The sequence below is a fragment of the Dromiciops gliroides genome, chromosome 4 (genome assembly GCF_019393635.1).
Source record: "Dromiciops gliroides isolate mDroGli1 chromosome 4, mDroGli1.pri, whole genome shotgun sequence".
Taxonomy (NCBI): Eukaryota; Metazoa; Chordata; class Mammalia; order Microbiotheria; family Microbiotheriidae; genus Dromiciops; species Dromiciops gliroides.
This window is the reverse complement of record NC_057864.1, coordinates 294,396,896-294,541,074: the sequence shown is the minus strand read 5'-3', so window position 1 is coordinate 294,541,074 and position 144,179 is coordinate 294,396,896. Positions and strand designations below refer to the sequence as shown.

At 39.0% G+C, this 144,179-nt stretch overlaps 4 protein-coding genes, 1 non-coding gene and 1 pseudogene across 7 annotated transcripts in view; 4 read left to right on the top strand and 2 right to left on the bottom strand.

Moving 5' to 3' along the window:
- The window catches only part of CD109 (CD109 molecule), a 178,860-nt gene extending 166,901 nt beyond the window's left edge, over positions 1 to 11,959 (bottom strand). Inside the window, exons 1-2 of the mRNA XM_043962437.1 lie at positions 11,725 to 11,959; positions 7,586 to 7,752 (exon numbers count right to left, since the gene is read on the bottom strand). Of these exons, the coding sequence (XP_043818372.1) occupies positions 7,586 to 7,752; positions 11,725 to 11,837 (280 nt within the window). The 5' untranslated portion in view covers positions 11,838 to 11,959. The remainder of the gene's footprint in view (positions 1 to 7,585; positions 7,753 to 11,724) is intronic.
- A 4,271-nt stretch (positions 11,960 to 16,230) lies between these two features.
- On the top strand, positions 16,231 to 19,297 carry LOC122755044 (annotated as a pseudogene).
- Positions 19,298 to 63,954: 44,657 nt separating this feature from the next.
- LOC122725315 (tubulin alpha-1C chain-like) lies at positions 63,955 to 65,462 on the top strand. Its single transcript, XM_043962358.1, has one exon. The coding sequence runs from the start codon at positions 64,013 to 64,015 to the stop codon at positions 65,360 to 65,362; it is 1,350 nt and encodes a 449-aa protein (XP_043818293.1). The 5' UTR covers positions 63,955 to 64,012; the 3' UTR covers positions 65,363 to 65,462.
- Positions 65,463 to 68,385: 2,923 nt separating this feature from the next.
- LOC122726705 (40S ribosomal protein S23-like) lies at positions 68,386 to 68,817 on the top strand. The gene has a single exon (XM_043964586.1). It carries the CDS (start codon positions 68,386 to 68,388, stop codon positions 68,815 to 68,817), a length of 432 nt encoding a protein of 143 aa, XP_043820521.1.
- Positions 68,818 to 74,903: 6,086 nt separating this feature from the next.
- On the top strand, positions 74,904 to 133,276 carry SLC17A5 (solute carrier family 17 member 5). 3 transcript variants are annotated; one of them, XM_043963976.1, is made up of 11 exons: positions 74,904 to 75,103; positions 78,249 to 78,445; positions 83,675 to 83,908; positions 91,750 to 91,837; positions 96,892 to 96,978; positions 98,718 to 98,836; positions 101,916 to 102,074; positions 104,378 to 104,510; positions 106,397 to 106,544; positions 124,473 to 124,563; positions 131,538 to 133,276. In XM_043963976.1, exons 1-11 carry the CDS (start codon positions 75,010 to 75,012, stop codon positions 131,673 to 131,675), a joined length of 1,488 nt encoding a protein of 495 aa, XP_043819911.1. In that variant the 5' UTR covers positions 74,904 to 75,009; the 3' UTR covers positions 131,676 to 133,276. The 3 variants fall into 3 exon arrangements, with proteins under 3 accessions (XP_043819911.1, XP_043819912.1, XP_043819913.1); XM_043963977.1 differs by lacking the exon at positions 131,538 to 133,276 and adding an exon at positions 127,539 to 128,147; XM_043963978.1 differs by having other exon boundaries at positions 74,911 to 75,040.
- LOC122726904 lies at positions 117,087 to 117,191 on the bottom strand. Its single transcript, XR_006352895.1, has one exon. It is a non-coding gene; the product is annotated as a U6 spliceosomal RNA (small nuclear RNA).
- Positions 133,277 to 144,179: the final 10,903 nt, after the last annotated feature.

The window sequence follows — 144,179 nt, the reverse complement described above, 5'->3', positions numbered from 1 at the left end:
TTTTTTCTTTTTAATAAAAGATGGCTCTCTTGGAGAAGTAGAAGGGACATATGGGGAAATGTAGGTGATGTGAAAGCAAAAGATATCAATAAAAAAATTTTCTTTAATTAAGAGGCAGCTGCATAGGAATAGTAGATAAAGATCAAGCCTCAGGAGTGGCACAGTGGATAAAGCACTGGCCCTGGATTCAGAAGGACCTGAGTTCAAATCCAGCCTCAGACATTTGACACTTACTAGCTGTGTGACCCGGGGTAAGTCACTTAATCTCCATTGCCCCACAAAAAAAAAAAAAAAAAAAGATCAAGCCTCAGAGTAGAGTATACTGGTTGTGTGACTCTAAGCAAGTCACTTAATCTCTCAGTGACCCAGAGAATTCTTTAAGAGTATAAATCGTAGGGGGAAGCTAGGAGGGAGGACAGCTAGGTGGCACAGTGGATAAAGCACCAGCCCTGGATTCAGGAGGATCTGAGTTCAAATCTGGCCTCAGCCACTTGACACTTACTAGCTGTGTGACCCTGGGCAAGTCACTTAACCCTCATTGCCTTGCCCCCCAAAAAAAGTATAAATTGCAGAGAAGGTGCTGATCTATACTAGTGGAAGGAGTTTCAGAGTTTCCTATATCAGTGAAAATAGCTATTTTAGAAACAAACCTTCTAGTTCTCTCTTTCAGTTTATAACAAAATACTGTTAAATAAAACCAAAATAAAACATTCTTTTACCTCACAAGGTTTCTATTTCACACAAGATATTCATTTTTTTCTCCCATTCTGCCGACCTGCCTCCATAAGTTTCCCCACCAAAGTTTCACATACAACTAACTTCATATACAAAAGTTTCACACACAACCAGTTGTTTCACATACAAGCAATGGGACGAGCACATGGAAACAAAGTTTCAGGAATTCTTAGTTTCACTACTGAAAAAAAATCATGCATCAAAATATAAATGATGTCACAGCAATGCTTTCCAAGCTCTGAGAGTTTATAATTTCTATCCCCACAGATGGGCCTGTCTGTATTAGAATTAGTGGAGTCTTCATGGTTCCTTTCAATACCATTGAATTCTAGTTTCCTAACTAAACATTCAGACATATTTTCCCATTGTTTGTAAGGTTATACTATTGCTTAGAATGGTTAGCTGTACTCAGTGCAAGACTGCCAGATCCCAGTAAGTTCCCTTCCCTTCACTGACATGAATCATCAGTCTTGTACAGGCATGTGATTCTCAGAGTAAAGTTTGACTAAGAGACAGTTAAATAAAAATCCTCCTCTCCACATGAAAAAAAAAAAAGAACTGGTTCTTTGGTATACAAGGAACAAATTCATCTACTATAGCATAAACTTTTTTATGCAGGGTCCACATTTCCATGTCTTATTCACCTTTATACAGCACCACCACCCAGTACATGCTAAGGGGCCTTGGAACATAACAGGCCCTCAAGAAATCTCCGCTGCAATGAATCATCTGGACTAAAATAAGAAAACCATCCCTACTAATAACTTTAGTTAGCTTATTTTTTTCACAATCAAGTAAGTCAACATTTAAAAATATTTGGGGGGGTTTCACACATGGTTCTCTTTGTTTAAAAAAAAAAATTTACTGTGGTATGGTGAGAACATTGGACTAAAAATAATACTGCCTTGGATCTGGTCCATAATGCTGCGACCTTAGTCAAATAACCCTATCTTCCTGAACCCTGCCTTCTCCATATGGAGAGACAGAGACAGAGACAGAGAGAGAGAGAGACAGACAGAGACAGAGAGAGGGAGAAAGAGACAGAAATAAGAGTAGATGATGCTATGGTTCTAAAATTCTAAGATTACAAAAGGCTAAGTAGAGTTTCATCTTGGCTCCAACTGTATCCCATTACAAATAAATGTAAAAAGCATTTTTAAGGAATAGAGGTGTGCTTTGCATACTTTTGAATTCTCCCACACTGTAGTTAAAATCGTCTGTAAGATCCTTACAGGCATGTTCCCTTAGTGCCTAGCCCAGCACCACCCTAGATAGGTGTTTAGTCATTGTCTTTTAAATGAATAGTCATTGTTGTATGATTTTAATGTCCTGATCCAAATTCCTAGAATACTTTTTTGCATCACACAGGGCAACATTAAATAAGACTGAATTAAATAAATCTGAAGCCCCACCCCTCTACGTTCCCTCTTCTCTCTCCCATCACCACCACAATCTCAAAAAAATAAAAATTATCCTATAAGTACAAGTACAGACCGAGTTCTACTGACAGAGCTGCCTGTGAGAACTTGCACTGGTGGATCTCTCTACATCACGGTCTAATTAATATACTTTCATAAACATTATGGAACAGATTCTGACTTAGATAGAATTCACACAGCTGATATGTCACTAAAGAAAAGGGAGAAAAAAACCAGCAGAACTAAATTATACAGCTGAGATTGGATAGTTTTGGGCTAGTATTGAATATAAGTTGTTAGGGTATTAAAATGAATGATAAAGAGTTGAAGTAACAATTATAGGGCAAGGACAAGTTTAAAGTTACTTTTTATATGATTGGGCAAACCTGAATTAACTTTCCCTAAGCTTTAAACTGGGGGGGGGGGGAGGGAGGAGAGAGAAGAAAGACTGCTCAAAACAACCTACATATTTATAAGGTGCCTCATACCCAAATATTCCAACAGGCCAGTGGGAAATGGGAGGGGCACAAGGGGCAGGGCTCTGCACACTTCAGTCTCTCAATAAATGATTGTTGATGAGTAAGTGAATTTGTTTTACTCTGTAGCTTTTTGTTTGTTTGGCTAAGGCCTTAGAACAAATTTTAAGTGAGGCCAGTTTTCCCATGATTATATGATGGAAGGAAGTGTGTCTACAGGGTACCACTCCTAAAAATTTGGAACAAACTCTGGTAAGAAGCAGCACAGAAAATTCACAAGGTAAATTGCAAACCATAGAAAGAGAAAAGGATTAGGCATATGGGTTTACAGGATATCAAAAGCATTTCAATTATTTTACATGCCTACACAAATGATGAACTACTTCCTCCATCCACAAGCTATGAGTTAATAAGCTCCTTCTGGTTTTATTTATTTTCTTTCATTCTGATGTAGTCATAATTGAAAATTAGCTTAGGAGGGTATGAATAGTAAAAATACCAAATCAACTTAAATGGAGTTACAATTTTTAAAGCACTCTCATGTACGTTATCTCATTTAATCCACAAACAACCCCTAGACAAGTAGGGAGGAAAAAGTTTGAGCAACTTTGGCAGAGTTGGGGGAGGGGGGGGGTAGAGAGAGTTGTCATGTTTCTGTAGAAAACCTCAGACTCTAGCTCTTCCCATACACTCTTTCTTATTGTTTGTTTATCCCAGTTTGCAAATTTCCTAGTTTTTCATATTCACAACACTGATCTCTCCATTACTTAAGACTTTCAGCATCATAACTTATTCTCTCCTCCTTCCCATCCACCTTAAAAGAACTAGTGAGACTTTTTTTTTTTTTAGTGAGGCAATTGGGGTTAAGTGACTTGCCTAGGGTCACACAGCTAGTAAGTGTTAAGTGTCTGAGGCCGGATTTGAACTCAGGTACTCCTGACTCCAGGGCCGGTGCTCTATCCACTGCGCCATCTAGCTGCCCCGAGACTTTTTTTATAAAGGTTTAATTCTTACATCTCTTCCCTCTAACTCCTCTAGGACCTTACCCAAACAGTCACTCTTCTCTCATGGATATTCAATTTCTGTCTAGTGACTCTTCCCAATGTTCCTAAACATGTTCAGCTAACCAGTCCTGAAAGGAAAAAAATGTTTTTCCTTTAAACCTATTAACATCCCATCTCATCCAGACTAGAAAACTCAGTCCAGTAGAAAATCTGTCTCAGGAATTTCAAGGCAAAACCACAATGAATAAGGTAAAAGACAGAACAAAATAGTGTTAAGGAAACAGAACCTACACTCACCCAGAAAGGTTATTCACAATGCAAAAATCAACCAACACATTGCAGATGCTCAGTTGAAAAAATGATTTTATATAGCAGTGTCTTTCTGTCTTTATAGCTGCTATATTCCTCTCCATCCCCGCCCCTGACCAATATATGACTTGTACACTGAGTCTTTATTATCTTCATTTATTCACTGTCATTTTTATTCAAATCTGTCACTGTTTATCACAATGACAGTTCCAATCCACTGACCAAAATAATTCATTATCTTGCACTCTCTGGTGTTATCTCTCTCCAAATAGTGAAGACCACTGGCTCATCCCATTTAGTGAAGCCATTTGTGTTTCTATGAGTTTCAGTGTGTTGACGAGGCTATCCAACTATTATTGGTCATCCTTGATCTATAATCCAACCAGCATCTTTTCTCATTAGAGGCAGTTTCTTAACACTTATTACCCCTGATGTTTTTCAAAGTTGTTCATTTGCCATGTGGTCCCAATGAGATGTTTTGTCTGTCATCCTTTCCACGACACCCCGGAATGACAATAAGCTCATCAACTATATTTGCTCCTAATATTTTATCCAAAGCCAAATAATACTATGAACCTGGTTGAGTTTCCTACCAGGATGAAGATGATATTCAGTCAGTAAGCCATCAATTGTACTTCTGTGTCAGACACTATGCTAAACATTAGAGATAAAAGAAAAATCCCTATACTTAAGAAGCTTAAATTCTACTGGGAGATAAAACGTGTATAAGATAAGGAGATATAGATATAGATGTGTGTGTGTGTGTGTGTGTGTGTGCGCGCGCATAAATAAAATTCCCATTGAAGGCAAGGAGATACTTGGAAGAACAAGGAAAGTGAAAATGGCATTTAAGCACAGTTTTGAAAGGACATAAAGGGCAGAGATGAGAAGAATTTATTCTGGGGGCACCTAGATAGAGCAGTGGATAGAGTACTGGCCCTGGAGTCAGGAGTACCTGAGTTCAAATCCGACCTCAGACACTTAACACTTACTAGCTGTGTGACCCTGGGCAAGTCAATTAACCCCAACTGCCTCACTAAAAAAAAAAAAAGAAAAAAGAAACTTGACACTTACTACCTATGTGACCCTGGACAAGTCAGTTAACCCTGACTGCCTCGCCTAATAATAATAATAATAATAATTTATTCTGAAAATGATAAGATCCATAGCTCCTATTAATGTAATTCCATCCTTCTTAAGAAGGACATCATCTAGGTAGGATGAGACTCATTGCTGCTCAGGGACTCAAAGAGGTTTAATTTATATTATCTAACTGATAGACTGTATAAAAGAAGCAGAATGTGTATCCTTTAAAGGGGTGAGGGTAGTGAGGGAAAAGAAAAGGATAAAACTACAAGGGGGAAGAAAAGAGGCCATGATAACAGAGATGACAGGGAAAAATAAGAATACCAGGAGAAGAGGTGAGAGTAAAAGTAAGCTCCAAATGTAGTCATTAAAATGTTCATTCAGGAAACCTGGGCTACAGAAAGCATAGCTCTGAATGGAGCTATGTAGTGGTGGAGGTAGCACTAAAAACTCCTAATAAGTGAATCCTGAAAGCCTCAGCATTTTCAAATAGTCATCATTGGTCATTCCAACTGTTTCCCCAAGTTGTTATTAAATGAGCATAATCTATTCATGTTCAGCAATAGTGTTTCAGTAGTAAGAATAGTGAAGTGCTCAAGAGCTGGAAAGAAATGGTACTGCCTAATGTTTGATACCTTCCTCTTTCCTCTTTCCATGTTACCTTTGCTACTGAGAAGAGGAGGGCCTGCACTTGGATCTGATGCCTACTTACCCAGTCCACTTTTGGTGGGATGAGAAGCAAGGATAAGGGTACTTTTTTTTAATCTTATTTTCATGACTGTGCAAAATTTTCTATGCTGGCATTGGACAAATATTTATACAATAAACAAGAAAGTAATTCTAGCCACCCCCTTACTGTTCACCCTCATATGATTCATTTTTTAGATAAAGCTTAAGGTGAACAATCAATCCTTCAGTTTCTGGTCTCAAATAAATTCAGCAGTACTCTTCTTCCAGTTTAAAAGTAGTTACTCCATTTCATGACTCTTTGGGGGGAAAAACCTCTCAACTCAATTTCAGTTTGCCATATTTCCTAGTTACTAATTCTTGTTTCTCTATTTTCAGTGTTTAAAAGGGACCAGATATCAGGCAGAGTATCTGGGTGGTGGTGGTGGTCGTAGTAGTAGTAGTAGTAGTAGTAGAAGAAGAACTAAATGTTACAGTAGATAGTGCCAGGCCTGAAGTCAGGAAAACTCATCTTCCTCAGTTCAAATCTTGCCTAAGATACTTAGCAGCTGTGTGACCCTGGGCAAGTTACTTAATCCTATTTGCCTCAGTTTCCTCATCTGTAAAATGAGTTGGAGAAGGAAATGGTAAACCACTCCAGCTTTGTCAAGAAAACCCCGGGGCAGCTAGATGGCGCAGTGGTTAAAGTGCTGGCCCTGGATTCAGGAGTACCTGAGTTCAAATCCAGCCTCAGACACTTGACACTTACTAGCTGTGTGACCCTGGGCAAGTCACTTAACCCCATTGCCCCGCAAAAAAAAAAAAAAAGAAAGAAAACCCCAAAGCAAGCCATGAAAAGTTGGACACAACTGAAACAACTGAACAACAACAAAGCAGTAGTGATGGTGGTGGTAGTAGTGGTGACAGTGGCAGTGGGAGTAGTGATATTGATAGTAGTACCTAGCATTTATATAGTTCTTTAAGTTTTGCAAAACAGTACAGATATCTCATTTGACCCTCCACAACAACTCTGTGAGTTGAATACCATTACAAAGAGATGCATTGGCTCATATGTTTTACTTTGTCACAAGGGAAAATTAGGAAATGACTATAATATGCCAATATAAATTTTCTAAAGTATTGATGATGAAAAGATTTTTTTAAAGGATAGACTATAAAGAAGAGATAACCCTATGAAATTTTAGCTGTATTTTTCAGCCTCGCTTTATTTTTTTACTTAGACCTATAATTCATCAATCTAAGAAGTTCTAGGTATAGAAATCCCTCCCATACCAATTCCTCTGTAAATTCCTGGCTTGGGGAGGGTTGAATGGACCACTCAGATAAAGTAAATTGCACAGGGTCACATAGCTAGTATATGTCAGAAGCAGGACTTGAACCCAGGTGCTTATGACTACAAAGCCAATCTTTTAGCCATCGCACAATTTTGGCTCTTTGCCCCTTGTGACATTTGTCTTACCCAAACTTCTCCCTTGCCATTGGGAACTGGTGTTCTGTCTCCCAAGCAGAAGATATCTAGGACTATCTAAGTGAGAAGAGTTCAGAGTTCTACAAATGAGGAGTCAAAAAAAAAGGAGCTCATTCATACCCCTGACTACAGTCTTGTTCTCTTAGTTTCAAAGTTTGAGGTCTAAATAGAACGTTTGGCTTCTCAAATAACTCCCACTTTCAGATTATTTTCTTTTTTTTCATTTACTTTTCAGATAAGGAGTCCACAAAATTAATTTGTAACTACTGCTGAATTCTTTTTCCTCCCCCTAGTCCTGAGTACAAAGCTTTGTACTCATTAAATATGGTTAGAATGAATTCATTGCTCCCCTAATCACAATCACACTATAGGGGAAAAGTCCAATGAGAGCACATAGCTCACCTTTTTCAAAGATTCCTTCTGCTTCCAGGACAGTGATGTTTCGCTGACTCTTGAGCACTTCAGCCTTCACCAAGACTTGTAAAGGGCTATTCTCCAGCAGTTCCACCCCAATGGTCATGTTGATTCCTGGCCTGATGACATTAGGAGCAGTCACCAGAAAACTGGGCCTTGAGAAGGAGGGAAAATAAGATGTTATCTTCATTTTGAAGAATTTTCACAAATTTTACTAGAGAAATATAATTACATTTATACAGGACTTTGAATCTTGCAAAACACTTCATATATGCATAGTGTCCCAAAAGTCTTGGCACAGTTTTAAGCTATTAATATAGTTTAAAATTGCTCTAAGACTTTTGGGAAGCCTGTATTATTTTATTTGAGCCTTAGAATAATCCTATGATAAGGGGGGCAGCTAGGTGGCACAGTGGATAAAGCACTGGCCCTGGATTCAGGAGTACCTGAGTTCAAATCTGGCCTCAGACACTTGATACTTACTAGCTGTGTGACACTGGGCAAGTCACTTAACCCCCATTGCCCCACCAAAAAAAAAAAAAAAAGAATAATCCTATGATGTAGTTAATCCATATATTATTATTCCCATTTTTCAAATGAGGAAACTCTTGTCTCTGGCATGTAAACTAATTTGTCCAAGGTCATCCAGCAATTAAGGGTTTGAACCCAGGTCTTCTTGATTCTAAGTCCAGCATTCAATCCACTATACCAGGCAAATAATGAAGTAAACTCTTTTTATTAATATCAATGTACTATTACTGAAACAACAATGACAAAATGGATTACAATACTTATATATTAGGTCTTATACTGCCACACCAAGGAAAAAGGATAATATTATTTACATTTTACAACCACCAAGACAGCACAGAGAATTTGACTCATGTTTGCAGACCACCTCATTTTATGAGATTTTTCTTGATTTAAAAACAAAAACACCCAAAGATTCTTCCTACTGCTTCGTCCCACCTTAAGACATCTGTCCCATGTTCAAGGAAGTAATAAGCAAAACTCTTAGTTATTTTCTTAATCAAACCTATAACTCCACAAAAACAAGGATTCAGTTTTATCTAAACTTTGACTCTCTCACAGTAATGAACAATGCTCTGAAAAAAATAAAAAGAAAATCTTCATTCACCATTTTAAAAAAATTGTCCAGACCAGTAATTTCACCTAGTATACAAAAAATCCCAGTATGGACACCAATGCGGATCAGAAACTCATATATAACTTAGTTTTGGACAGTTGGATTCCCCAAGCACAGAGAAGTCAAATGACTATCCCAGACTCACACAGGCAGTATGTGTCAGAGGTGAAACTTGAATACAGTAACTTCCAGGCATCAAGGTAGTAAAGTGAAGACGATGCTTGGCCTGGAGTCAGGAAGAGAAGTTCAAATCTGGCTTCCAGCACTTACTAGTTGTGTTACCCTCAGCAAATCAGTTAACCTCATCTCAGTGCCTGGCACTCACTCCCCTAGATTAAGCACTCTTTTCATCAGAGCGAATTGCCCGTCACAGTCAGTGTCCTGGACCAACAGAACTTGTGTGTTGCTGGCAAAGCCAAGGACCCAAAGTCACTTCCATGCCACAGTGAAGCAAGAGAGGAGGGATGAACCCCACAGCAGTTTGATTAGACCTCTAGTTCAGACAGATGGGAAGATAGATATGACTTTAGTTCCTAAATCCAAATAACAAGTTTAATGACTGGTAGTTTTGTCTCTGAGTTATATTGGTTTTTAACGGCCCTTCTGGTGAGTGGCAGTGGATCAAACACAGGGCTTAGGATCAGGAACACTCATCTTGGTGAGTTCTAAACTGGCCTGAGACACTTACTAGCTGTGTGACCCTGGATAAGTCACTTAACCCTGTTTGCTCAGGTCATCTGTAAAATAAGCTGGAAAAGAAAATGGCAAACCACGTCAGGATTTTTGCCCCAAAAAAATCTCCCTTTCCTCCCCCCCACAAAAAAGGGATCATGAGAACAGGACTGAAATGACTGAACAACAACTGTTGAATGGACAGGGAGTGTAAGATAGGGAAGGGAATACGCATTTATATATGCAGTGTCTACTATGTGGCAGACATTGTGCTTTACAAATATGATCTCATTTGCTCCTCATAACCACCCTTCAAGATAGGTGCTGTTGTTAACCCCATCTTACAGGTGAAGAAACTGAATCAGAGGTTAAATGACTCGATCCCAGGTCACAAAGCTAATAAGTGTCTGAGGACAAACTTGAACTCAGGACGTCCTGACTCCAGGCCTGGTACTCTGTCCCCTGCACTCTATTTACAAGGCAACAAGCATCTATTGAGCACTTTCTATGGACCAGTTTAGGAGGCAGCTAGGTGGTTCAGGGGATAGTGTCAGGCCTGGAGTCAGGAAGACCTGAGTTCAAATCTGCCCTCAGACACTTATTAGCTGTGTAACCCCGGGCAAGTCATTTAACCTTGTTTCCTTCAGTTTCGTCAGCTGTAAAATGAGTTAGAGGAAAAAAATGACAAACCATTCCAAAATCTTTGCCAAAAAAAAAAAAAAATCTCATGGAGGGACAGCTAGATAGCACAGTGGATAAAGCACTGGCCCTAGATTCAAGACAACCTGAGTTCAAATCCGACCTCAGACACTTGACTTACTAGCTGTGTGACCCTGGGCAAGTCACTTAACCTTCATTGCCCTGCAAAATAAAAATAAAAAATAAAATAAATGAAGGCATTCTAGTTTAAAAAAAAAAAAAACCTCATGGCTGCTATGGTCCATGGGGTAAGGAAGAGTCAATCATCACTGAGTAACATAGGCCAGGCACAGTACCAAGTGCTGAGGACAGGAATACAAGAAGACAAAGAAAGAGGGAAAGAAAGATTCTGAGCTTACTCTGTAATGGAGAAATATGACACAGAAAAGGAAGCTGAAAATCCCCCTCTGGAGCACAGTGCTGATCTCCAAAAGATGTGAGATAAAGTCAGTCCATACTTAGGAAAATTGATTCATACTTTTTAATACTGGGTCTCTAGTTGAGTAGCTATTTCACTCCAGAATTCGCCAATACCAAAGGTCAGGCTGAGTATATATCATAAAACCCCGCGAAGGGAAAGATATCCTCCAGGACCACAAGTTTAGAAGTTTAGAATAAGGGAATCAGGCAATAAATATAAGAAGTGTTTGGATAAAAACTCAGGCACAGTAGGGGGATTGGAGGAGTCTGGGGAATTCCAAATCAGAGGAGTTGGACGTTGGACTCAAATGCCAACTCTGACACATTACCTGGGTGACCTTGAAAATCACTTAGCCCCAAAAAACAAGCAAACAGGTAGGTAGGTAGGTAGATTAGACAGACAGATAGATGATAGATAGATACATAGATAGATAGATAGATACATAGATAGATAGATACATAGATACATAGATAGATACATAGATAGATAGATAGATAGATAGATAGATAGATAGATAGATAGATAGATAGATAGATGGATGATTGGTAGATAATTGAATGAATGAACAAATGAATGGATAGATAGATAGATGAATAAATAGTTTAATGAATAAATAATGTTTTTTTAAAAATCACTTAGCCCCTCTGAACCTCAGTTTCTTCGTCTCTACGTGAGGGAGTTAGTTGGCCATGATAACTTTAAGGTCCATCTCAGCTCTAAATCTATAAATTTATGATTGAATGAAGAAGCAACTTACTTATGATCCTAAATGACTACCCCCAGAAAATCTCAGGCTTCCAAAATGAAGTGCCTGGAGGGGCGGGGAAGGGGGAGGGGGAGCGGCTGGGGAGTGATTCAAAGTGAAGTAAACAGAGAACTACAATTCGGGCCAATCTCATGGGATACAAGTTTTCCCAGCCGGTTCTTCAGAACTCCTCAAACCTGCCTGTTTTCCCAGCGGAGAAGCGGGCCCCGGCTCGAAGAAGTTCATTTCGCAAGCGTGTCCGCCCAAATCTAAATTACTACTTGCAGCCCACCTCCCTTCGCCTCGCCTCGCCTCGCCTCCCCGCCCACCCCCCCATTCCTAGTGAGGCAACTCCCCTTTTCCCATTCCCCCTCCCCTTCATTCATCCTGTCCCCTCTATCCTCGCCCTTCCCCGCCCCGGCTTCCCCCCATCCCTGGCTTACCCGGCAGCTGCAGAACCAGCCCAGAACACGGTCAGAAGGAAGAGAAGGTGGGGAGCAAGGAGGAGGGAGCCCCTCATTTTCGCAGTAGGGTCCGGCAGCAGCTGCAGCAGCATCCTGCTTTGGAAGAAACTCGCGGATTCCGCAGAGGGGTTGCAGCCTTTCACTTCCCTCCTCCAGCAGCAGTTTGTGGCACTCTTGCTGCTCAGGGTTTGGCCGTGCGAAAGGGCGCGTCGGATTGGGGCAGTGGAAGAACTAAATCGAGCCTCTGGATCGTGGCTCCGCCCCGCTTCTTCCCTCCCCATCGCCCTCTGGCTGAAGATCCCCACGGTCTTCTGCCCTGGCTACTACTGCAGGCAGCACGAACCTGGTGGCGGCTTCCCGGGGCCCAGCTCGTGGTCCTAAAGTGGACCAGCACCGCCCCTGCGACCTCACGGAGCCGATCGTGGGCATCCAGAGCTACCAGAGACTGGGTTGGGTCTAGACTCCACCGTTCTCAGAAACAACTATTTTACCGACTGTCTGGAGTGGATAAACAGGCGTACCCCCTCGTAAAAGAAATGAAGTTCTGAGGAACTTCGTGAAGTGGGAAAAAATCGATCATTGGCCTCCTAGATTATGAGTCAGGATGCCAGAGAAATGGTAAACCACATAGACATGCATACACCCACACCCACAAACACATCTTCACTGCTATCTTTTCTGGATTGTGTTTAAATGTGTTAGGAAGGAGAACAAGACTCCTCATTTTATTTTTTTATTTGCTGCTTTTGAATTTTGGAGCACGTTGTTGGGATTTTCTCAATCAGGAAACTGAAATACTTTCCGGGAGATCGAATTAATCGAGTTATTTCTATTTTTGTTTTTAATTATAAGTAAAGCTCATCCCCAAGAAAGTGTGATGCAGTGAGAAGAGGGCTGAATTTGGGCTCTCCTACTTACTACCTTACGACCTTTAAGATAGGCCTCAGTTTCCTCACCTGTAAAATGAACAGGTTAAGCTACGTGATCTGACTGCCCTTCCAGCTTCAGATCTGTGATCTCAATATAAGTAGTTAGCACCCTGAAACAAAAATCTTAAAAAAATATTTTTAGTCTACTATATCTTTATATAGCCACCCTCACTTGCTGCAAGATCACTAAAATTGTAAAGCTTGAAATGTTTTACATATGCCCAATGTAATTTTAAAATCTATTTCAATATGAAATTATTTTACAATGGCAGAATGTATGCCTTTTGATGCCAAGTTAAGATCCGATGGGCACACTACCTGTGGAAGCATCCCCCTTCTTTATCCTTCTCATGCTAATATCCCTGTGCTCTATTCTCTGCCTTTTTGGCACTCCTCAGATGACTCAAGTTTCACCATGACTACACCATAAAAGCAGTGGACCTGCCAGGAACTGGCAGTTCTAACAACTTAAAATGTTTTAATTGATACAGGGAGAGGGATTGTAATGAGTGATCTTTTCGTGTGAGAGGGGAGGGGGGGGGGAACCATGTACAAAGGAAAAGAGGTCATCAGATGGGCACTTCTTGACAAAACTGGGTGCCTTAGCAAGAAAAAAAAATAGCACCTTGAAAACCTGTGGTTTACCCAGTCCAAGAACTTGCTTCCTCCCTTTCCTGGTTCCACCCTCTTTTCAGCCTGCTAAATGGCCTACAGATGGTCACTTGTGTCTTTCCTGAGTTTGAGCAACTGCTACTCTCCTGGCAGGATTGAATTTTTGGGAAAGGTGATTAAATGACTGCTCCATTTCAGTTTCTGGGAAAAGAAAAAGAGCCCATGCTCTTGCCACAGCTATTACTGTTACTCAGTCTGTGCTTTTCTTCTTGGGATGGGCTAAATATGAGAATCAGGGAATGGGCTGAGCCCAAGGACTGGTCCACAGCACTGAAGGATGATAGGAAACTAGACTAACGACAGCTTGAATGGAACAGATTTAGGTATTAAAAGTATGAATGTTGGGGCAGCTAGGTGGCACAGTGGATAGAGCACCAGCCCTGGAGTCAGGAGTGCCTGAGTTCAAATCTGGCCTCAGATACTTAACACTTACTAGCTGTGTAACCCTGGGCAAATCACTTAACCCCAATTGCCTCACTAAAAATAAATTAATTAAAAGTATGAATGTTAATATATAATAGTTTATTTCAGAGAGAGAGGCATTTTCATCTTCCATGAGGCAGGAGAAGGTGGAAAAAGAGATTTAAGGCAAAACAGATCAATTGAGTCTGGATGTCTTCGGAGGGAAAACCACTTCTTCCCCGGAAGTTCTATCACCAGGTATGTCTCCCTATTCACAGAAAAGGTCATTTTGGCACACAAGGCATTGTGGACTCTATTAAGAAACCCTGATCTTGGGGCAGCTAGGTGGTCCAGTGGATAGAGCACCTGCCCTGGATTCAGGAGAAGCTGAGTTCAAATGCGGCCTCAGACACTTGTTGCTTACCAGCTGTGTGACCCTGGGCAAGTCACTTAACCCTCATTGCTCCACCAAAAAAAAAAAAAAAAGAAAGAAACCCTGATCTTGTTCTCTATATAGATGGTTCTTCATTTATAAGAGAGGGGACCCGTTTCACTGGAGCTGCTGTAGTTTCTGATTATGACACTGTCTGGGCAGCTTCTCTGCCTTCCCATTTTAGTGCGCAGGCTGCTGAACTTGTAGCTCTTACACAAGCCTGTAATATAGCCAAAGGGAAGAGTGCCACCATTTTTACTGACTCGAAATATGGCTTTGGTATATGCCACTTGACTGGCATGCTTTGGTTACAATGAGGCTTTTTAACATCCTCAGGCAAAGTTATTGCTAATGGGGACCTTATTAAGGACTTCCTAGAGGAGTAAGAAATGGGGAAGCTATGACTCTTTCTATAACTAGAGGGAAGATAAGTAATGTATTGTGGTGTCTAATTCAGCCATGTTTTTACCAAATTAAGAACCTATGCCAAGACATAAGTTCAAATCCTGCTTCACTCACTAGTTGTGTGACCCTGGACAATTCAATTTGTCTGTGCCTCAGTTTATTAAGGGTTGGGCTCAATGATCTCTAAAGTTATGATCTTATTGTTCTATTTACTGGTGCAGCATGGAATCTGGAAATCAAGAGGAATGCATTCTAATTCTACACATTCCATTAATTTCCTGTCTGACCTTGCCCAAGTGACTTCCTCATTCTGGGTCTCAATCTGTTCATCTGAAAAATGACAGCCTAACTAAGTGATCTCTCAGGGTCCTTCTATTCCTAAATTTTTTTAAGCAAATTACTGGGGCAGCTAGGTGGCACAGTGGATAAAGCATCAGCCCTAGATTCAGGAGGAACTGAGTTCAGATCCAGCCTCAGACACTTGACACTTACTAGCAGTGTAACCCTGGGCAAGTCATTTAACACTCACTGCCCCCCCCAAAAAAAAAATAAAGAAAAGAAAAAGAAAAAAGAAAATTACTAATTTTTTTCTGCAGTATATCTCTGATAATTTAGCATTTTACTATCCAGAAAAATTTTGTCATATCCACAAACTTGCTCCAGGACCCCCAAATAAAATATTGGGCACCCAAATAAAATATTTTTAGGAACTGACTCATGTTCTTCCTTTCCACTCCACACTCAGTTGTTACCTTCCTAGGGATGAATATTCCTCTTAACAAACTACAACTCCTAGGGGGCAGCTAGGTAGTACAATGGATAAAGCACTACCCCTGGATTCAGGAAAACCTGAGTTAAAATATGACCTCAGATACTTGACACTTACTAGCTGTGCAACCCTGGACAAGTCACTTAATCCTAATTGCCCTGCCCAAAAAAAAAAAAAAATTTAAACAAACTACAACTCCTCTTACAACTTAACTGCACAATTTCTCAACTTGCCCAACTCCAATGACCCCCCCCTTACTGCTCTACTTCAGCAACACATCAGCATGGTCATTTCTTCAACCTCACTATGCCTCAGAATTATACTACCTCCAGTAACTGGAACTTTTGAGGTTGTACTAAAACCTTCAATCTTCATTCTCACAATTACTTTTTTAAATTTTTTTAAGTTTTTTTTTATGCTTATAACTTTTCTGTTCTTTCTTTCTTTGGGTTTGGGGGGGTGAGGCAGTTGGGATTAAATGACTTGCCCGAGGTCACACAGCTAGTGTCAAGTGTCTGAGGCCACATTTGAACTCAGGTCCTCCTGACTCCAGGGCCAGTGTTCTATCCACTGTGCCACCTAGCTGCCCCTCTCACAATTACTTTTAACCTACTTTTTGTCTATGCAGACACTTCCTGTCCCTTGGCCCATGCACATTTTCTCAGTCCATCTTCTGCATTCTGGCTTCCTTTGTTTCCATACCCATAGAAGGGGCTTTAAGAGAATCTTGAACTATGGGCCTCAACCCCATATGGGGTCACATAACTGAATGTGGGGGTTATGAACAATTTGGCAACAGTAAAAGGTTATGTATACCTATTTTATATACCTCTATACCCAGGGATTCATAAAAATTTCTCAGGCAAAAAGCAGTCATGAGTGAAAGAAGCTTAAGAAGTCCTGATCTAGTCCAACCTCCTTATTTTACATATAAGGAAATTGAGGCCCAGAGAGATGAAATGATTTGTCCAACATAGCCACTTTAATGTTTTACTAGCTATCACCTTTATCTTGATGACCTTCTATTATTCCAAATCTGTACATCCTCATCCCTAGGGAACTCCTACTCTCTAATCCTCCATTCTGTTCTAGAATACTACATATCCTTGGAGAAGATCATAAAATCAAGCTCATTTCACCAGCTATAAATCTACCATATGAAGAACATAGTGCTTAATAAATATTTACTGATTAACTGGACTTAACTCTAGTAATCCCCACTGGCACTAAGTCACCAGAGTTCAACTATCTCAGAGCTCTAAGAATAGCCCTAAGGAGCTGGAGGATGATTTTTCTAATGTTGTATGTAGCTCATTCCTCACCCCAGTGAGCTTGCCTTTATGATTATCAATTGATATCAATTAGTCAGTCAGAATTAACTTTTAGAAAGAGGCACTTACTAAGGCGGTATAGTAGTAGGAATAGTTGGTAAGAAACATCCCCCTTCCCCAAGAGTCTGTGACACACTTTCCCACTAATTTATACAGAGTCCAAGTCAAATTAATGCTCGAGCTTGAAGAGCTTCAAATTGCTAAAAGCCCCTTCCTCCCCATTATGAGATACAAATAAAGTTCTTAGGTCTGGCATGGCTTTTCTGCTGGGGTTCTTGTAGAACCTTGAACCTGCCTTTCCTCATCATTGCTAGTTAGTCTTTAGCTCCCAATGCTGATGTGGTCACCAGCTATTCTGCAGATGCTGCCAGGATATTCATGAAAACATCCAAATCCTCTGATCTTCCAAAGTACATATTCAACCAAGGTGGAAGAGTTTGATAAGGAGGCTGAGATTGAGGCTGGAGCCAAGGTTCTTCTCTTCTCTCCATCAAATGATTCTTTGACTGGGGTTTGACTGGTAGATTCCACCAAGCTTCCAGACACTCAAATGCCTCAGTTCTGAACTGGCTTTCTATTTCGTAGGCATGACCACAAAGCATGACCAATTTTCTCAATTATTTGAACATACTTCTTGTGTGATATTTCAAATTGATTCTAAATTGATTAAGGATTTTTTCCTACTGTCAAAAACTTGCGACTGACCAACATCTCATACCGTATACTAAAATAAGGTCAAAATGAGTACATGATTTACCCATAAAGGGTGATACCATAAACAAATTAAGAGATCATAGAATAGTTTCTCTGTCAGATTTATGGACAGAGGAAGAATTTAGGATCAAAGAAGATATAGAGAGCAATACAAAATATAAAATAGGTCATTTTCTTTATGTAAAATTAAAAGGCTGTTGCATAAACAAAATTAATGTAACCAAGATTATAAGGGAAGCAGAAAATTGGGAAAGAATTTTTGAAATAAGTATCTCTGATAAAGACCTTGTTTCTCAAATATATAGAGAACTGAGTCAAATTGATAAAAATACAAGTCGTAGGGCAGCTAAATGGTGCAGTAGATAAAGCACTGGCCCTGGATTCAGGAGGACTAGAGTTCAAATCCCAACTTAGATGCTTGACTTACTAGCTGTGTGACCCTGGGCAAATCACTTAACCCTCATTGCCCGCAAAAAAACCCCAAAAACAAACAAACGAAAAACCACAGTCATTCCCCAATTGATAAATGGTCAAAGAATATGAACAAGCAGTTTTCAGACAAAGAAATAAAAGCTATCTAAAGTCATATGAAAAAAATGCTCTAAATCACTATTGATCAGAGAAATGCAAATTATAACAACTCTGAGGTATCATTTCACACCTATCAGAGTGGCAAATATAACAAAACAGGAAAATATTGGATGTTAGAGGGGATGTGGGAAAACTGAGATGCTGATCTACTATTGGAATTGTGAACTGATCCAATCATTCAGGAAAGCAATTTGGAATTATGCCCGAAGGGCTATCAAACTATGCATACCCTTTGATCCAGCAATACCACTGCTAGATATTTCAATGACATCCCCAAAAAGAAAAAGACAGCAGCTCTTTTTGTGATGGCTAACAACTGGAAATCAAAGGAATGCCCATTAATTGGGGAATGGCTAAACGAGCTGTGGCATATTATTGTGATGGAATATTATTGTGCTGTAAGAAATGACAAACAGGATAATTTCAGAAAGGCCTGGAAAGACTTATAAGAACTATATATACTGAAGTGAGCGGAACCAGGAGAACGTTGTGCACAGAGACAGCAATATTATTTCATGAAGAACTGTGAATTACTTAACTATTCTCAGCAATACAAAGATCCAAGATAATCCCAAAGGACTAATGATAAAGCATACTGTCCACCTCCAAAGAAAGAACTGATATGGATTGAACACAGACTGAAGGATGCTATTTTTCACTTTCTTTCATTTCTTTTCTTTTATTCAAGTTTTCTTATACAAAATGACAACATAGGGGCGGCTAGGTGGCGCAGTGGATAGAGCACCGGCCCTGGAGTCAGGAGTACCTGAGTTCAAATCTGGCCTCAGACACTTAACACTTACTAGCTGTGTGACCCTGGGCAAGTCACTTAACCCCAATTGCCTCACTAAAAAACTAAAAGAAAACTAAAAAACAAAATGACAACATAGCAGGCTAACTAGGCCGTTTTCTGAAGGAGGCCTGGGCCAAGGAACTGATGCTGACAGTGTCCTTTGCCATTGGCACCATGGCTCTGCTCTTACTTCCCTTAAGCCCCTATACCAAGTAGGAAGGCGTGATTAACCAAGATATACCTTACAATTACCCTGTTCCTGTTCAAAATGATGGCAACTTCGGGGCAGCTAGGTGGCGCAGTGGATAGAGCACTGGCCCTGGAGTCAGGAGTACCTGAGTTCAAGTCCGGCCTCAGACACTTAACACTTACTAGCTGTGTGACCCTGGGCAAGTCACTTAACCCCAATTGCCTCACTTAAAAAAAAAAAAAAAGATGATGGCAACTTGCCTGACATCCCCTGCTACCCTCAGGAATCAGGGTCCTTCCCTCCAGTGGTTGAAGAATCTGTGAATCTTCTGTTTTCCCCTTTCCCCCCCAAATAAATGTCCTTGTCTTAAAAAAAAATTACTGATATGGTAATGTTTTACATAATTGCACATGTATAACCTATATCTGATTGCTTACTGCCTCAGCAACGAAGGAAGGGAGGGAGGGAAGGAGGGATAAAATTTGGAATTCAAAACTTTAAATGAAAATGTTTATTTTTTTTAAAACCTATGACTAATTCAGTAGAGATACTTTAAGTGAAGTGGGATGACACCACCAACTGACTCAACACTACCCCCTCCCACACACATCCTCATGTGTGTGTGTATATATGTATACATATATATGTGTGTGTGTGTATACACATATATATGTACACACACATATACAAAATCATCTAGGCCTTTGCCGCTTCTGGACAATCCTACTCTGTCCTTATCAGCCGAATACTGATCACATTCCCCACAGTAACTACTCCAAACTGCTCTTCCTGAACCTCCATCACTCACACTTATGGTAATAGTCATCCAACAGTATCTCCCTCAGTTTTTCTCTTCCATTCTTCTTTGAGGTTTTGCTTGTGGGCATCCCGCCATATTATCCTCCTCTGAGTTTGTGTCTTGGGCATCTCTGGCCTCAGACAAAAGGAGGAAATGGGAAAAGAGCATGGCAGGAACATTTCTGGGATGAGAGAGGAAGACCTTCCAGCTCTTATTCTTGCTTCTAGAGCAAGTAGAACAGCTAGTTGGGGTGAAGGAGGGAGAAAAGACTGTTATAGAAATTTCAATATGTCATTTTCTATTTTCTTCTATTTTTTGTGTGTGTGTGTCTTTACAGTTTTGTATCTTTCAGTGTTTTCTGGGCAATCTGGTTTAATTGAATTTTTCACCGAACTTTGGATAAACATATTTATCACTACCATTACTCCCTGTTTATGGGAGCAATTATAATCTTCTACCATTTTCCATAAGATCTTGCAAAAGAATTTATATTCAAAATTGGTTTTGCCCCTGGCTGAATTTTTTTTATTTATTTATGCCTTTTGTTTTTATATCAAGTCATTTCCTGACATACTCAACCAACCCAGCTACCACACAGGGTGTCTTTCCTTGCAGCAAAAAAAAAAAAAAAAAAAAAAAGCAGCTTTTCCTGAATTTTAATAATAGAAGCTGACATTTAAATAGCACCCTAGGGTTTGTGAGATTGTCATTATTTGACAAATACATTTCAAATATTGTCATATTTGATCATGTGAGGGAGATATTATATTTATTGCTACCCCATTTTACAAATTAAGAAACTAAGGTTCAGAAAGGTTAAATGAGCTGGGTAGGGTCACCCACTATTAAGTGCTGGAGGGAGGATTAGATCCTAGGTCACTCCTTACTCCAGGGCCAGAACTCTTTCAACTAAACCACATTGTCCCTGAAGACAATGAAGCCCCGGAAGCTTGATTTGTCCGCCCAAAGTCACACAGCTAATTAATCACAGAACTGGGTCCTGATTCTCAGACCCATTGAAGGTACCATACATAGGACTGAAACAAAAAATAATTATGGGGCAAGCTAGTGTGAATTTTAATTGGACTTTTACTGCTTTAGGGTATATTCAGAAACTAGAATGACCCGCTAAAAAAATTTCTCTCCAAATAGTCATCTCAAGACCTGTTTTAATGACTGGAATATTATATTCTAGCAGTTAGCTATACTTTAGCAATTAGTACCCCAAATTACATACTTTTTTTAAAAAGCATATGCTAAAATCCTTTAAAACACCATATTTCCTTACATTGGTTAAATGTCACATACGATCTTGTTTATGGTATTTGTTGGTTAAGGGTTTAGAAGACCAACCAAAGGAGTTAGAATCAAAGAGCTGAAAAAAAAAACCTCAGGTTGTCATATAATGTAGAATGTGTGTAGAGAGAAAAAGGCCACTCCCTTCCTAGAACAGTATGCACAGTATAAACTTCTCCCCTCCCCACAATACAGAAAAGCCCTCCTATGACATAACTTATAAATCTTCATCTACCCTCAGCTTGTGTATGTATATATTATACATATATATTATAGCATATATGATATGATATGTAGCATATATAGCATATCATATATAATATACTATACATATGCATCTACACGTATATGTGTGTATATATGTATACATATGTGTGTGTGTGTGTGTATATATGTATATATATAATGACAGGGAGGTCACTACTTTCTGAGGTAACACATTACACTGTTTCAGAGCTCTAGTTATTACCAAGCTTTTCTTTATATTGAATTGAAACCTGCCTCCCTGTAACTTCCAAAGATTTGTCCTGACTCCACCCCTGTGGCATTACAAGGAATAAAACTCCTTTTCCTGTTCTATAGAACAGCCCTTCAAATACTGAAGGACAAAGATATTTCTCTCAATTCTTCTCCTTTCCAAGTTAACTATCCCCATTTCCCTCAATCACTTTCTCATATGGCAGAGTTTCCAAACCACTCCCGATTATTCTGGTCTTTCTCTAAATTGTCGACCCTCCTCTAAGAGATGAAGTTCAAATCTCAAAATTTCACATGCGGCCAGTGGTCTATTAGGGGATGATGTCCCAATCGCAGGCAATTGATAAAGGAACTGCTTTTCAAAGTCAAGAAAAAATCAAGGCAAGTCAGTACAACACATCAGGGAGGTTCAGCAGAAGACTAACAGGGGTGGAAATGATTCCCTTTACTGAGAGGGAAGATTGGTCTCAGAGTTCTTTGGGAGTTAAGTGGCCTTAGTTAAGATGGATTCAGGTGGGGCAGCTAGATGGCGCAGTGGTTAAAGCACCGGCCCTGGATTCAGGAGTACCTGAGTTCAAATCCGGCCTCAGACACTTGACACTTACTAGCTGTGTGACCCTGGGCAAGTCACTTAACCCCAATTGCCTCACTAAAAAAAAAAAAAAAAAAAGATGGATTCAGGAGCGGCTGACCACACACACACACACACACACACACACACACACACACACATGCACGTGCATGCACGCATTCTCCTTAAGCCATTCTCCATTTTAGAGTGGAAGATGATTCTGTGGCCATGGAAACTTTTCTTTTAAAAATCTTCTTTCTTAAATATAAGTTCTTTCAGACTTTATTGCATCAATTCTCAAAACTTTCAGTCTTGGGGCCCCTCCGTTTACACTCTTAAAAATTATTAAAGACCCTCTCCCACAACAAAAAAAGAGCTTTTGTTTGTGTGTTATATTTATCAATATTTATTTTGTATTCTGAAAATAGTTCTGACTTCACTAACCCCCTGAAAGGACCTCACAGACCTCCAAGGGTACTTGGACCATACTTTGAGAACTGCTGTTTTTGTGAATCTGTGATGAGGAGGAACAGCTAGGTGGCACAATGGATAAAGCACTGGTCCTGGATTTCCGGAGGACCCGAGTTCAAATCCAGCCTCGGGCACTTGACACTTACTAGCTGTGAGACCCTAGGCAAGTCACTTAACCTTCATTGCCTCATAAAAAAAAAAAAACCTCTGTGATGAGATCAGTAGATGGAAACCCATTCATACCCTCCCATTCTGTGTGAATTTTGTCAGTCTTCCTATAAATCAACCATAGGGGCTTCAGTAAGATATCTTAACATTGGTATGGATCAACTAAGAACATGGATGCCCACTGATTATGACTTTATCTCACCAACCAAATGGCCCTCCTTCCTTTCCAGTCATATATTAATATCCTACAGCTTACTCATTCCCACCATGCATCTCTTCATTGTCTTTTGAATGACCTGTAACTTTAATTCTTTAAAGAATGTGATATTTCATTCTTCACATTAAGTCAGCAAACCTTCAAATGCCACAATAAAAGGAAAGTTTATCTGGTATTCCTTCCCTTTCAATCTTCCTCACTTTAGTACAGCTTCTATTCTCATGTAGGGTTTTTTGGTGGTGGTGGTGGATTTTTTTTTTTTGAGGGGCAATGAAGGTTAAGTGACTTACCCAGGGTCACACAGCTAGTAAGTGTCAAGTGCCTGAGGCTGGATTTGAACTCAGGTCCTCCTGAATCCAAGGCTGGTGCTTTATCCACTGTGCCACCTAGCTGCCCCATCACTTGCTTATTCTTTACACTCTTTTCTCTTCTTTCTATTTTTTACATTCCAGAGGCTATGCACAAACACACTAAATTTGAAATTTGAAATAATCAACAGAGAGAAGGCACTAGAATTAAGAGGGATTGGGAAAGGTTTTCTCTAGAAGGTAGAATTTTAGCTAACACTTCAAAAAAGCTAGGAAAATCATTAGGAGGAGATAAAGAGGGAGAACATATCATGCATAGAGGACAGTCAATAAAAATGCCTGGAGCTGGGACAAATGTCTGGTTTGAATAACTGCAAGGAGGTCAGTGTCACTTAATTACAGAGTACATGATGGGATATAACACATAAGAAGACTGGAAAGGTGGGTGTAGGGGGCAGGTTATAAAGGGCTTTGCATGCCAAACAGAGGATATTATATTTGATCCTGGAGGTGATAGGGAGCTACTGGAGTTAACTGAAGAGTGAGGGAATGACATTGTCAGACCTGTGCTTTAGGAAGATCACTTTGACAGCTGATTGGAGGATGGACTGGATTGAGAAGAGATGTGTAAGTCAGGTAGACCACCAGAGGGCTATTGTAATAGTCCAGGGGTTTAGGTGATGAGAACCTACCTAGGGTGGTGTCAGGGTCAGGAGCATATTCAAAAGGTATTGTGAAGGTCAAATTGACAGGACTCGACAGCAGATTAGATATGGGTATGAGAGTGAGGAGTCAACAAGGTTAAAAGCCTGATTGACTGGGAGGGTAGTAATGTCCTCAATAGCAATAGAAAAGAGAATATTGTGGGAAGATAGTGTAATAAAGCAGGAAATTGCCTGGCTATCCCAAATTCCCCACAAAATAATTTAAAATAATGCCTCAAAGTGAATTTTAGAGCAGAAAAAATAATTAAAAGTGTGGGTAAAGCATTCAGCCTGACAACTGGGGGGGGGGGGGGCTTTAGGACTACACTGTTGGTGGTCTGGCCTGGAACAAAGTACAGATACTCTCTAGTAACAAATAGCAAGTCCTGGGGTCAACTGTCTCTAGGTGACAGCTTCAGGAATTTTCATACCATGGAAGGTGTGGGGGTCTAGTGGCAGCAAGAAAGCTGAGTCCCTGGTTTCTATTTCAGGGTAGAGGAGCAAACTAAACTGATGGTTGCAGCTGAAAGAGTCTGGTGCTATGTTCTAGAACTTCAAGGAATAAGAGCATTGGTACTTTGGTACTTTGGTTAAAGGAATAGGATAAAGGAGGGACTCTGAGAAGAGTGTGTGGTTTAAGAAATAGGAGGGCATGGGGATGGGACAAGGGAAGGACTCTTAGAAGAGTTTGTGGATTAGGGAGGCAGTGGTTCAGAAGTAAATTAGATTTCTGAGGTGGGATAGGGTAAAGAGAGAAGAATAAACAGTGGGGGGAAATACATAACTGGTAATAGATAGCAAAACTCTAATAGTGAGGGACTTCAATTTTCCTCTGTCAGAATCAGATAAATCTAACCAAAAAATAAATAAGAAAGAAGTCAAGGAGATGAATAGAATCTTAGATAAGCTAGATATGATAGACATCTGGAGAGAACTGAATGGGAATAGAAAAGAATAAGCCTTTTTCTCAGTAGTAGATGACACCTTTACAAAAATTTACCATTTATTGGGGCACAAAAATCTTATAGTAAAATGCAAAAAAAACAGACATATTAAATGCATCCTTTTCAGATCCTACTGCAATAAAATTGTATTGAATAAAGGACCATGGAAAGATAGATTAAAAATTAATTAGAGGGCAGCTAGGTGGCACAGTGGATAAAGCACCGGCCCTGGATTCAGGAAGACCTGAGTTCAAATCCGGCCTCAGACACTTGACACTAACTGTGTGACCCTGGGAAAGTCACTTAATCCTCATTGTCCTGCCCCCCCAAAAAAATTAATTGGAGACTAACCGAATCTTTGTTTTTTGGGGTTTTTTTGTCAGGGCAATGGCGGTTAAGTGACTTTCCCAGGGTCACACAGCTAGTAAGTGTCAAGTGTCTAAGGCCGCAGCTAGGTGGCACAGTGGATAAAGCACTAGCCCTGGATTCAGGAGGACCTGAGTTCAAATCCGGCCTCAGACACTTGACACTTACTAGCTGTGTGACCCTGGGCAAGTCACTTAACCCCCATTGCCCCACAAAAAAAAAAAAAAAGAATAAGTGGGTCAAAGAACAAATCATAGAAATAATAAATAATTTTATTAAACAGAATAATAATGAGACAACATAAGTAATGGTACTTAGCAAAAGCCACAGAAGAAAATTTGTATCTCTAATCACATCAGTAATATAAAGAAAAAGCAGATGAATGAATTGGGTATGTAATTTTTTTTTTTTAGTAAGGCAATTGGGGTTAAGTGACTTGCCCAGGGTCACACAGCTAGTAAGTGTTAAGTGTCTGAGGCCGGATTTGAACTCAGGTACTCCTGAATCCAGGGCTGGTGCTCTATCCACTGCACCATCTAGACGTCCTATGTAATTTTTTTTTTTTTTTTGCGGGGCAATGGGGGTTAAGTGACTTGCCCAGGGTCACACAGCTAGTAAGTGTCAAGTGTCTGAGGCCGGATTTGAACTCAGGAACTCCTGAATTCAGGGCCGGTGCTTTATTCACTGCGCCACCTAGCTGCCCCTATGTAATTTTTAAAACTAGAAAAAGAACAAATTTTAAATCCTCAGTTGGGCACCAAATTGGAAATCCTGAAAATTAAAGATGAGAATAACAAAATTGAATGTTAAGAAAACCATTGAATTAATAAATAAAACTAGGAGTTGGTTTTATTAAAAAAAAACACCAATAAAATAGATAAACCATTGGTTAATATGATTTTTAAAAGAGAAAAGAACCAAATCACTGCTATCAAAAATTAAAAGGATGAATACACCAATAATGAAGATGAAATTGAAGCAATTATTAAGAGTTATTTTGCCCAATTATATGCCAATAAATCTAACAATTTAAGTGAAAGAGAAAAAAAAAACCTTACCAAACTACAAACTGCCTGGATTAACAGGAAAGGAAATAGAATATCTAAATAAACCTATTTTAGAATAAAGGAATTGAACAGGCCATAAATGAGTTTCCTAAGAAAAAAGCATCATGACCAGATGATTTTACAAGTGAATTCTATCAAACATTTAAAGATCAACTAATTCCAATATTAAATAAAATATTTGGAATAATAGGCAAAGAAGCACTTCTAGCAAACTCCTTTTATGAAACTAATACGGTACTGATATCTAAACCAAGAACAGCAAAAATGGAGAAAGAAAATTATAGACCAATTTCACTAATGAATATTGATGCAAAAATCTTAAATAAAATACTAAATAGGAGACTACAGCAATATATTAGAAAGATTACAAATTCTGACTTAAGTAGGATTTATATCAGGAATGCAGGGTTGGTTCAATTTAAGGAACACTATTAATGTGATTGTTTATATCAATAGGAAAAGCAACAAAAATCATACGATTATATCAACTGATGCAAAAAAAAAAGCTTGTGACAAAATACAACATTCATTCTTATTTAAAAGACTTTAAAATATAGCTATAAATGCATTTTTCCATAAAGTGATAAGAAACATCTAAAACCATCAGCAAGCATTATCTATAACAGGGATAAGCTAGAAGCCTTCACAATAAAATCAGTACTGAAATAAGGATGCCCTTTATCACCAATATTATTCAATATTGTACTAGAAATGTTAGCAATAGCAATAAAAGAAATAGAAGAAATCATAATGGGCAATGAGGAAATAAAACCCTCTCTTTTTGCAGATGATATGATGGTATTATATTTAGAAAATCCTAAAGATTCAACTAAAAATTGGTTGAAACAATTTTAGTAAAGTAGGATATAAAATAAACCCACATAAAGTATCAGCATTTCTATTTATCACCAACAAAGTCTTGCAAGAAGATATAGTAAGAGATATTTCATTTAAAATAACCATGGACAATATAAAATACCTGGGAGCGTACCTGTCAAGACAAACCACAAAACTATATAAATATAACTATAAAATACTTTATACAATTAAAGTAATATTTAAATAATTAGAGAAATAGCAATTGTTCATGGATGGGTTGAGCCAATATAATAAAAATGACAATTCTACCTAAATTAATCTACTTATTCAGTGCCATCCCAATTAAACTGCCAAAAATTGTTTTATTGAGCTAGAAAAAATAGTAACAAAATTCATTCAGAAGAAGAAAGGGTCAAGAATATTAAAGGAATTAATAAAAAATGTCAAGGAAGGAAGTCTAGCAGTACCAGATCTTAAACTGTATTATAAAAATTATTAAAACTATCTTATTAAAAAAAACTATCTTATACTGGGTAAGAAATAGAATGGTGAATTAGAGGAATAGAGCAGGTATATAATGCACAGAAGTAAATTATTATAGTAACTTTATGTTTGATAAACATTAAGATTTAAGCTTTTGTGATAAGAACTCACTATTGGTAAAAATTGCTAAGAAAACTGGAAAATGGTCTAGCAGAGGCTAGATATAGAGCAATATCTTACACCAATTACAAGTATAAGGTCCAAATGACCTAAATATGAAGGGAGATATCATGAGTAAATTAGAGAATGGAACATATTATCTATCAGATTTATGGATAGTAGAATGTATGAAAAAACAAAAATATAACATTGCATGATGTAAAATGGATAATTTTGATTATATTACATTCTCTGTAGATGGATTGCATTTTTCATAAATCCTTCAGAGTTGTCTTGGATCATTGAATTGCTGAAAATAACTAAGTTACAATATTGTAGTTATTTTGTATACAGTACATTTCACTTTTTATCAGCTCATGTAAGTATTTCCAGGTTTTTTCTAATAGCATCTTGCTCATATTTTTTTTTATAGTAAACTACATTTATATAGTACTTTAAAGGAAGATTTCCTTACAAAACACCCATGAGTTTGATGATTGAAACAACAATGATAGCTAACATTTATGTAGTACCTTATACCCGACAAAGAATTTTCTTCATAATAGCCCAGCAAAGTAAGTACCATCATCATCATCTTACATTGCTCTTGCCTCTGCTTCAATTTTCCCCCCAGTTACTATTGCTGTGTTTCCCTTCATCCTATTCACTCCCCATGATATTTACTCTCTTTTCTATCTTCTTTTACTCTATCCCTCCTCAAAAGTGTTTTGCTTCTGACTCCCCCTATCTTTTACCCTATCCCTCCCCCAATCTTCCCTCCCCCAATCTTCCCTCCCCCAATCTTCCCTCCCCCAATCTTCCCTCCCCCAATCTTCCCTCCCTTCCTTCACCTCTTCCTGCTTTTCCCCTTCCCAGAGGGCAAGATATATTAGTATACCCACTTGAGTGTGTATGCAAACCACCTGAATGCTAATGCCAGGTGCACCACAAACTTGACTATAAGCAAGTTGCTTTTTTTTTTCCTTTGGGCCTCAGTTTTCCACCCTTTAAAATGAGTTTAAGTGGGCTAGATTATCCATAAGGTCCTATAAAGCTCTGATATTTTATTTTCTTGTATTATGTATAAGGCTCTGAAGCAGATACAAAGATAAAGTATAGTTCTTGTTCTGGGGAGTTAGAATCTACTATGGGAGTTAAGGCATTGACAGTAATAGTCATGAGACAAGGTATTGTCTGATAAGTGGCCTAAGAGGAATTCAAATAATGTGGTATGATAATTACAAGGGAAAAGAAAAACGTTTTCTTGCTGAGAAAACCAGGTAAGTCTTCATGGGGGAACTGGGCCTTGATAAAAAGGGAGTATTTCAATAGGGAGAAGCTGTGTTGCTCAGTTTCGCTGGCAAGGTGGGAAGATGTGAGACGTGTCTGGGAAATAGCAAAAAATCCAATTTGACTAAAGTACAAGCTGAGATAAAGGTTGATCCCAGATTGTGAATGGACTTGAGAACAAAATTAAGGAACTTGGACTTTGTTCTCTGGGCAACAGGGAGCCTGTGAAGGGGCTTGATTGTGAATGGCATAATTAGAGCTATGGTTTAGGAAGATTAATTTGGCAACAAAGGGTAAAATGAATTGGAGTCAAAGAAAACAGTTAAGAGGCTATTGCAATATAATTGTAGTGGTGGAAGAGTCGGGGGGACTTAGCCAATGAAGGCTCAGTCTTTAGAGCATGCCTACATGCTCATTTTTACTCCAATTCATTTGACCTTCCAGGTTGATTATATAGAATATATTCAATATTCCCTGTCTGGTTGCAATAAAACACCTTGGAGGAGGGAGGGGGAATGGTGCTGTGAAAATGATAAAGAATCTTCTGGTTGACTGAAGATATGAAGATCCGATCACTCTGGATTCAATGTGCTGAAACTGAGTTCACATAGAAAAGGATTTGATATATCGCTCCATTGGCCCAAGTGAACTTTTCTCTTCCAATGGCAATCATCTCAAGAACTGTTAAGATCTACCAGGTAGTAGGAGGGCAGCATGTCCCAATTCCCACTTGGTGTAGAGGAGAGCTTCCAGGCAAGACCAGGAGATCATCAAAGCCATTAGAGGTCCAACTGGCAAGCAAAGTCAGTCAAAGCTTTAGCTAGTAAGGTGGAGAGTCAGTACAGCAGCTATGAACCTTCTTGACCCAACCCAGCAGTGGATGAGACCATCAGCTGAAACTCTGTACCCTACCAGGAGCTAACCCAGTTGAGCAAGGAAAACAACTGATCCAATGCCTTGTCTTGAAGTGTACATGGCAGAGATTCCACAAAAGGAGAAAAGGTCTCCCAGGGCCAGGGGTCTTGAGACACTCATTGGATCCAACTGTAGATTATAATTAAGTTCCATATATATTGGGTTTAAGAAGCTGGAGGAGAGGGCAGCTAGGTGGTACAGTGGATAGAGCACTGGCCCTGAATTCAGGAGGACCTGAGTTCAAATCCAACCACAGACACTTGACACTTACTAGCTGTATGACCTTAGGCAAGTCACTTAACTCTCATTGCCCAGTACCAACCAATCAATAAATAAATAAACAAGAAGGTGGTGGAGGGTTCACATGGAAGTGTGGCTAGAGAGCTCAGGAGAGAGAAAGGGGATAGAAATATAGATTTGGGAGTGACAATTGAAGCTGTGGGAGATGATGAAATTGTATAGGGAAAGAGTGGGAAGCAGGATTTCTCAAACTTTTTTTGTGTCATGGACTTTTCTGGCAATCTAGTGAAGGCTATGGACCACTTCTTAGAATAAATTCGTTAACTGAAATAGTATTATAAAAGAAACCAGTTATATTAAAGTACAGTTATCAGAATATTGAAAAAAAAAGTTCTGACCTTAGGTTAAGAACCTCTGGTCTAGGGGGCAGCTAGGTGGCACAGTGGATAAAGCACTGGCCCTGGATTCAGGAGTACCTGAGTTCAAATCTGGCCTCAGAAACTTGACACTTACTAGCTGTGTGACCCTGGGCAAGTCACTTAACCCCCATTGCCCGGCCAAAAAAGAGTAAGTAAATAAATAAATAAATAAAAAGAACCCCTGGTCTAGAGAGAAAAGAGAAGAGCGCTAAATATAGGTTCTTGGGGGATAACTCCATTTAAGGGAATGGGCAAAGGAAGAGGAGCCATCATAGGAGACAGAGAAGGAAGGGTTAGAGAGGAAGTTGGAGTGGAAGAAGGAGTGTAAAATTAAGCCAAGAATGCAGACTGACTAAGGTCTGATTAGGATGACCTTTGATGTTCCTTGAGAGAGCAATTTTAGTGGTATTGGGGATGGAAGTTGGACAAGGAGCAGAGGAGTAAGTAGGTTTTAGGGAACTGGAGGCATTAAGTATAGACTAACATTTTTTTTATTTATTTATTTTTTCATTATAAACATGTCTATTATGTTCTGAAAAGCAAATATTTCTTAAAATAAGTCCAAAAGAAGAAGCACTGACAAGTGATCCTGACGTGCGATCTAAAACCACAAAGAACATTGCATAAACCTCAATGTACTTGGCAGTTCCTAGAACACTTAGACTTACATTTCTATGTAACCTAGGCCTGTCTGGTTATTCCAAGATCACCTAACATGGAGGCTTCTGAGTTCCCTACCACTTGTTGAATGTAGCCTCCTTTGATTGGCTGTGTAATCAAAACAGGTGGTATCTTTAAAACTGGTGAGACTGAGTTGTTCAAGAACTCTCTGCACATCTCTTTTTTGGCTTACATTTTTTTTTTTTTTTTTTTGCGGAGCAATGAGATTTAAGTGATTTGCCCAGGGTCACACAGCTAGTAAATGTCAAATGTTTGAGGCCAGATTTGAATTCAGGTCTTCCTGACTCCAGGGCCCGTGCTTTATCCACTGCACCATCTAGCTGCCCCCTTTGGCTTACATTCTTTCCTGAGCCCTCCTTCATGCTGAGTCCAGAGGGTAAAGGTCACAGTTCACACAGTCACAATCAACTGAATCTGAGAGAAGGAAAGGACTTTCTTCTCTCCCTTTCTTTTACCCCAACTCTAAGAAATGAACCTGGGGGTATCTGTTTCTGTTATGTGTTGCTTATCCTTCTCAGTTTTCAAGTGTCAGCTGTGATGTCCATCAGACCATGAATTTGAGCTATGTCGACCTTAAAGCCAGGATTCTAGTTGGGATGGTGAGGCCAGCTCAACTATGGAAAGCCCTAAGAAGCCAGAGTGCCTGTGTTTGGAGACTATGGGGGAGTTTGTATTTGGAATTTGGGACTGTGTTTTATAGGAAGGGAGCAAAGCTGTGAACCTAATCTCCTTTCCTCAGAAACTGATACTGTACAAGGTGGGAAAAAGATTATGCTTTCCATATGTTGGGGGAGTGAATCTATACATTTGTGATTATACCTTTGAAGTAAATAGCCTCTTGAAAAAGCTAATCCAGGGGCAGCTAGGTGGTACAGTGGATAGAGCACCGGCCCTGAAGTCAGGAGAACCTGAGTTCAAATTCAGCCTCAGACACTTAACACTTACTAGCTGTGTGACCCTAGGGGAAAAAAAAAAGACTAATCCAACTATTAATGGCTAAATGGACCTGGGATGCAGGGAACACCCTCCTGCAATTAAAGGAGCACCATTGCTGAGGGTTAGCAGAGAATTTAGCATTTTCCCCTGATTCTCCTTAAAGGTGCTGGAAAACCCAGGGGGGAAGAATGAAATTTAACATACCCAGCTGGGCTATAGTATAGTAATTGGGGTAGTCACCTACTCCAAACTCCTATTTCTATCATGGTTGTCTTAAAGATAGTAACAGAGAGTTTGCCATGGGAGTGAGGCAAGACGAATGGAAAGTAGAATAAGGAAGGAATTAGCCCCCCTAAGAGATGCACATGTTACCTTTCAACAAAATCCTTGACTTAATTCACAATGCTGAGATTTCACATGCTGGTGGTGTGAGTGATGTGGGTATTGTGACAGGAATGGTTGCAAACTGTATCCTGCTAGAAGTTCTCAGGTGTGAGTCTTTTTTGCATGCTGTTAATAAACTTTTGTTGTTTTGGAAGCCTGTTGCTTTCAGGGGGCTGGGGTCTATTTAGAGAGATGAACCAGATTCTGATGTTTGTAGGGGAAGCTTCTTCTTCATGGGGGGCAATAAGCTATTTTGTTGTTGCTCAGTTGTTTCAGTCATGTCCAACTCTTCATGAACCCATTTAGGGTTTTCTTGGCAAAGATACTGGTGTGGTTTGCTATTTCCTTCTCCAACTCAATTTATAGATGAGGAACTGAAGTAAACAAGGTTAAGTGACTTGCCCAGGGTCATACATCTAGTAAGTGTTTGAGACCATATTTGAACTCATGAAGATGAATCTTCTTGATTCCAGGCCCAGTTCTCTATCCACTGTATCATCCAGCTGACTACGATAAACCATAGAGATTATTGTTGGCAAGAAAACCTACATTTGAGCCCTGTTTGTCTGTCAAAGGAACCCAAGTGTAGGTTTGTTGTAAGATTGAACCTGTATCATCTATTAAGATGGGTCTAGGTGCTTCAATTGGTACATAAATTACATTTGTAATAGGAGATTCGATTAACCTGGACATTGGTTGGAAATCTAATTTTGCTGAAATTAGAGCATTTGACATATCCTTGGAATTTTTAGTGCTATTAGTTTAATTCTTAAAAGGTTAAGCAAGAAATGAGGGGAACTGCTGCTTTCTACTTCTTACCAATAATGAAGGACTATTTGGTAAAGTAACCTTGAGGAAGTTACCAAATCATTGTAATAACTAGAACAGAGAATTCTAGGAATGTGTATCCCTTTCCTTTTTATAATTTTTTTTCTTTCCACACTAAAAAAATTATTCACCAAAATGCCTTTTCTCTATCAATTAAAAAGTTAAAGTTGTTAGGAATTAATGTGTCTTTTTTAAAACATCTCCTGGCTGATTCACTGCTTTTATGGTGTAGTCATGGGAAAACCTCAGTCATCTGGAAGCTACCAAATAGGTAGAGAATAGGAGCTGTAATGGAGCAGCTAGGTAGCACAGTAGATAAAGCACCAGCCCTGGATTCAGAAGGACCTGAGTTCAAATGTGGCCTCAGACAGTTGACACTTACTATCTGTGTGATACTGGGCAAGTCACTTAACCCTCATTGCCCTACCACAAATAAATAAATAAATAATTTTAAATGTTTAAAAAAGAAGCAAGTGAAAGAGAAAAAGAGCTATCTGTACAAAAATATTTATAGCAATTTTTTTGTAGTGGCTAAGAATTGGAAATCAAAGGAATGCCCATCAATTGGGGAATGGCTAAACAAGCTGTGGTATATTATCATAAAGGAATATTTTTGTGCTATAAGAAATGATAAGCAGGACAATATCAGAAAGGCCTGGAAAGACTTATATGCACTGATGTATAGTGAAATGAGCAGAACCAGGAGAATGTTGTGCACAGGGACAGCAATATTGTTCCATGAAGAATTCTGAATGACAACTATTTTCAACAATACAATGATCCAAGACAATCCCAAAGGACTAATGATGAAGCATACTAGCCACCTCCAAAGAAAGAATTGATATTGATTGAGCACAGACTATTTTTCACTTTCTTTCATTTTTTCTTTTATTCAAGTTTTCTTACATAAAATTACTAATATGGTAATGTTTTACAGTAATTGCACATATATAACCTATATCTGATTGCTTAGTGCCTAAGGGAGGGGAGAGAGGGAGAGAAGGATAGAATATGGAACACAAAAGTATAAATAAAAATGTTTATTTTTTTTTTAAATAAACAAATGGAGTGCTCAACTTCTTTACTGTTTAAAAAGAAACCTAATCATCCTACAGTGGGAATTTCCAGGAAGAAAGGATTCAGAATTTGAAGCCAGGAGTTGGCTTGTGAAATAATCAGAATGTATTGAGTCAGGCAATGCTTTGAGATTGTGGAGATATTTAAGCCTGTGGTGTTGCTAGAGGCACAAATGAGATACAGAATGCTGAGAGCTGCGTTTTCTCAGTTTCAGCAGAGTCCTACAATATGGTAGGACAGTAAGAACTTTGACACAGTGAATGATTTTCTAAAAAGAAGGTTCACTTAAGGTCATCTTGACTTGGCAAGTCCTTTTTTCAATTTCAACTTCCCATAGTTATAGACTACTTTCAGGAAAATTTTTCCAATTTTTTATTAAAATGTTAGCTGTGGATTTGAATAAGATATCCATGATAGTTATGAAAGTTTGAAAAGTCCTGTACCTAAATCACAAGGTTATGTAAGCTTTAAGGTACTACATAGCTTAGTTATTGTGGTTGTTCTCATTTTTAACATTTCTATTTGTTATTATTATTACATAATAATAAACAATAATAAACATAATAAACAAAAGTTCTCATGCTTTCGGTGAATATAGGGTAGCCGTAGTCCAGTGATCATTTATTATGAGCATTAATTTTTGTAGTATGTGGGGACCAATTTTTAATTGGGGAGTGCTAGCTAAGCGGCTTGCCACAATATTGGGGCAAGGAAGGAGACCAGCAGCCTCCCTCAAAACAGAACAAGATTTATTTTAACAAGAATGAACTTTAAAAAAAAAACCACACAAACAGGATTAGTAGGATCAAGGGAAAGGAAATAAAATGGGGAAAGGGAAATTATACCCAAAAAAATACCACCGCCCAGGAATCAGCTAAAAATACACAGCAGAACGCCTGTCGCTTTCCAGCTTCCACCTAGAAAGCCCAATTCTCCTTCCCCAAACCTAGAAACACCCCACACAACCCCAGCCAATGGGTTGGCCGCTCTGACAGTCACATGACTGCCCTCACTAGGCTTCCAATCATTATAATTTTGCCAGGCCCATGTAGGCATCCGTGAGTGGTGATGACGTGAGGTGCCAGAGCCCTGGCAACCGCTACAACCAGTGGGTGGAGCACCGTGCGGTTTGCGGAGCCCCAGGCCAGTGCTTGCCGAGGCATAAAAACCTCAAATAATAATTAATTCTTTATAAGTATTTTATTTTATTTTCTAGTTACATGCAAAAATTGTTTTCAACATTCATTTTTGTAAGATTTTGAGTTCCAAGATTTTCTCCGTCTCTCCCTTCCCTTCCACTTTCCCAAGACAGCAAACAATCAGGTATAGGTTATATATGTACAATCATGTTATACATATTTCCATATTGGTCATGTTGTAAAAGAAGAATCAGAACAAAAGAGAAAAACCACAAGAAAGAAAAAAATAACAACAAATAAAGTGAAAATAGCATAGTTCAATCTGCATTCAGACTCCATTGTTCTTTTTCTGGATGTGGAGAGCATTTTTCATCATAAATCTTTTGGAATTGCCCTGGATCACTGCTGAGAAGAGCCAAGCCCTTCACATTTGATCATCACACAATGTTGCTGTTCTGGTTCTGCTCACTTTACTCAGCACCAGTTCATGTAAGTCTTTCCAGGTTTTTCTGAAACCCATCTGTTCATCATTTCTTATAGCACAATAGTACTCCATCACATTCATATACCACAATTTGTTCTGCCATTCTCCAATTGATGGACATCCCCTCAATTTACAATTCTTTGCCACCAGAAAAAGAGCTGCTATAAATATTTTTGTACATATGGGTCTTTTTCCCTTTTAATGCTCTTTTTGGGATACAGACCCAGCAGTGGTATTGCTGGGTCAAAGAGTATGCACAGTATTATAGCCCTTTGGCCATAGTTCCAAACTGTTCTCCAGAATGGTTGGCTCAGTTCACAACTCCACCAATATATTAGTGTTCCAATTTTCCAACATCTTCTCCAACATTTATCATTTTCCTTTTTTGTCATATTAGCCAATCTAGTAGGTGTGAGGTGGTACCTCAGAGTTGTTTTCATTTGCATTTCTCTGATCAATAGTGATTTAGAGCATTTTCTCATATAGCAATAGATAGCTTTAATTTTTTTATCTGAAAACTGCCTGTTCATATCCCTTGACCATTTCTCAATTGGAGAATGACTTGTATTCTTATAAACTTGATTCAGTTCTCTATATATTTTAGAAACAAGGCCTTTATCAGAAACACTGGCTGTAAAAATTGTTTCCCCGGGCAGAGCCAAGATGTCAGAGGAAAGGCAGTGAGCTCTTGAACTCATGACACTATCACTCAAAAAAACATCCAAATAATGCCATTGGACAATGCCTAGAGCAGCAAAACCCAGAGAAGAATGTGCTGAAATCATCTTCTAACCAAGAACGGCTTGGAAGGTCAGAAGGAGGGAGCTGCTGTGCTGATACAGGAGTCAAGCCCAACCCCACAGTCACCCTGACACAGATCCAGTCCCAGGAAGGCCTTACCAGAGAAGGAGACCCCCAGAGCCTCTGAATCAGCTGCAACACCAATGTAGTCTGGAACTAAGCTCACAGTCTGGTGAGAGGGCTGAGCCCTTGGAAGAGGGGAGACTACAGGGGTCTATGCTGGTGCTGAGGCAGAACTTGGGTTTTTCACCCCTGCTGGGAACCAGGAGGTAGGCTTGAGTAGCAGGGGCCCAGGTGGGGGAGGGGCACAGGCTTGGTGGAGCTGACAACCACAACACACAAAGCTGGTTGATTAGCAAGTTGATCTGGGGTCATCTAGGACCAGGAAACAGGCCAGGTGAGTGAAGGACCTGATTCTCCTTAAATCATACCACCTGGGACTTCTTAAGCTTGGGATACTGCAGCCTAGAAACAGTGTCCCACTTTAAGGAGCTAAAAGTCAAGTAAAAGAAAGGCAAGATGAGCAGACAGAGAAAGGTGAGGATCATAGAAAGTTTCTTCAGTGACAAGGAAGATCAAGGTGAACCCTCAAAGGAAGATGTCAACATCAGGGCTCCTATATCTAAAGCTTCCAAGAAAAATATTAATTGGTCTCAGGCCACAGAGGCACTCAAAAAGGACTTTGAAGATAAAGTTAGAGAGGTAGAGGAAAAAATAGAAAGAGAAATGAGGGTGATGCAGGAAAGACCTGAGAAAAAAGTCAACAGCTTGAAAAGCCAAATGGAAAAGCTCTCTGATAAAAATAATTTCCTACCCCTCCCCCCCCCACACACACACACACCACACACACTTTTGTTTGTTTTTTGTTTTTTAAGTAAGGCAATTGGGGTTAAGTGACTTGCCCAAGGTCACACAGCTAGTAAGTGTTAAGTGTCTGAGGCTGGATTTGAACTCAGGTCCTCCTGACTCCAGGGCCAGTGCTCTATCCACTGTGCCACCTAGCTGCCCCACACTTTTTTTTTAATAGCAAAGGTAATGAACATGAGTAAAAATTGTTTTGGGACTAGAGATCTATATATTGCAATTGTTTTGAAGTAATTATCGGACTCAGCTTTTTATTCAGCTTGAGCTAATATCCCTACCCCCTCAGGCATGAATATTGATGTGGGGAAGAAGCCTTTGTTTAGTAATAGAAAAGTAGGATGTCACTTCACTTGCCTCCAATATACATATTCCTCTTTCTCCAGCCACCTCTACACTTCTTATATGATACCAGCATGCTTCAAAACCAACCTTGAAGGAAGGGGTCTGAATAATCTATTGCAGCTGCTCTTGTTGATAGGCACTAATTACTATATTGTGTTTGTTTATTAGGGAGATGCTTTTGCTAACTTGAAGGGATACTGTAATTCTAAACAAGTGTGTGACTTAATATTTGGTTTTGGTTTTCTCTCCTTTAAAAACTGGACCTGAACACAAGCTTTGAGTTGATCTTTGTAATAATTTCAGGACCTGAAAGATTGGAGCATTTAGTGTGTCTTAAAAATTATGAGGGGCAGCTAGGTGGCACAGTGGATAAAGCACTGGCCCTGGATTCAGGAGTACCTGAGTTCAAATCCGGCCTCAGACACTTGACACTTAGTAGCTGTGTCCCTCATTGCCCCACAAAAAAAAAAAAAATTTATGTACTGTACCAGCCATGGATTTTTGTAAATACACCCATCTCCCTTTTTTGCATTATTTTAGCAAAAAAAAAATTTTTTTTAATAAAGGGGGGTGGTGGTGATTTGCGTATTTGTATGGGTGTGTGTGTTGGGGGGGGGGTGTATAAGGCTCTTTTCAAGACAACCTGGTGCTTGCTTAATTTCCAGCTCTTGTTAGAGTGGGAATATGATCAAACTGCTACTACTAAAACCGTGCACTGAGCATAGCTATTTCCATTTTATCCCTTCTAATAGTTGATTGGATACTAGCTACCAGATTACTACTAGGCAGTTAAACCTCCTCCTCCCACTACCCCACTGCCACCTGCATTCTTAGTCGTGCAGGATAGAACCTAACCTTGGGAAGCTTAATATTAAAGAGCTACTCTAATGGAGGATTCTTCTAGTCTCACAAAATAATCATATGGACTGTTCTTCATTTTCCAAGATCTACTTTTAAGAACTCTTCTTTTCTATAAGATGTGCTTAAAGCAGTTTTATTTTACAAAACATCTTAGTCATCCCATAACATTCTAGTGTCTTTTAGTAGGGCAAGAGGGCTTGAACATTCCTAAATACAAATCTGTAAAAGTAGTAAATTAACTCTATGGATATGCCTCAAACAGTGCAGGGATTTTTTTTTTTTTTTGGCAACAGCCTTGCTCATATTCCAGACATAGCTAGCAGTCCCCTGTTTTAAAACAGAAGCCTTATTTGATTCAGTTGTAGGTGTTTCCTATCCTTCCTATGTGGCAGGGCCCTTTTATGTGTGTTCCTTTTTTTTTTTCTTTTATATGTGTCATGTGTCTGTGTTGTATTAAATAAAAAGGAATGTACATATTAAAAAAAAGAAAAAGAAAAAAAGGGGGAAAAAAGAAAGAAAATAATTGCCTACGAATTAGGATTGAACAAACGAGAAACCAAGAAACAATAAAGCAAGTCCAAATGAATAAAAAAAATAGAGGGCAATGTGAAATATCTCCTTGGAAAAACTACTGACCTGGAAAATATGTCCAGGAGAGACAATGATCAAGGAAAGAGCTTAGACATCATCTTTCAAGATATCCTCAGGGAAAATTGCCCTGAAATTCTAGAAGAAGAAGCTAAAATATAAATTGAAAGAATCTACCGATCACCTCCAGAAAGAGATCCCAAAAGGAAAATTCCTAGGAACATTATAGCCAAATTCCAGAGCTCTCGGGTCAAGGAGAAAATACTGCAAGCTGCCAAAAAGAAAGAATTCAAGTACTGTGGAACCCCAGTCAGGATAGCACAAGATCTACCAGCTTCTACATTAAAGGACTGGAGGACATGGAATATGATATTCCCGAGGGCAAAGGAATTGGGATTACAAACAAGAATCACCTACCCATCAAAACTCATCATAATCTTTCAGAGGAAAAAATGGGACTTTAATGAAAAAGAGGACTTTCAGGTATTCATAATGAAAAGACCTGAACTGAATGGCAAATTTGACTTTCAAATACAAGACCCTAGAGAACTATAAAAAATTGGAGTTGGGGGACATACCTGGGGTCATGCAGTGGGTGACTGTCTTGTGTCTGAGGACAGGTTTGGGCCGGGATCCCCCTGGGTCCAGGGGTGATGCTTTGTCCACTGTGTCACCTAGCTGCCCCATGATGACATCTTTAGGGTTAAACTGAGGGGTGAGGGGAATGCACTGGGTGAGGGGGAAGGACAGAGGTAAAATCCTACATGAAAGAAACAGGAAAAAGCTTATGGAGTGGGGGAAGAGATGGGAGAGGAGCAGGGCAGTGAATGAATTTTGCACTCATCAGAAAAGGCTCAAAGACCTTAAACTCACAAGGAGGGACTAACACAACACCCAACTGGGTGTAGTAATCTATTTAATCTGGGCAGTAAATGAGCCTAACACTCATCAGAATTGGCTCAAAGACCTCAATCTCATTAGAATTGGCTCAAGGAGGGAATGATGTACACACTCAATTGGGTGGAGTAATCTCTCTAGCCCTGCAGGAAAATAGGAGGCGAAGGGGATAAAGAGAGAGGGGCAAAAGAAGGAAGGGCAGAGTGGGGGAGGAGACAGACAGAAACAAATCCCTTTTGAAGAGGGATAGGATGAAAGAAGATGGATAATCGAATAAATATCATGGGGAAGGGAATAGGATGGAAGGGAAACAGGTAACAATAGTAATCATGAAAAAGAGAAAAGGGGGAGAGGCAGGGAATTGAGGAGAAGGAGGAGGAGGATTCAGCATCAGCATTGTCATTGTCATTATCTCATCTTTTTCACCTGGATTCAGTTAGAAACAGAACTGGGACAAGTCACTATCCTACTATTATTATTTTATATCCAGTATTCTGTGGATTTTTGTACAGGTGGAAAATTGCTTTTGGGGGGGTTGAATAAGAAATATGATGTAAACTTATTGTGTATAAACTCAAGGAAAGCATCCTTGGTACAACTCCAGTAGTAAATGAGACAAGGATGATATTTTGCTCATCTTATTCTGATGTAATTTTGACTTCCTCGTGCAGGTCTCTATACTTTGGAAATAATGAATAGTTGCTATGGTGATATATAATAAAAATATCAGTGATAGCTAATAAAAATATCAGTTTTAAGTTTTTATGAATCAATTTTATATCTGGGTGAATATAGGCAATAATTTAGTCTGTGATGATGGTCTGGTTCCAGTAATTTGTTATTGGTTTAGTTCTCCAGAATATTTTGAGGTTTATATTTGTAACTGAAAAATTTGTCATCTATCAATCCATAAAAGATAGTAAGCGTCTGATGAATCATTCTAACCACTAGGTTATGTTGCCTAAATAGTCAGTAGGTATTAACAGATTTTAGTGAGCTGTTACATGATCATCGTTTTATTACTTAATATAAATTGATCACTAAGACCAAGGCCCATAAGGATAACCTTTCTTAGGTTTCTTATGATAGTGCTCTGGCTTCTTCTTATAAGTTCCCAATTCCTCAGAGAATACACTCTGACTCCAAATCCAGTGCTCAGGTTTCCACTAAACATGCTCCTTTTGGACCCTTAATGCAAATACCTAAGAGTGAAGTACTTTATCATCCTCTAAATATACACATACACATCTTAATTCTTAGTACTGACTCCACTCTCATGACTATTAATTTTATGTATTAAATCCCTGGTTTAGCTATAAACTTCCTCTTATAATTTGGTTTAGCTGCAAATCAGGGACATCTTGTATAGATTTAAATAGTCATAGGAATGAGTCATTGTCTTAAGATCAGAGCTAGAATGAGGTCCTAATTGAGACCCAATCCCTATTCTCACACTTCCTCTTATAATATTTTTCTTCCTTCTTTAAAAATTCTACTTTTATTTGCAAATTTAATTATTAAAATACTTAATTTTTAGTAACATAATTGGACTGTTGTTTTGCCTGGCATTAAAACCCAAGGAAGAATGTGATATTAATTAACCTCAGTTGACCAAATGGATTGATTTGTGAAAAAGTTTTCTTTTCTGTTAAGTGACAATGGGAAGCTCTGTCATACCTTCAGAGGAATTTAGGGTATTGTCACTTCGAGGTTATAACACCTTCATTTTGCACATATCCTTTGGGTGCCATTGGTCTAGGACTTCAAGGCTTTATTGCTCTCACAGTCTACTTTAGACTTGGTTCATTTTCATGAAATGAGTTAGATACCACTTTTTAAAAAATATTTTTGTCTTTTCTATATACATATGTATATGTGTGTATGTATGTGTATGTATCCACTTGTAGCCTTATAGTCAATGGAGAATTTCTGCATGGGGGTTACTTTTTGGTGGTTGTTGAAGAGTGGATTGCTTTTTCCTTTTTTTTCAAGTCTCTACAAAAATAGATCTCATGTATTTATAAATCCATATCCAGTGTGAGTCACTGGAGAGTCTGCTGGGATTAGAGTCAGAAAGATCTGAGTTCAGTTTCCATGTGACCTAACTGTGTGATGCTAAGACTTATCTATAAAGTCATAGGCAGATTAAAATCTGATAAAAGTGGAAAAACCACAGGTCTTTTTATTGTAAGGATAGGCTTTTTGTGAATATTTCTGTAAATACATTTGGAAAACAACAGACTGCATATTTCATCAATGACAAACTGATGTTTTTATATTTTTAAAAACTCAGATTGGTGGGAGGTCGAAGTCACTTAACCTCTCCGTACCTCAGTTTCCTTATCTGAAAAAAAAAAATAAGAGTTTTATTAAATGGTCTCTGAGGTCCCTTCAGCTCCAGCTCTATGACTGATTCTATGATGAGTGCCTTGTAAACTCTAAATCTGTGATCCTGAATATGTCCTCTTTCCAAACATATCAGTTGTTTATTCTCTCCACCCAAATGGAAAATAAGAATAAAGTGGGATTAAATTGGTACAAATAGAACCCTAGGGGCAGCTAGATGGAGCAGTGGATAAAGCACCAGCCCTGGATTCAGGAGGACCTGAGTTCAAATCCAGCCTCAGACACTTAACACTTACTAGCTGTGTGACCCTGGGCAAGTCACTTAACCCCAATTGTCTCACAAAAAATAAATAAATAAATAAATGAAACCAAATAGCATCGTAGACAAACAAAGAAGCTAAGCACTGTTGTTCTATCAACGAAATTGCTGCTTTTGGACACCAAGTAAATATAAAAGATCTTGAATACCATGGCAGTAATCTAATTTTAGTTTCCCATGGTCTCAGTTTTCCAACAACTGCTCAAAACATAGGAAATAATACTCAAGTAAAATGGATTTACTTGTAATAAAACTATTTCTCCACCTTCTCAAAGGAATATTGGTTTAAAAGACATTCTATCTATAATGGACGAAATGAGGAATTGTTAGCACCATCTTGTGGACAAAATCCAGAATTTTCAATGATCTTTAGCAACTTCATTTCCAAATAAAGACCTAGTTAGAGAATCATGACTCTAACCATATGGCATGTAGTTGTTGATTTTTAGATCACTATAGTGAAACAACCCTATATGTGCATAGGTAAATTAACTGTTACTCCTAAAAAAGTCATTTATTGGGGGCAGCTAGGTGGCCCAGTGGATAAAGTACCGGCCCTGGATTCAGGAGAACCTGAGTTCAAATTTGGCCTCAAACACTTGACACTTACTAGCTGTGTGACCCTGGGCAATTCACTTAACCCTCATTGCCCTAGGGGGAAAAAAAAGTCATTTATTAAAGCCAGACTCTAAGCAAATAAAAAACCAGTAAAAATCCAAAAGAGATAATGAAACAAACTTTCCCAGAGGTGGAAAATCATGAAAGCAAATGGTATGCACACTCAGATTTGGTCACTGAATCAATTGTTTTTGCTTAACTATTTTTCTTTGTTATAAGAGATAATTCAGTTGGGAGTAGGTGGGTATGTTTGTATATGAGGGGGGATGGGGTAAATGGATATAACCAGAAATGACGGTGTAGCAAAAACAAGAGATAATGATAAAAGTTATTTTTATCATTTTATTAATTATGATAAATCTTAATTTATCATTGACCAATCTAGAACAAAGAGGGAAATACGTATTCTTCCTTTTACTAGAGAAATTGGCTATAAGATAGTAGAATACAAGGTGGGACCCAGATGAATTCTCCTGACATTCCCTTCGAAACAACTTTAAAATATCAGCTCAGAACCACCTCACACCTATCAGATTGGCTAATATGACAAAAAAAGGAAAATAATAAATGTTGGAGAAGCTGTGGGAAAAATTGGAACACTAATGAATTGTTAGTAGAGTTGAGAACTGATCCAACCATTCTGGAGAACAATTTGGAACTATGCCCAAAGGGCTATGGGACTGTGCATACCCTTTTTATTTTTTATGGGGCAATGAGGGTTAAGTGACTTGCCCAGGGTCACACAGCTAGTAAGTGTCAAGTGTTTGAGGCTGGATTTGAACTCAGGTCCTCCTGAATCCAGGGCCTGTGCTTTATCCACCGCACCACCTAGCTGCCCTGTGCATACCCTTTGACCCAGTAATACCACTACTAGGTCTTTATCCCAAAGAGATCATAAAAAAGGGGAAAGGACCCCCGTGCACAAAAATATTTATAGCAGCTCTTTTTGTGGTAGCAAAGAATTGGAAATTGAGAGAATGCCCATCCGCTGGGGAATGGCTGAACAAGTTATGGTATATGAATGTAATGGAATACTACTGTTCTGTAAGAAGTGATGAGCAGGCAGAGTTCAGAAAAACCTGGAAAGACTTAAATGAACTGATGCAGAACCAAGAGAACACCATACACAGTAACAGCAACATTGTATGATGATCAACTGTGATAGACTTAGCTCTTCTCAGCAATACAATGATCCAAGACAATTCCAAAGAACTCATGGCAGAAAATGTTCTCCATGTCCAGAAAAAAAGAACTATGGACTCTGAATGCAGATTGAATAATACTATTTCTACTTTTGTTTTTGTTTTTTCTTTATTGAGGTTTTTGCCTTTTGTTCTGATTCTTCTTTCACGGCATGACTAATGCAGAAATATGTTTAATGTGATTGTACACACATAACCTATATCAGATTGCTTTCTGTCTGGGGGAAGGGAGGGAGGAAGAACAATTTGGAACTAAAAATTTTATGAAAACAAATGTTAAAAACTATCTTTGGAGGCAGCTAGGTGGCACAGTGGATAAAGCACCGACCCTGGATTCAGGAGGACCTGAGTTCAAATCCAGCCTCAGACGCTTGACACTTAGTAGCTGTGGAACCCTGGGCAAGTCACTTAACCTCCATTGCCCTGCCAAAAAAAAAGAAAGAAAGAAAAAAAGAAAAAAAAAACTATCTTTATATGGAACTGGAAAATAATAAAATACTTTTATGAGAAAAATTTTTAAATAAAATAAAATAACACCTCAGATCAAATTTTGGGGCAGCAGAGCCAACAAAAGGTCAGAGAGACATTTTTCCAGCCTAAGACAACTTAGGAAGTCCACAGGAGTTGCGTATAATACCATAGTGGGTGAACACCCAGAGCATGACAGGAACACCATCATTGGGTCTGGGAAACAGCCTTGACAGCAGCAGACTCAGGAGCATTCAACCCAAAGACAGACAATTGATCAGAAAAAAAGATGGCAAGGGACCTTTTGTTGGCACTGTGTGTAGCTGGTACTGATTGGTAACTCTATTGCCCATAAGAAGTTCTGGGTTGAAGTTCTAGAGTGAGAGGAGTGCTAGTACTTGCAACTGCAGGAGACCAGGGGCCTTTCCTGAGTAAAAGCCAGAGTACAGAGCAGGAGAACAGTGACACTTCTCCCACAAAAATACCACCTTCCATGCACAAAAAACTTGCAGAAGCCCAAAACTAGTTCTGAAAATAGCAGCACAAAAAAGCCTAAAGCTTGGGACAGTGTCTCTCCACCCCCCCCCCCACCACCACCCTGGTTAGCAGAGCTCAACTCAACTTTAACATACTGTTTAAAGTGAAGAAATAGGCTGAGAAAATGAGCAGAATAATAAAAAAAGAATTTGACCATATATGGTGGCAGGGAAGACCAAGACATAAACTTAGAGAAGACGACAATATGAAAACAACTGTAAGCAAAGCCTTAATGAAAAATGCCTATTGGACCCAAGCAAGAATTTCTAGAAGAATATATGAAAGAGGGGGCAGCAAGGTGGCGCAGTGGATAAAGCACCAGCTCTGGATTCAGGAGGACCTGAGTTCAAACCCAGCCTCGGATACTTGACACTTACTAGCTGTGTGTCCCTGGGCAAGTCACTTAACCCTCATTGCCTCACCAAAAAACAAAAAAGAATACATGAAAGAGATGAGTGGTAGAGGAAAATTTGGAAAAATAAATGAGTCTGGAGGCAGCTAAGTGGCATAGTAGATAAAGCACCAGCCCTGGATTCAGGAGGACCTGAGTTCAAATCTGGTCTCAGACACTTCACACTTACTAGCTGTGTGACCCTGGGCAAGTCACTTAACCCTCATTCACACACACACACACACACACACACACACATCTAAAAATAAATGAGTCTTTCACAGCATGACTAATGCAGAAATATGTTTAATGTGATTATACATATATAACTTATATCAGATTGCTTGCTGTCTTGGGGAGGGGGGAGGGTGGGAGAAAAATTTGAACTAGAAATCTTATAAAAACAAATGTTGAAAGAAACCCAAATGTTGAAAACTATCTCTACATGTAACTAGAAAATAATAAGATACTTTTATGATAAAAAAATAAATGAGTGATACAAGAAAATTATGAAGAAAATTAACAACTTGGTGAAAGAGACACCAAAAAAATTATTGAGGAAAATAACGCCTTAAAAACAGAATTGTTTTTTAATGGTAAAAGAGACAAAAAATTCATTGAAGAAAAGAATTTGAAAAGCAGAATAGGCCAAATGGAAAAACAAATATAAAAGCTCACTGAAGAAAATAATTCCTTAAAAATTAGAATTGGACAACTGGAAGCTAACAACTTGATGAGACTTCAAGAAACAATAAAACAAAGTCAAAATAATGGGGGGGGGTGTAGAAGAAATGAGAAATATTGCATAGGAAAAACAACTGACCTGAAAAGTAGATAGAGGAGACATAATTGAAGAATTATTGGGGGACAGGTAGGTGGCACAGGGGAAAAAATAGACATAAACCTGCTCCTTCTTATATGAGGTATGGCTTTACTGGGGGCCATCTCCAGGCATCTTGAAGTATATCTTGCCACTGTACCTGGCTGGCTCCAGAGGAGAGAGTGAGGCTGGTGACTTTGCACAGCTCTGCTTCTCTTAAATCCAATTCACTGCAAGTCATGACATCACCTCTAGATGTCATGGTCCTCTTCAAGAATGAAGGAACAACAACAACAACATGGTGGTTACTGCTATGTTTTCTTTATGCAAATGCAACACTGACCAGCCTAGCCCCCATTGCTTGAAGGCTAGGTATGTTACATTTCAGCACTTCTCCAGGGTTCTCCAGGTTCTTTAAGGGGATTTGGGGGAGAAGCGGGGTATTAAATTTGTCTGCAAATGGCTCCAGCCCCCACTGATGGTGTTTGAGTAGGGTAAGGGAGTTAATCCTGCATCTCACCCTAAGAAGTTGTAGGGCATTTTGCTTCCACAAAGATAAGCAGCCTAGGTAGGTTTAAATGAAAAAGAAGGATGTGAACATTTCAATTAGATAGTAGCAATCTAGTGATTCCAGATTTCTCATAATAAAAATATCAATTGATTAATATCAGTATTCAGTAATATAGAATTGTCTATCAATACTTGTACAGTATTCGATAATACAAAAAGTATCAGTTGTGGAGGTAGTAGATTTTGAGTTTGGGGGAACCAGCTCACCAGGAAAAATAACCTTAGAGGTCAAAGAAACAGAGCTCCCTAGTTGTATAAATAGAGACTTTCAGACTGGCAGAGACAAAATGAACCATCCTGATTTCTATCTTGAGAGAGGCTTTTTTTTTTTTTAAGATTTCCTGAATGTTTTGCATGATTACACATGTATAAGTTATATGACATTGCTTGTGTTCTTAAGGGTGACGGGTGAGCAGGGAGGGAGGAAGAGAATTTGGAACACAGTTTTTAAAAATGGATGTTAATATTATTTCTTTTGTTTTGGGTGCTGTTGTTTTTCTATTCTGAGGTTTTTCATCATTGCTCTGATTTTTCTCTTATAACATGACTAATGCAGAAATATGTTTAATGTTATTATGTGTGTGTGTGTGTGTGTGTGTGTGTGTGTATATATATATATATATATATAAAACCTATATCAGATTACCTGCTGTCTAGGGAAGGGGGGAGGGAGGGAGAAAAATCTGAAATTGGAAAGCTTGTATAAACAAAAGTTGAGAACTATCTTTACATGTATCAGGAAAAAAATTAAATACTTTATTTTTTTTAAATGGATGTTAAAATTGTTTTTACATGTAATTGGGGGGAAAATAAAATTCAGTAAAGACCTAAAAAGGAAAACAAAAAGATTTCCTGTCAGGATATCTGATAAGATTACCTACAGAGAAAATGTCATGGGGTACAGAGCGTCCCAGAAGTTCTCTGGGGCACACCAAGGAATCTTCTCCTTGAGAAACTAAACCAGAGGACAGATAACACCTAGAGAGATAAACTGAACCCAATCTGACTGAGCTAGTTTGGGATTCCTACCTTTCATTCTGGTCTCCCTTACCCTGGGGAGATAAATTTGGGTGTGGCTGCGGCCTTTGTGTTCTGAAGAGGGATCTGTAGCCACCCCTCACCCAATTCCTTTAGTCACTACCAGTGGGGGATGGTCCTCCACTCCTCACCCAATTCCCCCAGCTACCACCAGTGGGGGATGGTCCTCTCTCACTAAAGGAACTTTTCACGGGCAGATGGGCCACCCCCATCAGTCCTCTATAAAAGTACCTTCCAGTCTCCTGTTCGAGGAGATTTGGTACCTCTGAGCCATGTGCTTTATGCCAAATCTCCCCATGAAAAGTCCAAGGATTTCTTTCATGGTTTCCCTCCCCCCACCCTTCCCTTCCCTTGCTCCTAAATAAACTATCACCTTATTCTAACTAAGTTTTGTGTGCAAGAGGGTGTAATTCTTTAAAGAGGAATTCCTAAGAACCCCATCTCCTACTCCCACCTACCCGTACCCCATTTTCCCACCATATCAAAAACATCCCCTTGGAACAAACCTGATCTTTGGCAACTCCTGAGACCCCAAGGTGAACAAGTTCTAACCCCCAAATTAACACATTTTCTACCTGAAATCCTATTTCTGTTACTCAACCTTCCAAGTAAGTAAGGTAGCTAAGCAGATTCATGTAATGTCACCCTAAAAATCCTATATATGTATTGTATATTTTCCTTTGTTCAGGGCGTTGCTATCCACTTGGAAACTTCCTATCGATTGATACTAATTAAAACTTTTTTATCTTCTAGCCTTGCCTCTTGATTTATTCACTTCTAATCTAAAGGACCAAGGTGAAAGGAAGATCTTAGGACTTCCGGGTTTGAGGAATTCTCCACACTATTTAAATAGTCAAGTGATCAACTGATAAAAGATTTTATGCCCAAAGGGCTATAAAACTGTGCATACCCTTTGACCTAATGATACTCCTTGGTCTGTGTCCCAAAGAGATCAAAGTAAAGAGAAAAGGGCCTATTTGTACAAAAATATTTATAGTAGCTCTTCTTGAGGTAGCAAAAAATTGGAAATTGAGAGATGCCCATCCATTGGGTAATGGCTGAACAAGTTGTGGTATAAGATTGTGAGGCAATGTTGTTATTTGGTCATTTCAGTCATGTCTGACTCTTCATGAACCCATTTGGCAAAAATACTGGAGTGATTTGCCATTTCCTTCTCCAGCTTATTTTACAGATCAGGAAACTGAGACAAATCAGGTTAAGTGACTTGCCCCGGGTTATATGGCTAGTAAGTGTCTAAGGCCAGATTTGAACTCAGGAGAATGAGGCTTCCTGACTCCAGGAAAACAGGGTACACAGTAATAGCAATATTGTATAATGACCAACTTTGAAAGACTTAGCTACTCTGATCATGACTAGGATCCAAGATAATTCCAAAAGACCCATGATGAAAAATGCTATCCACCTCCAGAGAGATAACTGATTAACTGCTATGAGATCTCATAGTCTAGGGTATCTAATAATTGAAAAATCCCAGGCAGAGAATCTCTCCAGAGTTCCCTGCAAAAGCAAAGGGTCTGGGGCGGCTAGGTGGCGCAGTGGATAGAGCACTGGCCCTGGATTCAGGAGGACCTGAGTTCAAATCTGGCCTCAGGCACTTAACACTTACTAGCTGTGTGACCCTGGGCAAATCACTTAACCCCAATTGCCCCCCCACCAAAAAAAGCAAAAGGTCCAATTTTATCCCAAACAAGGACCCACATTAATGCTGACCACTCTGGTCTCTACTTCCTGAAGGTCAGATATGTTACATTTCATCTCTCTCCTAGGATTCCCTAGGACCTTTAAGAGGGATTGAGGAGAAGTGTCTAAATTCTCTGCCACTGGCTCCAAACCCCACTGATTGCGTTTCCTCAAGTGCATGAGGGGACCCTTTGCACCCCAGTTCCATTTAACCACTAACAATAAAAATATCTTTTATAAAAAATAAATATTTATTTCAAAAGTTTAATTCCAAAATATGCATACTTACTCCCCCAACACATAGGAGACATAATTCCTTCTCCCCTTTTCCCTATACCACCTCGGACTCTGGGGAGGGAAAGGGGATTAAGTTCATAACTTAGCTCAGTTTCTACAGAGCACAGTCCCAAGTTCCAAGTCCAAATCTCCCCCTCAGATCTGAGTCCCAGCCACCCTGGTTTCTCAAGGTTTTTCTGTCAGGCTGATTGACTGCAATATGATGCCTGAAATTCTGGCTCCAAGGTCACCACGACCAAACTCCCAGGTCTGGTGAGCACCTGAAAGAAAGAAGCACAAACAAAGCAAAGCAAACTCATTGGAACCAAAGATAAAAGAGATGGTAGACTCCCACTCTGGTTCATTCATGACGCTTGCCCTATGGGTATGGGCACAATAGGAAAGAGGCCCTGTGAAAGAGACTCTTCTAGCCAGTTTTTTAAATCCACACTGTTTTGGCTAAACAGCCACTCAGAGGAGGTTACTCCCACCCTTCTGATAGGAAAATACAGGATTCAGGTTGTCTCCATGTTGGGAGACCTGGGCATGCACAGGGCAAGTCCCTTAAACAAGCATTTAAATTAACTAGTACTGATTTTATATAATGAAAATAAAAGCCTCTGGGTTTGAATCCTAAGTGCCTGCAAATAGTTAACATTCAGATCATAAATTACAACCTATGACAATGTTTATTATTAATCCAATTGAAATTTTTAAAGATTTTTGTGGAACACACACACACACAAAAAGAAAACGTAAGTAGAACTTTATTTTCTGCAATGACATTCTTAGAAAAAGTCCAAGAGGAAAAAAATTTTAATGAACCTCCCTTCTAGTGGTGAAAATTAGCTTTATTACTTTAATAAGATAGTAGGGGGGCAGCTAGGTGGTGCAGTGAATAGAGCACACTTACTAGCTGTGTGTGCCTGGGCAAGTCACTTAACCCCCATTTCATTGTAAACCTCCATTTTGTAATTGAGTTGTTCTGAGTAAGGTGTTTTGTAAAAGTTGTTTACCAGTAATAAGATAAGCACTTATAACATATGTTATATGATATAGTGTTTAAAAAAAAGTGTGTGTGTGTGTCTAAAAGAGAACTATCCCCACAGAAACAGAGTAAGCTTACAGGACCAGAGTGAAGCACAGTTAGGTAGACTGCCCTCCACAGACAGAGTAAGAGCCACCAGAAAACTGTCCCTTGCAAAAACAGAATGAAACAGAGATCTCTCCCACAGCTCAGAGTGAGGCACAGTTCTATAAGGCAAGCATGTGGTTATTATTATTCTAATCAGAAAAACAAAGCATACATGCATGGGAGCTTCTCAAAAAGAGGAGAATGTTCTAACTCAGGGAAGGGGGTTATTTAAAAATTTGAGCCAGGTAATTTTTTTTGGGGGGGGGGTGGGGGGGCAGGGTTCTGCAGTCTTTTGGACAGTTAAGTTTTATGGCTTCATTGTTTTGTCAGTCAGGTCAGATGTCTGATTAATTCCCTGCTTTCTAGTTTGCAATAGGATGTTCTTCCTTCCATTTGCACAACACAAATCAGCCTGACAGTTAAAACCTTGAAAACAAATAATGTGACAAGGAGATGTAAAGTAGGGGGTCTTTGCAGATAAATATATTTTTTGGAATGTCCATAAACCCCAAATAGCTCAGGAGTGTTAGAGAAGTGAGACGGAGAGTCTCCAGCACTCTAGAAGATAAGGATATCTATGGAAGAACCATAAACCACCAAATGGCTCAGGGGGGGATGTCTCTGCATATAAGGATATCCTTGAAAAGACCATAAATTCCCAAATGGTTCAAGGTCTGCTTCAAAGCTGGTATGTCTTTATTGGCCTGAGGATTTTTTCTAATTGCATATCCTGCCAGGTCCAGTCTTTGTCACTACAAAGGATTTTTCCATTTTCTACATGTATTTGTAAACAACTGAAAAGCATAGGTGGACCCTCTGGCAGGACATGCTACCGACATGCTACCATTAGAAAGATATTTTAAACAACTTAATCAGTAGCTGATAAATCAACTACCAATCAAATTATGTGGTAAACAAATTAGGAACATCCATAGCTGAAACTATAAGAAACCCACTTGAGGCTCTGACATTTGCCTGCTCCTAAATGGAGATTGGAACAAGTCCCTGAGTTCCCCATCACCATCTAAGACTGGAGCATGGCTGGCCAAAAGGAGCCATATGGTGAGCTCCAGGAAAGACGATGACCAGGACTTCTAAGACTGTGGCTTGTTCTGGGGGGAAGGGGGGAACTGGGGGGGCTGATGTTTGTATTGTTAAAATATTGTTTAGCATATTGATTAGCAGTTTGTATGCATTAAGAAATGTTAAGTTGGGGGGGAGGGGGGCAGCTAGGTGGCGCAGTAGATAAAGCACAGCTCTGGATTCAGGAAGACCTGAGTTCAAATCTGTCCTCAGACAGTTAACACTTACTAGCTGTGTGACCCTGGGCAAGTCACTTAACCCCAATTGCATCACCAAAAAAAAAAGAAGTGTTGGGGGGGAGGCGGGCAGCTAGGTGGCACAATGGATAAAACACAGCTCTGGATTCAGGAGGACCTGAGTTCAAATTTGGCCTCAGAAACTTGACACTTACTAGTTGTGTGACCCTGGGCAAGTCACTCAACTCTCATTGCACCCCCTCCCCCCCCAAAAAAGAAGTGATAAGTCAGAACTCAAGATGGTGTTAGCCACTGGCTTCATCCAGTGGCTCTGGAATTCAGCCTCAGGGGTGCAGTGACAACCCTAAGAACTGGGGCACTATCTGCATAATTTCCAAACTAAATTACAGTTGTTACCAGGAAATAGCTAAGAGAACTCAGCCACTCCCTAAACTGCCAGTGGGCCTTAGCCATAAACTTTCAAACAATTACTATTGTAATGGACCATGGGAAGCCTCTCTTCCTTCAGTCCTAATGTCTACTGTGAAAGCTTTGGAGTCTGGTCTTGCTGGTAAGAGTTCAAATGAGGCTATGACAAGTTCTGGGAAAAAGCCAGTTACACCAGCACCTCCCATGAAAAAGTGGGAACTGTCAAAGGATCAAACATATTTGTGATATGGACATAGGAAGATGGACATACAGATGCTGAGAGATTGTGTTTTTTGGGGACTGACTTGAAGGCACCAGCTCAGCTGCAGAGGCATCATGGAAGATTATGCAGAGATATTTTACCTTGGGGCAGGGAGGTTGGGGAGAAACATATATCCTAATACATGATAAATACACTGGAAAAAAAAAAGAAGTGTTCAGTCTAGCTAGTGTTTAGCACTAGTATGCACATATAATGGTAAATCCACTATAAGTGTACACTACATTTTACACCCCTTTAATTTCAGAAACAGAAGGCTATATTGCATTTCAAGATTTTAGAATTAGAACTGAAGGAATCTCTGAGGCCATCTCATCTAATCCCTTCATTTTACCAATGAGGAAACAGGCTCAGGAGGATAAGACACCTCATTATACAGGTAGTAAATATCAGAATGGGAGATTTTAATTTAGGCCCTCTGACTCCATAGCCTGTGTTCTTTAATAGATAGATGATAGACAGACAGACAGATAGACAGACAGACAGACAGACAGACTGGGGCTTTTCTCCTGTTTGAGCTAACTGGCATGCTGAAGCTCTCTCCCTGCTTTCTCTACCACTCAGCCTAAGACTATAAGTTAGAGAGACATGTGGTCAAAGTTTTTCTGATATAATATTGATAAATTAATATATGCTTACCCAAAACTGGTATCTATAGCAACTAATTTTAAATAGCACACACCTTTATGTCTAAATCATGTACCTACCCATTTTGACCTTATCTTGGTATATGGTGTGATATGTTGATCTATACCTAGTTTCTGCCAGTTTTCCTAGGTTTTGCCAAGTAGTGAGTTCTTCCCCCACCTCCCTCCACCCCTGCCCCCAAGCTTGGATCTTTGTGTTTATCAAACACTAGATTACTATGGTCATTTACAACTATGTATTGTGTACCTAATCCATTCCACTGATCCACCATTCTATTTCTTAACCAGTTCCAGATTGTTTTGAGGATTTCTGATTTGTAATATAGTTTGAGATCTGATATGCTAGGCTATTTTTTATTGATTCCCTTGGTATTCTTGACCTTTTGTTCTTCCAGAAATATTTTGTTGTTTTTTCTACTTCTGTAATTTTTTTTTAATTTGACTGGTATGGCACTGAATAAGTAAATTAATTTAGGTAGAATTGTCATTTTTACTATATTGGTTTGGCCTACCTATGAACAATTAATATTTTTCCAATTGTTTTGTAATTGTGTTCATATAATTCCTGAGTTTGTCTTGGCAGATAGACTCTAAAATATTTTATATTGTCTACAGTTATTTAAAATGGAATTTCTGTATCTCTTGCTGCTGGACTTTGTTGATAATATATAGAAACGTTGATGATTTATTTTATGATATATTTTATATCCTGCTGCTTTCCTAAAGTTGTTAATTATTTCAACTAATTCTTTAGTTGATTCTCAAGAATTCTCCAAGCATACCATCATATCATCTACAAAGAGTGATAGTTTTGTTTCCCTGATCATATTCTTTCCACTGTACCACATTATATCTTGTCAGCCAAGATTAAAGTGTTGGCTGTTTGGGTTGAACTACTACCCCCCCCCCTTTATAAATTTTTGTTACAAAGGAAGGCTCACTGGGTAGGGAGAGAAAAGAGAGGAAAATATTCAGAAATGAATGTGATGAAAAAAACAAAAAACATTATTAATAAGATAAATAAATAACACATTAAAATGTTTTTTTTAAAAAAAACAAGGAAAGGAAGGAAAGGTCAGTCAGAACATGTGCCCTGCTTTAAGAAAAACTGAGGGGGCAGCTAGGTGGCGCAGTGGATAAAGCACCAGCCCTGGATTCAGGAGGACCTGAGTTCAAATCTGACCTCAGACACTTGACACTTACTAGCTGTGTGACCCTGGGCAAGTCACTTAACCCCCATTGCCCCACCAAAAAACCAAAAAACAAACAAAACAAAAAAAAAGCTGATATACACACATAGAAGTCAAAATCTACTATTCTATATAACAAGTTTTCTTCATATCATAAAATAGTCTTAGATTTTTTTATTAAATAGCTAGCTAGTTGTTTAATAATAAGCCAACTTTACTGGAATCTTTTAAGAATAATTTAACATATATAACAGAAAGTTGAACTGGACAATCTTTTTTTTGTGTGTGTGAGGCAACTGGGATTAAGTGACTTGCCCAGGGTCACACAGCTAGTAAGTGTTAAGTGTCTGAGGCCGCATTTGAACTCAGGTCCTCCTGACTCCAGGGCCAGTGCTCTATCCACTGCACCACCTAGCTGCCCCTGGACAATCTTTAAAGCTATCTCCAGCTCCAGCTCTAACAATCTATGACCATGAGTTACCGAAGAGGTATAATTTTCTTTTTTTTTTTTTGAGGTATAATTTTCAATGAAAATATGAGTGATGTGAGCAGAACCAGGAGAACATTTTACACAGCAACAAACATTGTGCTATGATCAACTGTGATAGACAACTTTTCAGCAATACAATGATCCAAGACAACTCCAAAGGACTCATGATGGAAAATGTTCTCCACATCCAGAAAAAGAATTATGGATTCTTAATACAGATTGAACCATACTGTTTCTACTTTTTTTTTTTTAGGTTTTTCCCTTCTGATTCTTCTTTCACAACATGACTAATGCAGAAATATATTTAATGTGATTGTACATATATAACCTATATCAGATTGCTTTTTGTCTTGGTGAATGGGGAGGAAAGGGAGGGAGGGAGAAAAATTTGAAACTAAAAATCTTATGAAAACAAATGTTGAAAACAATCTTTATATGTAACTGGAAAATAATAAAATACTTTTGTGATTGAAAAAAATTTGAACTTCAAAGTTGCTTGAGCCCTTAAAACTCAATAATATAAGGATTCTAATAATCTCATATTTCATACTTTGCTATAGAAATGAAAAAAAGTATTTGAATCTGACGTATTTTTCAAAACCCTGTGAAGATGAGTTCCAGAAAGACATTAGCCAAAAAGAATTTACTAATAGGATCTGACTCAGCATCATCACATCTTTACAAATTATCCAGAAGAACAGATATAGAGCTTAATCTTGTAATCTGCCTGAGTCATCCAATTTTTAGTTGCATTGCATTTGCTTTTGCTTATTTTTGAAGGTCAGGATATTTTTGTGCTTCCCAGGTGATTCATCCCTACTGAAATTTCACAATACTTGCAAAATTTGATTTGCTTAAAATCATCTGTAAATACAAAGATTAAGTTGTGATGCTAAAAGCATCTTAAAGGTAACACTAATTTCAAATTTACCTTTGTTACTACCTATAGAGTTTATATAATACATAGCAAGAAACTTTTTGAGTCAATGAAAAGGGACAAAACAAAAAATAGAAATTAAATGTCTTATCTACCTAAACTTTTTTTTAGTGAGGCAATTGGGGTTAAGTGACTTGCCCAGGGTCACACAGCTAGTAAGTGTTAAATGTCTGAGGTCGGATTTGAACTCAGGTACTCCTGACTCCAGGGCCGGTGCTCTATCCACTGCACCACCTAGCTGCCCCATCTACCTAAACTTTTAGTGCAAATAGCTTTCTAGGGTTGATTGCTCAAAAATTTTAAGAAGCATTTTGAAGTCATAGTGAAGGGGGGTGGGAAATGTCATTTTATAATTGACTCTTAGTTGTGCAGCACTTCAAAAAAAAGATAACACTATCCATAACTCTTAAGTATGTGGCAAGAATTATCCTCTTATTAGGTTGTAAAGTTCTTGGGAAAATGCAAAGTACTGTATAAAAAAGAAATGCTAAAATTACTCTCCAATGAAAGAAAACTTCATTAATGTTCAACCCGACTTTGTTTGTTACTTGATAAAGTTAGATTTTATTTATTTCTTGGTAAATGTTTTGGAACATTTGAAAGAAGTGCAGAGTTAAAGAAAAAGGATATGAAAAAATATACTCAGATCATCAGTTCTAGGGGCCTTTCACTCAAACAATACCAATTATCCTCATGAACACAGTAATAAATACTTTGTTTGACAAAAGAAAAAATTAAAAATATCTCCTAACACATTGTTAAGAACAGCTTTTAGAGGCAGCTAGATGGTACAGTGGATAGAGCACCCGCTCTGGATTCAGGAGTACCTGAGTTCAAATTCGGCCTCAGACACTTAACACTTACTAGCTGTGTGACCCTGGGCAAATCACTTAACCCCAGTTGCCTCACTAAAAAACAACAAAAACAAAAACAAACAGCTTTTAGATATTTTCTTCTGGCCATGCTTAGAAAATATTTTCTTCAAGATACATGTTTACTTGTAAATTAGGATCACTCACTGAAAAAGAGTCTTCTTTTTCGGGATGCAAATGTTTTCCAAATGTGGTAACTTAGAATGAACACTAGGGAATGGGACAATGTGGGGGGAGGGGGGGCGGGACTGGCATATACAAACATACTTGCCCAAAAAAGATTTATTAAATGAATTTTTTTTAATAAGATAGAGATGGAAGTCTCACACTGTGGGCTTCCAAATCTGCCTCCACACTGGGGTAGTGGCAACTCCAAAGTTGATTTGGCAGGGGGCAGGTAGGTGGCTCAGTGGATAAAGTACCAGCCCTGGATTCAGGAGGACCTGAGTTCAAATCCAGCCTCGGACACTTGACACTTACTAGCTGTGTGACCCTGGGCAAGTCACTTAACCCTCATTGTCCTGCCCCCCAAAAAGAGTTGACTTGCTAGCTGTCCCTTTTTGTACAGGCAAAGTTTCAAGTTTGTTAGGGATGTTCCCTCCTTTGGGGGCATTGCAGGAAGGTGACTGGTGGGTGGCAAGGTGTTTTCTATTACCTGTGCTTTTAAATCTGTGTTTTGGAATCTTTGAGTTCAATTCTGTGAAGGAGATAAAAATATAGAATTGGAATGTCTTCGAGTTTATTGAAGGTTGGCCAAGAAGGGGAATGTGGAGAGTCTTATCTATCATCCCAGGTGCTATGGGACTATTTGGGCCTAGGTAGAAACTTACCCTGAAATCATAATTGGAGAAAAAAGGAGAGACCTTTTCAAGGGGGGAGAAAAGGAAATAAAGAAGCAATTTATAGGAATACCAGGCAATTAATATGAGCGTGAGTCTTCCCAAGGAAGACTTGGGTTGTTTTATCAAGTGAAAATAAAATACTTTTTGATAGAGGTCCTTATAGTTTTTTCCTCTTGGGATTCCCTACAGATTCCTTTATGGGGAGAGGGAGAACTCTCTAAGGCTGGGGCTAAAAGTTTTCCTTTCAGGGCAGCTAGGTGGCACGGTGGATAAAGCACTGGCCCTGGATTCAGGAGGACCTGAGTTCAAATCTGGCCTCAGAACATCACATCATTTACTTTAAAAGGGAGTAAACTGAATAAATCAATTACCTACCTACACAAATGAGAGAAGAAAGTGCTTAATTATTAGGATAGCTATGAATTAATATGTATATGTGCCTATATTTTCTCACAAGTAATATCCATTCATTTACATTTCCCAGAGGAAGAATGACACTTGCAGTTGCAAAATTCTAAGAAAATATGTCCTTATACACACCATTAAAAAAAAAGTACGGGGGGGGGGGGGCAGCTAGGTGGTGCAGTGGATAGAGCACCAGCCCTGGAGTTAAGAGTACCTGAGTTCAAATCCGGCCTCAGACACTTAACACTTACTAGCTGTGTGACCCTGGGCAAGTCACTTAACCCCAATTGCCTCACTAAAAAAAAAAAAAAAGTACCAGATACCCCAAACCAGACACTATGAAATAGATCACAGCAGCAGTAGTTTAATAGGATTTATAACAACTTGTGAAAATTTTGAGGCCTGGGACCATAACACCTATGTTTTTATATCACATGCCAACCCCATATAGTACCTAATACACTTTCTTGCATGTGGTAGGTAATGAATAAATATTTGTTTAATTCAGTTAATAGTACTAGGATTAACATATAGAAGAAGAGAAACACTTTTTGAAAAGCATGTACTTTAAATATTAGGGTTTGGGTTTTTTTTTTAATTTTGTTGTCCTTTATTATCTTTCTCTCCTACTGCTCCCCGACTTCAATGGAATGATTTTTTAAAAACATTCAAAACAAATATGCATGGTTCAGGAAAACATATTCCCAAACTGGCCATCTCCAAAAACGTGTCTCATTCTGCATGTTAAGTTCTTTCCCTTTCTGGCAGGAACTGAGTGACATAATTAATCTTCAGTACTCTGGACTCCTGGTTTTATCATTGCAAATCAGATTCCTAAAGTCTTTTAAAGTTCCTTTTATTTATAACACTATTATTATCTAAATTCTTCTCCTCCTTCTGCTCAATTCAATGTATCAGTTCATATAGGCCTTCTCAGTTTCTTCTAAAACTTTCCATTTCGCTACTCCTTTTGTAACAATAGTATTCCACTATACTCATAATGGAATTTGTTTTGTCATTGTCCAACAAAGGTGTAATGCCTTTGTTTCCAGTTTCTGGAGTCTATGAAAAGATGGGCTATAAATATGTTATACATATTGGTCTTTTTCTTCTTTCTTTGATCTCTTTGCGGGGCAAAGGCCTAGAAGTGGCATGGATGAGTGAAAGGGTAAGCACAAGTTAGTAACTTTTGAGCACAATTCAGAATGGCTGTAACAATTCACAGATCCAGCAATAGTACCTGTTTTCCATAGCTCTTCCATTATTTGGTTTTTTTTTCCTTTCTAACCAGATTTGCTAATCTCATGAGTATGAGGTGAAACCTCAGAGTTGCCTTAATTTGAGTTTCTTTAATTATTAGAGGTTTGGAACATTTTTTTCATATGGTTTATCTAAGAAAGCATTAATTCTGTACTCTTCATTTTAGGTATGACTGCCAGAAACAATTTAATTTAGCATTAATCTAAAATCTAAGCCATTTTGGACATGTCTCTAAGCCAGAAATGAGTTTGGATACATTAGGTTAATGTTAAGCCAAATAAAATTATTTCTGGCACGATGGTGTCTAAAAATATCGAGTATAATATTGTTTTTTTCTTCAATAGTTCAATAGTTCTATTAAGACTGAAATTCCTACACCTAATACACCTAAAAGCTAGCAGTAGGCCAAGGACTGCTTCTTTTCAACAGACTTCTGTGCCAACTAAATAGAAATGATAAGCCTTTTAAACCTATTTAGTAACTTTTTTTTTTTTGGTGAGGCAATTGGGGTTAAGTGACTTCCCCGGGGTCACACAGCCAGTAAGTGTTAAGCGTCTGAGGTCGGATTTGAACTCAGGTACTCCTGACTCCAGGGCAGGTGCTCTATTCACTGCGCCATCTAGCTGTATTTAGGAAATTTTTTAGAGGATAGCTGTCCAGCACAGCATTACTACCAAACATTTAGGTTTTGGAATTTTTTGGGTTTTTTGGTTTTTTGGTGGGGCAATGAGGGTTAAGTGACTTGTCCAGGGTCACACAGCTAGTAAGTGTCAAGTGTCTAAGGCCGGATTTGAACTCAGGTCCTCCTGAATTCAGGGCCAGTGCTTCATCCACTGCGCCACATAGCTGCCCCCAAACATTTAGGTTTACAGAATCTGCCCACTTGAGAGAAAGTTCAAATCTGTCAGTACAATAAAAGGTATTTGCCCATGTCTGTTCATGTCTGAATTCATAGCTTCATATTGTGTATGAGGAAATCCTTTTGTCCTTTTATTAGCATTGGGCAATAGATCACCTGTAGTCACTCAATCTGTCTGTGAGCAGGAATGCAATTGTTCCCAGCTCCTCTGTTATTTCACAACCCTGAGGCTCTGTCTAGGGACTCCCCAGCTTGCTAAAAGTAATGGTTAGTACTCTTTTCAGGGTTTGGTAGCTTGTTTTAGGGTCTATGAATCTGTTCTGTGTTTAAAATTGATCTTAAAATCAGTAAGTAGATCCTTCACCATAAAAGGGTGTGTGACCATGAGATCATGAGGATCATCCCCAGAAGTGCCTGGTCTCTTCCTCAAGAGAGATCCCTGCTCATTTTGGAGTACTTGGCCAAAACTGGTCAACAGATCCTCCAGTCTGAGAGTGACTAATCTCAAGATCAGCAGATAATTAGCAATGGGAAATGGAGCTAACACTTTTGTGCCCAGAAAAAAAAAAAAAAGCAAAGCACCAGTATAGACATGGTCTTGGACTCTTGTTGGTTTTGTGAGCTTTGAGGGCAGATGCTGCAGGTGTTATCAACACTAATTATTTGACTTGGGAAAATTTTGTTGTTGTTGTTTGTCCTTCGTGCTCAAAGAGGACAAAAATGACATCATGATGTTGGGATCAATGTACAATGTGTCTGACTGTGGCTGACCTGACCAATATGAACTCAGAAGGCTCTACCACAAGATGGACACAAATAGTCTGTATGAACATTCAGGATGGAGATGTCTCTAAATTTGTGCAGCTCATGTTTCTTCTGAAGTTAGGGGGAACCTTAGAATGAAGAACAGAGCATATAAAAATGTCTCTGTCTCTGAAAAGGCCAACATCTATATCTCCCTCTAGAGAAATTAAATGTGTAAATTCCTGGTCAAAATAATTTGGCTAGAGGGAAGCTAGGTGGCCCAGTGGATGAAGCACCAGCTTTGGATTTAGGAGGACCTGAGTTCAAATTCAGTCTCAGACACCTGGCACTTACTAGCTGTGTGACCCTGGGCAAATCACTTAACCCTCATTGCCCCACCGCACCCCCCAAAAAAGAATACATAAACTAGATTGAGGCAAGAAAAATTATAACTTTCAGAGGGTAGAGCATGGAGCTCTCTAGTGGACAGATGGGAGACTCACCAAGCTAGAAAATCTAAAGAAAGATAATACAAAAGACCAGTTACAGAAGTTTTTCTTGCCTAGAAATATTGTGGGAAATAGAGAACTATTGGCTGGGGCGGGGCAGCTACGTGGCGCAGTGGATAAAGCACCAGCCCTAGATTCAGGAAGACCTAAGTTCAAATCCGGCCTCAGACACTTGACACTTGCGTGACCCTGGGCAAGTCTTTTAACCCCAATTGCCTCACACACCCCCAAAAAAAAGAAGAAGAAGGTGGGGGCAATAAGCTCAAAATGAATAGGGAATCTGAATATTAAAGGCAAAATCAGACAGACAGAATATAATCAGTCCTTTTCACAGATATGACTGGATGACAGGAAGGGGAAGATATCTTAACCAAACAAGAGATAAATGTGATCACAAATGATAAAACAGATAATTTTGGTTACATGGAATTCAAAGCTTTCCCATTATCCAAATCAATGCAACTAGGATAAGAGAGGAAGCTCTCAAATGACAGAAAAATATTTACATCAAATATCTCTAATAAGGATCCAATATTTAATATAAAGAGGGAAGTGACACAAATATATAAGGACGGCAGTCTAATAGAAAAGAGGTCAAAATATTAAAAAAAATAGTTCTCAAAAGAATTTCAAATTATTAATAACCATATAAGATTGCTCCAAGTCACTAATGATGAAAAATACAAATCAGAATGCTCCTATGGTTTCATTTCATACCTAAAAAATTGTCAGAGATAATGAAAAATGAAAATAATTGACATTGGAGAGGCTTCAAGAAGACAGACATAGGGGCAGCTAGGTGGTACGGTGGATAGAGAACCAGCCCTGGAGTCAGGAAGACCTGAGTTCAAATCCAGCCTCAGACACTTGACACTTACTAGCTGTGTGACCTTGGGCAAGTCACTTAACCCCAATTGCCTCACCTTTAAAAAAAAACATTCAGAAGAAGACAGGCATATATACATCATTTGTGGAGGTATGGTTGGTTCAACAATTTGGTCCAAATGATTTGGAATTGTACTTTTTAAAAAGTCACCAAAATCCAGAGATTCCATGATAAGGTACATAACCCAAAGAGGTTTAAGTAAGAAGGAAAGGGCCCATATCACAACAAAAAATGAATTTATATCTACTCTACCTGCTGCTGCCTTGGTTGCTCAAGCCATGATGTTCTGATGAAAGAAAAGAGAATCAACTAACTTTTCTCCTGGAGACTTCTTAACGGTCGATCGGGAAGAAACTTGTGTTGCCTTCCTTTCAGTTTCTTCTTAGCCCAGCAGACCCCTGCACACTTTTATCATGCGTGAGTGCATCTCTATCCACGTTGGCCAGGCTGGTGTCCAGATTGGCAATGCCTGTTGGGAGTTGTACTGCCTGGAACATGGTATCCAGCCTGATGGGCAGATGCCAAGTGACAAGACCATTGGGGGAGGAGATGACTCCTTCAACACCTTCTTCAGTGAAACAGGAGCTGGCAAACATGTTCCCTGTGCTGTGTTTGTAGACCTGGAACCAACTGTTATTGATGAAGTTCGCATTGGAACCTACCACCAGCTCTTCCACCCTGAGCAGCTGATCACGGGCAAGGAAGATGCTGCCAATAATTATGCCCGTGGACACTATACTATTGGCAAGGAAATCATTGACATAGTTTTGGACAGAATTCGGAAGCTTGCTGACCAGTGCACAGGTCTCCAAGGCTTCTTGGTTTTCCACAGCTTTGGTGGTGGGACTGGCTCTGGTTTCACCTCTCTGCTGATGGAATGTCTGTCTGTTGATTATGGCAAGAAGTCCAAGCTGGAGTTCACCATTTATCTGGCCCCACAGGTTTCCACAGCTGTAGTTGAGCCCTACAATTCCATTCTGACCACCCACACCACCCTGGAGCACTCTGATTGTGCCTTCATGGTAGACAATGAGGCCATCTATGATATCTGTTGCAGAAACCTTGATATTGAACGCCCAACCTACACTAATCTGAATTGCCTTATTAGCCAAATTGTGTCCTCCATCACTGCCTCTCTCCGATTTGATGGTGCCCTGAATGTGGATCTGACAGAATTCCAGACCAACCTGGTGCCCTATCACCGTATCCATTTCCCTCTGGCCACATATGCCCCAGTCATCTCTGCTGAGAAAGCCTACCATGAGCAGCTGACTGTAGCAGAGATCACCAATGCTTGCTTTGAGCCTGCCAACCAGATGGTGAAATGTGACCCACGCCATGGTAAATACATGGCTTGCTGCCTGCTCTACCATGGTGATGTGGTTCCCAAAGATGTCAATGCTGCCATTGCCACCATCAAGACAAAGCGTAGCATCCAGTTTGTGGATTGGTGCTCAACTGGCTTCAAGGTTGGCATCAATTATCAGCCTCCCACTGTGGTTCCTGGTGGTGACCTGGCCAAGGTACAGCGCGCTGTGTGCATGTTGAACAACACCACAGCTGTTGCCGAGGTCTGGGCTCGCCTGGACCACAAGTTTGATCTGATGTATGCCAAGCGTGCCTTTGTCCATTGGTATGTGGGGGAGGGCATGGAGGAAGGAGAGTTCTCTGAGGCCCGGGACGATATGGCTGCCCTGGAGAAAGATTATGAGGAGGTTGGAGCAGATAGTGCTGATGGGGAAGAGGAAGGTAAGGAATATTAATTTGTATGTTATCTTTTTCTTTATACTAGGTCTGTCTTTTTTTTTCTGTTCTGTGAAAATGTCCTCTGTGGTCATTAAATGTCAATAAAAGTGTGAGACTTTGAAAAAAAAAAAAAGAAAGAAAAGAGAATCAAAAGAGACAAGACGTCGAAGGAGGAAAAAAAGGCAGCAGATAGACAGACCAGCTGGAGCACCCTGAGTTCCTAAGTCAACCTAATTGATCAGATATTGACCCTCTAGAAAGTTTTTGCCATGAATGGAACAGCCTTGGGGTAAATACCTGCTAGCTCCCCATGGGAGTGACTGGAAGAACCAAAAAAAAAATCTTTGAGGTTTTGCCTTGTCTGCAAAAAAAGGGAGTTGGTTGCCTGGTTTCTGGAAGATTCTATCCATACCAAGTACATGGATGTATTTGTTTTTATTCTTCTCTAATATTATAATTAAAGAATGGTACAGTGTTTTTTGCAGTAGGTCAAAAAAGAGTGGGCAGAGCCAAGATGGTGGAGAGAAGCCAGGAAGTAGCCTGAGCTCTCCCAAGCTTCCCTCAAAACAACATTAAATCAAACCTCTAAACAGATTCTGAACCTAAAGACCCAACAAAAACACAGAGAAACACAATCTTCCAACTTGAGATAATTTAGAAGACTTCAGGGAAGGTCGGTCTCACTTGGGTGAAAGGGGAGTGCAATGCAGCTCAGAACAGTGCAGTGTGGAGGGGGTCTGGGCAAGTCAGCTGAAGGCTTTTGGCTATAGCAAAGACCAGAAACTGAGGCCCCTTGTTCCTGGCTCAGAAGGCTGGTGGCACAGCAGGCTAGTTGGGAGAACTGCTGGTCCTGGTTGAGAGGACAAACAGCCAGATAGAGAACTACCCACTGGACACGTGCAACTATGCCAAGCCATCCCAGCAAAGCGAGCATGTCTAGGGTGGTGTGGTAAAAATTATTTGTGGTAAAGATTAATATGGCAAGTTTTAGCTGAATCATTTGGGAGGGGCCACAGATTACATATGCTACTGAGATCAGAAGGAGATCTCTCCATGAACAGCTTTTGAAGGACTTCCCCTTTTGGGGGAGGAAAGATTGAATGGGATCTGAAGGGAGGCGAGGCACTTCCCATAGGCTAAGCTCTTGAGCACTTCCGGAACGTGGAACTTGCTCTCTGGTGGTTGACTGAGGTCACGGTGATGTCTGAGCAACTTAGACTGGCAGGCTGTTCAGGTTGGTGAGTTACCTACTGAAAACCCTAAATTCCTGTGAACCAGCTTAGGCTAAGTTTAGAGTTAAGAGCATCTATTTGTATTTCTATTTTCCCATTTCCTTATCTTTGATTTTTATTAGTTTTACCTTTGTTGTTTAATCAATTCCCAAGTAATAAAATCTGATCCTTTTGTGAACCAAAGCTTAGAGGCTCCTTTCTTATTGGCCTGGGAGAAATATCTAAAAAGAATAGTTCAGAGGGGAGATTAAACCTAAAAAGGTCTCTCATATTTCTGGGACCCCAATATTAAGGTGTCACCCAAATAATGCTCAGTATATCTAATTTTGGCCCCCACAGAAGTAAGTAATCTATAAGCCACAGAGGCCTCAGAACAGAAAGCCAGTGCAGGCACCTATCCACCAGCACAAGAACCTTGCAACAGTGTCCCCTGTGCCCCAGAAGCAGACCTCTACTTTATTTTGGTCATGGTTTTCAGGTAGTCCAGTGATTTTCAAATTATCTCTCCTGGATCTGTGTTCCAGGTCAGTCGTTTTTCCAAGGAGATATTTCATATTGCCCTCTTTTTCTTATTCAGTTGGATTTGCTTTACTGGGTCTTGGTTTCTCATAAAGTCATAAGCTTCCATTTGTTCAATCCTAATTCTTAGGAAATTATTTTCTTGAGAGAGTTTTTCTATCACCTTTCCCATTTGACTTTTCAAACTGTTAACTTTTTTCTCATGACTTTCCTGCATTGCTCTCATTTCTCTTTCCATTCTTTCCTCCATCTCTCTAAATCTTCCTTCTATCTCTCCTACTTTCTCTTCAAGGTCCCTTTTGAGTTCTTCCATGGCCTGAGACCAATTCATATTTTTCTTGGAAGCTTTGGATGTTGGAGCTTTGACTTTGTTATTATCTTCTTCTTCTGAGGGTGTATTCTGATCTTCCTTTCCCCCAAAGAAGTTTTCGATGGTCTGCTGCTTTCTCTGCCTGCTCACTTGACACTTACTGGCTGTGTGACCCTGGGCAAGTCACTTAACTCTCATTTCCCCTCAAAACCAAAACAAAACAAACAAACAAACAAAAAAAAAATATATATATATGAATATATATACACAGATATATATGTGTATATACGTAAATATATGTATATATACACATTAGTGGGGGACCTCAACCTTCCCCTCTCAGAACTAGATAAATCTAACCACAAAATTAATAAGAAAGAAGTTAAGGAGGTGAATACAACTTTAGAAAAGTTAGATATGATAGACCTCTGGAGAAAATTGAATGGGAAAAGGAATATATCTTTTTCTCAGTGGTACATGGCAAATACACAAAAATTGACCATAGGACATAAAAACCCCACAATAAGATGCAGAAAGGCAGAAATAGTAGTTGCATCCTTCTCAGATCAAGATGCAATAAGAATTATGTGTAATAAAGGGCCATGGAAAATTAGACCAAAAATGAATTGGAAACTAAATAATCTCATCCTAAAGAATGAGTGAGTCAAACAACAAATCATAGACACAATCAGTAACTTCATCCAAGAGAATAACAATAATGAGACAACATACAAAAACTTATGTGATACAGCCAAAGCAGTTCTTAGGAGAAATTTTATATCTCTAAATGCATATATGAATAAAATATAGAAAGAGATCAATGAATTGGTTATGCAACTAAAAAAGCTAGAAGAACAAATTAAAAATCCCCAATCAAACACCAAATTAGAAATTCTCAAAATTAAAGGTGAGATTAATAAAATTGAAAGTAAGAAAACTATAGCCTTCTTTCTTTTCCTTCACCCCAGACAGTGGCAGCATGGGTAAGTGCCATGGTCTTCATAGAGCTAGAAAGCTCCGCAGCCACAGAAGAGACCAAAAGTGGCATGACAAACAATACAAGAAAGCTCATTTGGGCACTGCCTTGAAGGCCAACCCATTTGGAGGAGCATCTCATGCAAAAAGGATTATCTTGGAGAAAGTTGGTGTTGAAGCCAAGCAGCTCAATTCTCCCATCAGGAAGTGTGTTAGAGTCCAGCTGATTAAAAATGACAAAAAAATCACTGCCTTTGTTTCCAATGATGTTTGCTTGAACTTTATTGAGGAAAAAGATGAAGTTTTGGTTGCTGGATTTGGTCGAAAAGGTCATGCTGTTGGTGATATTCCTGGAGTCTGCTTCAAGGTTGTGAAAGTTGCAAACATTTCTCTTCTGGCCTTGTACAAAGGCAAGAAGGAAAGACCAAGATCATAAAAATTGCATGGTGTCTTTGTCATAGTAAACAATTTTACACAACAACTAAAAAAAGAAGAAAAAGAAAACTATAGAATTAATAAATAAAACTAAGAGCTGGTTCTGTGGGGAAAAAAAAACAATAAAATAGATAGACCTTTGATTAATTGGATTTAAAAAAAGAAAGAAGAAAACCAAATTACCAGCATCCAAAATGAAAAGGGTGAACTCACCACCAATGAAGAAAAAATTAAAACAATAATTAGGACCTATTTTACCCAACTAAATGGCAATAAATTTGACAACCTACATGAAATGGATAAATATTTACAAAAATATAAACTGCCCACATTAACAGAAGAGGAAATAAAATCCTTAAATAGGCCTGTTTCAGAAAAAGAAATTGAACAAGCCATCAATGAACTCCCTAAAAAAAAATCCCCAGGGCCAGAAGGGTTTACAGGTGAATTCTACCAAACATTTAAAAAACAATTAATTCCAATACTACACAAACTATTTGGAAAAATAGATGAAGAAGGAGTTCTACCAAATTCCTTTTATGACACAAATATGGTGTTGATACCTAAACCAGGCAGAGACAAAACAGAGAAAGAAAAATATAGACCAATTTCCTTAATGAATATCAATACAAAAATCTTAAATAAAATATTAGCAAGGTCATTACAGTAAATCATCAACAGGATGATACACTAATGACCAGGTGGGATTTATACCAGGAATGCAATGCTGGTTCAACATTAGGAAAACTATCAACATAATCAACCACATCAATAACAAAACTAATCAAAATCATATGATTATCTCAAAAGATGCAGAGAAAGCTTTTTTTTTCTTTTCAGGGCAATGAGGGCTAAGTGACTTGCCCAGGGTCACACAGCTAGTAAGTGTCAAGAGGCTGGATTTGAACTCAGGTACTCCTGACTCCAGGGCCAGTGCTCTATCCACTGCGCCATCTAGGTGCCCATGCAGAAAAAGCTTTTGACAAAATACAGCATTCGTTCCTATTAGAAACACTAGAGGGGCAGCTAGATGGCGCAGTGGATAGAGCACCGGCCCTGGAGTCAGGAGGACCTGAGTTCAAATCCGGCCTCAGACACTTAACACTTACTAGCTGTGTGACCATGGGCAAGTCACTTAATTCCAATTGCCTCACTAAAAACAAAACAAAAAAGAAACAGTAGAGAGCATAGGAATAAGTGGAGCTTTCCTTAAAATAATAAGCAGTATCTACCTAAAACCATCAGCAAACATTATATGAAATGGGAATAAATTGGAGGCATTCCCAGTAAGATCAGGGGTGAAACAGGGATGTCCATTATCACCTCTATTATTTAATATTGTACTAGAATTGTTAGCTTTAGCGATAAGAGAAGAAAAAGGAATTAAAGGAACTAGAATAGACAAGGAAGAAACAAAACTATAACTCTCTGCAGATGATATGATGGTATACTTAGAGAATCCAAGAGAATCAACTAAAAAACTACTTGAAACAATTAACAACTTTAGCAAAGTAGCAGGATATAAAATAAATCCACATACATCTTTAGCATTTCTATACATGACCAACAAAGCTTAGCAGAAAGTGTTAGAAAGAGAAATTCCATTTAAAGTAACTGTAGACAATATAAAATACTTGGGAGTCTACCTGCCAAGACAAACCCAGGAACTCTATGAACACAATTACAAAACACTTTTCACACAAATAAAATTGGATCTAAATTATTGGAAAAATATCAATTGCACATGGATAGGCCGAGCTAATATAATAAAAATGATAATTCTACCTAAATTAATGTACTTATTCAGTGCCATACCAATCAGACTACCTAAAAATTATTTTATAAAGTCAGAAAAAAATAATAACAAAATTCATCTGGAAAAAAAAAACGTCAAGAATATCAAGGGAACTGGGGACAGCTAGGTGCCTCAGTGGATAAAGCACCAGCCCTGGATTCAGGAGGACCTGAGTTCAGATCTGGCCTCAGACACTTGACACTTACTAACTGTGTGATCTTGGGTAAGTCACTTACCCCCCATTGCCCTGCAAAAAAAAAAAAAAAAGGAATATCAAGGGAACTAATGAAAAAGAAAAGGCACAGGAAGGTGAGCTAGCCATCCCAAATCTGAAGCTGTACTATAAAGTGTCAGTCATCAAAACTATCTGGTACTGGCTAAGAAATAGAGTGGTGGATCGATGGAATAAGTTAGGCACAGGAGACAGACATAGTAGTAAATGACTATAGTAATCTACTGTTTGATAAACCCAAAGACTCCAGCTTCTGGGATAGAAATTCAGTATTTGACAAAAACTGCTGGGAAAACTGGAAGATAGTATGGCAGAAACCAGGCATAGACCAACATCTTACACTGTATACTAAAATAAGGTCAAAATGGGTACATGAAAAAAAAAAGTGGGTACATGATTTAGACATAAAGGGTGATACTATAGGTAAATTAAGAGAGAAAGGAATGGTTTACCTCTCAGATCTATGAAGAGAAGAACAATTTATGACCAAACAAGAGATAGAGAATATTATGAAATGCAAAATGGAGGATTTTGATTACGTTAAATTAAAAAGGTTGTGTACAAACAGAAGCAATGCAGCCAAAATTAGAAGGGAAGCAGAAAGCTGGAAAACAATTTTTACAGTGTTTCTGATAATGACCTCATTTCTAAAATCTATACTAAATTAAATTTATAAGAATTCAAGTCATTCCCCAATTGAGAAATGGCCAAAGGATATGAACAGGGGGCAGCTAGGTGGCGCAGTGGATAGAGCACCGGCCCTGAAGTCAGGAGAACCTGAGTTCAAATCCGGTCTCAGATACTTAACACTTACTAGCTGTGTGACCCTGGGCGTCACTTAACCCCAATTGCCTCACTTAAAAAAAAATGGAGGATATGAACAGGCAGCTTTCAGATGAAGAAATCAAAGCTATCTATTGCCATATGAAAAACTGCTCTAAATCACTATTGATTAGAGAAGTGCAAATTAAAACCACTCTGAGTTACCTCCTCACACCTATCAGATTGGCTAATATGTCAAAAAAGGGAAAATAAATGTCGGAGAAGCTGTGGAAAAAATTGGAAATCCGCATTATCTTAATCTTCTCCTTAAGGAGGTACATGGAAGGTCTTATCCTAATTTGAACTTTCTGGGATCCTAAGACAACTCCCAAGGCAGGTACCATTTTCCTTGGAGGTGTGTTTTAGGGTTTTACTTGTCAGAAGGTGAACCTAAGGGCACATTTGGCCTTCTCTGAGCATGTTCCTAAAGACATGCTTAAATTTGTCAAACCCAGAGGGTTTCTGTGTTTTTGATATCTCTTTACTTAAGATCTGGTTTCTAGGTATCCTGTCATCTAGGAATATTAATGGCTATTAATGGTTAATGGTCCCTAGTTACTATCTCTCTTGATGGTGAGGGCTGATAGGGACAAACTCCCTTGGTTACTAAAAGAACACAAACCTAAGTTTCTCTGTTAACCCTTTTAGGTACTGTTAATAAGGACTCAAGCCTAAATTTATCTGTCAACCCCTTTTTGCCTTCTCCATCAGTACAGCTTGGTACAGTAGAAAGAGTGCTTGAGCTGGAGTCTGGAGAAACCTGAGTTCAGATTCTGCCTTCCATACTGTTAGTCAACCAACCATCACAACCTCCCTGAGCTTTAATTTCTTTCTCTGTAAAGGGATAGGAAATAGGGATGGAACCTGAGATTTCCTTGACAGAAGGAACTGCAAAAGTCAGACGACACCTTCTCCGAAACTTGTCTTAGGTAGTTTCCAAGAGCACTGAAAGGTTAAGGGACTTACTTGCCTGGAGACACAGCCCATCAATTTGAGAGCAAGGTTTCTTAACCCAGGATCTGAACTTATTTTTTTGTTTGTTTGGTTTTTTAGGTTTTCTTCCAGGCAATGGGGGTTAAGTGACTTGCCCAAGGTCACACAGCTAGTAAGTGTCAAGTGTCTGAGGTTGAATTTGAACTCAGGTCCTCCTGAATCCAGGGCCAGTGCTTTATCCACTGCACCACCTAGCTGCCCCTGAACTTATTTTTTTGAAATACTTTCAAAAAACATTTTGATAACTTTACTTGAATACAATTGGTTTTCTTTGTAATCTTATGTATTTTTAAAACATTATTCTGAGAAGGGGTCCATAGGTTTTAACAGACCACTACTCCCCGTGGCTCTTCAAACTACTGGCACTGGTGTTCCCTGTTGTTCCTGGAACATGACACTCCACCTGCAACCTCCAACCATTTTCCCTGGCTGTTGCCCAAGTCTGGAACACTCTCCCTACTCATCTGTACCTCCTAGCTTCAGAACTTGAAATCTCAGCTGAAGTTCTACCTTTGGCATAAAGCCTTCCCCATTTCTTTTTAATCTTAGTGCCTTTCCTCTGAGATTACTCGCAATTTATCCTGGATATATCTTGTTTGTAAATGGTTTGTTTATATATTGATTCCCCCATCAGACTATGAGCTTCTTGAGAGCAAGGACTATTTTATTTTATTTTTTTGCCGATCTTTGCATTTCCAGCCTTGCACACAGTAAGGGCTTAATAAATACTAGTTCACTGAAGGACACAAAAAAAAAGGTTACTAACCTGTACGAGAGAGGCAGATCTATGAACCCAGATCTTCCTCACTCGCACCAAGGCACATAACCTATCTGTAATATGGAGATAATATTAGCTCTAGTCTTTTCCTTGTAGGATTAAAGCTCTAAGGTAGGGTAGTTGAGGAGATAAAGTATGTCAAGCCTTTAGGAAACTTTAAAGCTTAAGTAAATTTCAGCTATTATCCTTCCTTTGTTTACAGATAAACTGAGACCTTTTGACTTTCCCTCCCCAAAAAAAACGTGAGAGTGGTTCTGGTGGAGCAAGAATACACACAATTAACTATTTGGTGGATGAGGCCCTTTCCCAACTTTCCCCACCCTCCCACATCCTCCTCTCCAAACATCTCCATTTTCTATACTTCGATCTGGGACCAGGTAGTCCCTTCAGGGTGGATTGTAAACTGTATCTTTGTGTATCTATCACCTAGCCTAAGGCCTGCCCCGGGTGCTGGCAGTGCTTTGAAGCTTGCTGAAGAGCTGATTTATTGATAAACTAGGGAGTTCCAGCAAAAGTTGTCTGTTTCCTTTTCAAAGAGGAGCAGGTAGTCCTTATGCTTTGGCAGCTAAGTGGCGCAGTGGATAGAGCACCGGCCCTGGAGTCAGGAGGACCTGAGTTCAAATCCGACCTAAGACACTTAATACTTACTAGCTGTGTGACCCTGGGCAAGTCACTTAACTCCAATTGCCTCACCCAAAAAAAAAAAAGTAATGGGATTATTAAATTTCTTAATGGATCAATAAACCTCTGTTAAGCTCCAACCGGCTGTGGATTGAGTACAATGCTGGGAGTCAGGAAGATTCCTCTTCCTGAGTTAAAATGTGGCCTCTGACAGTATCCGTGTGACCCTGGACAAGTCACTTAACCCTGTTTGCCTCAGTTTCCTCATCTGGAAAATGAGCTGTAGAAGGAAATGGCAAACCATTCCGGTATCTTTGCCAAGAAAATCCCCAAACGGGTCACAGAGTCAGACACGACTGAACCGACGAAACACAAGCAAAATGCGCCAGGCAATGTTAGGATTTTTGAGAGATAGAGGGATAAAATGAGGTTCCTCCAGGGAAATCCACAAAACATGTAGGAGCAGATGACTAGTGAGAGCAAAAGTCAGAAAGATAAGGGAACGAGATTCCTCTCCCTAGTCAGCGAGATAAAGCTTGAAAAGAGCCTTGGCCAACTCGCAGGACGATGCCCACATCTAAGATGGCGGCCAAGCGGGGCCGAAGCCCGCCTTCAGTATGGGCCATGCCCATACTTAAGATGGCTACCGTGGTGGGACTACACCTCAGTACCTTCCTGAGGAAGTGCCCGTTCCCAAGATGGCGGCCGGAGACTACGGTGGCAATACTGCCGCTAGCCTTTAACCCGGCGACTCGGCCTGCGGATAGGGGCGGGAGGAGGAGGAGCCAGAAGGGGAGGTCAGAGGCGGAGTGGGGCGGGCCGGGGCGAGGAGGGACGGGGCGGGGCAGGACGAGTGTGGGGCGGCTGATGTGTCGGTCAGTTCTGAGGCACCGGCTTGCCCCATCCTCTCTCCGTCTCGTCTGGGACTCATCCCTTTCCTCCCGAAGACGTCATGACATCCCCAAAGGACTGCCTCACCGACAGTGAGTCCGAGGATGCGTTGCACAGCACCCCCTTACTGCAGAAGCCCCCGCGGGATGTCCCAGGTGAGCGGGGCTGCAAAGCCGGGAGAGAGACCCGGCTAGAGCCCCCTCTCCTCAACCGGGATGTGACGGAGAAGGGAGGGGAAGGAGTGGAGGACGAAGGGGGGCTTCATAGGCCCTTTCGCCTACGGAGTCATACACACCCCCTTTACCTCCGTCACCCCACTTCCTGTCCCAGGAAGCGCCCCAAACCCACTTCCCTGGATGGCTAGGATGTGTGGGACTGGGGCTGCAGAACTTGAAATTGACCGCTCTCCTTCCTCCACCCCCCCCCCACCCCTTCCAGCCCGCTCTGGGATTGGTGGCTTTGCCACCGCTGGTGCGGGACAGGTGCGGGACAGATGGGGGCAAGCAGAGAGCTCCATTGGTCCCTAAGATTCAGTCTGTTTCCGTGCTGAGTGATCCAGGCACTTAGGATAGCCTCGTGACCCAAGGATAGAATCTGTTATTGCTCCTCTTCCTTTTCCTATGTGCAAAAGGATAATTGTGGTCAGGCAGCTGATGGGGGGGGGGGGTGTTTGGATATAGTCGTCCTACATTTGAGCACTTAAAATGTGGGGGAGGGGCATGTATAAATGTACATGTAAGCATTTTTAAATTATTTTGAATTGTGGGGAAATGTATTATATAATGTTGCTGCCCCAACAGCCTGTGATTTACTAAAGTAAAGAAGCAGTTCTCTGACACTAGCTGTGTGACCTAGGCCAAGTCTCTTAACCGAGGCCTGCCTCCGTTTACCCAGATGTAAAATGAGCACCTACTTCCCAGCTTTGCTGTGAGGATCAAAAGAGACAATAGTTGTAAATCGATTGCCTGGCACGAGTAAGATGCCATTTAAATGCTAGCTGTTATGTTAGCTAGGTGGCAAAGTAGATAGAGGCTTACTAGTTGTGTGACCCTGGGCTAGTCACTTAACCCTGTTTGTCTCAGTTTCCTCAACTGTAAAATGAGCCAGGGAAGGAAATCGAAAACCTCTGGAGTATCTTTGCCTAGAAAACTCCAAATGAGGTCACGGACTGTGAGACAGAACTGAACATTATCATTCATCATTATATATTATGTGTTTTTTGTTTGTTTTGTGGGGCAATGAGGGTTAAGTGACTTGCCCAGGGCCAGGAAGCTAGTAAGTGTCAAGTGTCTGAGGTCATATTTGAACTCAGGTACTCCTGAATACAGGGCCGGTGCTTTATCCACTGCAACACCTAGCTGCCCCCCATCATCATATATTGTTGAAGTAATCCCTAGTTCAATTTCCAGCATACTACCTAAGTGACCTTAATCAAGTCACTGTGACCTGAAAAAAAAAAAAAGCAGGAAGGAAAAAGGAAAAAGATGATAGAATAAAACCAAAGCTAAGAAGCAGAAGACAAAGAGACATATGATGATAAATAGCAGTTGTTTAGTTTGCAAAATCCATTTGAGGTTTTTCTTGGCAAAGATACTGAAAGGGTTTGCCATTTCCTTCTCCAGCTTATTTTACAGATGAGGAACTGAAGCAAACAAGGTTAAGTGACTTGCCCAGAGTCATACTGCTAGTAGTATCTGAGACTAAATTTGAACTCAAGTCCTCCTGACACGAGGGTTGGTACTCTATCCATTGAGCCATCTAGCTGCCTGAGACAAATACTAGAGTACTACAGTTATATTGCCATTTGTTGGTACTTATAGTTTAAATTGTCTCTTTGTTATGTAACATAATACTTATGAAGCTTTCTTAGTCTTGCCACCCTGGTCCTCTCTCACAGATAAAAGCATGATTACCAACAGGTTCCACGTAACTCACTTACATTTTTACACTATTACCTTTCCAGAATTCTGCCATCTGGCAACCTGACCTATATGTAACATAAAGATCTAGGATACAAGCCAAAAAAAGGCCAGTGAGCAGTCAAAATAAATACTACCGTGTACTTGGAGTGGCCTTTACCCAGAACCTGTTTTCTTTATTTTTTTTCCTGTTTTCTTTTTAGATCAGAACTGATACACATCATCTGTGAATGCTGAGCAAGATTTTGAAAATTGTCTCTGTCCCTGTAGTAATGACAGATGACAGAGAGGGAAACTTTAAGCCTTCACTGTAATTTATGATTTGTTCAGCAAACATAAAGGGCCCACCCCATGCAGAGCACTAGGCTTGAGGAAGGGGAAAAAAAAACAAATTTATATAAGACACCATGGCTGCTTTCCAGGGACTGATAGTCTAGTGGGAAAAAGACACAAGCACAAATATCCATGATACAAAAAGGTGGACAAGTCATTTAACCTCCTAGGGCCCAGCCAACTCTCTGAAAACTAAGTCCTGCAGATGGGGACAGCTAGGTGGCACAGTGGATAGAGAGCACTGGCCCTGGAGTTGGGAGGACCTGAGTTCAAATCTGGCTTCAGGCATTTGACACTAGCTGTGGGACCCTGGGTAAGTCACTTAACCTTGATTGCCTCAAACATCCAGGGCCATCTCCAGTCCTACTCATGTATATCTTGCCAATGGACCCAGATGGCTCTGGAGGAGAGAGTGAAACTGGTGACCTTGCACAGCCCTCCCTCACTTAAATCCAATTCACTGCAAGTCATGACATGACCCTGATGTCATGGTCCTCTTTGAGGACAAACAAGTCCTGCAGAACAGCTGCTTGTCTGCATTGGTAGGAGTTTCTTCCCCGGGAACTCCCAGCACAGAAGAAATCACAGATCCAATATTTTTTTAATCACACTCCCATAGGACCTAGATGCATATAATATTCTTCCCACAGTAGAAAAAAATACTAGAGTTGAATTAAACATTAGATGTAAAAATGCGGGGCAGCTAGGTTGCGCAGTGGATAGAGCACTGGCCCTGGATTCAGGAGGACCTGAGTTCAAATTTGGACTCAAACACTTGATACTTACTAACTGTGTGACCCTGGGCAAGTCATTTAACCCTCACTGCCCCACAAAAAAAAAAGTAAAAATGCAATAATGATAATTTATTTAAATATTAAAATTAATATACATTCCTGACATGTCCTGGTACTACCAGGTGGTTTGTGATTTGTTTTGTTGTTTGTAGATAATGGACTTATACTTTATTTTAAGTTATTTTGGATGCACTTATATTTAGTATTTTGGGGTACTTTCTGCTTAACAGTATTTTTACTTATTTTTGTTTCAGTTCCTGTATGCTGCTCAACTCGTTACAACTTAGCAATAATAGCCTTTTTTGGATTCTTCATACTGTACGCCTTACGTGTGAATCTAAGTGTAGCATTAGTGGATATGGTAGAGTCAAATAACACTATGGAGAGAAACACAACTTCTGAGGGGTGCCCAGAACATTCTACTCCCATAGGAGACTTTCACAATCGAACGGTAGGTGTTTAGTACTTTAATTTTTAAAAAAAGTAATTTTGCTGAATAGCATTAAAGCAGAATAGCCATTATCACTCGAATAAGTGCACGTTTTGGGCAAAAAACTGAGCACAATTTTGTGAAAGGATTCCTTTTTAACCCACAAGTCCCATGAGGCAGAGCTTCCTTTTCCACTAGAGACTCCTTTTTGCCAGAGAAGTTTTTAAAATGACCCCAAGTATATAGATATATAAAATAGGTATACATAACCTTTTACTGTTGCCAATTTTTGATGACTCCCACATTCAGTTACTCAACCCCATGTGGGATTTTTACCCCCCAGTTTAAGAAGCTTTGCCATAAGGGATGTCACCTTCAGGTTGTACCTTCAGAATCAGCCTTCTGATGTAGCAGATGGAACCCTGTAGCAAGTCCACCTGTAGCAGTTTGATTTTTTTTTTTAATTTTTTTTTTTTTTTTGCAGGCAATGGGGGTAAAGTGACTTCCCCACGGTAGTAAGTGTCAAGTGTCTGAGGCCGGACTTGAACTCAGATACTCCTGAATCCAGGGCCGGTGCTTAACCACTGCGCCATCTAGCTGCCCCCCCAGCAGTTTGATTTTAAGCTAAAAATAACTTCTGGTACTTTTCTATAGTGCACATTGATCTGTTTGAGGAGCATTTATGTAGTTCCACTCTAGATATGTCCAAAGAGATAAATGTTGGCAACATCACCTTTTTTTTTTTTTTAGTAAGGCAATGGGGGTTAAGTGACTTGCCCAGGGTCACACAGCTAGTAAGTGTTAAGTGTCTGAGGCCGGATTTGAACTCAGGTACTCCTGAATCCAAGGCCAGTGCTCTATCCACTGCACCATCTAGCTGCCCCAACATCACCTTTTTAAAGGGATGTCATCTCATACTTGCTTTTGTTGTTGTTAATGCTATTCTTTCCAGGAGAGCCCCTATGTTACGACATCAGCTTTCTGTACTCTGTAATTAGTTTATGTACTATGACTTGTTTACAGAGAAGTGCCAGTTTACTTGGGAGGTAATAGAGAGCCACTGCAGGTTTTTTTCCTTTGATTTTTTAACTTAAGGAACTTAAACTTAAGGAAGATTAGTCTGGCAGCTCCATGAAGGTTAGAGTAGAGAGACAGCAGTCAGAGTTGTTAGGCAGTTTCAGTAGTCATGGCAGGTGGGAATGAGGACTTATTCTTACTAGAGGGGTTGCAGTGGAAATAGAGAGGACAGGGCCCTGAGGTAAGACAGGTATCGTGGAATCTCAGTTGAAGATCTTAGAAGTTTTATGGTTTGGCCCTAGAGCATTCCTAACAAGTTAGTGGCATTTACTCTCTGCATGAAGGCCTTCAATTATGAGGGAACTCACTGCCAAAAGAGGGATCCCATTTCTCTTCTAAATAGCTCTGTTTTCAGTGGATAGAGCACTGGCCCTGGAGTCAGGAGTACCTGAGTTCAAATCCGGCCTCAGACAGTTAACACTTACTAGCTGTGTGACCCTGGGCGAGTCAACTTAACCCCAATTGCCTCACCAAAAATAAATAAATACATACATACATAGCTCTGTTTTTCCTTGATTGGAGTGAAAATTCTACAGTTTCCACTTTGTTCTTTAAATTCAGTTCAGTTATTTAAATTCACTGTGCCCACTGTGTTCCTCTATACACCTGGGGAAGAAAGACAAAAACTAATAGTCCCTTCTCTCTGGGTGCTTAATGGGGGGAAATAATCAACAAACATTTATTAAGCACTCACTGTAAACTGGACACTGTGCTATGTACTAAGGATACAAAGATAAAAGTAAAACAATTCCTGCTTTTTGCAGGCTTAAATTCTGTTGGGAGAGACATGCAACAACGGCTTATATACATATATACTGAAGAAATAGAAAATCGTTTAGGGAGGAAAGATACTGACAATTTGTGGGGTTCAGGAAAGACCACAGAAGAGCTGGTGCTTGATCTAAGTTTCAAAGGAAGTAAGGGATTTGAGGTGAGGAGAGAGGGCCTCCCAGGTGTGGGTGACAAATTAGTATAGAGATGGGACTTTAGATTTGGAGCCAGAAGACACCTCGAAGTAGGAAACTGAAGCCCAGAGATGGAGTGACTTGCCCAGGATCCGAAAGCTAGTAAGTGTCTGAGAAGGAATTTGGATGATGGATGATTACCCACTCTAAGTCTAGCACTTACCACTAGATACCATGCTGCTTCTCAATTAAAACAAAAACAAAAACAAAAAAACCTGAGGCATACAGAAATTAAGTGACTTGCCTACAGCCATACAGCTACTCGAGGGAGTATATTAGGCAGGATTTGAATCCAGGTTATTTCTGACTTCAAGTTCAGTGCCCTATCACTGTACTCTAATGGAGAGTGGGACAGTAAGGACAATTTGGCTAGATTATAGCATTTAAGAAGCTGAGGAATGTAAACAGAAGGAAGAGAAGTGGATGGTTTTAAAAGCCAAAGAGGCCATAGGAAACAACTGAAGTTAATTGAGTGGGACAGCAATATGATGAGTCTTGTGTTTAACAAAAATCACTTTGTTGGGGCAGCTAGGTGGCGCAGTGGATAAAGCACCAGCCCTAGAGTCAGGAGGACCTGAGTTTGAATCCGACCTCAGACACTTGACACTTACTAGCTGTGTGACTCTGGGCAAGTCATTTAACCCCAGTTGCCTCAACACCGCCCCCCCCCAAAATCACTTTGTGATTAGTGTGTGAAGGATAGATTAGAGTAGGAAGAGACTATAGAAAATAAATCAAGAGGCAGCTAGGTGGTACAGTGGCCCTGGAGTCAAGAGGACCTGAGTTCAAATCCAGCCTCAGACACTTGACACTTACTAGCTGTGTGACCCCCTATTGCCAGAAAAAAAAAGAAAGAAAACAAAAAAGAAAATAAATCAACCAGAGATGGGGAAAACTACCTTGTATTTTGCCAAAGAAGACTGTGTGATATGGCATGTTACTTCTTATTCCTTTCCCACTTGAAAAGAGTAGTAGAACCTGGCTCAATAAAGGCTGCTGTAATATGGATGTGGATTTATTTCCTATGTCAAGTCACATTCTTTGAATTACCTACCATAAAGTATCAAGCAATAGAGTGCTGGGCTTAGAACCAGGAAGACTCATCTTTCTGAGTTTAAACTGTAAGTAAGACTCAAGATGTTGGCTAACAAGGTCAAAGTCCAGTAGGACTTCTCCCTTCCTTTATTTATAATATTATGCTTCCATTTCTGGGATTGAATCAGTAAGACTGTAAATGATTGGATATGACAATTGACAGAGAAGAGTCAGAAAAAAAAATCCAGATTTCACCCTTAAGAGACTGAGTGAATGGTGGTACCACATGTAGAAATAGGGAAGTCAGAAAGAAGATCAAATTGAGAAGTAGAAGTAATGAGCTTAGTTTCAGATATGTGGGATTTGATGTGCCACTTGACCCAGCTGCCCTATAGGAAATAGAGATTTCTCTGTCATCTTCATAGGGGAGATAATTAAAGCTATGGGAGTGAATGATATTGCCAAAGGAAGTAGTATGAATGATTCAAAGTTTTTGTTTGGCTTTAAAATATAGATAGTCAGATGGACAGGATAGTCCTGACTTCCATTTCTGCTTTTTTATCTAAAGTCCAATTTAGGTAACCTACAAATTGAATGTAGGATTATATATACATATAATCCCAAAGCTGACAATAATTAAAATGTTGTTAATTTGTCTATATGTGTGTGCGTATGCTGACATATCTATAATAAAGAAATTCTTGATAGGTCTTCGCATGTCACCTGACCTAATTAAATATTGAATGCATGTAAAACCCATACCAGATTGCTTGTGATCTTAAGGAAGTGAGAAAGGAGGGAGAAAGGGAGAAAATTTTGTAACTCAAAATCTTTCAAAAAATGAATGTTGAAAATTGTCTTTATGCGTAATTGGAAAAATACTATTAAATACTTTAAAAAAGAAAAAAAAGTAAGTATTGAGTTCCCCACAAAAAGAAAATACAATACTTGCTTACAGTGAGTTCACAATAGAATTCAACTGGGTGCTGTATATTATTGGGAGGGCAGTGGATAGTGCTGGGCCGAAAATCAGGAAGAGATCTGAATTCAAATATGACCTCAGTTCCTCATCTGTAAAATGAGCTGGAGAAGGAAATGGCAAACCACTCCAGTGTCTCTGCCAGGAAAGTCCCAAATGGGATCTCCAAGAGTCTGACTCGATTGAAATATCTGGGTTTTGTTTGTTTGTTTGTTTTTGCGGGGCAATGGGGGTTAAGTGACTTGCCCAGGGTCACACAGCTAGTAAGTGTCAAGTGTCTGAGATCATATTTGAACTCAGGTACTCCTGAATCCAGGGCGAGTGCTTTATCCACTGTGCCACCTAGCTGCCCCTCCACTTGTTCTAAAGTAGAAAATAATGTAAACATAAAAAGAATGTTTAATATTCTCAACAAAGCATAGGAAGCTTTTTGAGCTAAAATACCTCTTTGTTCCATAAGTTATAAAACACCTTTGAGTTAATCAGATTGTTTTCTTTATACTAAGATATTCCATACTTATGAAAAAATGCAATTCTTCTAGAGAAAGAATTGATGGTATCTGAATACAGATGGAAGTATATTTTGTTGTTGTTGTTAGTTCCTATTTCTAAAGTTTTTTTTTGTCTATTATATTTTGCACGACTGCACATGTATAGCTTATGTTAAATTGCTTGAGTTCTTAAGGGAGGTAGGGAGGAAGAGAATTTGGAACACAAAGTTATAAAAATTTATATTTCAATTTGTTTTTACATGGAAGGTGGTAAAAATTCAAAATAAATAAATTTTTTTTAAAAAAGATGTTCCAGGGGCATCTAGGTGGCACAGTGGATAGAGCACTGGCCCTGGAATCAGGAAGACTTGGGTTCAAATCCGGCCTCAGACACTTGACACTTACTAGCTGTGTGACCCTGGGCAAGTCACTTAACCCCAATTGCCTCACTTAAAAAAAAAAAAAAGATGTTCCATAAAATCCCCTTCTTTCCTAATGCTTTGGAGATTTCAGCTCTCTGCATATCAGTATAATTCCTTCAGTCTGTACACTGGAGCTCATGTAGTCATATTAGCCATCAAAAAGTTCTCTTTTCCTAGCTGTATCACATAAGTCAAAACAGTAGACAAAGATGATTAATTTTGTAGTAAAAAATAAGTTTTCAAAGTCAGATACTAAAATAATTTTTATTGCTGTGTTCTAGGGAAAGAAATACCATTGGGATGCAGAAACTCAGGGATGGATTCTTGGCTCCTTTTTTTATGGCTACATCATCACTCAGATTCCTGGTGGATATGTTGCCAGTAAAGTGGGTGGAAAGCTGCTTTTGGGATTTGGAATACTTGGAACCTCTTTACTCACATTATTGACTCCCATTGCTGCAGATTGGGGAGTGGGCTTTCTTATTGCAGTCCGAGCCCTAGAAGGACTAGGAGAGGTAAGTTATTTATCACTGCTTCATTCCTCATCCTGAATTCTCTCTTAAATTTCTTGAAGAATCCACAGGTAAAGGGTCAGCATCATTTTAAGGTAAAATAACAATTTTTTGGTAATATTCTTAGAATACAACTTTTGGGAAAATATCATTACGTATATTTTTCAATTAATATCAGAGATTTTCTGTCAGTCTCACCTGTAATGTAATTTTAAATTCTGTTTGTGCTATCAAGTTTTATATTTATTAAGCAACTCAGACCCTAAACAGGAACTTCAATCTTTCATGAAAGCAAATTCATCATTGCTGATTTTTATCAATTCTTTTCTTCCTTTTCCCATTTTTTTTTTTGCCTTATACATTCTACAGGCTACTCTTTTATGAATTTTTGTACCTTTGGGAAATATGAAACATGCTAGTTGATGGGGCAGCTAAGTGGCCTGGAGTCAGAAAGACCTGAGTTCAAATCTAGCCTCAGATGCTTCCTACACATGTGACCCTGGGCAAGTCACTTAACCCTGTTTGCCTCAGTTTCCTCATCTGAAAAATGAGCTAAAGAAGGAAATGGCAAACTCCAATATCTTTGCCAAGAAAACCCTAATGGGATCATGAAAAGTTAGATACTACTGAAATGATAACAACAAGAAGTTGAAGATAATTGTCTACAAAAGGCCCTCCTTATAATGTTAAATGGGTAGCCTATGAAGTGGAGGGAGAGGCCTTAGAAACTCTTATAGCCTTTTCCCATTTGCTATAAATTTATCATATTAATTTATTGACAGTCAAAACATTAAATACCTTCTATATGCCAGACATTGTGCTAAGCACTGGGGATACAAAGATATAAAAGTAAAAACAGTCCTTGCCTTCAAGGAGCTTCCATGCTAGTGTCAAAGAGAGCATATACATATATAAACAGAGGGGTAAGGAAAGGAACACTAATGAAAGGAAGTCCAAGCATGATACCCTGGTGTAGGCTCTGTGCTTTGAGAAGGGAAAGGGGAACAGTATGAGAATTCTAGGCCAGGATATTACTGCTTTCAGTTATAACAATTCATTGTTTGGACCTGAAGATATCACTACATAGGCATAGATAAACATATATCTTTATTTTGGCTAGGAGAATTGTGTCTTTGAACACAAAGAGTTATGTGTAGATACAATACCTCTGCCAGATATAAAAAATTTCACTGTTGGAAGGGCTATCTATCTATCTATCTATCTATCTATCTATCTATCTATCTATCTATCTATCTATCTATCTATCTGTGAAATCAAACCTGTATTGCTTTTAGGAAAGAAAAAGGGTTGCCTTTTTAAGAACTAGAAATTTACTTCAACTTTAAGTTGTGATTAATGAGCTCTCATGAATCTACTAATTATCATATCTTAGAAGGAGCAGCCCCAAACTAAAAGTCTCATTCTAATAGCAGAGAATGGGGCAGCTAGGTGGCACAGTGGATAAAGCACCGGCCCTGGATTCAGGAGGACCTGAGTTCAAATCCGACCTCAGACCCTTGACACTTACTAGCTGTGTGATCCAGGGCAAGTCACTTAACCCCCATTGCCCCACAAAAAGAAAAAAAAAAATAGTAGAGAACAGTATTTCCCAAGAGAGACTTCTAAATTTTTCATATTGTAAAAGATGAAAAAAATTGAACCACTTAATATTGTTCAGGTTAATTAGCTGTACTCTGGTTTTACTTTTGCCCTTATTGATCTCTGCCCTCTTCAGTGTCTAGAGGTACAACTTATTTCACACTATTATATAGCTGTTTTATTTCTTATGTCATCATTCACGTGTCACCTACTATTCATTTTCTTTATTATCATTTTCTTTGCTTCATGTTCTCTTTTTGACTGGGCAATAAGAGGTTAAGTAAATATACTTCCTGAGCAGAACCAGGAGAACATTGTACACAGTAACAGCAACACTGTGTGATAATCAGCTGTAACAGACTTAGCTCTTCTCAGCAAAACAATGATCCAAGACAATTTCAAAGGACTCATGATGGAAAATGCTCTCCAAATCCAGAAAAAGAACTGTGGAATCAGAATGCATATTGAACCATACAATTTTTACTTTTTTTTTTGTTTTTTCTCTTTCTTGAGGTTTTTCCCTTTTGTTCTGATTTTTTGGGGGAGGGGGCAGGGTAATGAGGGTTAAGTGACTTGCCCAGGGTCACACAGCTAGTAGGTGTCAAGTATCTAAGGATGGATTGGAACTCAGGTCCTCCTGAATTCAGGGCTGGTGTTTTATCCACTGTGCCACCTAGCTGCCCCTGTTCTGATTCTTCTTGTATAACATGACTAATGTAGAAATGCTTAATGTGATTATACACATATAACCTATATCAGATTATTTGCTATCTTGGGGAGGGGGAAGGGAATGGAGGGAGGGAGAAAAATTTGGAACTCAAAATCTTATAAAAACAGGGGCAGCTAGATGGTGCAGTGGATAGAGCACCGGCCCTGGAGTCAGGAGGACCTGAGTTCAAATCCAGCCTCAGACACTTAACACTTACTAGCTGTGTGACCCTGGGCAAGTCACTTAACCCCAATTGCCTCATTGAAAAAAAAATCTTATAAAAACAAATGTTGAAAACATGTAATTGGGGAAAAAATACTATTAGATTTTTAAAAAGTAAATATACTTCCTCTTGCTACTTTTTTTTTAAAATAAATAACAATAATACAGGGTGTCCTCAAAGTCTTAGTGCAGTTTTAAGCTACTAAAGGGTAAACACCCTGTAGCTCATACTTATTTATCACTTTAAGATTTAGAAAGACAAAAGCCCTATGTGAGGCAATTGGGGTTAAGTGACTTGCCCAGGGTCACACAGCCAGAAAGTGTCTGGGGTCAGATTTGAACTGTGAGATTAAAATTGGATATTAGATCATAAATCTCCCCTACTTAACGTTTCCCTTAATTTATCTCCCAGACTAGTAAATGGAAGAAGCTTCTGGTTTTCTAGATAGAGCCTTTATTGTATGGTAGTCACAAGGTGATGTTGATTAGAAGGATAGGAAAGTAGAAATACAATACAAATCGTCTTAAGTCTAGGCTTAGTCTATATTCTGTATAAAACTCACCAAAACCCAAGGCCACTTTTGGGGAGAGAGACCGAGTCAAGCGCGTGCTGTTAACCGAGAGCTGGGCCAAGTCAAACTCCAGTCCGCGTCTGTCTGTGCAGCGTAGCCAGGAGACCGGCGGAGCAGGAAAAAGCTCCCACTTCCGTTCTCTCCTTGCCTTTTAAGCTCGCACCCCGGAAGTCAGAAGTCGAGTGCTCAGCAGGCAATGCTGTTGGTCTCCTCCCCAAAAGGGTGGTCCTAAAAAAACCCAAAAACTGGCGTCTCTCCATTATCTAACCGACTGTTAAAACTTTTTACCACAGAACTCAGGTCCTCCTGACTCCAGTGCCAAGTGCTCTATCCACTGCGCCATCTAGCTGTCCCCAGCAATATTGTTTTAAGAATGATATTATTCCCTGGGCAAGTCACTTAACCCACATTGCCCCGTAAAAAAAAAATGTAAAAAAATAAAAGGGGGCGGCTAGGTGGCGCAGTGGATAAAGCACCAGCCCTGGATTCAGGAGTACCTGAGTTCAAATCCGGCCTCAGACACTTGACACTTACTAGCTGTGTGACCCTGGGTAAGTCACTTAACCCCCATTGCCCCATTATAAATAAATAAATAAATAAATAAAATTTTTAAAAAGAATGATATTATTCACTCAAGTTATTTTCACTATTATAAATGCATTTTACAAATGAAGAAACTGAGACTGAAAAAAATTGCAGCTGGTGAACATCAGTGCTAGGACTTCAACCCAGCGTATATTGCTCTAAGATAGATATTCTTCATTACACACACCTCACCTAAAGCACTTATTCATAAGGCAACCTCTTAGGGTGCTTTGCTACTTAAAAGTAGACTGTCTTACCTACTTCATTGGTGGTGGTGGTGGTGGTGATAGTAGGGATGACAGGCTTATTCACTACAAGAGTTGCTTCTCTAGGTGATAACTCTAGAATTAAATTGGAAATAGTCAGTGATCTGTGAAGATACTGATCTTCCCTGGGAGGCTACTGACTGCAAGAAAATATATACATACATACATACATAATTACATATAACTTTTTTTTAAGTTCATAGAAATATTATCTGTTATAACAAAGTGGAAACCAAAATATGTACCCGGAGATTGAGGAATGATATGTAAATGAAATACAATCTTACAGCTCCATAAGCAATTATAAATATGCAGAACTCAGAGAAACTTGAAAAGATTTTTGCCAATTGTCACTTAAATCTTCCTGGGACTCAGTTTCCTTCTCTGTAAAATAAGGGAGTTTAACTAAATGATTTCTTAAATTCTGTTATAGCTTTAATTTATTGAACCTCTGTGAACTTGTATGTAGTGAGACAGAATGAAGAAAGCAAAATATACCCATTGACTACAGATTGTAGCAAAACAAGGTAGAGACAACAAAAACGCTCAAAGAAAGTAGACTATTGATACTTCTTAATCAATCTGACTAGGTAATACTAATAAGCCAGAACAAATCAGAAACAGGTTTTATTATACTCAGAGTGTGCCCCACCAGCAGTTTATGGGGAACGTGTCATTCACAATTTAGCAAGCAATATTTATACATTACATGAAACAAAAGTTTCTTCATTAAAATGTGGTGGTCAAGGAGCAACTAGGTGGTGCACTGAATAAAGCACTGGCCCTGGATTCAGGAGGTCCTGAGTTCAAATTCAGCCTCAGACACTTGACACTTAGTAGCTGTGTGACCTGGGCAAGTCACTTAAGCCTCATTGTCCTGCCCCCCCCCAAAAAAAATGTGGAGGTCAGAGAAAAAAATATAGTATGCTTGCGTTTTTGTTTTTTTTTTTAAAGCATTTCCTTAACATAGTACAATAAAAAAGATGATTGTACATGAAACTGCAAATCTACTATGCACAACTTTCTGTTCCTTTCAAATATACAACAAAATTATATAAATTTTTTTCTTTCCTACCTGCCCCCCACCCTAGAGATGCTTACCATGAGACACAAATAGGGGTGTGTGTATGTATGTGTGTATATATATTATATATATATATACACACATACATATATGCATAATATATACATAAAATCATTTTATAATAACATATTTTTATCAGTTCTTTCTCTGGTTATAGATAGCATCTTTCTTCATATGCCCTTTATATTAATTTTGGTATTTATAATAGTGAAAATAACTTGAGTGAATAATATCATTCTTAAAACAATATTGCTGGGGGCAGCTAGATGGCACAGTGGATAGAGCACTTGGCCCTGGAGTCAGGAGGACCTGAGTTCAAATCTGACCCCAGACACAACACTTTCTGGCTGTGTGACCCTGGGCAAGTCACTTAACCCCAATTGCCTCACCAAAAAACAAAAAATAAACAAACAAAAAAAACCCCAATATTGCTGGGGCAGCTAGGTGGTGCAGTGAATAAAGTACCAGCCCTGGATTCAGGAGGAACTGAATTCTAATCCAGACTCAGACACTTGACACTTACTAGTTGTGTGACCCTGGGCAAGTCATTTAACCCTCATTGCCCACCAAAAAACAACGATAACAATATTGCTGTTATTGTATACAATGTTCTCTTGGTTCTGCTTATTTCACTTTTCATTATTTTGTACAAGTCTTTCCATGTTTTTCCAAGATCAATGAGCTTGTCATTTCTTACAGCAGAGTAATATTCTATCACTATCATATACCACAACATATTCGGCCATTCCCCAATTGAAGGACACTAGCTGCTGCATCTGGTCTTTTTTTGTTTGTTTTGTTTTGTTTTTTGCTGGGCAATGAGGATTAAGTGACTTTCCCAGGGTCAGACAACTAGTAAGTGTCAAGTGTCTGAGGCTAGATTTGAACTCAGGTCCTCCTGAATCCAGGACTGGTGCTTTATCCACTGTGCCACATGGCTGCCCCCTGCATCTAGTCTTGCAGTTCATAAGTGCTTATATACAGTAAAGTGGTTAATACAAAACCAAATGAAGTCGGTTATGTATGTTCTTCTAGAAATTCATTTTCAGTAATACTATGCTGGGAAAATTAAATCCCTATGGCTCCTTTTTTTGTAAACAATTGGTAAACAGTTTGGGGAGGAATGTACTTTGTAAGGAATGGCGTGTTATTTGGGGTTTTGTTTGAAAAAGTCGTAGTTTTTTTCAATTATTATTTTTAAAATTTACACAAATATCATTTTTTCTCCCACCTCCTTCCTTACCATTAAAAAAAAAGAAAGAAAAACAAAAACCCCAAGCAAGAATTCAGAGACCATGACATTTAAACAGCTTTTATTATTCCAGTCTTTGACTCAGTTCTGTACCCATGGCTTAGTGAGTGCCAAGAGGTAGCAAGATGGTACAGTGAATAGTACTAAATAGAACACGAGAGCTGCAGTCAGGAAGACCCGAGTTCAAATTCAGCCTGAGACACTTACTGGCAAGTCACTTAACCTCTGTTTGTCCCAGTTTCCTAAACTCTAAAATGGGGATAATCATAGGACCTACTTCTCAGGGTTGTTGTGAGGATTAAATGAGATTTTTGCAAAAAGCATTTAGCACAATGCCTGGCACATAGTAGGCACTAGTTAAATGTTTATTCCCTTCCTGATTCGTTCAGTGGATACTTAATAAATGTTGGGTTTTGTTATTAGACCATATGCCAGTCACCATCTTTTTCTTACTTTTTTTTTTGGGGGGGGGGGTGCAATGAGGTTTAAGTGACTTGCCCAGGGTCACACAGCTAGTAAGTGTCAAGTGTCTGAGGTCAAATTTGAACTCAGGACCTCCTGACTCCAGGGCCAGTGCTCTATCCACTGCGCCACCTAGCTGCCCTTCTGACTTTCTTAATAGTTATATGATTCATATCATACAAGTACAAATGGGATGCTGTGTAAATCTCTGGTGAGACACCACAAAGAATTTGAGAATTTGAAGGGAACGTCAGTGGCTAACTAGTCAAATCCATCCTTGAAAAGGGCTCTCTACTATAGGATATCTGACAAGTGGTCAACTGTGCTTGAAGACCTTAAGTGAAGGAGGATCCACCAGCTCCCAAGGCAGCCTGTTATCCTTTCAAACAGCTCTGTTAGAGCCTAAATTCACCTAAATTTCACTTTTATCATTACAACCCTGGGAGATTGGTGGCTATTATTACCTCCGTTTTACAGTTGAAGAAAATGAGGAAAACAGATTGAGGGGCTTGCCCAGAGTCACACAGATTGTAAGTGTGTGACTGGGGCTGGATTTGAACTCAGATCCTCCTGACTCCAGGCCCAGCCCTCTTTCCACTGGTAAGTCTGGTATTTAAAACTTGGAGAGAATGCATTGGAACCTAATTTATCCTAAATTTCTAGGTTCAAACATGCAATGAGGGGCGGCTAGGTGGTGCAGTGGATAGAGCACCAGCCCAGGAGTCAGGAGGACCTGAGTTCAAATCCAGCATCAGACACTTAACACTTACTAGCTGTGTGACCCTGGGCAAGTCACTTAATCCCAATTGCCTCACTTAAAAAAAAAAAAAACATGCAATGAAATGATATCTTTTTCCCAAGCTTTTGAGGTGGATTTAATTTCTAGATTATCAAAAGGACTGCATCCTGTGGCAGTTCTGCTAACAACATAAGATGTATCCAAGGATGATATAGTGAGAATCTAATCTAAATGTTATTTCAAGAACTTCTTGAGTAGCAAATTTGCAGTAACATTTGTGACTAATAATTATTAATGGGATACAAACAAAATATCTTCTTAGTATTTCATCCAGAGTTTCTTTTTATTGTTCAGGGTGTTACATATCCAGCTATGCACGCTATGTGGTCTTCCTGGGCGCCTCCTCTTGAAAGAAGCAAACTTCTTAGTATTTCATATGCAGGTAAGATCATTTAAATCCCCACACATATTTTTTGGACATGTAGGGATATTTTTGACTATGTACAATTGTTACAAAGGGGTTCCTTCCCCTGCCCCCCCCCATAGGAGGAAGGAGAGAAAAATCAGTATTTGTTGGGGAGGGAGGGGAGAAGGGAGGAGAGGGAATGTGTCTAAAGCACATAGCATGATTTTCATCCACTGCCTATTTATGTAGTTTTTCTCTGTATTTAGATTCTTAGATGCTATTTATATCATAAAGTAGTAGTTCTCAAATTTTTTGCTCTTAGGACCCCTTTACACAATCTTAAAAATTATTGAGAATCCCAAAGAGCTTTTGTTTATGTGGATTATATCTGTCAGTATTTACTATATTAGAAGTTTAAAAACTAACAAATGTTATTAATTTATTTTAAAATAACAGTAATAAATCTATTTGATGTTAACATAAATGACATTTTAATGAAATATGACCAAATTTGAAAAAATTAGTGAGAAGAATGCAATTGTTTCACTTATTTTTGCAAATATCTTTTAAGATATAGTTTAATTGAAGACAGGTAGATTCTCATATCTGCTTCTGCATTCAGTCTGTTGAGATATGTTGTTTTTAATTGAAATTTATGACAAAAATTCAGCTTCACACAGATATGTAGTTGGAAAAGAAATAAGTATTTTAATAGGTAAATAATACCTTAGTATTATTATGAAAAGTTTTAATGTCACAGACTCCTTAAAGCACCCAAGGAGCTCTTGGACCACCCTTTGGGAACTGCTATAGTAGATATTTTAATATACAGTTGATAAATGATAATACGCAGGGACACAAAGTTGAAGTCAAGCATATGCATTAAAAATATGTCTAAATGACCCTTAGTTCCTATTCTACTGATCATTCTAAGTCATTAGTTCTCAAAAGGTATGCCATGGCACCCTTGCACATTTTACTAGATATAAATGGCTGTCCCCTGTATATGTTCTTCCTATTCACCTTTGCTTCCTGGAATCCCTGGTTTCCTTCAATATTCCATTTTCTATGAGAGGCCTTTCAGGAACCTCCCAGCCTTCATTTTCAAAGTTGGTGTCTCCTCCATTAGAATATAAGCTTCTGAGGGGGCAGCTAGGTGGCACAGTAGATAGAGCACCGGCCCTGGAGTCAGGAGTACCTGAGTTCAAATCCGGCCTCAGACACTTAACACTTACTAGCTGTGTGACCCTGGGCAAGTCACTTAACCCCAATTGCCTCACTAAAAAATAAAAAATTTTTAAAAATTAAAAAAAAAAAGAATATAAGCTTCTGGGGCAGCTAGGTGGCACAGTGGATAGAGCACTGGCCCTGGATTCAGGAGGCCTTGAGTTCAAATGTGGACTCAGACCCTTGACACTTACTAGCTGTGTAACCCTGGGTAGGTCACTAAAAAAAAAAGAAGAATATAAGCTTCTTGAGGGAAGTGCTGTTCTGGTTTTTTTAATACTCCCAGTGCTTCACATAGCATCTGACAACAACAATAACACAAAGATATTACTAAATGCTTATTGATTGATCAGTTTTCTAGATACCCCAAAAGGAAAATTCCAAGGAATATTGTAGCCAAATTCCAGAATTATCAGATGAAATAGAAAATACTCCAAGCAGCCAGAAAGAATGATGGAAGGAGATGAAGCGGCCAGTCAGATTAGAACCTAAATTAATCTATTAGAAAATTAAGCCAGGGGCAGCTAGGTGGCGCAGTGGATAGAGCACCGGCCCTGGAGTCAGGAGTACTGAACTCAAATCCAGCCTCAGACACTTAACACTTACTAACTGTGTGAACCTTGGCAAGTCACTTAACCCCAATTGCCTCACTAAAAAAAAAAAAAAAGAAGAAGAAGAAGATTAAGCCAAAACCCAAGATTTCTTGCAGAAGGTGGGGCCTAGTCTTAGTAAACTGTATCTAGAACTGAGGGGGCCTGTTCACACTATCCAAGAGTATGGGAAGAAGCAGCATTTGACCCAAGCACAAAGCTCCAATCCAGAAACTGACGCTGAAGATAAGAGTAGATAGAAGAAAATGGCAAGCACAACAAAGAAACACTATAGACTAAGTGAACCCCATTAAATAAACCTAGAGAAAATAGATATCCTGGCCTCAAGGACCAAAAGAGGACCTAGAAGAAATTAAGAAATATAGAATGTAGTAAGAAGATACAGCATCTAAGGAAGAAAGAATGATAAAGAGAATTAACTTAGAAGAGATGGTAGTGAAAACTTAATTGAGAGTTGATCTCTGAAAATTAGAATGAGTCCAAAAGAAATCAATAACTCCATGAGACAATAAGAAATAGTAAAACAAAATCAAAAGATTTGCAAAACACAAGATAAAAGTTATTGTTTCTCCTTTGTTTTGAGGTTGAATTTCAAATTCTATTCCTCCTAACCCCCTCCCTGAGACGGTAAGCAAAAAGATAGAAGTTATACATATGCCATCATGTAAAACATTTACATAAAGACAGATTTTTTAAAAAGAATGCATGAGAGGCAGCTAGGTGGTACAGTGGATAGAGCACCGGCCCTGGAGTCAGGAGGACCTGAGTTCAAATCCGGCCTCAGACACTTAACACTTACTAGCTGTGTGACCCTAGGCAAGTCACTTAACCCCAATTGCCTCACAAAAAAAAACAAACAAACAAAAAAAATTTTAAAATAAAAAGAATGAATGAAAAATAGCATGTTTCAGTCATTAGACCTCTGGGATTGTCTTGGATCTTAGTATTGCCAAGAATAGCCAAATCATTCATAATTCTTCATTGAACAATATTGCTATTACTATATACAGTGTTCTCGTTCTGCTCACTTCTTTTGCATCAGTTCATGTAAGTCTGTCATTTTTTTAGGTGAGGCACAGTTGCACAAAATCGTCAGCCTCACTTTCTCTTCCTGAGTCACTGAAGTCCAGTAGAAAGACAAAGTCAGGATGACTGGCGCAGGGTGTAGAGGATGACCTGGGCACCTTTGTTATCTGACCAAGTTCTAAAGTGTTAAGGGCTAAAATTCTAGCTAGTCTGTCTAAAATATCTAATGAGTGGTCGCCAATAAATTATAAGCTTTAGCAAGAGTTAGACTTTTAAGCATTTATTAAGGAGAATAAGAATTTGGTAAAGAGAGAGAGAAAGGCCTAGATCCCTATCTATTAAAGGGAGAGCACATTTCTAGCTCCCTTCTCCACCAGAGTCCCCAGGAAAAGTCCTGAGACCGCTAGTCTCTTCCTTCTTCCTCCCACTAGCCCGCATCACTTCCTGACGCCAAAGAAAAGACTCCTGGTCTTGCCCTCAAAGACCTTCGCTTTATGGGCAGAATTCTTCTACAGTAAGTCTCCAGCAGGTGGCGTCATTCCAATCGTTACAAAAGCATTCCATAACATTTCAAATTTTTTTTCTCCCTCTCACTACTCCCCTACCCATTGAGAAGGCAAGCAATATGATGTTTATTATACAGCTAGGTGGCACAATGGATAGAGTGCCAATTCTGAAGTTTGGAAGACTCATCTGAGTTCTAATCTGGCCTCACGAATTTACTAGCTGTGTGACCCTGAGCAAGTCACTTAACTCTGTTTGCCTCAGTTTCCACATCTGTAAAATAAGCTGGAGAAGGAAATGGCAAACTACTCCAGTATCTTTGCAAAAAAAAAAAAAAACAACAACAACAACCCAAATGAGGTCACTAAGAGTCAGACACGATCAAACAACAGCAATCTATGTGGAATAATGTAAAACATTTCCATGTTAGCCATGTTGCAAAAGAAAACACACAAGAAAAAATAAACTTTTTTTAAAAGGATAGTTTAATCTGTAGTCAGCATTCATCAGTTCTCTCTTTGGAGGTGAATGGCATTTTTCATCATGGGTCCTTTGGAATTGTTTTAGATTATTGTCTTGATCAGATTAGCTAAGTCTTTTACAGATCTTTCCAATATTGATGTTACTGTGTATGATATTCTCCTTGTTTTGTGCACTTCACTCCGCATGAGTTTGTATAGGACTTGTGAGGTTTCTCTGAAATCTGCTTGCTTATCATTTCTTACAGCACAATAGTATTCCATTATATTCATATACCACATCTTGTTCAGCCATTCCCTAATTGATGGACATCCCCTCAATTTCTAATTCTTTGCCCCTCCACGAATATCAAGTCGCTATAAATATTTTTGTACAAATAGGTCCTTTTCCCTTTTCTTTGATCTCTTTGGTATACAGGCCTAGCAGTGGTATTGCTGAGTCAAAGGGTATACACAGTCTTATAGTACTCTGTTGTTCTCCAGAATGGTTCGACCAGTTCATAATTTTTCCACATCCCCTCCAGCATTTGTCATTTTCCTTTTCTGTCACGTTAGCTAATGTGATAGTTGTGAGGTGTTCCCTCAGAGTTACTTTAATGTGCATTTCTCTAATCAATAATGATTTAGAGCATTTTTAATGTGATTATTAATAGCTTTGATTTCTTCTTCTGAAAACTGCCTGTTTACAATCTTTGACCATTCATTCAATTGAGGAATGGCTCTTATTTTTATAAATTTGGCTCCTTTCCCTATATATTTGAGAAGTAAGCCTTTATAGAAAAATATTTCCTGTAAAATTTTTTCCAATTTCCTGTTTTGCTTCTAATTCTGTTCCAATTAGTTTTGCTTAGCACATAGGCTCTTTTTTTTTTTTTTTAGTGAGGCAGTTGGGGTTAAGTGACTTGCCCAGGGTCACACAGCTAGTAAGTGTTAAGTGTCTGAGGCCAGATTTGAACTCAGGTCCTCCTGAATCCAGGGCCAGTGCTCTATCCACTGTGCCACCTAGCTGCTCCTGCTTAGCACATAGGCTCTTAATACACACTTGCTGATTGATTGAATACCAGCTTTCAATGAATTTTGTTCTACCTTTTTTTGTTTAAATCACTTTCGTTGGTAGAAACAAAGTAAGAGATAGTTCTTATATTTTTCCTGCAGTGTTCTAACCTTTTTTACCAAATGAATGGTTTCTCCCAACCTTGGTCATTTACCCTTAATGTGACTATAATGACTTTTTCTTGTCTAGGAGCACAGCTTGGAACAGTCATCTCACTTCCACTTTCTGGAATAATTTGTTTCTATATGGATTGGCCTTATGTCTTCTACTTTTTTGGTAAGTTTATCCCAAACATAAATTTTTCAAACATTTTGAATAGAGGATGTGTGGCGTAGTGGATAAAGGGATGGCTTTGGAATCTCAGCACTCAAGTTCAAGTCCTACCTCTTACATAAAAATAATGCCTGTATGACCATGGGCAAGTCACTTAATCTCTCAGTGTCTCAGGTAATTCTATGTTAGAAGTTAGACAGGTAAGGGCAGCTAGGTGGCGCAGTGGATAAAGCACTGGCCCTAGATTCAGGAGGACCTGAGTTCAAGTCCGGCCTCAGACACTTGACACTTACTAGCTGTGTGACCCTGGGCAAGTCACTTAACCCCCATTGCCCTGCAAAAAAAAAAAAAAAAAAGAAGTTAGACAGGTGGCAGTTCTGTAGCGGTGAAGAAAATTTTTACAGTGATCATTAGTAACTTTGGAAAGAGTAGTTTCAGTCCAATGGTAAAGTAAGAAGCCAGTCTGGCAAACACTGCAAAAGTGTTCAAGACAATAAAAGGAAAGGAAGTGGAGGTACCCACTATAGAAAACCTTGTCAAGGACCTTAGCCACAAAAGAGAAGACAGATATTGGACAAGAACTAGCAGGGATAGATGGATCAAGTGAGGGTGTTTTGAGGATGGCAGAGATGTGCTAACAAGTTTGTAAGCATTAGGGACAAAAAGAGATTGAAGATTAGTGAGAGAAAGGATGATAGAGGGAACGAGCTATTGGAGCAGACAGGCAAAAATGGAATCACTTGTGCATAGAGACCAACGTGCCATATAGCAAGGAGAGCACAGTAATAGGAGCCATCTGAATCATGTGAAATGCTCTACTAATGGTCTCTCTCTCTCTCTCTCTCTCTCTCTCTCTCTCTCTTTTTTTTTTTTTTTTGGTGAAATAGGAGTCATGGTTCTGAGTTGAGAAGGTTAAAGTAGGAAGAGCCATGGGAGGTTTGGGAAAGACACTGTAGTTAGGGGGGCTAATGGATCAATTAGGGAGGTGTAAAAAGGATTGCCTTGCTGCAGTGACCCAGATGAGATTATGTGACATAAGCCTGTACCGGACCGAGTCAGCAGTTTCATGATTTTCTCTAGCTTTCTTCATCAAAACAAAAACCCCAGAAGCCTTAGGTAGAGTCTAGGTTATTTTTTCAGGAAATCATTTTAGCTGACACTGCCCATGTAAGTCATGTGCCTAGAAACTCTTTCCCTTTTCTATGACTATTATAGGAAATGACACATTTCTAGAAATAACCTCATAAGGGGCTGAGGAAAACGTCTATGAAATACCAACTACTCTGACACCATGGGCTCAAGAATGAATGAAAAAAATTATGTATTTACTGTGTGCTATCTATGGTATGTGTAGGAGTGGGAATAAAAATGCAAAAATGAAATGTTTCCCTCAAAGAACTCACACTCTAATAAGGGTTTTATGTTAATAGTTTTAGGGATTTTTTGCCTTTTTTGTGTGGGGGTGGGACAATGAGGGTTAAGTGACTTGCCCAGGGTCACACAGCTAGTAAGTATCAAGTGTCTGAGGCCGGATTTGAACTCAGGTTCTCCTGAATCCAGGGCCGGTGCTTTATCCACTTCACCACCTACCTGCCCCTCATGTTAATAGTTTTGGTGATTAAGAATAACATTTTGTGAAATAGGTTGTTTTTTCATTAATTGAATAAATCCTTTTTATCCCTTTATACTAAATGTTTTGCTATACATATTTACATATTTTAAACTTGCCTTTCAATTTTAAGGTGCTCTTGGAATATTGTGGTTCATTTTATGGATCTGGTTGGTTAGTGATAAACCAGAAACTCACAAGACAATCTCTGCTTCAGAAAAGGAATACATTCTTTATTCTCTGAAAGATCAGGTACGAACTTTTAGTACATCGTTGCTTGACCATTCAAGAGGAAAGTAAGTTCTGGCTTTGTGTTGTGTTGACAAAATTTGCATTAATATTTCTATTAAAACCAACCTCAGCAGGTAAAATAAAAGTTGTAAATGAGGCTTTGTTGTGATATATATATTAAGGCAGCTGTCATTCAGTCAGAATCATAGAAAATTATCTCTTTAATAAAATTTAAACCTTTGTACTGATAAAAATCTTAAGAGGACTTTTTGAGTTAGAGCTGGAAGAAATCCCAGAGGTGACCAAGTACATCCACCTTCCTTCCTTCTCAGAGCCAAGAAAAGTGAGGCCCTGAAAGAAGAAGTGATTTCCCAAGGCCATTCAGGTAGTAAATGGCCAAAGCCTGACGCCAAATCCAACATGCTCTACTGCACCAGGCTATCTTCCTGAAATCAAAAGGTTTATGTTAGAAATAGTTCTCTCTCTACCATGGTAAATAGGAAATTAACTACAGCAGAACTGAAAAGAAGCTTCTTGACTAGATTCTAAATTTTTATTCTTTTAAACTCTAACCTTAGGAACAGCTGGGTGGCGCAGTGGATTAAGCACCTGCCCTGGATTCAGGAATACCTGAGTTCAAATCCGGCCTCTGACACTTGACACTTACTAGCTGTGTGACCCTGGGCAAGTCACTTGCCAAAAAAAAAAAAAAAATTTTTTTTTTTAATTCTAACCTTAGATAATAGCCTGAAGTGTATTTGTTTATTTTATATTGGTATAATTGAAATTTTAAAAAAAACATAAAAGGAAGGGATATGTTCCATGGAAATTTTCTATCTGCCTCCTCTTGGGAAATTTTTTAAAAATCTTATTAACTTGGGGCAGCTAGATGGTGCAGTAGATAGAGTACCAGCCCTGGATTCAGGAGGACCTGAGTTCAAATTAGGCCTCAGATACTTAACACTTACTAGCTGTCTGACCCTGGGCAAGTCACAACCCCAATTGCCTCACCAAAAAAAAAAAAAAAAAATCTTATTAACTTGGGGCAGCTAGTTAGCACAGTGGATAGAGCACCAGCCCTGGATTCAGGAGGACCTGAGTTCAAATCCGGCCTCAGACACTTGACACTTACTAGCTGTGTGACCTTGGACAAGTCACTTAATCCAAATTGCCTCACCAAAAAAAAAAAATTTTAATATCTTATTAACTTTGTAGCGTTTATTTAATTTTATATTGTTAGGCTGAAGTTAAAGAGGGCTATCCTGAGTAGAGAGTAAAAATACTTAATATAAATAATTTTTGTTCCTTTTAACAACCTATCTATAACAAGTTAAAAATGTTTTATTATTATTTTGCTTTTTTGTTTTTTTTTCATTTGTTCTTTATATATAGGAATGCTTTTTTTCCATATAAATATTTTATTATTTTCCAGTTACATTTAGAGATAGTTTTCAACATTTGTTTCTATAAGATTTCCAGTTTCAAACTTTTCTCCCTCTCTCCCCTCCCTTCCCCCACAAAGACAGCAAGCAATCTGATATAGGTTATATATGTACAATCACATTAAACAATATAGGAATACTTTTACCGGTCAATGAAAATTAAAACAATTCATTCATAGAAATACTTTAAATTTAAAATTTTGGAGAAATTCAAAACTAAAGAAAAAAAGAAAAAAAATCCCCCACTCCCCCAAAATAAAATAAAATAATCAGTGGACATAATTAACACTAACTTAGCCTGATTGATTTTTTAAAATAAATTTTCAGTTTTACTATTCTTCACTTTATTTCCTTTTATTTGAAGACAGCAGCTTATAGTGTGTGTATCCTTTGTAAATTCATTCTTCTATAGATCTTGTGGTGTCCAACTTCATCTTGTCATTAAGAAGCAAATTTATGCCATAGGATGAGTATATTATTACAGCAACATGTGGCTATTTGTCAAGTGTGATCTCGCATGCCATGTTCTTCTTTCATTATCAATTAGAAAAAATATACTTATTGCTGTTTTCTATAAGATTTCGCATAAAATTTCTAGTAGATGTTGTCATAATGTTGGTCTCACCATTTTGCTGAATATTTTACTAATATGAATATAATCATTAAGCTAAACATTATGAGTTTAATATTAGTATTCACCTTAGGGTTGATCATAACTTTTCCCAAAACAGAAAACTCATCTTCAAACCATAACAGTGAAGGATGGGGAGGTTTTCAGGTTTGGAAAAATTATGAAATATTGAGTCAAAAATAATAGATTATTTAAAAGTATTGTTGTGGGGGCAGCTAGGTGGTGCAATAGATAAAGCACTGGCCCTACATTCAGGAGGACCAGAGTTCAAATGCAGACTCAGACACTTGACATTTACTAGCTATGTGACCCTGGACAGGTCACTTAACCCCAATTGCCTCACCCTCCCCCCCCAAAATGCATATTTTATAGAAAGCTTTATGGTACAATAAAGGTAAGTAATGTATGAACATCATAAACATTTTACTTAGTATTTTTAAAATTTTGTAGGCAGAAATTACAATTATGAAGGGCAACGAGGATATTTTTTTTTTGAGGGAAGTGTTTCATCAAGGAAACACCCTGTTTCAGAGGCCTTCTCCTCATGGAGGAGCTTTTCTACAGTAAGTCTCTAGCAGGTGGCATCATTCCAATCATTACAGAAGAGTGGGTTCTATTGGGGGAGAGACTCAGAATTTTGTATATATAGCTCTAACCCTTAGATTCTGAGATTGGTAATAAAAAAAAATTATCTTTTCTAAAGGAATTGGGGGAAAAAAGTGACCTCTGGAGTTTATAGTTGGTGGTGTAGGATTTCTTTCTAATTTTCTTCTAATATGAACCACAGTTTCTCACATTAATCAATCATATTACAATTAGTAATTATTCATAGTATAAAGATTCTGAAATAGGTTAGATCATATTTAATTAGTTAATACTTATAGATGCTCAGTAAATTGACTCTCAGAATATCATAATATGGTGATATGAATATTTTCCATAGGTATTCTAGATTTAGGTCTTAGGCAAAGTTTCAGACATAAAAAAAAAGTAAATCTTTGTTCTTAATCTTACCTGTTTTCTTTAGCTTACTGCACAGAAGTCAGTACCATGGATACCAATGTTAAAATCACTACCACTTTGGTCTATTGTTGTGGCACATTTTTCTTACAACTGGACTTTCTACACTTTATTAACATTATTGCCTACATATATGAAAGAAATATTGAGATTTAATGCTCAAGAGGTAAGAGAAAAATAATCTAGTTCATTTCTTATGTATTTTGTACCAATGTTTTGTGATGTTTAAAATCTAGAATGTGTGATCACCTTAAATAAAAAAGCTTCAGTACCAGTCTTTGGGCATTAAACATTTATTAAAAGCATACAGGTATTCACATGGAGTTCAGAAAGTTAAGAAAAAGAAGTCCTACCTAGCCTAGAGTTCCAGCCTGGTTGGGTTCTTCCTGAAGTCCTCCTCCATGAGCCTGCTTTAATCAGGAACTCTCTAGCAAGCTGATTGTGGAAGCTTTTTATAGGTCTGGAACAGAGGCGGACCTTACACACTGCTTCAAGCTGATTGGTTGGCATCATCCAAATGGTGGTTTTGAAGGTGTTCTCAAGTTGAGTTCACAGTCTAGCTTCTAAGAACAATACTTTCTTAAGGGATAGCCAGGTGTGATTACAATCCAGTTAACTTGAAGTAGGCTAATCAGCAGTCGATCACTCTCACTTGATTCAATCAGTCTGGATTAATCTCCAGGTGGGTCTTTGAGTATCTGCTAAATCCCATTATTTCATCACAGTTTGTAGATATATAGATATATAACATTATTATTTGTATATTTCTCTTAAATCTTTCAGTATTTCAACTTTTGTTTTATTGGGGTTTAAAGCATCTTTACTTTTTTCTTCCTCTTTGGTCCTTCTGCTTCCTTCTCTTAAATATTAAGCCTCCAACAACTATTTATTCTGTTACTTACAAGGCACCGTGGAGGGACATAAAGATGTATAAGATATGGGGCGCGGCTTGGTGGCGCAGTAGATAAAGCACTGGCCCTGGATTCAGGAGGACCTGAGTTCAAATCCGGTCTCAGACACTTGACACTTACTAGCTGTGCAACCCTGAGCAAGTCACTTAACCCTCATTGCCCCGCAAAAATTTGAAAAAAAGAAAAGATGTGTAAGATAATGCAGAAGACACAATGGCCTTTATTTAAGTTATATAAGATCATAGGATTTAGAGCTTAAAGGAACCTTAAAGATCTAGTCCAGCTTCCCAACTTTACAAATGGGGAAATTAAGAACCAGGACCACAGAATACAGTGGAGCTAGGATTTAAACCCAAGTCTTCTGAATCCACATTCAGCGTTCCTTCTATAGGATGCTGCCTGTCATTGCTATAATTTTTCCAATTATAAAGCCTCCCTCCCTGCCCTCCAGTGCTACCGTATAACAGCAAAACATGAAATGTATTACCATGTCTGAAGAATTAAACATCAGCATCACAGAAGGCAATTGGAAGAGCACACGATAAGTGGAATATATCCAGTGAGGAACTTCAAAGAAGAACAATAAAAGATGTCATGATGGAATTGCATGATAGAGAAAATGGGCTGGTTCCATAGCAAGGATGAGGGATGACAGACAGGCACAGAACCTGAGTGTTACCCTCTCAATGTCAAGAAAAGGTGAAACACCCTCTGTAGCGAACTTATGGGAAGATAAAGACAAGAGTAGCACAAAATGTTCAGTCATGCATGGGGTTGTAATCTGTGTTATTGGAGGGAATTTCCAAATCATAGATCATAGATCAATTTGAATGTTTCACATCCCTTTCCTCACTTGATCCATACAACATATCTTTGAGGTAGACAAGACAGGTGATATTACTCGCATTTTTCAGATGAAGAAACTGAGGTTCAGAAAAATTGAAGTTTGTCCAGGAAAACAAAACTAGTGAATGGTAAAGCCAAGACTAGAACTCAAGTATTCTGATACCTAATCTAATATTCTGTCTGCTATATCATACTACTCTTATCACACTATCAAGACTAACATGTTGTTAGAGATGGGGAAAAGTATCATGAAAGAAAAGAATTTAATAATTCACACTCATATGATGATTTCAGATTTGCCTAACAATTTCCTCACAACCCTTTAGTGTAGGTATTGTGTTATTATCCTAATTTTAAAAGAAATAATAAACATTATTTTAAAAACTGGTACATCCCACAATGAGCTAGTGAACATTGGTTTTTGTGGCATAGCAAGGAAGAATATCAAAGAAGGTAGATAATAACTTCTTACTCTCATCCCAGGTTTATCCCATTCATGTCTAGCCCAGGTTAGGGGTTCTGCATCTACTTATGAAAGGCCCTGGTATCTTACACCAAATCAAAGGACTCTGCTACTGACAAAAAAACTGCTTCCAATTTTGTACCATTACAAAAGATAAGGCACTGGATTTAAATCTGTGTGTATAATTGTACTTATTTTTAGTTTTTTTTTCATTTCCATCAATATTATTATGCTTGTTTTTTTTTTCAGAATGGACTTTTATCTGCACTACCTTATTTTGGAGGTTGGGTTTGTATGCTGTTATCTGGACAAGCAGCTGACTACTTAAGAGTAACATGGAGTTTTTCAACTGTCTGGGTCCGTAGATTATTTAGCTTAATAGGTAGGTACAGTGAATGATTCTTTTTTTTTTCTTTTAAAGATTGAACAATGTACATTGAATCAAAAATGATGGGTTATGTTAGTCATTTTCATTTCCAAATAAAATGTCTTTAGGTGTATTTTTGTAAAATGACATCCGTATATTTCCTATATAAGTATGCATATTGCAGAGAAAGGATTATAATATATTCTTCACAAATCTAGTAAGTATTCTAACAATGTTAACATTAGCCCCTGTGTTTTGTTTTTGTTTTGCAGGGCAATGGGGGTTAAGTGACTTGCCCAGGGTCACACAGCTAGTAAGTGTAAAGTGTCTGAGGCCGGATTTGAACTCAGGTACTCCTGAATCCAGGGCCGGTGCTTTATCCACTGCGCCACCTAGCCGCCCCTAGCCTCTATGTTTTGTAAATAAGGTCTAGCCTTTTGGGTTTATGTTTACATTATATTATATTTTGTCTTGGGTTTGGGTGAGGAAAGTTTTTTTTAAATGGAAATACTTTATTGTAGATATGAGTCCCCTTACTAGAAAAAAACCCAAAGCTTATTAAAAAACTTTGCTGGTTAGGGGCAGCTAGGTGGCATAGTGGATAGAGCACCGGCCCTAGAGTCAGGAGTACCTAAGTTCAAATCTGACCTCAGACACTTAACACTTACTAGCTGTGTGACCCTGGGCAAGTCACTTAACCCCAATTGCCTCACTTAAAAAAAAAAAAAAACTTTGCTGGAACGGAATTTACTGCATATCATTGATCTGATTTAACTTTCAGTCCCAGTTCATAAATGTGAAGTTCTTAAGCCACTCAGAACAAAGAGTTCTTTATTATCTTTTTGAAGCTCTCCAAGGATGGAGAGTCTACCAACTCTATTCCCATATATGATTTTAGATACTCCATTCTATGTAGTTAGCAACGCAAAGGGCCCCTTCTATGGTTTTAGCTCTCCTTAACAATCAAGAATTATTTTTTCCATATATACAACTAAAGACTCTTATATAATCCTATTTTATCTTATTTTGTCCTTTGAGAACATGAAAAATAACTTGACAGCATCCTTTTTATTAAAAAATCCTTCACTATATTATCTGTATTTAGCATTTTCTATTTTTCTTTAAATAACACAAAAATAAATAAATAAATAAATAAATAAATACAAATAAATAATACTAACTGCCCTAGGGGCAGCTAGGTGGTACAGTGGATAGAGCATTGGCCCTAGATTCAGGAGTACCTGAGTTCAAATCCGGCCTCAAACACTTGACACTTACTAGCTGTGTGACCCTGGCCAAGTCACTTAACCCTCATTGCCCTGCAAAAAAATAAAAACAGGGGGCAGCTAGGTGGAGCAGTAGATAAAGCACTGGCCCTAGATTCAGGAGGACCTGAGTTCAAACCCAGCTTCAGACACTTGACATTTACTAGCTGTGTGACCCTGGACAAGTCACTTAACCTCAATTGCCTCACCTCCCCCCAAAAAATTATTGAGGAAAACCCCTCAAAATGAAATAAATAAATAAATAAAAACAAAAACAATATTATAGAATTGTCCCTTTAATTTACTATCAATATTACTATAACTCTTGTCCACTCATGTCTCTATCCTGTCAGCAAAGCCTTTATCAGTTTTATGTAAATATTTTAAAGGACTGTAGGCTTATACTCACCATCAAAAGTTTGACCAACAGATGATGAAATTTTCGCCCAGCAACATTAAAGAATCTCTAAAGATCGGCCAATTCCTAGATCTTTGAAGGGGAATGTAGTGTAGTACAATACTTCTACACTAGGTGGCAGTAAAACCATGGTTCAAAATTACATGCTGTCACACTACTGTATGCAGTGCTTTCATAATATTTTTGCTTTCTTGTTTTGTAAAAAAATTTAATTCCAGGAATGATTGGGCCAGCAGTATTCCTAGTAGCAACTGGATTCATTGGCTGTGATTATTATTTGGCAATCGCCTTCCTTACCATATCCACAACATTAGGAGGTTTTAGCACTTCTGGGTTTAGCATCAACCATCTGGATATTGCACCTTCGTAAGTACTATTATGAAAATCAGAGCTTTGAATTTCTTAAATAATTTAGGATCAAATAAGTAGATAGTACAGGTGTGTTCTCCCCATTTTATAGATGAGAAAATGGAAGCTTAAAGAGTTTGGGTAACAGGGCAGCTAGGTGGCGCAGTGGATAAAGCACTGGCCCTAGATTTAGGAGGACTTGAGTTCAAATCCGACCTCAGACACTTGACACTTGGGCAAGTCACTTAACTCACATTGCCGTGCAAAAAAAAAAAAAGAAGAAGAAGAGAAGAGTTTGGGTGACTTGCCCAGTCTCATAGCACTAGTAAGCATGATAGCTAATATCCTAACCCAGGGCTCCTTACTTCAAGCCCAGTGTTCTTTCCACTACATCCCCATATTTCGTCCCATTTATCTTTTATTTAGACTAAACATTCTCCTTCTGTATATGCTCCACTTTGTCACAGATCTTCGTAAACTGTGTCATATAGAACATAATACCTCAGGTGTGGCCTAACCAGAGAGAATACAATAGCTTGACTGCTTTCCTCATTTCTAGACATTTTTTATATTAATACAGTTTAGGATCACAGTGTTTTTAGATGCCAAATCACAATATTGATTAATAATGCATTTGCAATTTACTTGATGGCTAGGTATTTTTTTTTCTTTCTTTTTTTTTTTTTTTTTTTTTTGGTGAGGCAATTGGGGTTAAGTGACTTGCCCAGGGTCACACAGCTAGTAAGTGTCAAGTGTCTGAGGCTGAATTTGAACTCAGGTCCTCCTGACTCCAGGGCTGGTGCTCTATCCACTGCGCCACCTAGCTGCCCCCTAGGTAATTTTTATATCAACTTTCTAGAAACTCTGTCCCAGTTCTTATACTTGGGAACATCTCTATACGGATTCATGTCTCCTTTTATACTCTTGTCTTCACAATTCATCAGCCTCCTCCACACCTATGCCCTCTACCTCAGCCATCCACCAGGATAGTCATAACTTAAATCTCATCATCAATTATTATAATTTCAGCTTCCTTGATTTTAGACTCAGGAATTTCCCTCTCTCATCAATCTCCTACTCTTCTCTCTCCTTCATTACTACTGACTTCATTGCTTCATCTTCATTAGAGACTTCAATTCCCCTTCCCCTCCCATTCCTTCTTGCTCTCACAATCTGTCATCTCTGCATTGGTTCCACTTTCCTTCCTTTATAGTCTTGACCCTGTAGTTGAACAATAGACATTGCTTTCCCCTCATCCTTTGTTCTCCCTTTCTTCTCTGTCTAGCCACAGCCACTATTCATGATGTGCCAGTATTCAAAAGTGGATCCAGGGGGCAGCTAGATGACACAGTGGTTAAAGCGCTGGCCGTGGATTCAGGAGTACCTGAGTTCAAATCTGGCCTCAGACACTTGACACTTACTAGCTGTGTGACCCTGGGCAAGTCACTTAACCCCCATTGCCCCCCCCAAATAAAAACAACAACAACCAAAAAAAAAAACCCTGGATCTACCCCCACTATCCATTTTGCCTGTTTATCCTCCCAAACTGCTGAAAACCACTTGAAGTCATAACTCATCAAAAAAAGAAGAAAAAGAAGTAGTGGTAGTCATCATACCAGTTGACCGTTACCAGGTCCATGTCAAATTTATTTGATCTAATCCCAACTGGGTCCTCAGTGATAGGCTACAAAATGTTTCTTCTCTAATTGACAATGTCCCACTCCCTTTAGCAGCTCTTCCAAACCTCTTCTCTCTTCTAGCTCCCATAATCACAACTGACAGCTGACATTTAAATAACCCTTTAATGTTAGCAAAATTACTTAAGTACGTTATCTTAAATAATACAACTACCCTTTAAGGTAGGTACAATGTGTATTATTATAACCACTTTATAGATGAGGAAACTGAAGTTGAGAAAATTATGTAACTTAACCAGGATCACACAACTAGTAAGTGTTCAAATTCCAGATTTTTAAATCAGATCTTCCTAATTCCAGAAGTCCTTCCTAACTTCCTAAATCCAGAATTCTTTCCATTATAACATGCTGCCCCAATGCCTCCACCCATCTTCTTATCAGTAAACATCCTTATCTCTTTCTATACTGAAAAAAATAGAGGTAGTCCCTCTACCTCTTCACTAATCTGCTATTCCTTTCATCCTTTATCTGAGGAAGTGATCGCCTTTTTCTTTGCCAGTGACCGCTGTTCAACCTGTGCCCTCAATCCCCTATTGGCTTTCTCTAGCTGGAGCTCGATTCATTGAATATTCCTTCTCTCTTATCTTCCATATCTACCTATCTATCCACTCTTTCGACTCTATCCCACTCCTTAAGAAATCCTCCCTTAACCTTGGTCATCCTATCTTGCCATCATCTTACATGTATATCTTCACCATTTCACTGCCAAACTCTTTTTTTTTTTTTTGCGGGGCAATGGGGGTTAAGTGACTTGCCCAGGGTCACACAGCTAGTAAGTGTTAAGTGTCTGAGGCTGGATTTGAACTCAGGTACTCCTGAATCCAGGGCTAGCGCTTTAACCACTGCGCCATCTAGCTGTCCCATCACTGCCAAACTCTTAAAAAGAATCATATAAACTCTCTGCTTTTACTTTTTCACAACTCACTTAACTTGGAGTCAGGAAGACCTGTGTTTGAATCCTCTGTATCTTTACTATCTTTACTTTTACAATTACTATCTTTATGACCTCTCCAAGCCTCAGTTTCCTCATCTGTAGAGAGAATAGCTCCTACCTTAATAGATTGTTGTGAGAATCAAATGAAATAACATATGCAAAGTACTTTGCAAATGTTAAAACAGTATATAAGGGGCAGCTAGGTGTCGCAGTGGATAAAGCACGGGCCCTGGATTCAGGAGGACCTGAGTTCAAATGTGGCCTAAGACACTTGACACTTACTAGCTGTGTGACCTTGGGCAAGTCACTTAACCCCCATTGGCCCACAAAAAAAAAAAAAAGAAAGAAAGAAAGAAAACCATATATAAATGGTAGCTATCAGGAGATGCTTAATAAATGCTTCTTGGTTGATTGATTGATTTTTTTTCTGGATTGTGGCCTTACCACTGCATTAAAACTGCTTTCTCCAAAGAGGCTTTTAAAAAAATTTATTTTGGCCAAAATTCAGTCTTTTTTAATTTGTGCTTTTTAAAAAAGAAATGTCATCATTTGCTAATATTCCCCTTCTTGAGAGAATCTTTTGTTATAACAAAGAAGTACAATTAAGCAAAACAACCCAATTCAAGCATTTATTAAGCCCTTACTCTGTGGTATTCAGATATGATAGTATGGTTTAATAGCTAGGGAGCTATTTCAGAGCCAGGATGATCTGAATTCAAATGCTTCTTACATATAGTAGCTGTGTGACCCTAGACAAGTCACTTAACCTCTTAATATCCCAGTTACCTAAGACTGTAAATTGAAGATCAGTTGCTGATCTGCATTAGTAGAATATACTTGGGGGCAGCTAGGAGGTGCAGTGGATAAAGCACCAGCCCTGGATTCAGGAGGACCTGAGTTCAAATCTGGCCTCAGACACTTGACACTTACTAGCTGTGTGACCCTGGGCAAGTCACTTAACCCTCATTGCCCCGCGCAAAAAAAAAAAAAAAAAGTAGAATATACTTCCCCAAACCTATGAAATCACAGGTTCAGGGGCAGCTAGGTAGAGCAGTGGATAGAGCACCAGCCCTGGATTCAGGAGGACCTGAGTTCAAATCCGGGCTCAGACACTTGACACACTAGCTGTGTAACCCTGGGGAAGTCACTTAACCCCAATTGCCTCACCAAAACAAATAAACAAACAAACCAAAATGAAATCACAGGTTCCGACAAAAAAAAAAAAAAACCTTTGCTGAACAACGTTAATACTAGGTAATTTTGAGAGGACATACTGACAACTAACCAGTTGGGAAAGGTCTTGTGCAAGAGTCAACCCTTGAAGGGAACTAGGAATTCCAAGAGGTATCAGTGAAAAGAGAGAGCATTCCAGGCCGGGGGGCATAGATGATGGACATGAAATGCTGCATATGAGAAACAAGGAGCTCATTTTGGCCAGAACATAGAGTGAATGAAAGGCAATGATTGAAAAATCAGTATAGAAAGAGGTTGGTGCCAAATTGTGAAAGACCAAATAGTTGAGTTTGTATTTTATCTTAGAGGGAATAGAGCTTCATTGAAAGGTCTTAGACAGGGAGTGACACAATCAGATCTATGCTTTAAGAAATATTATTTTGGGGACAGCTAGGTAGCACAGTGAATAAAGCACCAGCCCTAGATTCAAGAAGACCTGAGTTCAAATCCGGCCTCAGACATTTGACACTTACTAGTTGTGTGACCCTGGGCAAGTCACGTAACCCTCATTGCCCTGCAAGGGGCTGGGGTGGGGTGGGGTGGGGTGGGAAGGGAAGAAATATTTTAGGGCAAAAAGACCAATCAGGAGTCTGTTACAATGGATCAAAAGTAGTGATCAGGGTCTAAACTAGTGTAGTGGCTACATGAGTGTAAAGAATGGAATTCATGAGAGATGTGAGGGAGATACAAATGATAGCATGTGCCTAGTTAGTCTACCACCTCTCCACCCAGAGAAAGGGCAGTAATGTTTCATGAGATGGATTACTTGCATTAATCCGAATTCTCGTGTCTTTTAGTGTTTTCCTTTATGTCTATTATAGCCATTGTGAATAGTGTTCTCTTGGTTCCCTTTTACTTTATTCTGCAACATTTCATACAAGTCTTCCCAAGTTTCTCTGAATTCTAAATATTTATCACCTTATGGTACTGTGATATCCTGTTATCTTCATGGAGAACAATTTGTTTAGTGTTTCTTAAATTGAAGGACACCCATTTTGCTTCTAGTTCTTTGCTACTACAAAAAGGGCTTCTAGCGGGGCAGCTAGGTGGCACAGTGGAAAGAGCACCAGTCCTGGATTCAGGAGGACCTGAGTTCAAATCCAACCTCAGACACTTGACACTAGCTGTGTGACCCTGGGCAAGTCACTTAACCCCCACTGCCTTGACAAAAAAAAATTTTAATTTAAATTTTTTTTAAAAGTGCTTCTATCAATATTTTGTTACATATAGTATCTTTCTGGCATTCTAAGTGTGGGGACCAATTTTTAATTGGGGAGTGCTAGCTAAGCAGCTTGCCACAATATTGGGGCAAGGAAGGAGACCGGCAGCCTCCCTCAAAACAGAACAAGATTTATTTTAACAAGAACGAACTTAAAAAAAAACCAAAAACAAACAGGATCAGTAGGATCAAGGGAAAGGAAATAAAATGGGGAAAGGGAAATTATAATACCTGAAAAAATACCACCGCCCAAGAATCAGCTGAAAATATGCAGCAGAACATCCCAGCTTCCACCTAGAATGCCCAATTCTCCTCCCCCAAACCTAGAAACACCCCACACAGCCCCAGCCAATGGGATGGCCGCTCTGACAGTCACATGACTGCCCTCACTAGGCTTCCAATCATTATAATTTTGCCAGGCTCATTTAGGCTTCGGCTAGTGGTGATGACGTGAGGTGCCAGAGCCCTGGCAACGGCTACAACCAGTGAGTGGAGCACCGTGCAGTTTGCGGAGCCCCAGGCCAGTGCGCACAGAGGCATAAAAACCTCAAATAACAATTAATTCTGTACATAAGTCTTTCAGAGTTGTTTTTCTCTGTAATGTCATTATGTATGTTGTTTTCCTCTTGTGCTCACTCTGTTCATAGAGGTCTTCCCATCATGTCACCCTGCTTCTGGCAAAAAAAACCTTATTAAGTTAGAAAATCTTAGTAAAAGCAATATATTTAAATCTAAAATTAAAGTATAAAAATAGGCCCTGATGAAAAACAATAAATTATGCGTTCATTTTTGATGTAAGGGTTCTAAAGAATCCAGGGCAATAGCACAAAAGCAGATAAAATCAATAGGTGGCATTATTGACCTGGTAGATAGACATTTGGCATTCATGATCATTTCTGAAGGTAGCTCTGTGTGTCTTCTCAGCAATAGTTCATAAATTGATCTCACGTTAATTTAGTCATCATATTGTTGGAAAGAATCTCCTGGGGCAGCTAGATGGCGTAGTGGATGAAGCACAGGCCCTGGATTCAGGAGTACCTGAGCTCAAATCCGGCCTGCAGACACTTGACACTTACTAGCCGTGTTACCCTGGGCAAGTCACTTAACCCCCATTGCTCCCCACACACAAAAAAAAGAATCTCCTTAGGCCTAAAATTAGAACAGGTGGTTGAATTTTCATTAGATTTACTAGCCTATTGAATTCATGTTCCTTTCAATATGGTAGTGACAGGCAGAAATTGGCTAACTGCTAATTTAACAAAACTTTATACAACTACTTTCCTTTAGTGATTTGAAAGTTGTCTAGATATGAATTTGTTTTGTGGCAATTACTAAACAAAATATCCACTCAGCACACTTCATTGCTAAAGAATATATATAACTATCAAACCTGTATAAAACTTCTTTGATTAAAATTAAATATTAAATTATATAATAAGAGTAAATATTATTTTCTTTCCAGGTTTTAAACATTCAAAGTTTAAATAAACCATACAATTTCAAAAAACTTTAACTTTTTAAACTAGAGGTTTATGTTGAATTCCATTGTTTCCTATCAATTTTTTTCTTTTCAGAAAAGGATATAAATCTCATGTTATATTTATACATAAAAGAATAAGAATCCGGATGAGCAGACCCTCACTTTTTTGTATGGGCAGTCAGGTGGCATAATGGATAGAGCTCTGGATCTGGAGTCAGGAATATCTGAGTTCTAATTTGGCCTCAGACACTTACTAGCTGTGTGACTTAGACCTGTTTGCCTAAGTTTTCTCATCTGTAAAATGAGTCGGAGGAGGAAATGGCAAACCACTCCAGTACCTTTGCCAAGAACACCTCAAGTGGGGTCACAAAGAGTCAGACACGAGTGAACAAGATTTTTTTGTATATTTTTTTGTAAACTGAGAAATATATTTATCACAACCAACAAGTGTTGCTATACTTTGTCTTACCTCTTCTCTAGCAAGATAACCATGTCTTCATTCATATATATTATGAGAGACTTGGTGGAATGGAGCGATCACTGGATTTGAAATCAAAGGACTTGGGTTTAAATCCTGGCTTATATGATTCTGAGCAAGTCACTTGAGCTTTGTGGGTCTCAGTTCTTTCATTTATAAAATGAAGCCATTGGACTTGATGACCCCCTGGTCCCTTTCAGACTAAATCTATGACCCAAAATTTCTCGCCAGTATTTGTTGTTTTAATCATAAAGTTAAATGTGAAATGCTTAAACTGCAGGCTTCTTGAGAGCAGAGACTGCTTCATTCTTTTGTGCTTGTATCCACAATACCTAGCACAATGACTGGCACAAAGTGGGCACTCGGTAAAACCTTGTAAAATTGAATTGAATCTTCCTCAGACAGTTATCATTTCAGGGGGAAAACAGAAACAAAAAAGGAAACTATGCCTTTAAGATGTAATCCCTATCAAGTAAGGAAAAATTAATTAAAAGTAAACCTTGATCAAAAAGATGAGCGAATTTCAGAGAACATGAATTTCAAGACTATCGGCTTTACTTGGCCTGGGGATATATTCAGAAAGATTTGGCAGGAAAACTGTTTAAGCAGTAAAGGAGTTCAAGAAAGTAGAATTTTGTTCAAAGGAACAATTGTAAAAGCATTAGAAGAATCTATGTTTATTTTGTGCAAGATGGGAAGGGTGGGAAAACCATACTGGACTACACAAAGAGCAGCATAATGACCTGAAAGACAAATGTGAATTCTTCAAAGTAGAAACTAGGCCAGTTTACCCCCCAAAAAAGAAAGAAAAGAAAGAAAAAAGGAAAGAGAAGAAATGCAGGGAGATAGGAAGTAAAAAAAGGACAAAAACTCTGTAAGACGTCAGAAATAAGCAATTTTATTTTAAAAGGGGATGGGACATGAAAAAAAACAGTTAAAATTAAGGGAAGAATTAAGAAAAAGGCCTTTTGGAGCACTTTTGGTCAGATAAAGGAATGATTTTTAATAGGTAGCACCAGTTGTAATAGTAAGTTTTGCTTTTGACTTCTAAAAAGAGTCAACCTAAGATCTGATTATTAAACCAGGAAAAATCAGCAATAGGAACTGAGGGCACTAACAAATGAAAGCATTTTCTTGTTGTTGGTTTTTTGGTTTTTTGCGGGGCAATGAAGGTTAAGTGACTTGCCCAGGGTCACATAGCTAATAACTGTCAAGTGTCTGAGGCCAAATTTGAACTCAGATCCTCCTGAATCCAGGGTCGGTCTGTGCCACCTAGCTGCCCCCATGAAAGCATTTTCTTAAGGTTATTTAAGCAAATTAGATGCTCAACTCCTTATATTTAGGCATTTCTGATATCTAGATGCACTTCTTCCTCCTTCACACCTCCTAGAATCCATTTCTTACTTGTCTGAAATTCAAGAATTGTCTCCTGTGAAAAACTTCCCTAAAAATCTTAGCAGCAACTATATGTGATAAATACATAAGCACAAGAGCCATTCCTCAATAGGTAAGTGGTCAAAGCCTATGTGTCAGGCATTGTGCTAAGTGGTAGCAGTATAAAGACAAAAAACTGTCCTTGCCCTCAAGGAGCTTATATTCAAAGAAGGGAATACCATTTGTAGATAACTGATAAGTAAGCACTTACAAGATATACACAGAGTGGGGGCAGCTAGGTGGCGCAGTGGATACACTTACTAGCTGTGTGACCCTGGGCAAGTCACTTAACCTCCATTGCCCTGCAAAAAAAAGAAAGAAAGATATATACAGAGTGGATATAAGGTCATCTGAGAGAAATCACTAAGAGCTGGGGAGACCAAGAAAGTACGCAGTATGAGAATCATTCATATGAGAAAGAATGACCAAATCATTAATAATAAGAGAAATGCACATTAAATTAACTATGAGGTTTCCACCTCATAGTATTCAGATTAGCAAAAATAACAGAAGACAAAAAAAAGACAAAAAACCAGCAAGTGTTTGAGAGACTAATGGGAAGACGAGTATACAAATATTGATAGCTGTAAATTGGTCTAACTATTCCAGAAAACAATTTGAAATTACACCTGAAAAGTTACTGAGCTGTTCCTACCCTTTGGTCCAGAAATAATACTACTAGGTTTATAATCTGAAGAAGACATATATAAAAATATTTATAGCAGCACTTTTGTGGGAGGAATGAGCTAGAAAGAAAGTGGGTATTCAACAATTGAGGAATGGCTGAATAAATCGTGGTATATCAATTTAATGAAATATTATTGCTCCATAAGACTATGAATATTAAGAATTCAGAAACAGAATGTAGAAGACATATGAATTGGAGAGAGAAGTAAATAGAACTAGAAAAATAACGTATACAGTTACGACAATTTGAGTTCCAATCCAGCCTCAGACACTTGACACTTAATAGCTGTGTGACCCTGGGCAAGTCACTTAACCCTCATTGCCCTGCAAAAAAAGAAAATTATTTGGTATTAGGCACAAAAATGAAAATTAGATCAACCGAACATAAATAATCCTGAATTAGAAACAAGGATAAATCTAAGATACTAAAATATTAAACAGGGAATTCATTATTCAATAAATAGTACTAGGAAAATTTGATAATATGATGAAAAAATGTGATGAGTGCCACATCTCTTACCATTGGTTCACAATAAATTACAATGGTTCAGTTACTGTAAATGTTTTTTAAAAAATCAAAAGAATGAAATTAATGTCCACTGCAGATATTCAAGAGTGATTTTTATCTATTTGACAAATTATAGGAAGCTATTTTTATTATATAAAAATTTTTGCACAACAAAAAGTAATGCATCCAGAATAAAAATAAAGAGAGATTGGGGGGCAGCTATGTGGTACAGTGGATAGAGCACCAGCCCTGGATTCAGGAAGACCCAAGTTCAAATCCAGCCTCAGACACTTAACACTTACTAGCTGTGTGACCCTGGGCAAGTCACTTAACCCCAATTGCCTCACAAAAAAAAAAAAAATTAAAAAAAAATAAGTGATTGGGAAAATATCTTTTTCACAAACATTTCTGATAAATATCTGACATCTCAAACCCATCAGAAACTAATATAAATCTATAAGAGTAAGATCCACTCCTAAGTGAGTAAGTGATCAGAAGATGAGTATAGTTTTTAGAAGACAAAACACCAATTTCCAGTAGCCATTTTATTTTTATTTTTTATTTTTTTTTAGTGAGGCAATTGGGGTTAAGTGACTGAGCTAGTAAGTGTTAAGTGTCTGAGGCCGGGTTTGAACTCAGGTACTCCTGACTCCAGGGCTGGTGCTCTATCCACTGCGCCACCTAGCTGCCCCTCCAGTAGCCATTTTTAAAATTATTAAAGCTCTCTATTATAAAGAAACAAATTAAAATATCCCAGAATTAATGCTTTACACTCATTAAATTGATAATTTAAACCATACAGTGTTAGCAGCAACATGCAAAAAAACAGATTTATATATATATATATATATATAATATATATAAACAATATAATAGCTTTTAAAACTTCATATTCTTTGGAACGCTTCACAAATTTGCGTGTCATCCTTGTGCAGGGGCCATGCTAATCTTCTCTGTATCGTTCCAATTTTAGTATATGTCCTGCCGAAGCAAGCACAAAACTTCATATTCTTTGTTGTTGTTTTTTTGTTTTGGTTTTTTTCGGGGCAATGGGGGTTAAGTGACTTGCCCAAGGTCACACAGCTAGTAAGTGTCAAGTGTCTGAGGCTGGATTTGAATTCAGGAACTCCTGAATCCAGGGCCAGTGCTTTATCCACTGCGCCACCTAGCCGCCCCACTTCATATTCTTTGAACCATTGATCTTGTATTTTGTTTTTTGGAGGGTTTTTTGGTGAGGCAATGAGGGTTAAGTGACTTGCCCAGGGTCACACAGCTAGTAAGTGTCAAGTGTCTGAGGCCAGATTTGAACTCAGGTCCTCCTGAATTCAGGGCCGGTGCTTTATCTACTGCAGCAACACCTAGCTGCCCCCTGAACCATTAATCTTGTATATTAATATTGTATTAAAAATTAAAAGGCTCTATCTGCCAAAATATTCATATCAAAATTACTCATTAAAAAAACCTAGAGGGGCAGCTAGGTGGCACAGTGGATAGAGCACCAGCCCTGGAGTCAGGAGTACCTGAGTTCAAATCCAGCCTCAGACACTTAACTCTTACTAGCTGTGTGACCCTGGGCAAGTCACTTAACCCCAATTGCCTCACTAAAAAAAAAAAAAAAAAAACCTAGAAAACTATATAGTCAAACAGTGATGGTATGATGCAGTGAAATAGTGTAAAAATAATAAATATGAAGAACATACAGAAACTGAAAGCAAAATTAGAGTAACACACATATCAAGTATTACTATACATGTAATACACTAACAAATCCTGTTTGGCTTTTAAATCCCTTCACAACCTGGCTCCTTTTTTTGCCCTTCCAGTCTTCTTACCTTTACTCCCCTCCATGAACGCTATGATCCAGCAATAAGCTTCTCTTCCCTCTTCCTTACACACAACACTACATCTCAACTCTACACCCTTGTACTAGCTGCCCCCCACCCCCATACCTGGAATGAAATCCCTCTTTGTTTCTGTGATTTCTTTCAAAATTAAGCTCAGGGAAGCTAGGTGGCACAAGGAATAGAGCGCTGGCACTGGAGTCAGGAGGACCCAAGTTCAAATTTGACCTCAGATACTTGACGCTTACTAGCTATGTGACCTTGGGCAAGTCACTTAAACCCAATTGCCTCACAAAAAAAAAACCAAACCACAACACTAAGCTCAAATCCTCAGGCCTTTAATTGTATTTTCCTCCCCCCTTTTAGTGCCTTCCCTTAAAGATTGCCTTCCATCTCTACTTTATAGATCTTGTAGGTCCATAGTTGTTTATATTCCCTCCCCTCATTAGAAAATGTGAGTTCTTTGCAAGCAGAGACTGCATTTTTGCCTCTCTTTGCTTTACCAGAACTTAGCATAGTACCTGACATGTAGATGTTTATTATTGATGCTGGTGACAAATTTCAGGATCTTAATATTAGGAAAAGATGTCAGTTTCTCAGGATAGGCATGGATAGCTCTGTATGTATAGATCCATTCTCTGGCAAGAGATATACTTTTACTCTAAAAAAGAAAGAAAAATCAATAGTATTTTCAGTTACAAAAATCCTAAGTAGCAAAAACACAATATATACATCATGGACAGGATTATATAAACCAGACATTATAGAAACATGCCACAACAGTCACTATGAGGCCCATCACGAGAAGTCTGGCCCCCAAGAGATGAATCTTTTTTGACCATAGCTACTCTTCAGTGGGTCAGCTAGGCAGTACAGTGGAGAGAGCTCCATACCTGGAGACAGGAAGACCTGAATTAAAATCCAGCCTCAGACACTTATTAGCTGTGACCATGGGCAAGTCACTTAACCCTGTTTGCCTTAGTTTCCTCATCTATAAAATGAGCTGGAAAAGGAAATGGCAAACCACTCCAGTACCTTTGCCAAGAACACCTCAAGTAGGGTCATGAAGAGTTGGACACTACTGAACTGCCAATAGCTCACAAATACTGTCTTCTAAGGCCTGAAATGGTTGAAACCAGTGTTGGTGGAGGAGTGTACCTATATCAATGAAGACCTATCTTTTGAAGCATTGAAGTATAGCTTTCTTATAGCTAAAATTGTGTTTTTATTAAGTTTAGAACTTTTTAAAAAACTGTAGTTCCTCTGAATAGAAAGAGGCTAGGAAAATATATTTCCAAGTCTTTGGAAATAACAGCTAAATACTTATATCCTTTAGATAATAAAGATTTGAGACAGCTAGGTGGAGCAGTAGATATACTTACTAGCTGTGTGACCTTGGGCAAGCCACTTAACCCTCATTGCCCCCCCCCAAAAAAAAAAGATAATAAAGATTTTACTGTACTTGTTCTAGGGATATTGCCAGCCTGAAGGAAATCTTTTTCAACTTTTATACCACAAAGTGCAAGCAAAATCCCACTCTAGTCCCCATAATCCATTTTCTCCCACAGCAGTGCATCATGCTTCCATTGCACTTCTAAGCCAACCAAAACATAAATACTCAATTGAGCTTCTGGGTGCTGACATTGAGAATTTCACAGCATACACTTACACTTAGTAACAGGCTCTTGTAACTTCTGGCAGCATTACAGTCAGTGTCCACCTATTGCCAAAATGTTAACTGTGTTTAAAAAAAAAAAAAACTGTGCTGCCAGCTTGATTTATTTAAGACGTACTAAAACTAGAGTGCTGAGACGAATCTGTGCCCCACAGTTTCATTATCACCCCATAGGTGTTTCAAACATAGAAAACTAAAATTGTCAAATGTTAACACCTGGATGCAGTCCAGCCATTTTGCTAGCTTTTTTCCTCCCCCCACACCTCTTCAAACTAACTTGTTTGGTTTCTTTCAAAACTTATGAAAATAATCTGTCAAGTACACCAAAAGAATTCAAATTATTTAGGCTACAGAAGAAAATTCTGAACAGAGGAAGGAAATAAAACTTATAATACCAAGTGGGATACTGCTCTGGACAAGAAAGGATAGGACTGCCTTGTCTGAAAATAGATTTAGTTGAACTGTTGAGACAGCTCCCCTGAACTTAGTTTTCCATTAAGTTCTACTAAATTGTAAGGTCCATGGGAATAGAAAGAGTGAACTGTATATTTTTAAACAAACTGCTTTTTTTTTTTAACATTGCCTAAATTTTCCCCTTTCCCTACCCCCATGTTCCTTGAATCGTCCTGTATAACAGATTGTTTTTCTCTTTTTTTTTAATTCTTACATCAATTCATGACTTTCCACTGTTCTCCATATTCGTCATTTCTTGTAGCATAGTAATATTATATTACATAGATGTACCACAGTTTGGTACATTTGGTACATTTCCCAATTAATGAACATCTATTTTTTCCAGTTCTCACTAGGTTTTTTTTTTGTTTGTTTTGTTTTGGTTTTTTGCAGGGCAATGGGGGTTAAGTGACTTGCCCAAGGTCACACAGCTAGTAAGTGTCAAGTGTCTGAGCTCAAATTTGAACTCAGGTCCTGCTGAATCCAGGGCCTGTGCTTTATCCACTGTGCCACCTAGCCGCCCCCCTCACTAGGTTTTTACCACACTACTCTATCCTGGTTCTCCCATCAGTTCCCATGGATTCAGTTATCTCAAAGTTGATGATTCTTGGGTCTACTAATCCAGCCCTGACCTCTCTGCTGACCTCTAGTCTCTCATATAGCCAACTGCCTACTACATATGCAAAACTGAACTCATTACCTTTCTCTCAAAACCCTTCCCTCTTCCTAACTCCCCTATTACAGCCTAGGATGGGCACAGCCATAGTCCCAATCATCCAGGCTGACCACTAAGGTGTCATCCTCAACTCCTCACTCTCTTACTCCCCCACATCCCATCTGTTGCCACATCCTGTCAACTTTACCTTGGTGATATCTCTTGAATAGGCCTTCTTCTTTCCTCTGACACTGCCAGCACTCTGGTGCAGGCCTTCACCAACTCACCAGTGGCAGTAGCTTGCAATCCAGGGACACAGGACACTACATGTTTAGATTCCTGCATTTTCCCTGGCTGTCCCCCATGCCTAGAATTCTGTCCCTTGGCTTTTTTCAAGTCCCAGCTACAATCCCAACTTCTACAGGAAGCCTTTCCCAAAACCCCTTTAATTCTAGTGCCTCCCCTGTTGATTATCTCCAATTTATCCTATGTATACATTTTTGTGCATAGTCATTTGCTTATTATCTCCCTCACTGTGTGAACTCCTTTTTCTCAATCTTTGTATCCCTAGTGCCAACACATAGTAGTCAGTTAATAAATGATTCTTTTTTTTTCTTTTTTTTTTTTGGTGAGGCAATTGGGGTTAAGTGACTTGCCCAGGGTCACACAGCTAGTAAGTGTTAAGTGTCTGAGGCCAGATTTGAACTCAGGTTCTCCTGAATCCAGGGCCAGTGCTCTATCCACTGTGTGACCTAGCTATCCCAATAGATGATTCTTGACTGACTGACTTAACTGCACAATACCACATTGGGTCAGCAAAAAAAAAAAAATTAACCTTAAAATTAAAAGAGAAAAATTGTTTTTAAAGGAGAGAGTGCTATCCTTACTGATCCTAAATTTGAATAATTACATCACATTTTTTAAAACCATCATCATGATACATACTCACCTGTCTTTAGTGGAAGAGGAAAAAAGTCAGCATGCTATTATCAGGACAGCACACTTTTAAGATAGTCATTTTATACATTACTAACAGACATCAGTCAACAAGGAAATGAAGTAACAAGGAATGGAAAGAAAACCAGTACATGATGATATTGGCAAAATATTAAATTCCCCAGCATAGTAGACATTGGATCACAGGGAATTTACTTAGTTTGTTCATTTCTGTTTCAAAGCACCTAGCATTTTTCTAAACATAGTTTTCGGAAATAAGAAATTCTCCTCCCTCCAAGATGAAAATGTCATACCAGAAAAACAAAGTGTGCTTTGTTTGCTTACTCATACTGGGAAGGTTTTTTTCCTTCCTTCCCTTTCAGCATCATAATACCTCCCGATTGCCTAAATAAGTAACATCTCTAAAAAAATAGTAGCACATCAAATGATCAGTTTTTCCAACCGTCCATAATGCATTGATGCTCATAATTTTTTTTATGCTCATACTTTTTAAAAGAAATGTTAATTCTTTTTATATCTCCTCAAATGCTCAAACATTGGATCTGTGATTTCAACAACATAGATGATCCCTCCAATGATGCAGAGCCCAATATATCTCTCCACCTATATTGCTATACCATGGTCTACTTATTTAGCCCTAACCTCTCATCTCATATATCCAGCTGCCTATTAAATATCTCTAATAATAGAGATATTATCTCTAATAATTGAGATAATAATTAGATATCTCTAAATGTCCTATGGACTTCTTAACCTCAATTTATGCAAAACCATACTCTTTACCTTTCCCCCCAAACCCTCCCTTTTTCCCAATTTCCCTATTACAACCTAGCATGCAGCCATCCTCCCAATCACCCAGTCTGACAAATAAGGTAATACATTATATTATCATTAAAAACAAAATCTTTTATAGCCTATCTAGTTATATTTACAACAGTGTAGTACTGTCCCCATCGCAACACCCCTATACCGCCAAAAGGACAAAGTTTGCTTTCCCAATTTGTTAATAGAATGACAAGTAAAAATATGATTATGACGAGCCTTATGCATTCTTCGAAAGGGCCACAAAATTTCAGGGAGAGGAGAGAGGTGAGCAAAACATCTTTGGGTTGCTTATAGTAGCTGCAATAATTGGACAATAAAAAATAACAGAAGTCAAGTGCTAAGTGTGAAACTGACTCTCAGTGTAATATGAGAATTCAGAGAAGAGAAGAGAAAAATCACTATGAAGTTGTGTGTTGTGTGATTGGAAAAGGCTTCCCTGAAAAAGGTAAAAGCTGGGGCCTTGAAGGATTTATATAAGCAGAAAGGGAGATGAGAGGGGGTAGTCCAGGCAGGACAGAAATAGTACCATGGCAAAAATGAACCTGGCTGTTTCTGGGTACTTGCTTGAACAGAGCTGAGACACTTATGAAATAGCAGGAAGGGAGATTGGATAGAACAAATGAATTGAGGTTATGAAGGTCTTCAAAAACTACAGTTTGGAGTGGGTGACCTAAGAAAGCCACTATGAGTTTTTGCCTAGGACAGCCACAAAATATTTATAATCGGTGACACAAATTACAATTTCATTAAATGCCCAAACCAATGTCATGCCCAAACTCATAAAATGCCCAAACCAAAGATAACAAATGTATAAGATAATTGTGTTTAGTAACTTCAGAGGAACACTAGGGAGAATCTCTTTATTATACAGATTGTGATTTAGAAGCAAAATTACAGGAAGTTGCCTGAGATACGAAGAGGTTGAACAACTTAGCCAATCATGCATTTAACAAATATCAGAGACAGGATATAAACCTATATGACTCTAAGTCACTCTATTCACTCCACCAATGAGTAGGCTTCTTTTAAAATTATCATTTTTATAGCATTTTGTTATTGTTTAGTTGTTTTTCAGTCATGTCTGACTTTTTGTTGACCTTCACCCCCACCCCCCCACTCGGTTTTCTTGGCAGAGCTAGCGAAGGGGTTTGCCATTTCCTTCCTTAACTCATTTGACAGATGAGGACACTGAGGCAAACAGGATTAAGTGACTTGCTCCAGGGTGACAAAGCCAATAAGATTCTGAGGCCTGATTTAAACTCAGGTTCTTCCTGACTTCAGGCCAGGAGCTTTATCCACTGCACCACGTAGTGATCCTTTTATAGCATAGTTTTCTCAAATTATATTAGAACATTAATTGGCTATATTACTTGGTTTTGATGAACTTTGTCTTTTCTATTCTTCATTATAAGATGGCTCTCTGGAAGGGGAGAAAGAGCTATACAGTTGGTACATAAAAGTGATGTTTTTAAAATGACATTAATAAATTAATGTTTAATGCTATTAACTATAAAACTGGAAATGAATGTTTCACCTAAATATCCAATCCTACTCCCTATAAGCATGTTTCCCTCCATATTATTTCTTTCTTTTTTTTTTTTTTGGTGAGGTAATTGGGGTTAAGTGACTTGCCTAGGGTCACACAGCTAGTAATTGTTAAGTGTCTGAGGCCGAATTTGAACTCAGGTCCTCCTGAATCCAGGGCCAGTGCTCTATCCACTGCGCCACCTAGCTGCCCCCCCTCCATATTATTTCAGCCAGTGAAATATCTCATATTCGTGATTTGAATTTCAGTGTAGGAAAATTATAACAAAAAAAGCAAAAAGTGTTATCATCAACTAATAAACTCCTCTGGGAATTGTTTATACAGGTATGCTGGTATCCTCCTAGGCATCACAAATTCATTTGGTACTATTCCAGGAATGATTGGACCAGTCATCGCTAAAAGCCTAACACCTAATGTAAGTAAATATTTTGTTACATAAAACATTACAGGGGGCAGCTAGATGGCGCAGTGGTTAAAAGCACCGGCCCTGGATTCAGGAGTACCTGAGTTCAAATCCGGCCTCAGAACCTTGACACTTACTAGCTATGTGACCCTGGGCAAGTCACTTAACCCCCATTGCCTGCAAAAAAAAAGAAAAAAACATTACAAACAGTTCAAAACTGAATATTACGATTATGATATATTTTGAGTACATTCTTATCCAATATTATTACTTAGAAATTTCATTTTTTTCTACCTTTACAGTTTAATTGCTTTTTTATGTAAGTAGTAGATAAAATGAAGACTTTATGCCTGAAAGCCCCCATATAGTTACATTTATATGACATTCGTGATACTTAAATTATTTGTATTAGTCAATGTTCAACCAATAATTATTAAACACCTTCAGGGTGAAGGGTATTATGCAAGAGACAGAACTTAGATAAGATACAATCACTGCCTTCATGGAGCTATTAGTGTAGTGGGGGATGTGACACATATACATATATCTATAAAATACATAAGTGAATTAGAGAATTGCAAAACAAACTTTGCCATGGTGCCCTAAGAGAGAAGGTCATTGGGGCAGCTAGATGACACAGTGGATAAAGCACTGGCCCTGGATTCAGGAGGATTTGAATTCAAATTCAGCCTCAGACACTTGACATTTACTAGCTGTGTGACCCTGGGCAAGTCACTTAACTCTCATTGCCCCACAAAAAAAAAAGAAAGAAAGAAAAAAGAGAGAAGGTCATTAACTACCAGGAGAATCCAGGAGAGCTTTATGAAGAAGTCAGTATTTGAATTTGAAATACAACTAGGAATTCAGTAGGTAAAAAATTAGGAAGAACAGCATTCCAAAGATAGGGAAGCATATGAGCAAAGGCAGAGATTGTTTTTATTTTATAAACCTTTGCAGATTATCCCCACTCTGTCAGAGGTTTCTTGTAACCAAGGAAAACAATCAATTGTTAAATTCATCTAAAAATACATGCAACATCCTACATCTGTAGCACCTGCACACATATACCTGTGTTTTTTTTAAAAAGTCACAAATATATTTTTTCTCCAATCCCCTCATTTTATAGAAGGGGAGTTGAGGTTAATTAACCAGGCCAAGGTCACACCAGTAGTGAGCTAAATAAAGTTCAGTAAACTAACATTTGAACCTCAGTCCTCTGACTCCAATCTTTAATTCTTTCAGTAAGAGGGTGTGTATGTCTGTGTGTGTGTGTGTGTGTGTGTGTGTGTGTGTGTGTGTGTAAAGAATATTTGACACCCCTCAATCCCAATTATTATAATTAAAAAGATGTTCTACCCCTTATACCTTTATCAGTTAAAAACAATTCTTTGAGATACAGAATTATTTTAATCAATCAAATGTATAAAACATGTGTGAACAATCCTAGTGATCTCTGTTAAATCACTGAGCTCATTCCCAATCCCCTTGCTGCTTTGGGTTTTAGGTATAATAAGGGTCTGGCTCCTCAAAGTTCCTCAAAGCCTTAAGATGGAAGCAGTTGCTGGAATGCTTTTTCTTTAGGAACCTTCCTGGCCCCAAAATATGTATAATTCTTTTAATCAGGCAAAGTACATTTCCTGGGGCAGCTAGGTGGTGCAGTGGATAAAGCACTGGCCCTGGATTCAGGAGGACCTGAGTTCAAATCTAGCCTCAGACCCTTGACACTTACTAGCTGTGTGACCCTGGGCAAGTCACTTAACCCCTTGCCCCACAAAACTTTTTTTAAAAAGACAAAAAACAAAGTACATTTCCTTATCTGATTTCATCCAGTGGCTCAAGCACTTTGTTTCAGATATCTATTTTATACTTTTGATTGATTGACTCAATAGAGGTGTCTACAAGTTATTCACACCTAATTTTTGTTTTTGATTGATTCTGTCATTTGGAGGCATGCTAACCTGATAAAGGTGTCAGAAGTAGAGCATCCTGCTAGTCATATTAATTAGGACTAGAGAACGTAAAATAGTATTTTTCTTTTTCCTTCAGGGCAATGAGGGTTAAATGACTTGTCGAGAGTCACACAGCTAGTAAGTGTCAAGTGTCCGAGACAGATTTGAGTTCAGGTCCTCCTGAAGCCAGGGCTGGTGCTTTATCCACTGCACCACCTAGCTGCCCCAAGAGTAACATTTGTTACCCAAGTCCATATCTTTTTTTTTTTTTTTTTTGCAGGGCAGTTGAGGTTAAGTGACTTGCCCAGGGTCACACAGCTAGTAAGTGATAAGTGTCTGAGGCCAAATTTGAATTCAGGTCTTCCTGAATCCAGGGCCGGTGCTCTGTCCACTGCGCCATCTAGCTGCTCTCCAAGTCCATATCTTGACCTGGAAGTTCTTAAATTTAAAAATAGATTTTATTTCTCAAATGGTATATTAGGAAAGAAAATTGGAAGCGGGAAATGCAGGATCTATTTAACCATACCTATGGTGGGGGCAGCTAGATGGCGCACTGGTAAAGCACCGGCCCTGGATTCAGGAGTACCTGAGTTCAAATCTGGCCTCAGACACTTGACACTTACTAGCTGTGTGACCCTGGGCAAGTCACTTAACCTTCATTGCCCTGCAAAAACAAAACAAAACAAAAAAGCCAACCATACCTATGGTTAACTCTCTGTATGAAAATTACACATGGTGTTCTAAAAGACAATTGAAAAGTTCATCTTAAATGTACATCTCTGTTCACATTTAATTTTCTTAAAGGGACCACTTAAAAAAAAAAGAGGAGACAGCATCGTGTAAGAAGGGTATTTTAGTACCTGAGTTCAAATCTAGCCTCAGACACTTAACACTCACTAGCTGTATGACCCTGGGCAAGTCAACCCCATTGCCTCACCAAAAAAACCCAAAACATATCAGATATCTAACAAATGTTACTCTTTCCTTAGATGTATCAAAATAAGAACTTAAAGCAATCTTAACACCTGTAATTTTCAGGTTGAGTCCCCAGAGGCCTTCCAAGTTCATGAAGCCTTCACTACTTCCCACCCATCCCCAGTTGAAGTTGAATTCTCCCTCAGATTTCCTGCAGGACTTTACTTGGAACCCTTGCTTATCCTTATCACATAGTACTTCATTTGCTTATTTGTTTACATGCCTTGTCCCTCTCATTAGACTATAAGCTCCTTGGAGGCAGAGACTATGTCATTTCTCATCTTGGTATCATTAGTACCTAACATCTTAAGTTGGGGATGGTAATATTTACTAAATGTTTTGTTGTTGAAGTTTAAGTATATAATTGAAATCTAAAATGTGGGGACAATTATTCTGTTATAAAACAAAAAAACATTTTAAAATCACTAGTAGAATTTTCATCTTCAAAACTGGGAGCTATGGGAATTATAGTACAATTGACAAATTGACTGGTTTGTAAGCCTCTCTTTGCCTCAAAGTAACACTGAAGTATTATCTAGTGTTGTAGGTTAAACAGAGGCCCTTTGTCTTAGGAATTCTGAAACACTGCCTTAAACATAGTATTCTGGTATAATAAATAATCATTGATTTATCCCCTTTTCTGCTAGTGCCATGGCACCACACCTGCCTCTCTGATTACTCACAACACATTTAAGATTTCTTTTTTGACAAAATACATTCATTTCAGACAAGTCTGACTTTTCAATAGTGTTCCTGTCTCCTGTTCACATTTTTCTCTTTAAGCTCACCCTGATTGCTCTAATTCTCTACTCTTTTCACTACTTGTTCTCCTCATTGCTTATTCAGTTCTGGCTGAACTTCAGTTATTAAATTCAGGGGGAAAAGTTGTGCAAATTGGACAAATTACCAAAAAATCTTGGGGGAAGGACCACTAAACTATTTTTTAAAAGGTTTGTATTGATATCTTTTGCTTTTACATCGCCTAGATTTCTCCCTGAATCCCTTTCCTTCTCCCCACCCGGAGTTATTTCTTATAACAAAGAATTGTTTTAAAAAGGCAAGAAAAAATACAGCAAAACTGATCAACACATGCAAAAAGTCTCATGTTATATATCAAAGCTTCTTAAACCCACATGAGGTTGAATACCTGAAAGTAGGGGGAGTAAAAAAAAAATTGGCACCAGTAAAGGTTATATATACCTATTTTGTGTACCTATATACCTGAGGTTGTGTAAAAATTTCTTGGACAAAAAGGGGTCTGCTGGGGCAGTTAGGTGGTGCAGTGGATAGAGCACCAGCCCTGGAGTCAGGAGGACCTGAGTTCAAATCCGGCCTCAGACACTTAACACTTATTAGCTGTGTGACACTAGGCAAGTCACTTAACACCAACTGCCTCACCAAAAAACAAAACAAAACATAAAGGGGTCTGCTGATGGAAAAAGTTTAAGAAGCCCTGTTATATGTAATGTTCCACATCCTTGGACCTCATCTTCTGCAAAGTGGGAAGAGGTATCTTCTCATATATTTTCTTTAAGGCCAAGCTTAAACTTTGTAGTGGTTGTTCTTTACATTTACATTTTTGTAATCATTGTACATATATCTTTTCCTGACTCTTTCATTTTGCATCAGTTAATAGAAATCTTTCTGGTCTTCTCTGTATTCATCATTTTTAGTTTCTTAAATCATAGTAATATTCATGAATCACAATTATGTTAGCTGTTCCTCAATTTATGGGCATCTGCTTTATTTCTAGTTCTTTACGACCACAAAAAGTTAATATATAAAACACCTATATCAGATTACCTGCTGTCTAGGGGAGGGGTGAGGGAGGGAGAAAAATCTGAAATTGGAAAGCTTGTATAAACAAAAGTTGAGAACTATCTTTACATATAACTGGAAAAAAATACTTTATTAAAAAAATTTTTTTTTTAAGTTAATATATGGAACCTTTGTTTTTAGCAATAACCTCCTGTGGTATATGCCGAATCTTTGTAGGAAGACCATAGTTGGGGTTTTTGGGGTTTTTTTTTTTTTGGTATGTGTGAGGCAGTTGGGGTTAAGTGACTTGCCCAGGGTCACATAGCTAGTAATTGTTAAGTGTCTGATGCCGGATTTGAACTCAGGTCCTCCTGAATCCAGGGCTGGTGCTCTATCCACTGCGCCACCTAGCTGCCCTGGAAGACCATAGTTTTAAAAATACTTTTTCCACAATACTTTAGCAACAATGGAAATTTTCTGGCTGCTAATTTTGATAAGCCTATGCATGCCTTTTTATGTTCTTACTATCACCTAACAGAGATAGGACAATGCAGAAAAGTTCAGAGGGTTTGCTAGCATTTATAGTCTCCACATATGTGAGCAGAAATTGAAAGTACTTTTCTGTGCACGTAATGAGCACAAGTCTTACTCATAGTGAGGTGTGCAGCCATCTTGGACTAATAAAATATATTTCTTACTACCTCCATCATTCTCTCTCAAGATTCCTCACTCCTCAAGATCTTTTTTGTTTTGTTTTGGTTTTTTTGTTGTTGTTGGTTTTCGTGAGGCAATTGGGGTTAAGTGACTTGCCCAGGGTCACACAGCTAGTAAGTGTTAAGTGTCTGAGGCTGGATTTGAACTCAGGTCCTCCTGATTCCTGGGCCGGTGCTCTATCCACTGCACCACCTAGCTGCCCTTCCTCAAGATCGTTATTCCTATATCTTGACCCACATATCCAAAGTCAGCATGTTAGGCTTTCATGGCCAGAGCACAATATGCTCTAGACAGCATTCACTGCTTCCTGGCGCCATACACGGGATCAGTGACAGCCACAACCTCAATAGTAAGGTATCTCAATAGTATGGTGCCTTCAGGAAACTGCAGCTTGAAGCCTTTCGCTGTCAGTCCTTGACACACAACTAAGGCAAAGAAAATGAGTTCAGTGAAACAAAATTCCTGTAGGCAGCTGGGATGATGTCTGGCAGAAATCCCCAATTCTTAAGCTTCACTGTCATTTGCTTGTAACTAAGCTTCCTGAGTGTCACTCCATCCTCCGCTGTCCTATCTCTGTGAGGACATGGACTTCACTCCTTTCTTAGGTGTCACTCTGGCTTCAGTGTTTTGTGGCCTTCAGGACAGAGAATCTGCAAACACATTAGTCTTCCCTGTCTAGTAGTGCTTGCTGAATTATGGCTGGCTGATGCCACTGCCCGTCTCTGGCAAGTTAAGTGGCTTCTAGCTGGGCACCATTTACACTTTAAGTAGACTGTTGCATCCTCACACTTGCAACTCCACTCTATGCACGGTCTTTGGACTTCTGAGGGACGCACACCTCAAAGACATGGATTACTGCTTGTTAACGGGTAGAGTCTTGCTGTTGTTCAGTCTTCTGTGGACAAATAGAACTAGTTTCTGGTGACCATTATTCTTCTGGTATAGGACTGCTCCTAAGTGTTCCAGGCTGGCATCTCTATGAAGGACAGAAGGCTTGTTAGAGTCTGCAAAAGCCAATTCTGGTGCCTGTGTTAGGACTCAGAAAAGTCTTTGAAAGCTTATTCATGGCCTTCCACTCCCATCCATGGCTGTACCCACTTGCCAGGATTCTCTTCCACAAAGCCCTCTGGAGCCTGTATTCCCTTTCCCTCCTAAACTCCTCAGCACTTAACTATTTAAAGCACCCAGCCTCAGCCAATCCAGTCATTTCCTTTTAAATCAATCAGAAGGGGACAGCTAGGTAGCACAGTGGATAGGGTACCAGTCCTGGATTCAGGAGGACCTGAGTTCAAATCCAGCCTCAGACACTTGACACTTACTAGCTGTGTGACCCTGGGCAAGTCAATTAACCTTCATTGCCCCACCCTACCCCCCCCCTCCAAAGTCAATCAGGAAAAGGCATTCACATCTCCAAAAGTGATAAGATGGATGAAATTTTATAGTTTGATATCTTGTGATTACTTGCCACTGCCCTACCCCCCAAACCCCACACCTGCCCCAGCTCAGAAATCAGCTCTTACTCTAACAATACCTAATTCTAGAGAATGCAATTAATATCATTGGGTTTACTCCCTTTTTTTTCTTTTACAGAACACAGTGAAAGAATGGCAGATGGTGTTCTATATCGCTGCTAGTATTGATATATTTGGAGCACTTTTCTTCACAGCTTTCTCCAGGGGTGAAGTACAGGAGTGGGCTCTAAATAATTATCACAGGGATCTAAACTAAAAGAACCATAGAGAAAGCCACTCTCTTGATTCATTCTTATCATCATGTAACCTAAAAGTGCCTTTGCTATTTGAATGCTTAAACATTTCACCAAAAAATTTACTTACATACTTTTAAGGCTTGAAATTATGAAATGTCACTACTTGATTTTTGTGGAATTTAATATTTTTAATCATTTGTAGTAAGAAAAGCTATGCTAGAGGTTGTAATTTAGATTCATATACACAGCTTTAAGAAAATAATTATGCATAGTAGTTCAGGATTAACAAACTGACTAAAAGTGAAAAAGAAACCATAAAATAGCAGTGATATTTATTTTTAGAGAGCTGTACACTTAGGAGAATGAGCTAAATGAACCCTGTACCTTCCCACAAGCTGAATGGAGATTCTCAGGTATTGGTAAAGACTTGTTCTCATCCAAACTTCTCTCATGAACACACTTCATCTAGTTTAAGCCCAGCTTTGCCACTTCCTAGCTTTTGTGACTTTGGGGAAGTCACATAACTTCTCTGAGCCTCAGTTTCCTCATCTGTAAAGATACCAGAACTTGCACTTTTACCCTCACAGAATTATTGTGAGGATAGCACAACATGTTCTCTAAGTTGGAGCTATTTTTAATCTACTCTCCTTCACACTCAGGGGTCTGGAAATTTACAGTTTCTGTGATGCTACTAGCATCCGTAGAATCTGGCCTTGCAATTCAAAATGCTATCAAGGGTCCACTGTGTGTAAAGCCCTCTGCTGGCTCCTGGAGAGATAATAAGGGAGAGTCACTACCTTCATAGAGTTTACTCTTTGCCAGGTAGCTGTGGCAGGGGCAGCTTCATTTTCACCAACAGACCATTTTTACATAGACATTTCCTCTCTCTGACTCCTGGGACAAGGAGTCCACCCATAGCCACACAGACTGATTTGCCAATAATAGCTCAGTGCCATTTCTTTGGGTAGAGTTCTCACTATGTATGTGGCTATTAACTGACTGATGAAGCTGCACTTTCAGAGTAGCCTGGAGAAATCTCAACCTCTGTTTGAGGTAATCTCTATCCACCCTGCTCAGCAAGTTGAACTCTGAGATGTCATATAGTTTGCAACACAGATTTAGACTCCTGGTCATTCTTAAATCATCCCACAAACCATGCTTGGGACCAGCTGTCTCTGCCACTGCCTCTTCTGGTTCCAAATACAGGGGAGGTCGGCTTCTTGATCTAGTGCAAAGGCACAGATAGAACCCATCCCCATTCCACTAACAGGCTTAACTTGACCTTCTGTTTGCAATTCAAAGTAAAAGTGGTTTTTAAAGACCCAGATCACCGGGGGATAGTCCCTGTTGCTTCTGGACTCTGGGATTAAACCACTCTGGGATTTACAAAGGGATTTTCACCAAATTTTCTACCAGTGATTTCAAAGCATGCTTTAAAGAACCTTTATGTGATATGGATCTTAGCTAATGTTTTGTGGCTATTAGTTCTGTCTTCTTATCTTGTCCAGGATAACTTTTTTGTTACCTGTTGGGTGCAATTTTATGTAATTTATTGTTCAAACTGTATTCAGTCCAACATTTATTGTGAACAGTTTTGTCATGTTGGTTTTATATCATTAAAATGATGATTAAATGTGAATGTTCTGTTTTCTTACATCTTTTATAAGGATTTATACTTAGCTATCCATAGGAACTAAAATGTTTTCTGTTCTATTTTCAAAAGTAATATAGGGGGCAGCTAGGTGGCGCAGTGGATAAAGCACCGACCCTGGATTCAGGACTACCTGAGTTCAAATCCGGCCACAGACGCTTGACACTTACTAGAGCTGTGTGACCCTGGGGAAGTCACTTAACCCCCATTGCTGTGCCAAAAAAAAAAAGGTAATACCATACTTTTTGGTGAGGCAATTGGGGTTAAGTGACTTGCCAAGGGTCACACATCTAGTGAGTGTCAAATATCTGAGGCCGGATTTGAACTCGGGTCCTCATGAATCCAGGTTCAGTACTCCATCCACTGTGCCACCTAGTTGCCCCATCATCACATTTTTAAAAAGTTATCTTCACCGGCCCTGGAGTCAGAATTGCCTCGCCAAAAAAAAAAACAAAAAACAACAACAAAAAAAAGTTATCTTGAAACACGAACATAATTTTTTAACTACGCTATATCCTCCTTTAATACTCAGATCTGTGATTTCATCCTTCTGGGTATTCCTTCCAGGGAAGCTGATCACAATCTATCTGTACCTCCCCGTTGTGTGGGATTCTTGTCCATTCACCTCAGCAAACACTTGATACAGGGTCCATAGGCATGCTGGCTGCCTTCCTCTAGTTCTCGTGGCAGGGTAGACACCAGTGAAGAACATAAGCTATCCATCAGGGATCCTTCCCATTCTTAGTATGTGACTGGCCCATCATTTTTCTGGTCACTTCACTGATGGTGCCTTTCATGCCACTTCTATCAAAATCTCCATCGTGGATGTGTAGAGACTTCCCACATCAAAAGATGGACTTTTGTTTCAGGGAGAATATTGGGGTCCTTAAAAGCTCACACACAAACCCATACATATATAAATACTTCAATAAACCCCAGTCTATATAAATAAGCATGTAATCTTTTTAGATCAATGGAATTCTATGGTTCAACTGTATCTAAAGTTTTGCAAGTTGCCTTTTCAGCATTCTTCATGAGGTATTGTAAACTGAAGTGTCCAAAGTATTTTGCTTTTAAGCCACTGTATTGCTTAAGCCAAGCCATTTATTTACTGTCCCCCTTGTATCACCAGATAACAAAGGATAGTATATCCTTTTCCAACTTTCTGGTTGGGGTGACAGACTTTCACCAACCCATCCATACAAATTTCACCCCTGATATAACTAAAGCACATTTTTTAAATAGCTAGAGAGAGTTGATCCTGATCTTAAACCACTGAATCGGTCTGAGATCCAGAACAACAAGCTCTCCTTATGGTTATTATTACTTAGGGATAGCCTGTTGTTCTGGGTCTCAGGCTGGTGCAGCGATTTAGACTCAGGACTGAAACAAAATTAGAGTCGTGGGTCATATAATGCTTAATGAAAGAAGTTTGCTTAACCAAAGAATGGAAACAATATTCCCCAAAGATTCAGTCTTGATTCAGTTGGATGCAAATCCCCTAGCCACTGCATTTGCTTGGTCCAAAGGATGTGTTGTCTCATGTCAACAGGTTCAAGCCTTAGTCCCCTTGACCGATTAAATCTTGAGAACTGTTTCATTGTCTTTTGGGGATGAAAAGGAAAGAGGAGATAAAGTTGTCTATGTGGCAAGGGCATTCCAGTCTTCTTAATAGTTAGTTTCACTAAAAAAAATAAATAAAATAGGGGCAGCTAGGTGGTGCAGTGGATAGAGCACCGGCTCTGGAGTCAGGAGTACCTGAGTTCAAATCCAGCCTCAGACACTTAACACTTACTAGCTGTGTGACCCTGGGCAAGTCACTTAACCCCAATTGCCTCACTAAAAAAATAATTAAAAAAAAAAAAACACTTACTAGCTGTGTGACCCTGGGTAAGTCACTTAACCCCAATTGCCTCACTAAAAAATATATAAATTTAAAAAAAAATACTTACTAGCTGTGTGACTCTGGGCAAGTCACTTAACTCCAATTGCCTCACCCAAACCCCCCCCCCCCAAACGTAAAACCTAAGTTACAATCACCCATACTTTAAATACTTTTTTTTGTGCGGTGGGGGGGGGGGGGGGAATGGAAGTCCAACTCTGTAAAGGGAACTTCTGTTAAATTCCCCAGGCACAGAGAGATTAAGTGATTTGCCCAGAGTCACATATTTCAAGGATAGAACTTAAACCTATGACTTATTAACTACAAGGCCAGGCTAGAACACTTCAATTTTAATCTTATGAGAGCAAAAATGTACCACCCCTGAATTCGGGAAAACAATTTGAAATTATGCTTTCATTCTTTTTTTTTAATAAGTGACTAAAATGTCCAGACCCATTGACCTAAAGATCCTGCTGCTAGACATATACCCCAACAAGGAAAAAGACAGAAAAAAGGTCCTACATACCCCAAAGTATGTTACACTTTTGCAGTAGCAAAAAAAAAAAAAAAGTAGATGTTCTTTAGCTGGAGAATTGCCAAATAAATGGGCAGCTAGGTGGAAGATTCATCTAACAGTTCTAGCTGCGTGTCTAGGAAAGTCACTTTACCCTGTTTCCTCATTTGCAAAATGAGCTGGAGCAGGAAATGGCAAACATTCCAGTCTTTTCACCAAGAAAACCCCAAATGGGGTCAAGAAGAGTGAGACACCACTGAGCAACAAGAAGGCCAAGTAAATAATGGTACATGAACATGATGGAATATTGTTGTACTCTAAGAAACAATAAGAATTCAGAGAGCATGGGAAGATTTATATGAACTGATGAAGAGTAAAAGAAGAACAAGGAAAATAATATACAAAATGTCTAAAATTGTCATTGGAAGCAAAAAAGTGAAAGTGCTTTGTAATTATGACATACAAGCCTTGCCCTAGGGAAGTGATAAGAAAAGGTCAGTCTGGCCCTTTGCAAAGTTAGGGCCCTTGAGTAAAACTGGGGCCAAATGGCCTACAATCGGGCTCAGTTGAGGTGTTGGCTACTTTTGCTGAAGTGCTTGTTTTTTCTCTTTTTTAATTTAGTTTCTCTTTTAAGAATCAGAAACATTAAGATGTTTGAGATTAAATTTTCATTTCTTCATTCAACAACTATGTGCCAAAGACAAAAATAAAATAGTCCTTGCCCACCCTCAAGGACTTTACATTTAATTGAAGGTGGAAGAAAGAATATATACAGATGTATAAATACAAATTTATATACAAAATTAGTATACAATACTTGTGCTGGTGTGGTGGGCACAGTCTAGTGTTTTATGATTTTACAAAAATCATTAAGTCTTAAAACATGAGGTCTACATATAATATTTTATTTGTATATAGTATTTGGGGAGGGAAAGGACATTAGAAACTTGGAGGACAGGATATAGGCCCCTTATGGGAAGAGGCCCTTGAGCTGAGCCTTAAAGTTTCTATGAGGTGGATCTGGGGAATGGGAGCATTCCAGGACAGCCCATGTATGCAAAGGCACAGATGTGGAAGATGCAATGTTATGTATGGAGAACAGGAAGTTAATCATTTTGGCTAGAACATTGTGGAAAAGGGGGAAGTAATGTACAATGAGCCTGGAAAGGCTGCATGGAGCCAGATTGTCAAGGCCTTTGAATGCCAAATGGAATATGTTATTTGTATTTATTCATAAATGTATGTGTTGGCAGCTAGGTGGTACAGTGGGTAGAGCACTGGTCCTGGAGTCAGGAGGACCTGAGTTTAAATCCGGCCTCAGACACTTGAAACTTACTAGCTGTGTGACCCTGGGCAAGTCACTTAACCCTCATTGCCCCGTTTAAAAAAAAAAAAGATAAATGTATGTGTTGTTTTCTCTAATGGAATATAAGCAAAAGGTAAGATGGTGCCTCTGAGGGTTCATGAGTAGGGTTAGACCTGTGCTTTAAGACTATCCCTTTGGGGCGGCTAGGTGGTGCAGTGGATAAAGCACCGGCCCTGGATTCAGGAGTTCCTGAGTTCAAATCCGGCCTCAGACACTTGACACTTACTAGCTGTGTGACCCTGGGCAAGTCACTTAACCCCATTGCCCTGTAAAAAAAAAAAAAAGACTATCCCTTTGGAAAAAAAGAGATTATCCCTTTGGCAGTCATGGATGAATTTAGAAATGAGGACTTGAGGGGCAGCTAGGTGGTGCAGTGGATAGAACACCAGCCTTGGAGATGGGAGGACCTAAATTCAAATCTGGACTCAGACACTTGACACTTACTAGCTGTGTGACCCTGGACAAGTCACAACCCCAATTGCCTCACAAAAAAAAAGAAAAGAAATGAAGGCTTGGAAGCAAGGAGACAAATTAGGAAACTATTGCAAAGGTCTGCAATTACAAGGATGCAAAGGGAAATGGGACAGAAAAGAAAGGGGCGTGGGGGGATCAAAGATGACATCTAGGTGGTGAACCTGGCTGTCTGAAAGAAGGTAGTACCCTCAACAGAAAGAGGACTGTGTTAAGGATTAGATTATACATTCTCCTGAATGACAAGTGGTACACTGTCCACTGTTCAAAATAAAATTTCTCAGAATAGTAATATGTTGATGCAGCATTTGAAATAAGGTAGGGGAAAACAGCACTGAGAAAAATGGTCTCATGGATCTTCCTCAGCCAAATCAGTAGAACAAAAATTGTGGGTAAGTGTTGTGCCCTCACAGAAAAGGTCAGATGGTAACCGGATCATTTTAGTTAAAGGCAGAAACATATAGAATCATACTGTAAGCAGGGTTGTCAATTTTTCTTTCCCTTGGAAACAGATGAATCCTCCTTAGCTGCTTTCAGCTTTTAGAGAAAATTCAAGCAAACAACCAATTATTACACAACTGTGAGTAATAGAAGTGGTTCTTGCAGAGAAGGAATCATATGGAAAATAGGTTCTAGCAAAAAGCTCTTACAAGGGAGAAAAGTGTGTCTAAACAGTGAATAGGAAAATGAAGTGTGGCATCCGGGTCTTCAACTCTTGTTCTGTATGGAGCAATTAGGAAGAAAACTGGTAATTTTCCAGGCTCCTGTTTACTTTCACTTTATCTCTGTTGGGGGAGGAGACTCATGAGGAGAAGGAAGGTTAGATTTCCTGTAGCAGTCACAGAGTAGTCCATCAGGGTGATCCAATACTTATGCAACTGAGCTGAAGCCACTGTCAAATCCTTGTGTGTGTCCCCTCACATCTTTCTTCTGATTGGCAGGGCAAGAGCTAAGCAAACTTTATGTCCCCACAAAGGACTTATTATTTGCAAAGGACTCTTCAGATGGGAGCACCAGACTGTGCCCACCTCACCGGCACTAGAATTCACCCTTCCTGGGGTGAAACAGACACATGAATGACATTTCTTTTTTTTTTTTTTTTTTTTTTGGTGAGACAATTGGGGTTAAGTGATTTGCCCAGGGTCACACAGCTAGTAAGTATTAAGTGTCTGAGGCCGGATTTGAACTCAGGTCCTCCTGACTCCAGGACCAGTGCTCTATCCACTGCACCACCTAGCTGCCCCTATGAATGACATTTCTTAACAAAACACTACAGATGTAGCTGCCGTAAAACTTCCATTTATTATCTCCTCATTTCTATTCTAATAACTTCCATTCCACAATGCAAAAATTTTAGCTTTGGTCACATATATCCAGAGAGGTAGCAAGTTCTGTGGGTTTTTTTTCAGATGCAAGTTGTCCTTCATTGTCTTCTGTCTACAAAGATGATTTCACAGAATTGCTGTCAGTACCATATGGGTTTTCCACTGTTTTTCCAATAAAAATGATGTTTGTAGGGGCAGCTAGATGACGCAGTGGATAGAGCACCAGCCCTGGAGTCAGGAGTACCTGAGTTCAAATCCAGCCTCAGACACTTAACACTTACTAGCTGTGTGACCCTGGGCAAGTCACTTAACCCCAATTGCCTCACTAAAAAAAAAAAATGATGTTTGTTCTGAGCTATCCAAACTGTCCCCCTTTTGACTAAGTTTTGGAGACCATGAACTGAGACATTAGCTGGCCTATTCAAAGGTTAAACCTATGATCTTGGCATCCAGTACCGACCTTCAATCAAGTTAATGGGCTCAAACTATACAGAGTTCTTTAGTATTACTTATCTTTACTAATATTGCTCCTTAAGATGGAAAATAATTGCCATTTATGGAACAAAAGCTTAAAATGAGAAAAACATGAAGTTTTGTAAACAATGTATTAGGGCTTTTTCTGTTCACAGAATTAAGCTATATGATTGTGCATGAAGAGTTCCATAACTCTAGGGTATTACAATTGAGAATCTGTTTATGGGAGTAAACTTTATTCCTTCGATATGTCCATCCAACTGCATATTATAATCTGAACTATTGTCCATTTGACATTTTCCCTTGTGGATATTGATTGTGGATTTCATTTAGAAGGTTCTATAATATTCTGGGGCTTGGGGCAATCAACACAATATCATTTGCAAACAGGAGTACCAAAAATACTTCATGATGGGGCAGCTAGGTGGCACAGTGGATAAAGCACCAGCCCTGGATTCAGGAGGACCTGAGTTCAAGTCCAGCCTCAGACACTTGACACTTACTAGCTGTGTGACTCTGGGCAAGTCCCCTAACCCCCAATGCCCCACAAAAAAAAAAAAAAAGAGAGAGAGAGAAAGAATACTTCATGATGAATGAATGAATTAAGCATTTATTATGCATTTACTATGTACACTGTGTTAAGAACTGAGAAAATGTTATTCTTTGTTCACAAAGAAGTGATGTTGTGACTTGCAGTGAATTGGATTTAAGTGAGACAAGGCTGTGCAAAGTCACCAGCCTCACTCTCTCCTCTGGAGCCATCTGAGTCCAGTGGAAAGATCTATATCAGGACAACTGGAGATAGCCCCAGATGTTCTATGGCAATTGGGGTTAAGTGACTTGCCCAGGGTCACACAGCTAGTAAGTGTCAAGTGTCTGAGGTCAGGTTTGAACTCAGGTCCTCTTGACTCCAGGACCCACTGCACCACCTAGCTATCCCACTGAGGAAACAGAAAAGTAAGACAGTTACAGCTCTTGACAAACTTACTTTCTAATGAGGAAAATAACATATGAAAAGTTTCAACTGCAAGTCAGATAGAAGGGTCTAATCGTCCTTAGAGTATATTCTCAAAACAGATGGTAGGGGGGCAGCTAGGTGGCGCAGTGGATAAAGCACCGGCCCTAGATTCAAGAGTACCTGAGTTCAAATCCAGCCTCAGACACTTGACACTTACTAGCTGTGTGACCCTGGGCAAGTCACTTAACCCCCATTGCCCCGCAAAAAAAACAAAAAAACAAAAAAAAACACAGATGGTAGGGGCAGCTAGGTGGCAGAGTAGATAGAGCACTGGTCCTAGATTCAGGAGGACCTAAGTTCAAATCCGGCCTCAGACACTTGACACTTACTAGCTGTGTGTCCCTGGGCAAATCACTTAACCCTTATTGCCCCACAAAAAAAAAAAAAAAAAGGTGGTAAATGCCTTTTGCTTAATGTTATTTCCACTAATAAAACCATATTGGTAGGGGCAGCTAGGTGGCGCAGTGGATAGAGCACTGGCCCTGGATTCAGGAGGACCTGAGTTCAAATCCAGCCTCAGACACTTAACACTTACTAGCTGTGTGACCCTGGGCAAGTCACTTAACCCCAATTGTCTCACAAAAAACAAAAAAAAAACATATTGGTCTCTGATATTGAACCATTTGACACTGGGAAGGAAGCATTATTATTCCAAAGGCTCCTGGTTTTCAGGGTGCTGGGTTGCCTTCAGTAGGGTTTATGGGGAGATAGTTTTCAAGGTTGTGATGGTTTGGGTGCAGTCTGCCTCCTGTCTCTTCCATAAAGTGCTCTGCTGCTTCAGCTAAACTAAATCAGCCTGCCTTGCCTGTGGAGGTGGACAGTTGGTTGGCAGTTGGTGGGGATGGCCCTTAGCAGTTGCCTCTCCAGAAAGTGGCCAGAAGGGCTAGGCTGGAAGCTGGATTGGGGGTGGGGATGGGGTGGGACTGTTCCCCCCTTCCCCCCCCGTTAGACTTAGCACCTGTTGGTGGCAACTGGCCAGCTGTTGTAGCTGGAGGTAATGAGAAAGGTGAATCGCTCCTCCACAAAGATTTCTCCACTTTGAAGAGAGCTATGGGGGCTGGGCTGGAAGCAAATTTGTTGTAGAGGAGGCATAGCTATTCCCAAGGCTCTTGGGTTTCAGGGTAAAGGTAGTCTCCATCAAGGTCAATCAATCATTTATTAACTAACAGCTGCGTACCAGGCACTGTGCTAAGCACTAGGAATACAGAGAAAAGCAAAGCTCTCATAGAGTTCACAACCTAATGAGGAAACATGGTGCAAACAAGATACATACAGGATAATTTGGCAATATTCTCAAAAAATAAGTACAATGGGATTGGATGTTATTGACAATTCCAGCAACTGTGTAAGTATAAAAATATGATCTGCTATAGAATATCATCTGTGAAATACTTCCTGTTTCCTCTCAGAAACTCCATCAAGGATGTGTGTGTGTGTCTGCATTGTTCGCATCAAGCTTTTTGCAGAGAAGGGAAAGTAGGCAAATTTGTAAGCAATTACACATATTTTCTCTGATTACTTTTTTCAATAATAATGACTAGCATTTTTTCCAAGCATCTGGTATCCTCTCTTACTTTAAATATCTTGAGAATTGCCCCCCCTAAGTGTCTTCAAAACTGTGTCTTCAGGGAACTAGGTGGCCCAGTGGATAGAACACTGGCCCTGGAGGCAAGAGAACCCAAGTTCAAATCTGGCCTCAGACACTTATGAGCTATGTGACCCTGGGCTAGTCATTTAAACCCAATTGCCACCACCCCCCCCCCCAAAAAAAGGAAAAAATGTGTAAACAAAACTGTATCTTTAATAAAATGCAGAAATATCCTACTCTGTAGATACTTGTTTTGCTTGTCCATCTTTATTTACTTTAATGTTATTTCTACTTTGCCAAAATGACCCCTGAAAAGGGGAAAGGGGTATGGGAAAATTGGCATACTGATGCAATCTTGGCAGAGCCATGAATTTGTCAAACCATTCTAGGAAATGACTTGGAATTATGTAAGAAAAATGACTAACCTGCTCTTATCCTTAGATCCAGAGATCCTAGGGCAAAGTTAGGAAGGAAAAAAGATCCAGTATTATTCAGAGCAGCACATCTCGTAGAAATAGCAAAGCACTGGAAACAAAATGTGTATCTTTCCATTGTGTTAAGGGCTAAAATTCTAGCTAGTCTAAAATATCTAATGAGTGGTCGCCAATAAATTATAAGCTTTAGCAAGAGTTAGGCTTTTAAGCATTTATTAAGGAGAATAAGAATTTGGTAAAGAGAAAGAGAAAGGCCTAGATTCCTATCTATTAAAGAGAGAGCACATTTCTAGCTCCCTTCTCCGCCAGAGTCCCCAGGAAAGAGCCCCAGAGTCAGCGCCAGTCTCTTCCTTCCTCCTCCCACTAGTCCGCGTCACTTCCTGCTGCCAAAGAAAAGACTCCTGGTCTTGCCCTCAAAGACCTTCGCTTCATGGGCAGAACTCTTCTACAGTAAGTCTCCAGCAGGTGGCGTTATTCCAATCGTTACAATTGGAAAATAGCTGAAGTGTCTACCATTTGGGAAATGACTATGGTATAAGAATGTATGACTGTTATTAAGCAGTAAGAAAAAAAGAATGTGCATGTAAGTTATAGATGTGGTGCTTTTACAGGTTATGCTTATGCATATGGGTTCACTTATATACAGCTCCCAGGAAGGAATGAATAGATATCACTGGAATCTCCGCCACCCTACAACTCCCAGTAGACTTTGATTTCTACCTGGAGGGGAGCCAAAGATTGGGGATATGAAATTGACCTGTTCTCCTCTGAGAAGGGATAACAGACCAATATTATGTCTATCTGTTCTCCTAAATATTACTAGCCTAAGGGAAATGCAATTTAGTTTCATGCTGCTCTCCTAATTGATATATCTTAATAGGGAAGGAATGGGGCAGCTAGATGGAACAGTGGATAAAGCACCCACCCTGGATTCAGGAGGACCTGAGTTCAAATCACTTGACACTTATTAACTGTGTGACCCTGGGCAAGTGACTTAACCCTCATTGCCCTGCAAAAAAAAAGGGGGGGGGGGGAGAAAGGAATGACCCAAACTATATCCAAAGGCTTCACTCCCATCCCATCATTACACAAAAATTATCACACAAAGTGAATAACAAACCCATTTGTCCAAACTGATAGCAAACAGAAACAGAGCAGTTACAAAGATTAGCATATACCAAACAATACATACAAAGAATAAATTCCCACTTGGAGTGAGATTCCTCAGCTCAACTGAGATAAAGAGTCCCCAATTTTACCCTAAGGGGAAATTTTCCAGAATCTCTAATCTGATTTACTGGAATATAGACATAGTCAAGGCACCAGCACCTATACCTAAGAGCTTCTTACCAAAACTCTCCTAGCCCCAGCTCTCACTAGCTCCACCCCTCACCTAGAAACAGCATTACATAATCATTCTCTCAACCAATGAACAGAGTTCATTGCCAAGGCCCAGGCTTGCATCTTATGTGACATGAAGAACAGAGAAACATGGGAATATGTGTATGAACCGATACAGAATCAAATAAGTAGAACCACGAGGACGATATACACTAAGGCTAAAACAATGTATAAGAAAAGATCACTAAAAAGAAGCTAAATTCTGACAAAGGTCCTGGAGAACACATAAGAAAACAAACCTCTCCCCACTTGGCAGAAAGGCAGGGAATTCTAAGAACAGAATGTTGCATTCATTATCAGATGTTGTCATTACATTGATTGGTTTTTCTTTATATTTTTTATGAGCAAGTTCATTGAGTAGGGGGAAGGAAAAGGAATAGATATATCCAGAAATGACTAT

What these genes read in the sequence shown, in the direction of transcription:
- LOC122725315 (XM_043962358.1), top strand. Translation starts at nt 64,013, where the DNA reads ATGCGTGAGTGCATCTCTATCCACGTTGGCCAGGCTGGTGTCCAGATT.
- SLC17A5 (XM_043963976.1), top strand. Translation starts at nt 75,010, where the DNA reads ATGACATCCCCAAAGGACTGCCTCACCGACAGTGAGTCCGAGGATGCG. An exon ending in TTATGTCTTCTACTTTTTTG is followed by an intron (nt 96,979 to 98,717) that starts GTAAGTTTATCC and finishes TTCAATTTTAAG; the next exon opens with GTGCTCTTGGAATATTGTGG. An exon ending in CTAAAAGCCTAACACCTAAT is followed by an intron (nt 124,564 to 131,537) that starts GTAAGTAAATAT and finishes TTTCTTTTACAG; the next exon opens with AACACAGTGAAAGAATGGCA.
- LOC122726705 (XM_043964586.1), top strand. Translation starts at nt 68,386, where the DNA reads ATGGGTAAGTGCCATGGTCTTCATAGAGCTAGAAAGCTCCGCAGCCAC.